This window comes from Antechinus flavipes, chromosome 5 (assembly GCF_016432865.1).
Source record: "Antechinus flavipes isolate AdamAnt ecotype Samford, QLD, Australia chromosome 5, AdamAnt_v2, whole genome shotgun sequence".
Taxonomy (NCBI): Eukaryota; Metazoa; Chordata; class Mammalia; order Dasyuromorphia; family Dasyuridae; genus Antechinus; species Antechinus flavipes.
In genome coordinates this window covers 229589417-229733595 of record NC_067402.1, presented here as the reverse complement: position 1 = coordinate 229733595, position 144179 = coordinate 229589417, and the positions used below count along the sequence as shown (strand labels likewise).

General features: G+C 37.8%; 4 protein-coding genes, 1 long non-coding RNA gene and 1 pseudogene across 7 annotated transcripts; 3 read left to right on the top strand and 3 right to left on the bottom strand.

Annotated features, from left to right (window-relative positions):
* Positions 1-44738: 44738 nt before the first annotated feature.
* On the top strand, positions 44739-45229 carry LOC127538082 (60S ribosomal protein L17-like; annotated as a pseudogene).
* An 11837-nt stretch (positions 45230-57066) lies between these two features.
* CCDC65 (coiled-coil domain containing 65) lies at positions 57067-87405 on the top strand. Its single transcript, XM_051961991.1, has 8 exons — positions 57067-57597; positions 65054-65221; positions 73083-73252; positions 81797-81935; positions 82938-83135; positions 86338-86556; positions 86738-86890; positions 86993-87405. The coding sequence occupies exons 1-8, from the start codon at positions 57472-57474 to the stop codon at positions 87290-87292; spliced, it is 1473 nt and encodes a 490-aa protein (XP_051817951.1). The 5' UTR covers positions 57067-57471; the 3' UTR covers positions 87293-87405.
* Positions 87406-87786: 381 nt separating this feature from the next.
* FKBP11 (FKBP prolyl isomerase 11) lies at positions 87787-91159 on the bottom strand. Of its 2 annotated transcripts, XM_051961992.1 has the most exons (7): positions 91064-91159; positions 90676-90906; positions 90418-90483; positions 89972-90059; positions 89505-89538; positions 89153-89223; positions 87787-88020 (listed from the first exon to the last, which is right to left on the bottom strand). In XM_051961992.1, the coding sequence occupies exons 2-7, from the start codon at positions 90808-90810 to the stop codon at positions 87803-87805; spliced, it is 612 nt and encodes a 203-aa protein (XP_051817952.1). In that variant the 5' UTR covers positions 90811-90906; positions 91064-91159; the 3' UTR covers positions 87787-87802. The 2 variants fall into 2 exon arrangements, with proteins under 2 accessions (XP_051817952.1, XP_051817953.1); XM_051961993.1 differs by lacking the exons at positions 90418-90483; positions 90676-90906; positions 91064-91159 and having other exon boundaries at positions 89505-89577; positions 89972-90065.
* A 26-nt stretch (positions 91160-91185) lies between these two features.
* LOC127538297 (uncharacterized) lies at positions 91186-91970 on the top strand. Its single transcript, XR_007947717.1, has 2 exons — positions 91186-91282; positions 91427-91970. It is a non-coding gene; the product is annotated as an uncharacterized LOC127538297 (long non-coding RNA).
* A 10673-nt stretch (positions 91971-102643) lies between these two features.
* Positions 102644-117883, bottom strand: ARF3 (ADP ribosylation factor 3). Of its 2 annotated transcripts, none has more exons than XM_051961994.1 (5): positions 117709-117883; positions 104861-105104; positions 103982-104092; positions 103621-103745; positions 102644-103034 (listed from the first exon to the last, which is right to left on the bottom strand). In XM_051961994.1, the coding sequence occupies exons 2-5, from the start codon at positions 105006-105008 to the stop codon at positions 102873-102875; spliced, it is 546 nt and encodes a 181-aa protein (XP_051817954.1). In that variant the 5' UTR covers positions 105009-105104; positions 117709-117883; the 3' UTR covers positions 102644-102872. The 2 variants fall into 2 exon arrangements, with proteins under 2 accessions (XP_051817954.1, XP_051817955.1); XM_051961995.1 differs by having other exon boundaries at positions 117834-117852.
* Positions 117884-132326: 14443 nt separating this feature from the next.
* Positions 132327-136880, bottom strand: WNT10B (Wnt family member 10B). The gene is made up of 4 exons (XM_052001157.1): positions 136783-136880; positions 136341-136603; positions 134310-134683; positions 132327-133558 (listed from the first exon to the last, which is right to left on the bottom strand). The coding sequence occupies exons 1-4, from the start codon at positions 136854-136856 to the stop codon at positions 133100-133102; spliced, it is 1170 nt and encodes a 389-aa protein (XP_051857117.1). The 5' UTR covers positions 136857-136880; the 3' UTR covers positions 132327-133099.
* Between the last annotated feature and the right edge of the window lie 7299 nt (positions 136881-144179).

The following is a 144179-nucleotide window of genomic DNA, read 5'->3' as shown; positions in this document are numbered from 1 at the left end:
ATCTGTTTATATCCTTTGACCATTTATCAATTGGAGAATGGCTTGATTTCTTATAAATTAGTTTCAATTCTCTATATATTTTGGAAATGAGGCCTTTATCAGAACTTTTGACTGAAAAAATGTTTTCCTAGTTTATTGCTTCTTTTCTAGTCTTGTCTGCATTAGTTTTGTTTGTACAAAAACTTTTCAATTTGATATAATCAAAATTTTCTATTTTGTGATCAATAATGATCTCTAGTTCTTCTTTGGTCATAAATTCCTTCCTCTTCCACATGTCTGAGAGGTAAACTATCCTATATTCTTCTAATTTAATTATAATCTCATGAACCCATTTTGACTATATCTTAGTGGGATGTTAAATATGTTAAGTGTGTTAAGTTATGTTAAATGTGGGTCAATGCCTAGTTTCTGCCATACTAATTTCCAATTTTCCCAGCAGTTTTTATCAAACAATGAATTCTTATGCCAAAATCTGGGGTATTTGGGTTTGTCAAACATTAGATTATTAAAGTTATCGACTGTTTTGTCCTTTGAACCTAACCTATTCCAGTGATCAACTAACCTATTTCTTAGCCATTACCAAATGGTTTTGCTAACCACTACTTTTATAATATAATTTTAAATTCTTGCTATAGTACTTTTTAAACCAGGGTAATGACAACTGGTCTAGAACTGTGGTAAGAGGTTGCTTCGTTTTTAAAGTCATTCTCTTCTATTCTCCTTTGTAGATGAATGAGTAAAGGAAAATAAATTATATAATTACCTCTTGTACTTACCTAATCACATTTCTTGCCTTTTGATATGCAGAGAATATCAGTCCAAACCCTCAGTCATATTGGAGCAAACCCTAACATACATACACACACACACACACACACACATATACATTATGTCATAGAAGGATAAAGACAGATCCAACCTATGTTAGGTGATGCTCAAGTCTATTGTTTGTGTAGAAGACCCCAGATATTGGGGAACTCTGAGAAAAGTATACTTGAAGCAAAGATATTTACAGCAGGATGTTTACTCAGTGTGATTGATGAGATAATGGTTCTCTAGTTCACATATACTAAGTACTTAGTGTGGTGATGCAATGGTTCTACAGTTGGCACATACTCAGTGTGCTATAGTGATGTAATTGTACTAAGGTATTTAAGGGCTGAGAGGACTTGAAATAAGCAGACTCTAATGTGCTCTACCTCAAGCTCAGACTCCAGACTCCAGACTCTATCCCTGACCATCCTTGTGGTGGGACTCTCCTGCTAAAGACCAAGGCCCATCCAGAGATCCTCCAGAAAGCTAGCCCAAATATTACATTTTGGCATCCAAACGTCAGGCCCTAGATGTGAGGCTCTGGATGAAAGGACCTACATTTAGCAGTTCGACTGACATTATCATAAACTCAGTGAAGTCCCTGTGACTTGGAAATAGAGTGAGTACAAAAATAAACAAGCAGGAAACTTTGGTAAGGCCTAAACCAGTCACTTTCATTTTTCAGCTGAAATGGGGCAAATACTAAGAAAAGAGCTTTCCCCACCCTGAGGGGAGTGTGTAGCTTGCATAGGTAGGTTAATAAAGAAGCAAGGTTTGTTGGTAGCTTGAAAGCAGATTACTGGACTCTTAAATATATTAGAGTGCATGTCTCCTTGACTCTCTAAGAAAGAAAAATTAGAGCCAAATACGTGGAAACTAGTGGGAGAGCAACTCATTGAATATTACGAAGCTAAGGGTCTGGATTCAATTTCTTAGGAAACATTCCTCATATACAACATATTACAATTGGCTTTAAAGGTGTCCACAAATTCTAAAAAAAGAAAAGAAAAATTGTAATGAGAACAGCCAGATTAGGAAGTGTGAGGAGAAAGAGCAGAAGATGAATGACTGACAAGGCAGCTGAAAGGCATGAAGAGTTGGACAAGAAAGGAATTAAGTACAATGCTGATGAGTTTAAAGAGTGTGGTACTTTTCACTTTCACAGCTCAGTTTCTTTTCTGCCTACACAGGAGCATGCGTCCTTAGGGTATTCCCTATCTCCTGACCCTCACGCCTCAATTTCACCTTTGTGGGCAGAGGGAGGAGGAGGAATGGGAGGGGCACCATTAGCACCATGAAGCAGTTTTGTCCACCCCTTATCACATGAATACAAAAGGCATTAGTTAAAGCTAAAGAGAAAGGACAGCATGCATCTGATTTGAGAATAGAAACATATCTTGTGATTGAAGAGTTTGAGTCTTCAGGTCAAGAAAGGAGAAGATAGACTCCTTTTAATCTGGAAATTATCAAAGACCTGAGAAAGGCTTGCACTCTTTATGGAGCTATATCATCTTATGTTAAGATGATATTAGAGAATTTGGCTTATGAAATTTTAACCCCTACTGATTGGGAATCTATAGCAAGGACATGTTTAGAACCTGGACAAAACTTGTGGCTTTCTGAGTATAGTGAACACTGTAGAATACAAGCCCAACAAAATAGGTGATCTGGAGTTAATATATCAATCATCTCTGATCAACTAGCAGATTTAGGTCTTTATGCAGACATTTTAGAGCAGATTAATTACCCTTTGACAGCATATGAACAAATTGCTTCTGTTGTTATCAAAGCATGGGGGATCCTCCCAGGAAGACAAGATAGAGGGGAAGCCTTCACGAAAATAGTGCAAGGTCTAAATAAACCCTTTGCTGATTTCATGGGATGTCTGCAGACAGCTGTCATATGAATTATTGGTGAAAATGCAGCAACAGAAATTATAAGACAACTTGCTAGAGAAAATGCTAATGAGGTTTGTAGAGGAATTATAGTAGGACTATGTAATGTTTTCTTCTCTAATAATATAATCATTCTTTGGAAGCAGGTTTCTTGTAGAGCTTCTGGAGGCAACCTTAGTTTCAGTTGAGTGTAATAATCACCTCAAATGAAGCCAGCTGTTAAAGTCCAGTCCTTTATTTTCTCCTTCAAAATAGCCTGGTTAGCTTTCCTTGGTTTCGAGAGCTCTTGTTGCTAGTCCTTTGCCTCTGCCAGCTTCAGTCTCCAGCTCCCTCTGAATCCAAAGCCTCCAGCCAGCGCAATGGTGGAGTATCGAATGGATCTGACTCCCCCTCCGAGAGAGTGGGCTTGTGGGAGCTGTGACTTGTGAATCTCCTCTACTGAATCCTGATTTGTGAATCTCCCAACTGTCTCTAGTTGGCTTGTGGGAAGCTCCTTATATATGACCTCTTAAAGATGTGAACTCTAAAGGTGTGAGAGGTGTGAACTCTAATGTGTGAGCTAATGTGTGAACTCTCCTAAAGGTGTGAACTCCAAAGGTGTGAACCAATTACATAAGCATTGTCTCTATCCATTCCAGTGACTTAGCACCTTGTTTCAAGTTCTGGCCCATAACAGGACTACACAAGGATGGTCCATTAGAGAAGATCATAAGATGCTGTGCCACAGTGGGCACAAATATCATTTATACCTAGGCTATGATGCAGACTTGTCAAGATCCAAACATGGGAAGACAGGGTCTCTTTAAGCAAGGGACTTCTAGAGAGACTCACCAATGCTTTCAATGTGGTAAAATAGGGCATTTGAAAGCTCAATGTTGGCATAAAGATAGAGTGAAAAATCAGAGTGGGAGAACAAGACCTAAAACCCTGCATCCAAATTGCAATAAAGGCTTCCATTGGGCATCAAAATGTAGATTGACTCAGGGAAATGGGAAGCGGGGCTTGGCTTCAGGGCCCCAGGCAAAAAATACTTGGGGAATGATGGCAGCCAATGTTACACCTGAAGAATCTTTAGAAGTTCAGTATTCAGACATGATCAATCAGCCAAAAAGCAACCTGATGGGGGAAAGGGATTACAATTGAAAAGAATAGAGTTGTATGCAGTTTGGACTACTGATATATCATCTAGAGAGGTGAAATCTGTCCCTGTCCCGCCTATAAATCCTTTGTGTCCAGGCAGAGTAGGCTTGACCATTTCACCTCCTGAGAGTGCTTACAAAGCAGTGACTATCCATATACTGATTTGGGAAACTGGGGAATGTGTAGCTAATATCCCAGTCACTAATACAGATAGACAATGTGTGACTTACCTGTGTTTCCCCGATAATAAGACCTATCCCGAAAATAAGCCCTCCCTTTACTGTGTAAGATTCCTCTAAAATAAGCCCTCCCCTGAAAATAAGCCCTATTGAGATTGCTACTGTAGTGAAGGTGATCCCCTGCGCTACACGCTACATTACGGTACCCTCTGTATGCACCGTTCCCTCCCCCCCTCCGGGTGAAATGCACACTGTGTTCCGAGCTGCATCCAATCAGAGCTGCAGCAGTGAGCGCTTCATCCTGTTCTTCCCCAGTGATTTGCTTGCTGGCGCCATTGAGAGCAATGCCGTGGAGGAGAGCTGAGGCAGGACAACATAAAAACCCGGTATGTAAGCGGAAGTGAGGGGGCATGATGAAGGATAAAAGGAGCATGATGGAGGATAAAAAAAGAACTCAGGGGGCATGATGGAGGATAAAAGAAGAACTCAGCCAGCATTCACCGCGCTAAAGAAATGAAGAACTTTCTTGCAGATGGAAGAATAGATCAAGTAATGATTCCTGCAGGAATGACTGCCTATCTCCAGACCCTTGATATTGCAATAAACAAGCCATTCAAGGACCATTTTCGCATGGAAGTCAATGACTACATTGAAAATAGAATGGAAAGAAATCAGCGTGGAAACTTTGTGAAGCCCTGTCTGCAAGAAGTCATGACTTGGGTGAAGAAGTCATGGGATAAAATTACTGACAGCTGTGTTGCCAAGGCACTATGAGCAGGTTACTTGGACAAGACATGTTCATTTAAAGAGAGCTATATTGCTGGACATAACAGATTGGGTCCACTTCTTCTGAAGGAAATAGAGGCACAAGACATCCAGGACGGAATTCAGGGTATGGACACTTATGACGATGTTGTTGAAGAAGATGACATGATCATTATTGAATAAAGGTACTTTTTTTTTTGTTCACATTTACCTGTTTATTAAAATTGCTGTCAGTGTTCATTAAAATAAGCCCTCCCCTGAAAATAAGCCCTCTGGTGTTTTTCTGTCCAAAAAAATAATAAGACAATGTCTTATTATCGGGGAAACACGGTATCACCCAGGAGAAGTAGTAACATTAGTTTTACATACTCCTAATAGGCAATTTGGTGATCCAGATTTTGACTCCAAACAACAGAATCCAGAAATATTCTGGACCTCAGCCATTGCAGCTGACCATCCTATGCTCACCATTGAAAGAGTTGGTAGACATGGGTGCAGATAGTACAGTCATTAGAGGTGCCAGTTGGCTCAGTCATTGGCCAAAGATTAAGGCAGACATCCCTATATCTGACATAGGAGGATCAATAGCAGCTGAAATTAATGCTACCCCATTGAGATGGATATTTGAAGGTGGAGTTTTTACTCCTTTTGTAGTAAATAAAATCCCCATCAATCTATGAGGAAGAGAGCTTACAATAGTTAGGATTATAATTGAGTACTTCAGCTTTTTAGGCAGGGCTGCTGTTGAAGGCCTGTCTGCATTCTTACAAGTGCTTCTTACCTGTTCCCATTTGATGGAAAACTGATACACCAGTGTGGGTAGAACATGTAAAAAAATTCAGGCCTTATTAGATATAGTATAGGAGCAGCTTGCCCAAGGACACTTACAACCTTCTCTAAGTCCCTTGGAACTCCCCTGTATTTGTTGTAAAAAAAAGAAATCTGTATCAGAAGGGAAGTAATAAACTGGGAAAACATTTTTTATGTTCTAACATAGTTACAGTCATGTAACATGATAAAGGCCTCATTTCCAAAATATGTAGAGAATTGACTCTAATTTATAAGAAATCAAGCCATTCTCCACTTGATAAATGGTCAAAGGATATGAATAGACAATTTTCAGATGAAGAAATTGAAACTATTTCTAATCATATGAAAAAGTGCTCCAAATCATTATTGATCAGAGAAATGCAAATTAAGACAACTCTAATACCACTACACATACCTCTCAGATTGGCTAAGATGACAGGAAAAGATAATGATGAATATTGGAGGGGATGTGGGAAAATTGGGACACTGTTACATTTTGGTGGAATTGTGAACAAATCCAACCATTCTGGAGAGCAATTTGGAACTATGTGAATACCATTTGATCCAGCAGCGTTACTACTGAACTTATATCCCAAAGAGATATTAAAGAAGGGAATGGGACCCGTGTGTGCAAAAAATGTTTATGGCAGCCCTCTTTGTAGTGGCTAGAAACTGAAAATTGAATGTTGCCCATCAGTTGGAGAATGGCTGAATAAACTGTGGCATATGATTTTATGGAATATTATTGTTCTGTAAGAAATGACCATCAGGATGATTTCAGAGAGGACTAGAGAGATTTACATGGACTGATAGTAAGTGAAATGAGCAGTACCAGGAGATCATTATACATTTCAACAACACTATATGATGATCAATTCTTTTTTATTTTATTTTTATTTAAAAAATTTTTTTTAATTATAGCTTTTTATTTACAAGTTATATGCATGGGTAATTTTACAGCATTGACAATTGCCAAACCTTTTGTTCCAATTTTTCTCCTCCTTTCCCCAATTCCCTACCCCACATGGCAGGTTGACCAATACATGTTAAATATGTTAAAATAGAAATTAAATACAATATAAGTATACATGTCCAAACAGTTATTTTGCTGTACAAAAAGAATCAGACTTTGAAATTTTGTATTTATTAGTCTGTGAAAGAAATCAAAAATGCAAGCAGAGAAAAATATAGGGATTGGGAATTCTATGTAATGGTTCATAATCATCTCCCAGAGTTCTTTTGTTGGGTGTAGCTGGTTCAATTCATTATTGCTCTATTGGAACTGATTTGGTTCATCTCAATGCTGGAGATGGCCATGTCCATATGATGATCAATTCTGATGCACGGGGCTCTCTTCAACAATGAGATGATCCAAATCAGTTCCAATAGAGCAGTAATGAAGAGAACCATCTACACCCAGTGAAAGAACTATGGGAAATGGACCACAACATAGCATTTCCACTCTTTTTGTTATTGTCTGCTTGAGTTCTTGTTTTCCTTCTCAGATTATTTTTATCTTCTTTCTAAATCTGATTTTTCTTGTGCAGCATGATAACTGTATAAATATGTATACATATATAATATTTAACATATACTTTAACAGATTTAACATGTATTGGACTATCTGCCATCTAGGGGAAGGAGTGGAAGGAAGGAGGGAAAAAGTTGAAACAGAAGGTTTTGCAAAGGTCAGTGTTGAAAAATTACCCATGCATATGTTTTGTAAATAAAAAGCCATAATAATAATAATAAAAAGAAATTTAAAAAAGAAATCTGGAAAATTGAGTATGTTGACTGAATTAAGAACAATAAATGAACAGATGGAAACTATGGGAACTCTTCATCCTGGACTTCCATCTCCTACTCAGTTGCCTAGAGAATGGCCTCTTTGAGTTATAGACATTAAGGATTGTTTCTATTCTATCCCTCTGGATAAGGAGGATATGAAAAGATTTGCCTTTTAGTGCCCAGGGTTAGTTTAGCTGAGCCTTACAAAAGATATAAATGGACAGTTTTGTCACAGGGAATGAAAAATAGCCCTACTATGTGTCAAATGTATGTTACTGCCATTCTTACTTCAGTAAGAAAAGCATTTCCAAAAGTTATGTTGTTACATTACATGGATGATATCTTGGAGTGATACCTGATGATGATACCTGAGGAGCAAATGTTAGAAGCATGTTTATTAAAGACCATGGAAACACTAAGGAACTACAAATTGCATATAGCTCTAGAAAAAATTGAAAGGCACACTCTTTTTCAATATTTAAGATATAAAGTATAGCCTAAGGTGCTTACAGTACAAAAGCTTTCTTTAAGAACAGAGAAGTTGAACACCTTAAATGACTTTCAAAAACTGATAGGAGCTATCCAATGGATGCATTCAACTACTTATCAATTACAACCATTATGTGACATTTTAAGGGGAAACAATGCTTTAAATTCACTATGCCAGCTTACAAAAGAAGCTCAAGAGGCTTTGAGAGAAGTTGAATTCAATGTGGTTGAAAGAGTTACTCAAAAACCCTTGGAAATATCAGTTTTTGCTATAAAAGAGGCACCTGTAGCAGTCCTTCATCAAGGAGACAGTGTGATAGAGTGAGTGAACCTGCTAGTACAACCAGAACAAAGCCTTACTCCTTACCCCGTGCTTGTGGCTAGGTTTTTATTAAAGGCCATTAAGTGAGCAGCACAATTATCTGGGATAAGACCTGACAAGATATACCCCTTTTATACCAATGCACAAATTAATGTATGCTGTGAAACCATCCCAGAGTGGCAAATTTTATTGGCCACAGCTCCAAATTTTACACATGGGTCTCCATTAAAGATAATCCAGCTATTACATAATTGACAATGAATCTTTGAAGAAAAGGTTTCTAAGTTTCTTCTTTACAGATGCATCCAAACATAACATTTGTGCTGTATACTCTCATGACTTAACTATAAAAAAAGTAGTCAGAACTCCTTTTCAGTCCACTCAGCAGAATAAATCGTAGGCAATTATGGTAGCTCTTACTTATGATGTAATTATAATATCTTATTCAGCTTATTCAATTGGTGTGGTATAAAGAATTGCCACAGCCCAAATAAAATTTGTAGCTTCTAACATATGTCAGCTCTTTAAGGAACTTCAAGAGTGAGAAAGCATCCAGGTAAGATTTATATCTTGCACATCCATTCTCATAGTGGACTTCCAGGTCCTAATTTTTTATGGAAATTCAAAGGCAGATAGCCTTCTAACCTTGTTAGCCAATATTCCTCTCTCCTATGCTCTCTCCAGGGAAGAACCCTTATGGTTTGAGACCCAATGAAATTTGGCAAATGGATGTGACCTATTATAAATCTTTTGGTTGTACTAAGCAAAATAAAGCAAAACAAAACAGAACACTGTCATGTGCCCAGCAGAACATCAGAGAGGTTTCAAAATATATAATAATAAATTACCAGTTCAAGAAAGTATATATATATATATATATATATATATATATATATATATATATATATATATATTTGTAGAAGAAAATATATTCATGAATGTCCATCTTTTCTTTATTTCCTTGTAAATTATTCTTTTGTTCTCTGATATGCATCTTTTAAATTTTATTATTTTTTCTCTTTTCATCCCTCCCCATCCCCAAGTAAGCTATAGTTAAAGATATATTTATGTATACATATGCACACACACATACACACATATACACACATGCACACACATACACAGATACACACCCCCCCTTCTCCACATACATACACACATATCTTTCCTATCCCTGCTGGCTCTTTGCTTAAATCTTACTCCTTAATTTGCCTCAGTATTACTTAACCTCCTCCCACCTGAGGATCTTTCCCTTGTCTTCTTCCCTCACCCTTTGCTTCCCTATCCACCCATTCCTCTCCGTTATTTCTTTATAGATTTTGAAGTAGATATGTAGTGTTGCTTATTTAACCCATTCACAATGTGAGTAGGTTTTCTGAAATTTGAGCCCTCCTCCCCCTTCTAATGCTTGTGTATGTATTCTTCCTCTATACCTCATTTATATAATATAATTACTATTTTTACCTTAACTCTGTCCAAATCTCTTTTGAACTATCCTATTGTTGTTGTCATTCTTAAATACGTGTATACATTTCTTATGTAAACAAAACAAAACAAAATAAAACAAACCCAAACAATTTGTCCATGTTAAGCTCCTTGAAGTTGATTTTTGATATTGGTGCTTATATATTTGATTTTCTATTAAATGGTTGATAGGAAGTCCTGAAAATCTGCAATTTTGTTCAGTGTCCATATTTTTTCTCATTCAATATTGTAGGTAATTTTGCTGGATATGATATTTTTAATCACAGGCCTAGTTCTTTTGATTGTTGGTAGATTTGATTCCAGAACTTAGTCTTTTACTGTGGCTGTTGATAAAGTCTATACAATTCTAATTGTAGCTCCAGCATATTTGAATTTTTTTCTTGTTTCTTCCAAAATTTTCTCTTTTATATGAGGGTTTTGAAATTTGGAAATAATGTTCCTATGTTTTTCACAAAGGATCTCATTGATGTGGTGATCAATGGATTTTTTCCTATTTCTACTTTCCCCTCATGTTCTCTCACTTCAGGACAATTTTCTTGGATTATGTCTTGCATTATTGTGTCAAGGTTCTTTTTTTTTTTTTGGTCACAACTTTCCGACAGTCCAATTATTCTTATATTTTCTCTTCTTGATCTGTTCTCCAGATCTGTCATTTTTCATATGTTTCACATTCTGTTCTATTTTTTTCATTCTTTAGAATATATTTTGTTATTTTTTTTTTACTGATTTCCCCTTGCTCAATTCTAATTTTCAAAGAATTATTTTTGTCTTTGACATCCTGTACCTCCTTTTGTAGTTGGTTAACTTTTTTTCATAAGCTTCTTATTTTCTTTGGATGGTTTTGTTTTGTTTTGTTTTTTGTTTTTCTTCAATGTCTCTCATTTGATTTCTAAAATTTTTTTTGAGTTCTTTTATAACTTCTCTCTGGACAGGGAGCGATTTTACATTACTCTTTGGGTAGAAGCTTTTATTACTTCAATATCCTCCTCTGAAGATGAATATCTGTCTTCCCTGTTCCCATAATAAGTTTCTATTAGACAGTTTTATTTTTAAATAAGCACCTCTAATCCTGGGGTGGAAGAAGAGTGCCTCTAGTTTCAGTTCAGCTCTCCCCTCTGACAAACGCCTCACAGAAAAAACTCCACCTGACTGCAAGTTTCCACAGCCAGCAGTGCCCCTACCTTGCTGCTTCTGCCCCCATTGATACTGGTTCTTCTCACCCAGGATTTAATCGCAAGAATACAGATGGGCCTGTCAGCCAAAATTCCCTGTGTCTTCCTGATTTAGACTCCCATGCCTCACACTATCAGGGAGAGGAAAGTTCCTGTAGTTCCTGCTGAGGCTTGCAGGCTCCCCACTTGAAGTTTCTGTGGAGTTGCACTTCACATGGATCAATGCCTGATCTCTGGCCTTTCTTCTTGGGGTAGTACCTGAAGGACCCCTCTTCTACCTGAAGTCTTCTTTATTTTTCACTAGTCTATATTTGTCCTAAGGTATAAATTTGTTCTGTTTGTGGGGGAAAGCTGGAGAGCTTGAAATTTACCATTCCACCATCTTCCCAGAATTTTCCTCTCAATGAGTATTTTGGAAAGAGCTTTTTCAGTTGAGTAATGAAATGGAAATAAGATTGTAGAGGTTTAGAGGTGAATGAGAAGAAAGGAAGTAAAAACACTTTATGTAAATAGTCACAAAAAGGAGGAGAGATCACAGCTAATGGATATGGGTCATTGATAGAAGAAGTCCCTCACTGGAAGTCCTCTACAACAATGAAATTATAGGTCTAGTCAAATAAAAACATTCTTACATGTATATGTACACATACACTTTCATCTACACGTACATATTTTATAACCTATCATGAGGTCAGGTGGTCTGTATTATAAAGCACACTAGTCAATAATACCCACAGTAGTCTCTTTGTAGTGGCCAGAAACTGGAAACTGAGTGGATGCCCATCAATTGGAGAATGGCTGAATAAATTGTGGTAGATGAATATTATGGAATATTATTGTTCGGTAAGAAATGACCAGCAGGATGATTTCAGAAAGGCCTGGAGGGACTTACATGAACTGATGCTGAGTGAAATGAGTAGGACCAGGAGATCATTATATACTTCAGCAACAATACTATATGATGATCAATTCTGATGGACGTGGCCATCTCCAGCAATGAGATAACCAAATCAATTCCGATAGATCAGTGATGAATTGAACCAGCTACACCCAGTGAAAGAACTCTGGGAGATGACTATGAACCATTACATAGAATTCTTAATCCCTATATTTTTGTCCACCTGCATTTTTTATTTCCTTTACAGGCTAATAATACACTATTTCAAAGTCTGATTCTTTTTGTACAGCAAAATAACTGTTAGGCCATGCATTTAATTTATACTTTAACATATTTAACATGTATTGGTCAATGTGCCATCTAGGAGAAGGGATGGGGGGAAGGAGGGGGAAAATTGGAACAATAGGTTTGGCAATTGTCAATGCTGTAAAATTACCCATGCATATGATTTGTAAATAAAAAGCTATAATAATAATAAAAAAAATAACACCCCCAGTAAATCCCAACTTGTTAGCTCACTGCTTGATTTTCTAATTGTAATTTTGGGTTTTAAGGCAAAGAATATGTTCCAATTATCTCTACATAAAATAATAGAAAAGTATAGTCTCTGTTATTAATTAAACAATTGGCTCTGAGCCCCTGAATTTGCCCCAAAGGAGCTCAAGTTTCTGATTTAGCAAAGAATCCACATTCAGATTACAAGAGAGATAATAACTTTTATTAAAATCATCAAAGAATACAAGGAAATGTTGACTTCAGATATAAGACGAAAAGATGGATTCAATTTTTGTTGACTTTCTCTGCCTTTAAGTCCCTCAAAAAGTTTGTCTTAGGTCCTGATAGATGCAGCCCACATGAATGGTGAAGGTCTTGCCAGATCATAAAAACAATGACTTCCTCTTTTCCCAAATACTTCATTTCATAACAGTTTTGGAGTCACTCAGATAACTATAACTATTTCACAATTTTGTTTTTCACTGTTAATTTTCCATTATTCTGCCACCCAAAGTATACTTCCTTACCCTGATTCTCTGTAAACAAATAGAACTTGGAAGGGGGGGGGAGGGTCACAGGAGGATCTAGCCAAAACTCACTCCAGCCACTTACTTTAATTTATTGAATAAATTGAAGAAACTTTTTTATCCCAATGTTCACTTACCTCTTTCTATATACCTTCCCCTATCCTGTCACATAAACTTAATTAAATATCAATATTACCAGCTTTACAATGTATTAAGAAATGTATATTAAGAATGTATGACAAACAATATAAAGTCACATTTAAATACTTCAATAAGGTATTATTGAGTAAGAAGGTTCACAGTCAGTTCTATCAACTGTAACTCCTAACATTTTTTCTCTGGAAATAAGAGTTATATTATTCAGCTCTATTGCAATGTCAGTCAAGAATTCTTTTCCACAAGATAAGCTCTAAGCTCAGTTTCTCAGGAAAGAAGTTTTTTCAGCACTTTCTCTCAAACATTTCCTTTCTAGCCATGACAGTTAACAGTTTCTTTAAAATGACAATATAACTGCTTCTCTCCTAACATTTTTCCCTTAAAGATGAAGTAATGGTATCTATAATCTCTGTAGGAGGGACTATTAGAGCATATATGTGCATATGCATATTTATGTGTAAATAGATATATTACACAATTGTCTATATATTAATTGGGGAAAAGGAAAGAGAAGCCGCATTTATGTAGCATTTGCTATATGCTCTAAGTGCTTTTTTTTTTTTTTTTTAATATTTCCTCATTTGGTACTCACAACAATCCTTTGAGGTAGGTGCTACTCTTATCCCCATTTTACTGCTGAGGAAGCTGAGGCAAATAAAGGTTAAGTGACTTGTTCAGGGACATACAGCTACTAAGTGTCTGAGACTAGATTTGAACTAAGATCTTCCTGACTCCAGGCACTGAGCTCTACACATATTAGCTGCTCAGCAAGCAATAATTCTGACATTATTTCTTTTGGGATTCAACAATGGCAATGCATGTGTGTAATGGGCTGAGGCTTGAGTTGATGCACTGAGGTCCCAAGCACATGAGGCTAAATAGTAATTGGACCATACTCTATTAATATATAAGCTTGGAGAAAGAATGGCCCCCGCCCACTCTTTGTGCAAGTCCTGATGTGTTGTATAGGAAATGACGATTTTGGTGAGTGGAGGCAGGGGAGTGGAAAAGGAAGGGGAAGGAGAGACTTTTGGGATTGCTATTGCAACGGTTTGCTCAGCTCAGATCTCTCTCTGTTAGCTGGCTTCCTGTCGCAGCTGCCCATATTGCTATAGCAATCTTTCTTGCCCATATTGCTATCGCAATCCTTATTCACCTCTTCACTTCAATAAATATTGAAGATTTTTCCCTTAACCTGAATTCCTGACTCCAGCTGATTTTAAATACGCGGTCATTACACATGTGTACTTCTACTGATACTAGGCTGACGTAATATTTCACCTTGAATAGATAAAACTGGAATGAACTGATTTCCTCACATTTAGTTAGCTCTCAGTCAGCTAAATAGTGTGTTTCATAACAGATACATATTTCACTGATCTTTTATTGCTTTTAATTTTGTGGTTTTTAAGACTAGATATTATTTCTAAGAAATACACAAAACTTGTACTGAATTTTATAATAGTTTTGGAGTCACTCAAGATAACTATAACTATTTTACAATTTTGTAAAAATTGTATAAAGATATTGCAGTAGATTTGGTATGAATATATCAACTATTTCAAGAGTGATTTTAGACCATAATGAATACAAATTAGCTACATCAGAGCTCAAAGGCAAGTGCTGTTGAAAATGAAAATGTCAACAACAAACTACTGCTTTAAAACAGCTAAATAAGTTCTTAAAAAATAAGCAAAGATATTTAGAAGCATCTGACACTTCCATGTGGTTTTCTTAAAATTGGAAGAACATTGAGAAGATAAGGCTTTGTGGTTTTGGTTTTTGTTTTTGTTTTTACTGCTAATCATTTCTAGGAAGAAAAATGCTTGTTGTGGGTAATACAATATCTGAGACAAGTGTCTTGATTGGAAAAAGAAAATTTTTCTTCTTGAAGCTCACTTTTTCATTGAATTATTGTCAAACAAAAATTATTGTTAAGGGAAGTTCAAGTGAGTCTCTATATTCTAGGCATCTTCAATTCTTATGAGACATCTACCCCAAACATTCTTTGTGAGGAGGATTTATTTCCCATGGATATATAATTGTTCTCCTCATTGAAGGAATGAAGAAATCTTATATATTGATATCGTGAGAAGCAAAATTCTTCCAGAATTATGGAAATTTCATCTCCCAGTAGAGATGGAATACTGCAATTAAACCTTGTACAATGCCACCTGTCATGAAAGGTTGAGAATTTTATCCAAGAGATAAGAGATAAATATGTTTCAGTAGCTTGGGAAATCTCTTGATTTAAGCCCCATTAAAAACAACAACACTATATAATGTAATAAAGGCTAGGATTAGGGAAATGGCCTGCTCATCAAAGGTGTGCTAAAATAGCCAATGTGATATTTGATTTAATGATGGAAAAACTAAAAGATATATTTCAGAATTTTGTGAGCTCAGTGCCAAATCATATATAAAAAATGACTGCAACTCCTAATACATTGTTGGTAGAATGTGTGAAATGATGTAAACTTTTTGGAAAGCAATGTGGAATTATGCAAAGTGTCTAAACTCTCTATATACTTTAAACCAGAGACTCCATTATTGGGCTCATACTCCAAGGAAGTCAATGATAAGAAGAAATGATAAGAACTAACATGCTCCTGACAAAAAAAAATTTTAAATTTAGTCCAGCCTGGACAGTCTTTAACCAGTGTGTGGCCAGAGCCAAACAAAGCAAACCACAGGTAGTATGAGTCAGGAATCAAATAGTAGTTTAATTTCAGAGTGAGGAAAAAAAGGTTTGTGAGCAAAGTTCTGAAAAGGAAGCTTAAGAGCTTATGGAAGAGGAAGGGTTTTTAAGCATGAAAACCATAAAAGGTGAGACTACAACACAGTCATTCTTAGGTCTTGAGTATATTTTCCACAGCTGACATTTTTGGAGCACACTATAGATATTCTTGTGTCCTATGTGAATGGTCTATAAGTTATTAGAATTTTTGAGCCTTGTAATTGTCTCAAGTCGTTTGAGTCATTTGTTGAGCTTTGTGATCATTTAGCAGGGGTAGAACCAGAATTAGCAAAGTGGAAATTGGAGTGTAGCACCTGGTTCAGTTCACTTAGCAGTTACAAGTACAGGGATTTTTAGAATATCAGGAGATTGATCACTTTCTGCAGCAGCATGTCAGCTGAAGCCCCAGTTCTTAGGCCAGGATCATCTGGGAAATAGGGAAATTTCCACAAATCTAAATAGTCACTATACTAATTACACATATTATATTATTAATATGAAAATCATAAATTCCATGGCAGCATTTGCCAGAGGGTGAGATCATACAGAGGGTGAGCGCAAAGGATTATTGTTATGTCAAGTTCAAAGCACAGACTATTTGCGGGACCTTAGCTTTGGAAAATGAGTTGTCTCCTAAAATCTTACCACTCCAAAATTATTTATAGTAGCACTTTTGTGTGTGTGTGTGTGATAGCAAACAATTGGAAACAAAGTAGGTAACCATCAATTGAGCAATGACTAAACATATTGTAATACATTAAAGTAATGGGATGTTTACTGTGCTGTAAGAAATGATGAATGCTATGAATATAGAGAACCATCTACTCTCTCATGTTGTTGTTCAGTCATGTCAAACTCTTGGCAAGGATACTGGAGGGGTTTGCATTTCCTTCCCCAGTGGATTAAGGCAAACAAAGCATAAGTGGCTTGTCAAGGATCACACACCTACTGAGTATCTAAGATCAGATTGACACTCAGGTCTTCCAGATTTCAGACCCAGTACTCTATTTATTGAGCCCCTTAGTTGTCTCATCTTAAACATCAGCATAGTGCTTGCTGTTTACTAAGTAAGCAATTAATCAGTTTAATCACGTATTTATTCATTCACTTACTCATTCATTCATTCATTCGGGATGAATCAAGAAATAACTCTGAAAAGCAGGACATTGGTGAGTGACTTCTATAGGCCACATGAACTTATAGTGTGTGTCTCTTCACATATATAATGTAACCCTATCCTTTCCACCATGGGTGTACCACAGCAAAGCCAGTCTTTAAAGTGTGAGCATTTATGCCTTGGAAATAAAGGAAACATTACAAATCGGGAACTGATTTTTTAAATCTTAAGAAAGTGGTGAAGAAAATGTTAATATTGCAACTTGAAGTTAAAAGTATGTTTCATATACATATACATATATATAATTTTACCCCCAGATAATCAGTTGTTAAATTTTAAACAGTTAAACGTACTATTGCTTCCCACTGACACTATGTGTATTTATGTGAGTATTCCTCAGGTTTATGGGGAGAAATGCCTTGTTACTATTGTTGTATCATCTCTAAATGCCTTTACTTTGTCCCAGTATTATTTTAAGTGTTAGAATCCTTACAAGCTGTTAAGTCATTAGAATTGATAGACAATAAGTATCTAATTTAGCATGATTCAGTATGATTGATCTGATCTTACAAGGAGATGTTATGGGCCAGAACTTGAAACAAGGTACTAAGTGGAACTGACAGAAACAATGCTTGTGTTCACACCTTTAGAGAGCTCATATAAGCAAGAAGCTCTTAGGGCCACAGAGCACTCTGGGACAGACACAGAGCACTCTGGGAGATACAGAAGCCCACAGTCCCACTCTCTCAGAGGAGCAGTCAACCTTTAAGTTCACACCTCCAAAGAGCATAAAAAGGAGCTGAGTTAGTGAAGTGAGTCAGTTCAGAAGAAGCCCACTCTCGGAGGTGGAACCAGATTCATTTATTTCTTCTCACACCACTGTGGTGGCTGGCCTCCTGCACTTCCCTCACTGAGACCAAGGCTGGTCTGAAAGGGTCTCCAGAAAGCTGCCCAGCCCCAGGCAAGGAGACAAGACTCGGAAGGAAAGAGATAAGAAATAAACGTTTGGATTTTATCAGCTGGCTGCATTTGGAGTGATTATTACTCTGAACTGAAACTAAGGTTGCCTCCAGAAAACCTCCCCAAGAAACCTGCTCACAGAGAACCATTATATTTTAAAGAAGAGAACACCGCATTTAAGGACTTGGACCCACAAAGTACTTTGAATCTGCATTAGTCACCTCCCTGGGGACCTAACTTTTGAACTCCAGTTGGAGGAAATATCCCAGATAGGGCACTACATATTTATGTGTGTGCTAGGTAATGCAGTAGATAGAATGCTGGATTTGGAGTAAGGGAGATCTGAGTCCAAATCTTACTTCAGTTAATTATTGGTTAATGAACAAATTATTAACTTTTCTAAGCCTCATTTTCTTGTGGAGATAATAATAGCATCTCCTTCTCAGAGATGCTATAAGAATGAAATGATTGTATATAAAGTTCTTTTCAAATATTAAAACATATCTGATAATTTAAATATATACCTATATCTATATAAAAATATATTTCAAGATGATTATTTCATTTTAGTATATCTGGACCTCTGAATAGGGGATTGGATCTTTGGGTATGTATAAATGGGAGGGGGGTTGTATTCATGTATAAAGTGAATTGTCTGAATGTGTAAATACACATGCTTGTTTTGGAGCTTTTTCAAGTCTCTTCTATCTGTATTTGTCATACTTTATCAATGTAGGAATTCTTCTGGTCATTTGTCTATTTGCTTTTAATTCTTTTTCAAAACTGTGTTTGGCTAGGAGAAAATTGGGGGAAGGAAGAAGAAGAAAAATCATTTTGTAAAGATCCTACAAAGAAGACTATAACATTCACCTTATATTTTGTCAATGTATAACCTCTTGCTCTTTCTCTATACAAAAGATGCTGGAGGATGGAGGGTGAAGTAAGGGCAATAGCTAAGATGAACTATTGTCCTTGGTCAAATTTCTCTTCCATTGACAACTTTACTAAGAAGTTCCCAGGATCCTTTGTGTTTCCCACTTACTTTTATTCATTCTAGAAGCAAACAGGGAGGAGGCAAGGATTTAGTCTTTTTTTTTTTTTTTTTTTTTTGCTGAGGCAATTGGAATTAAGTGACTACTCAAGTATTAAGTGTCTGAGATCAGATTTAAACTCAGGTCCTCCTGACTTCAGGGCTGGTGCTCTATCCACTGCACCAACTAGCTGCCTTTTTTTTTGTCCTCCAGGATTAAGTTACTTTAGGTTTTATTTGTTTTAGGCTATTTGATTTAATGATTTAAAGAATAATTATTTGGCTTTAAGTCATGGGAAGAGGCTCCCATAAATGCACTAAGGTCTGCTTTGGAAGCAACTTAATTTTAAGTTGGATGGAAGAATAGTTCTTTGTATTTTATAGACCATTTATTCTTCTATTTATTATTATTCTTGATCTGGGTATGTTTATTTTCATAAGTGGGAACCTAGACAGCTCTACCTGTGTATGCTTGCTGAATTTTAAAAAACATATCTTTTGGGGCATCGATATAGTGAAGTGGATAGAGCACTGGCCCATGAGTCAGGAAGATCTAAATTCAAACCTGGTCTCAGATACTTAACACTTCCTAGCTGTGAAACCTTGAACAAGTTATTTAATTCCAATTGCCTTGGGAAAAAACAAACAAACAAACAAACAAACATATCTTTGCTTGATATTTGTGAGGCCGCTTTCCACGGGCATGCCCAGATTGCCTAACATAGGGGGCCCTGCATCTTTTGTTTTCCTATCATGTTAGTGGAAGAAATCTCCTTTGCTGGGCTATTTAGACAGAACTGGTTGCATCTTTAAAACTGAGATAGTGATTGAAATAATCTCTCTCTTGTTAGAGACCCACAGCACAAGTATCATGAATTGAACCAGAAGCAGGCATACCTTCCCCTCTTTCCCACCATTTAGACCTATGCCAGTAGTCATTGTCTTGTTCTATTTAATTTGTCCTTCCCAGTTTCAAGAGCTAATGTGATCCCTATCACGCCCAGAGTTTTAACAATGGTGACCTTAAAGCCAGGATTGAAGGCTTATAGCCAGTTAGCCTGGCAAAAGAGCCAAGAGAGAATTCAGAGGGCCTGGGAATCACTGGAACTTGGATCCTTATGGGTTTTGGATTTAGGATTGAGTCCTATAGGAACTGACTAAACTATAAACTCTTCTCTACCCAAAGCAGCTAGCTAATGGCATAGTAAATAGAGCTTGGAGTGTATTTGTGTGACTCTGGACAAATCATTTAATCTCTGCCTCAGTTTCTTGTGGTGATCTTGTTCTTTTAAAATAAGTAGAATAGTTCTTTCTGGGTGAGAGAGCAGGTTTTTCGGGGAGGTTTTCGGGGAGGCAGCTTTAGTATCAGTTCAGATCAATAATTACCCCAAAACGCAGCCAGGTGATAAAGGTTCAGATCTTTTATTGTCTCTAATACAGCCCGGTTAGCTTAGAGGTCTATCTCTCTGCTTGGTTCCAAGAGCTCTTGCAGTTTTGTCCTTTGCTTCTGCCTCTGCTTTCTTCAGCCTTCAATCCAGCTCCAAGCTGAATCTGCCTTGCCTCCGAGAGAGGGCTTCTGGCTCTCAATCTCCCCCCAAGTGCTCTGTGTCTGCACCAGAGTGCTCCTCTCCAATCCAGCTGAACTCTCTTCCGCCACCAGCCAGCCAAGTGGAAAATATTCTGGAATAGATCTCTCTTCACTGGCCTTATATATGACTCTTCTGAGAGAATGGGATTATGGGTTTTCTCCCATAGTGCTCTCTGGCCCTAAGAGCTTTAAGGGAGGTGTAAATTCACAAAGTTACAAAGTTTACTTTGTGAAGCTGGCATACTTGTGAACTCCGATGAGTAAAGGTGTAAACACAAGCACTGTACTATTATAGTTCTACTTAGTACCTTGTTTCAGGTTCTGGCCCAAAACATCTTCTTGTAAGATCAGATCAACTCTAATTAGTTAGCAGTTTGTAAAGATTCCAACAATTTCTGAGCTGTAAAATGGGAATAATTACAGCATCTATATGAGGGATTATTATGAGGATGAAATTGATGCCCATGAATTCTGTATGATCTGAGTGAACTCTATAAAATTATGTAATGTCACAAAAACCATGTCCCCCTTTGATCTTCAAAAAACCCAGAATCCAAATGCTTTCACATCCTTTCAGAGTGAGATAAGGAAAAAGATTCAAGGGCAAATGAAACTCCTATTGATCTTTCCAGAAGTCACAGTCTCAGGAAAGACTTCATATTCAATTGAGAATTATCAAACTTTCCCTAGACTTACTCATAAAACTATTTTTTGTAGATTTTTCTCCATTGAGAAAAATAGGCACTCTAAGAGAATGTCTCTTGGTGTTTAAGGGTTAGCTGAATTCTTTCGCTTCCAAACCTGCATCTCCCAGCAGAAGGAATCACTCATTCATTCATTTCATCAAAATGACCTAATATATGTTTTGAAAAAATACTGGGGGCATCTAGGTGGCTCAGTGGATTCAACACCAGCCCTGAAGTCAGAAGGAACTGAGTTCAAATATGATCACACTTAACACTTCCTAGCTGTGTGACCCTGGGCAAGTCACTCACCTCCAATTGCCTCAGCAAATAAATAAATAAATAAAATCAAAAATTAAAAAATGTTGGGCACTAACATTTATTCTACTTAGACACTGAAGAAATAAATTCTCCATGTGGAATTAAGCCCCACACATTGAGAAAGTAAATTTTGTGATGATTATACTTTTTGAAGTAATTCTTCAAGAATATTGAAGTAATATTCTTTAGTAAAAAACCAATCTGACTATTGAGAGTGACTAAGTACATGGGGCCTCTATTATGCTTGAGGAAAATACCATAGGGCAGGTTGGAACCATAAGAAAAGAACTTAGAAGAATATTCCAACTCTGCTGTGCTAAAAGAACCAGAGGGGAAGAAATAGTATTTGAACTTCAAGCTGGGTAGGCTAGGGCATTCCCTTGTTACATATGCATTTAGCAAAAGGAATGTTTATTATTGTTGTTATTTGTCTCATTGATTCAATTACTCAAGATCTGGAACTTGCTTTTGGGCCCTTCTGCCTGTCGTGGGGATCAGGACCTGGTGAGAATGAAGATAGGCTTACTAGGAAAAAGGATGGTAATGAAGGAAGGAATGAAAGAAAGATTTTTATCTTTCTTATTCTTATTATAAGGTTGATTTCTATTATTCAGAGGAGAAGGAATTATGGCTACATGGAATGAGTTTGGGCTAGGTTCTGGGTCTGGAAAGGAGGAGGGTGTAAAAATTATCTAGGATTCACTGTTTCTTGGCCAATTACTATTGAAAACCTGGTGACTAAATTAACAAAAGCAAAACTAAATGAGACCAAATTAGTTACCCAAACAGGAGTGAAAGGATCAATAGATGAATTTTTTGACAACCCATTTGAAAGAAGGTTTAATTTACAAATATTATCTCATTGATTTCTCATAACATTCCTGAAAAGTTGCCATTATTATATCTGTTTTACAAATAAAGAAACTGGGAAAAACAGTTAAATGATTTATCCAGTATCACAGAGCTAGTAAATGTCTCATTGAGGCCACATTTGAAATAAGGTCTTCCTGTCTCTGAGCCTAGTCTTTTCTCCTCCTCCTCCTCCTCCTCCTCCTCCTCCTCCTCCTCCTCCTCCTCCTCCTCCTCCTCCTCCTCCTCCTCCTCCTCCTTCTCCTCCTCCTCCTCCTCCTCTTCTTCCTCCTCCTCCTCCTCCTCCTCTTTTTCCTCCTCCTCTTCTTCCTCCTCCTCCTCCTCCTCCTTCTCCTCTTCCTCTTTTTCCTCCTCCTCCTCCTCCTCCTCCTTCTCCTCTTCTTCCTCCTCCTCCTCCTCCTCTTCCTCTTTTTCCTCCTCCTCCTCCTCCTCCTCCTCTTCTTTCTCCTCCTCCTCCTCCTCCTCCTCCTCTTCTTTCTCCTCCTCCTCCTCCTCCTCCTTCTCCTCCTCTTCCTCCTCCCCCTCCTCCTCCTCCTCCTCGTCCTCCTCCTCCTCCTCCTCCTCCTCCTCCTCCTCCTCCTTTTCCTTCTTCTTCTTCTCTTTTTATTTTGCCAAATACAAAATAGTTTTCAATGCTCATTTTTATGAAAACTTGTGTTCTAACTTTTTTTTCCTCTCTCATCTGTCACTATCATCATTATCTATCACTGTTGAACCCTAATAGAATGTGAAGCCTCCAGGAAACTGTTTTTTTTTTTTTTATATATTGAAATTTTATTTAAATCTTTTTATTTACAAAACATATGCATGGGAAATTTTTCAACACCGACCCTTGCAAAACCTTCTGTTCTAAATTTTCCCCTCCTTTCCCCCCACCCCCTCCCCAGATGGCAGATAGTCCAATACATTAAATATGTTAAATATGTGTTAAATCCAATATATGTATGCATATTTATACAATTATCTTGCTGTACAAGATGAATCAGGTCAAGAAGGAAGGAAAAAAAACTGTGAAATAAAACAAAATACAAGCAAACAACAACAGAGAGAGTGAGAATGCTATGTTGTGGTCCACACTCAATTCCCATGGTCTTCTCTCTCTGGGTGTAGATGGCTTTCTTCATCATTGAACAAGTGAAAATGGTTTGAATCATCTCATTGTTGAAGAGAGCCACGTCCATCATTGATTATCCTATTGTCTTGTTGTTGCAGTATATACTGATGTCCTGGTTCTGCTCATTTCACTTAGCATCAGTTCATGTAAGTCTCTCCAGGCCTCTCTGAAATTATCCTGCTGGTCATTTCTTACAGAACAATAATAATTCATAACATTCACATACCATAATTTATTCAGCCATTCTCCAATTGATGGGCATCCACTCAGTTTCCAGTTTCTAGCCACTACAAAAAGGGCTGCCACAAACATTTTTGTACAGGTGGGTCCCTTTCCCTTCTTTAAGATCTCTTTGAGATATAAGCCCAGTAGTAACACTTCTGGGTCAAAGGGTATGCCCCATTTGATAACTTTTTGAGCATAATTCCAAATTGCTCTCCACAATGGTTGGATTTGTTCACAGTTCCACCAACAATGTATCAGTGTCCCAGTTTTTCCATATCCCCTATAACATTCTTCATTATTTTTTCCTGTCATCCTAGCCAATCTGAGAGGTGTTTAGTGGTATCTCAGAGTTGTCTTAATTTGCATTTCTCTGATCAATAGTGATTTGGAGTATCTTTTCATATGACTAGAAATAGTTTCAATTTCTTTATCTGAAAATTGTTTGTTCATATCCTTTGACCATTTATCAATTGAAGAATGGCTTGATTTCTTATAAATTAGAATAAATTCTTTATATATTTTAGAAATGAGGCCTTTATCAAAACCTTTGAATGTAAAAATGTTTTCCCAATTCATTGCTTTCCTTCTAATCTTGTCTGCATTGTCTGCTTTTGTTTGTACAAAAGCTTTTTAACTTGATATAATCAAAATTATCTATTTTGTGATCAGTAATGATCTCTAGTTCTTCTTTGGTCAAAAATTCCTTCCTCCTCCACAGGTCTGAGAGGTAAACTGTCCTATGTTCCTCTAATTTATTTATAATATCATTATGACTAGATCATGAACTCATTTTGACTTTCTCTTGGTATATGGTGTTAGGTATGGGTCAATGCCTAGTTTCTGCCATATTACTTTCAATTTTCCCAGCAATTTTTGTCAAATGTAAATTCTTATCCCCAAAGCTGGGGTCTTTGGGTTTGTGAAACACTAGATTGCTATAGTTATTGACTATTTTGTCCTGTAAACCTAACCTATTTCATTGATCAACTGTCTATTTCTTAGCCAGTACCTAATGGTTTTGATGACTGTTACTTTATAATATAATTTTAGATCTGATGCAGCTAGGCCACCTTCATTTGATTTTTTTCCCCATTAATTCCCTTGAAATCTTGACCTTTTGTTCTTCCAGATGAATTTTGTTATTTTTTCTAAGTCGGTAAAATAGTTTCTTGGGAATTTGATTGGTATAGCACTAAATAAATAGATTAGTTAGATAGCATTGTCATCTTTATTATATTCGTTCGACCTATCCAAGAGCACTTGATATTTTCAATAAAGTGTTTTCTATGTAAAGTATTTATGAGTTATAGAACACAAAGAGAAAAAATGAGATAATTTAGCAAATTCACTGAGTTTGGGCAGCTTTCAGATATTTCCTATAAAAAGTAACAATTTGCTAGAGTAGGATCATATCTTTTGAGCTCAGTGACCTTAGAAGCCATGGAGTCTATCCTCTTCATTTTTCATGTGAATAACCTAAGGCCCAGAGAGGTCAAATGATTTGTCCAGACTCATAACCTCACTCAGATTGGGTATTAGCTTATTATTATTGTCTTGGGGTAGCTAGGTGACACAGTAGAGTGTCTAGCCTGATGTCTAGAACTTATTTTCCTGAATTCACTTAACCCTGTTTGCCTCAGTTTCCTCATCTGTAAAATGAGCCAGAGAAGGAAATTGTCAGTATCTTTGCCAGGAAAACCCCAAAAGTGATCCCAAAAACTGAAAACTATTAAACAACAACAAATTGTTGTAATTGTTGTTATCTGGCATTTATACAGAACTTTCTTTGTTATAATAAATTTTATTACAAATGAGATCACATAGGCAGCAAGCAATCCAATATAGGTTAAGAATACAATTCTTCTAAATATATTTCCATCTTTGTCTTGCTGCACAAGAAAAATCAGATGAAAAGATGAAAGGAAAACACACAAGAAAAAAAAAAGCAAGCAAACAACAATAACAAAAATAAGGTGAAAATATTATGCTTTGATCCATATTCAGTTTCCATAGTTCTCTCTCTGGATGCAGATGGCTCTTTCCATCACAAGTCTATTGAAATTGCCTTTAATCACCTCATTATTGAAAAGAGTCAAGTCCATCACAGTTGATCATCTCATAACCTTGTGTACAATGTTCTGCTTATATCATTTAGTATCAGTTCATGTAGCATAAGTTCATGTAAGTCTTTCCAGGCTTTTCTGAAATCATCCTGCTTGTCATTTCTTACAGAACAATAAAATTCCCTTATCTTCATATACCATAACTTATTCAGTCATTCTCCAATTTCCAGTTCCTTGCCACTACAAAAAGTACTGCTATAAACATTTTTGTAATGTGAGTCCTTTTATGATCTTTTTGGGATACAGACCTACTAGAGACACTCCTGAACCAAAGGGCATGCACTGTTTGATAGCCCTCTGGGCAGCGTATCTGGATCAGTTCACAATTCCACCAACAATGCATTAGTGTCCCAGTTTTCCACACCCCCCTTCCCTATTCATCATTATCTTTTCCTGTCATTTTAGCCAATCTGTGAAGTGTGAAGTGATACCTCAGAGTTATCTTAATTTGTATTTCTCTAATCAATAGTGATTTAGAGCTTTTTTTCATATGACTATAAATGGTTTTAATTTCTTCATCTGAAAATTTTCTGCTTATATCCTTGGCCATTTATCAATTGAGGATTGGCTTATATTCTTATAAATTTGAGCTAATTCTCTATATATTTTTGAAATGAGGCCTTTATCAGAAACATTGGATGTAATTTTTTTCCCCTCAGCTTTCTGCTTCCCTTCTAATGTTGGCTGCATTAGTTTTATTCATATAAAAAGTTTTAAATTTAATGTAATCAAAATTATCCATTTTGCACTTCATAATGCTCTCCAGGTCTTCTTTAGTCATAAATTCCTTCCTTCTCCACAGATGTGAGAAGTAGACTATCCCTTATTCTTCTAATTTGTTTATAGTATCACCTTTTATGTCTAAATCAAGAACCCATTTCAACCTTATCTTCTCATTGAGCATTAGATGTTGGTCAATGAGGTGGGTGTTTTTTCCACTGTGCCATCTAGCAGCCTGTGTGAAGGGCTCTATTTCTGTTAGGTACTGGCCAATAGTGGATATCAAAATCATACCTTAATTAACCAGACTGCTCTAAGAAATTAGAGCTATTAGAAATGAAACTTAAAAGTCTGGGACTCAGAGAGAAGTTTCCCCAATGCTGGTTCCTTGGTTTCCCCAAAGATCAAGACTGAATATATCCAAACACAACTCAAGACTGATCTGGTAGAGCTGATTATGATAAATAGGAAGAGATTAGGAGTAATGTGAGAGAGAAATAATCTGCCTGGAAGCTATATATTTGTAGAAGGAGAAGGCTAGATGAAGACTTGGTGGGTTCCTTTAGGGGCAGTCAATGCTTTATTTATTTATTTATTTGTTTGTTTGTTTGTTTGTTTATTACTCAGCCAGCTGAGTTCCATAAATTGAGGGAATGGGTGCAGAATTCCCTGTTGCAAGATCATTTTTTAAGAAATGCTAATCAGTGAATGGATGATCTAAGTATCTAAATCCTCTATTCTGATGGATTCAGGTAGGAATTAGAAAGACAGTCTTCTAAAGAGGAGTCTTGGCCGCCTTCCCCCTCTTTTTCTCCTCCCTCCCCCCACCTCAGGCTCTATTACTGTCTAATATAGGCTAGGGAGGGCCCTTATTATCTGAGTTAGGGTTAAATAATGAAATAATTGTTAATCATTATAAATTTAAATAAATAAATTATATTGATCTGCTGGGCATTTTTCAATCCCCTTGTGAACAACCTGTTTCAGAGGCTTCAGAACTAAGCTTTTGGAGGGTGCTCCTTCTCTCCAAATGTAGTGTGGACTTCCTTGATGTTAAAGAATAGAAAAACTCATAAGCATGTACTGACAAAGAATGAAATAGTAACCCATTACTTTTATTATAGCCTCTATGAAAGTAGTGAAGACTTCCTAGGACACTTGTAGGATAGCTGAAAAGATTTCATTTTCAACTAAATCTGCACTGTCTAACATGTGGTGGAGTCCAGAAGTGATTATTCATGGCTCACCTTCCTATCAGTGTTCAAAACTAGTCACATAATCTCAGGTGTACATTCTTGTGCTCAGGAAAAGAAACACAAAAGCAGAAGAGGGACCCGAGATCAGATGAACATATATATTTGCTGCTATGTACCAATGTCAATGACCTTGTTCCTTCTTCCTTCTGTGTGGGACCAGTGCTAGACCCCCTTTCCCAATTAATTAATCAGAGACATCTTCAGGTACAAAGAGAAAGCATTTATTTAATCCCTGCAGGGAGAGGCCCAGACACACCTGGGAGCCATCCCAACTCCTGCGTTGTGCTCCTGGAACCCAGATAGCTTCTACCTTGTCCAGGATTTAAAGCAAAAGACTGAGCCTTTTCATTAGATAGATTAAAAGGACATAACCATCCTTGACCAATGGGTGCCAATGTTGTCTGCCTCCCACAGGTTATGTCACTTCCTGCAATTTCACTAACTTCCTGCATCCCAGGGTTCAAGGTTCATCCCTCCAGAGATCATGTGACTTCCTGAAACCCAAGGCTCAACTGTGTCTAAAGATCATGTGACGACTTAGGCCCAATTCTACAAACTTGAGAAAACTTCCGTCCCATTCACTTCCTTTCTGACTGAGACCCAAACACCAAGTTCAGTGAGAGGAAGAGAGTTGATTCTCATTTTAAACCTTGTAAGTGGATCTTAAATTTTCTCCCATCCAATACCCAATGATAAGAATCATGGGTAACAACCAAGAACTTTTGCTTCTGTGTGTGTGTTAGCAAGAGGTTCTCACCATACACACCCCATAATCTCAATCATCCAAAAACACAAGTCCTTCAATACTAAGAACACATTTTTCCCTACATGGGAATAAAAAGCATACTTCAGGAAGTCAACTAGGCAGTAAACATTTATTATGCACCTTTTAGGTGCCAGGTACTATTCAGAGGATGGGGGATACAAATTTTAAAAATACAGTTCCTGTCCTCAAGTAACTTACAAACTCATGGGGGAAGACAATACACAAATGGAACCTGAGAAGGGGCAAAAAATGGGGAAGGTACCCAGTGCCTTAATGAAGTCCAAAGATATGCAGATTGGTAAGAAATTAAGAGATAGCTGGCCTTGTGGAGGTTCTGATAGGATCTCTTCCTCCACCTTCCAATAAGAGGAGCCTCAAGGGTACAGGGTACTAAATGAGGTATGAGTATTAGAATAGTCCTGAACTGGAAGACACGAATTCAAATCATGCCACATTTATATAACTCTGGGCAAGTCAAGTTAATTTCCGTCTACTTCAATTTCTTCATTTATAAAATTAATAGTAATGGGGGTAAGAAGGTGGGGTGTGTTTGTGTGAAACTGTGTCCTCTTTAATCTGTAAAATAATCACTCTGAAATTGTGTCCTCTTTGATTCCTGGCCTCTCAGACTCCAGAGAGTCTTATAAGAAGGCATATTTTCCAAACTGGGCCTTTCTAAGGCAAATCACCCCCTCCCCACTTTGATCTTTTGGGAAGCTGGATCCCCATTCAGGAAGCCTTCGAAGTGATTTTCATTCAATTGGGAGATCTGGATCTGATACTGAGTGGCTTGAAACTCCAAGTATCTAGGCCTGGAGGCATTGGCTTTCTTTTCAACTGGAAGTTTTAGCCTCAGATTTCTATAAAGGACAATTCTAAACTCCATTTTTTTTTTTTTCTTGGCTTTAATTTTTTATTTTTATTTTTTTATTTTTGTTTTTTTCCATGCCAGGATAATTTTTTTTTTTTTACAACATTATCCTTTGCACTCGTTTCTGTTCCAATTTTTTCCCCCTCCCTCCCTCCACCCCCTCCCCTAGATGGCAAGCAGTCCTTTATATGTTGGATATGTTGCAGTATATCCTAGATACAATATAGATGCAGAACCGAACAGTTCTTAGGTTGCACAGGGAGAATTGGATTCAGAAGGTATAAATAACCCGGGAAGAAAAACAAAAATGCAGATAGTTCACATTCGTTTCCCAGTGTTCTTTCTTTGGGTGTAGCTGCTTTTGTCTGTCATTTATCAATTGAAACTCAGTGAGGTCTCTTTGTCAAAGAAATCCACTTCCATCAAAATATGTCCTCATACAATATCGTTGTCGAAGTGTATAATGATCTCCTGGTTCTGCTCATTTCACTTAGCATCAGTTCATGTAAGTCTCGCCAGTCCTCTCTGTATTCATCCTGCTGGTCATTTCTTACAGAACAATAATATTCCATAACATTCATATACCACAATTTACCCAGCCATTCTCCAATTGATGGGCATCCATTCATTTTCCAGTTTCTAGCCACTACAAACAGGGCTGCTACAAACATTTTGGCACATACAGGTCCCTTTCCCTTCTTTAGTATTTCTTTGGGATATAAGCCCAATAGAAACACTGCTGGATCAAAGGGTATGCACAATTTGATAATTTTTTGGGCATAATTCTAAACTCCATATTTTTGCAGCAGTCCAAGGTAGTATACTTTGCCTCTTGGCACAGTTGTTTACCTGGACTCCTGCCCACTGTGAAGAGACCATTTTCTCAGTGAAAACCTCTTGTCTTTTCTCTGCCAGGACCTTGTTACTGAAGAAGTCAGTCTTCCTAGCGAAGCTGACTTCTCAGTGCCAATAAAACTTCCTTTTTTTGCCACTAATATTTCGGGTTCATGAATTCTTTCATGTTGGACTTGCACCTCTGACCAAAAGCCACAATTCTCTACACTGCCACTAGAATAGCATCAATAGCATCTACCATTAAGATTTGCTATAAAAATAGATTGAGATAGTGTATGTAAGATGTTTTGCTTGCATTAAAGTGGTGTGTAGAACCTAGCTATTATTATATATAATAAACTTTCCAAATTTGAAAGAAGCCATTCAGTGTTCTCCCAAAGTCTCCTCTTCTCTAGGTTAAATAGCCTTAGTGCTTCAACTTATCCTTATGCTTTCACCCTTGAATTTCCCCTCTTTCCTGGTTGATTGTTTTTGAACAAGGCTCTTAAGATGTGAAATGTCCGCATTATATTTGGTCCGACTACTGCACAGTACTTTGGGACTATTTCTTATCTTGAATAATAGCCACAGCTACTGAAGTTGTTAAAAAGGATATTTTCCAGGATCATCAGATGGTTCAACATCAGCAACTGATAAGGTTTTATAAGTGGAAATCATCCTGAAGAAGATCTGGGATTTTCAGTGCCAAGATGACAGAGGAAAGAAAGAACTTTCCGAAGCCCTCCCAAACTTCCTTCCAAATAACTAGAAAATTTCCTAAGAATGGATCTAGGAGCAGGGGAGCAGCTTACCAGTCTGGCATAGAAGATGTGTCTCTCACTGGGGTGGGAGGGGAGTAAGGAATCAGATCAGAAACAGCTACAATCTCTTAAGGATGTCACCCAGGCCAGCAAGCCAGCCATCATGGACTTTTCCATTATGCCTAGATACTGGGTATCCTTTTCCCCCTTTGCAGCCTGCCTTTGGTGTGGTGATGTTGTATATCTCCCTTTCTGTCCATTAGATCAAAAGCTCCTTGAGGTCCCAGCACTTTAGCATTTTATTTACTGTCAGCTAGCTGTCTATTGCCTAGTAAGAGCTTAATAAATGTCTTCTTGTTCATTCATTGAACGTGGTGCTTACAGTATTCCTAGGAAATGCTTAATACTTTTTGACATATAAGGCAAAACAAAAAAAAATGTGTAAATTAATGTATTATAGAGCAACACTATAACATCAGTGCTGAGGGGAAATTAAGTAATAAGATAATATATAATATTAATACAATATTCAATATAATAATTAAGAAGAAAGATATCAAACTTAAGTCTGGAAAAACCAATAGGAGGGGAATTTTCCACAATGGGTAATATTAACATGTTGCTGGGGAGAGATAAAAAATAAAACGGCAGAGAATGAAGAGTGGGAAGAGTCCTAATGCCTGAGTTGAGTGCATTTTCTTCCTTTGTCTAAAAATACTATGAAAAGCGAAAAGACACACTCAAGAAAAGAGACAATGTGGCTATGGAAACAGCTAAGAAATATGACACCAGAATTTCAGAAACTGGGATAGCTCAAGTGTCCTGGCTTTGGAAATGAGTCCTTGGAAGTAATAGCTTCTGATAAGGACCTAGAACACTTTGTAGCAGCCTTGGGGCACGGTTGTGGAGATGGTGAGAGGAGGGAAAGGCAAAAGGAGATGGCAAAAATCCAAAACAAAGATTTGGAAGTCTGGGTGGGGAGGGGAGTGGGTAGTTTAGTCATTGAGTACATTGGTTTGGGCAGGGAGAAAGTGAGATGTCTGAAAGATTGAAATCTCTGATTTTTTCTTTCCATTCTCTCCTTTCCCCCACTCTACCAACCCCCAAATTTGCCACAAAGGAATGACTTGAATGGGATCAGAACAGATAATCTGATCCTCTGCCTCTCTATTTCTACTATACGTGACTGAATATGCTGGATATATATTTCCCTTGGCTAGATAGGAAAGAAGGCATAACAATCGCCTGCCTCCCCCAAACCCCAAACTATGTATTTCTGTGAAACCTTCACATTTGACTCCTCTAGGGAGGCAATTCTAGCCAGGTCTGGGGACTAAAAGATGAGTAAGAATGGGAAACAGGAATTGCAAATAGGAGCTTATGGTAGCAATACTCTTCCCTTTCTCCCATCTTACAGAAGTGGTGGAAGGAGGTGGTTAGAATAGCTCTGGGAAGCCTGGGCCAGGAAAAGGCCTTCTATACTTAAATATCCAGTGGTTTCCATGGCAACAGGACTTTCCAAATCTTGACCAGAGACAATGGGGAGGATAAATATCCATCCAAAAGAAGAGATGCCCCATTGGGACTCAACTCAGAAGCCCCAAAGCAATGGAAGGAGGGGGATGATGTGTGGAGGAAGAAGGAGGAATATAGGTTACTGAAAGGAGAAGGCTCAACTTTCTGCCTCTCTAGTTTTGGGCAAGAGTGGCCTTTTAAGGCCTGAGGCATTCTAGATTGGGGCAATTTTAACAGAAAACAACCAGTCACTGTTAAAAACCCTGATTTGCCCTGCCACCCACACTCCACACCCCACATCCCATCAACACATACACCTTTGTTCTCAAAAGAGAAAGCTGGGCTGGTAAGACTAGCAGACAGCTAGAGATAAAGTTCTGGGGTAGAAAAGGCCTGAGTAATGGGGACAAGGGAGGGTGAATTCCAAAAGACTGATAACAGGAGCCTATTTACATATACTGCCAATCACAGGCTGCATGATCTCTGCACTCACTCCAGTGGGCACAGAACCCCTAGGCCACAATTTTTCTGCTCACTTTCCTTTTTCTACACTTTGCCATGACTTCTTGATCACTTTCAGGAAAACAGAGACCGGGTTTCCTTTTATTTGGGGAGAACTGCCTATAAATCAGGAGCTCCCTTCCTCTTTCTCATCTGAACTCTGGAGTTCAGAAGCTCAGCACAAGATCTTAAGAATCTTGCCACTCCTTTCCAGAGAGTCACTGACCTTGGCCTAATCTTATTTTCCTGGATTTTTTCTAGACTTAACAAGAATTTGTTCCAAGGCTGGTCTTTTTAAAATTGTGAAATGCATAACAATAAGAACACAGAAAAGGGAAACCCCTCCATGAGTCCATGAGTTCTGTACTTTCTTTGAATTTACCAATTCATGATCCCTTCTCGCTAAAAAAAACAAACCAAACCAAACTCCAAAAGCCTCCCTTAGTAAACCTTCTGAATTAAATTCTAAATTTCTGTCAGTCCTATCATTCTGCATTCCCTCAACACTTAACAAACAGACCCTAATTAAAAAATAAGTTGAATTCCCCAAAGCATATTTATATATAGCAAATACCCTGAATTCCAGGGCTCTGTACTTTTAAAAGTATATCCCATGAATGCATTTACCTTAAAAAAAAAAAAAAAAATCTCTTCCAGATCATCTGCTTCCTAGAGGCAGGAGGATATATATGTACATAATCCTAGCACTTAGCTCAGAGTCTAGCACATAGTAGGTGTTTAATAAATCCTTCCTCCCCACTTTGTTATCCTGCACAGGTCACTTAACCTCTTACCATCCCAGGTTCCTCAATTGTAAAATGGAAATAATTATAACATCTATCTCCCAGGGTTATGAAGCTAAAATGAAACATTTATAAAGGACTTAAAGCATTGTGACTAATACATAATGTGAATTAAATAAGTGCTTTTTCCTTTTTTCATATAAAAAAAAGGAGAGGGGCAGCCATCTCCAAAGATAAATGTAAGAACACTGTAGATCTGAAATGATACTATAATAATATCTGGAACTTAAGGTCCAGAATGAGCCAAGGTTCAAATAAAATGCTAAGGATTACAAACAGCATCATAATAACTCATCATCTCTCTATTTAGGGAGTCAGCATGGCATAATGGATGGGCAGTTTAGTACTTAGCATTGTGCCTAGCACATAGTAGACACTATATATATGCTTATTCTTTTTCCTCTCCCTCTTAATGTTAGGATCATAGAATACTTAAGGTTGGCACATAATAGGCACATATATGTGCTTATTAAATCACAGAATATCAGAGTAGGATGGACTTTAAAGGACATATAGCCATGGATGAATTCTTCTCTACAGCATTCTTTCTCACAAGTGATCATTAGACTATTGCTTGAAAATTTCTAATCAGGGGCAGCTCATTCAACTTTGAACAGTCCTAATTGGTTTTCCAGTATCAAGTCCAAATGTGCTTTGTTGCAGCTTTCACATGTTCATTCTGATTCTGTCATTTCTGCACCTTGTTTTTCTCATCTAAAAATGGAGATAATCATATCTCCTGAATTATCTACCTTTTAGGATTGTTGTGAAAATTAAATGAAGCCTTTTTTAATTGTTGTTATTAAGTCATTTCAGTCCTTCCTGAATCTTTGTGACCCCATTTGGAATTTTCTTGGCAAAGATCCTTGGAGGGGTTTGCCATTTTATTCTCCAGGTCACTTTACAGATCAGGAAACTGAGGCAAAAAGGGTTTTAATAACTTGCCCAGGCTTACCCAAGTAGTAAATATCTGAGGCTAGAAAATTAAAAATTAAAGAAAAATTTTCTTTCTACTTTCTTCTACTTCTAACTTAATGTCTGTATATGATTCAAGGCAAGTCATTGAATTTTCTAGTGTCCTAGAAAAGTCTGTATGACCTTAAGTTATACAAAATGACCAACTGGGATTCCAGAGAACCATGTTATCCAGCTTTTGGCAGAGAGGTAATGATTGAGGCAGAATAATTGCTCTATTTTCCCTCTATGTCTTTCTCAAGCTGTTTCTGAGATTGAACAGTTTAGTTCTAATTCAGCACAAATTCAGGTCTCTGGCCACTCCCAGATGGTGTCACATCTTAGAATAACACATCTGAGCTGAGTATCACCAAGATAATCTCAGCCAGGCCCCCTAGAGCTAGAGTTGCAGTTCAAATCAAGGTTGACCCAGAAACACAGGCTTCTCTTTGAGTCGTTCAACTCCTCAGGGATGCAAATAATCTAAAAAGGTCTAGTGGGAATATGTCTGACCAATCTTCCTCCAGAACTGTTCAGGGGAGAATAATGGAACTGAAGTCAGAGGATCTCTGCTCATCTCTTAGTTCTGTTCCTTACCTCTGGGCAAATTATTTAAATTCTCTGCCCCTAGTTTTCCTCATATTTAAAATATAAATCTTGGACTACATGTCCTTCCAACTTTAAATCTTTGAGTCTTATGGTAGGCAAGTTTAGTAGTCAGTTGATGAAGTGAGGACCTATACACACACACACACACACACACACACACACATACACATACATATGTAGACACAAATATATATGTATGTATACATACACATATAGATATGTATATAGATATACACTCAATACATATACACATACACAAGCACACACATTTCATACACAATAATATATGCGTGCACATGGACACGTGGTCACGTACATAAATGCATACACACATTGACAGCACACATGCGGAATACACATATGGACACATAAATAGATATATATGCATGTATTCACAAACATGTCTGCATATACAAATGCATATATACAATATACACAGAGACACATGTGCATATATAATGTACATGGATATAGACACACATATACACACAATATAATATACAAAGAGTCACACATATATATACAGATACAATAAATACATACAGATATATGTATTGGCACACATACACATAGACACATAGACATACACAGACATATACATATGCACTCATATATAATATGTAGGGACATGTGTACATATACAATATATGGACACACAGACCTACAGACACACATACACATGCATAGACACATGTATACACATACAATATACATAAAAGTATGTGTACCTATGCACATGTACACACTGCACACGTGTACATATATAGACATACACATAAACACCTGACCTGTGTGCATGTACAAACACACATACACATATACATAGAGACACATGTACATAGATACAATACATAATACAATACATATATACACACATACAGGTATGGGCATATATACATATACCTATATACAAATATACTCCAAAACACATAGACATATATGTACATGCACATAGATATATGTATACACACATATGGATACATACATATACAGATACACACTCATATAGGCATATTTTTACAGAAATATATGTACATATACAAACATATGTATGCATACATACATATACAGGCACACACACATATGTACATATAGTTAGTGCCACTTTAGTGACTAGAAAAGACTGGTAGTATTCCTCATCACATCTTGCCTAGACTACTGCAATAGTCTTCAAATTGATTTCCCTGCCTCAACTCTTCCCGACTAATAATTCTCCACTCAGCTGTCAAAGTGATTTTCCAAAATCATAGATCTGATTATGTTACACCCTATTCCCCCCAAAAAACAAATCAACAAAAAACCCAAACCTATGGTAACATTTTATTACCTATAGGATAAAATATAAAATCCTACATTAGGTATTTAAAGACCTTCAAAATCTGGCTCTTTTCCTCTTTAGTCTCTTTATACTTTACCCTCCTCCACATATCACTGATTCAGCCAACTGGCTTTTATCTATTGTTTCTACATCTCTTGATTTTGCATTGAAATGTTTTCTTCCTCCTCAGTTCCCCAACTTATTTCTCTGGCTTTCTTCAAGATTCAAATCAAATCCTGTCTTCTGAAAGAGTCCTTTCTCTTTCCCTTATTCCTCCTCAACCTTCTTTTCTGAGATCGTCTTCCATTTACTCTGTATATATCTTGTTTATACCTAGTTATTTTCACATTCTTCACCCTCATTAGAACGTGAGTCCCTTGAGAACAGGAATGATTTTTGCCTTTCTTTGTAATCCCAGCTTCTGATGGACATTCCAAAAGTAGGAGTTAGAGGAGAGTGAGAATCATATCCCTCTCCTTCTGGAGCACTTTAGTGGTAAACTTTTTCTTATAAAATAGCCTTTTATAGGCACATTGCATTCAGTTATATTCAGTCTAATTTATATTTGCATTATTTAATAATCATATATCAAATAATTATTCAAGTACACAAAACATTATTCAATTTAATTACATTGAAGTGAAAGTTAGGAAAAAAATGTTTAAGACCCTAGCTGACTGGTTAGTCAAACATTGAATCTGGCCTGTGTGTGGGAAAAAGGTGAAGAATTTTCAAATTAAGCACATATTGATCAGGAACTGTTAGCCTTAAAGGCTTAGGAAGCATGTGATTTTAGATAAGGCCTGGAATGTAGATTCCACTGTCCAAAAGAGGATTCGTGGTGAGAAACATTGCCATTTTAGATTAGGTCTAGACTATGTTTCATTGTTCAAGGAAAGACACTGGTAGGAAAACAATACATCTACTGCATTCCACTGACCAAACAGGGGAATAGACTTATGTGACCAATCACACCATATAGAGGGTGGGATTTTTGGAGGTTCTTTGTCTGAAATGTATAAATATTGTGAACATTTTCAAGAGAGTGGCTCTCTCCTGCTGTGAATTTGACTCACAGACCAGGATGGGGCCTGCTCCTCAAGATTCTAATAAATAATTCTGCTTTCTATGAGTGATCTCTATAGTAGTCAATTTGGGTAGGTCTTTTTGTCCCAAACACCTGTAACTACACTTGTCATTTTAATGTTCTAGATGGGGGCCTTGAGTGGTACCGTTTGCAACTCATAAGTAAACCATAACCCATATCAACCCCTGCCAAAACCCAATCTCCTTGTCCTGAAATTTCCCCTTTTTTTGCAAATTGGAGGAAGGAGGAAGGATGACAATGGATTGAATGGGACAGGCTGCTTTCTGTTGTCTGGCCCACTAGTAACACTCCCCAACAACTAGGAAAACCAAGTTTTGAAAGGTTAGAAAGAAGATAGTAGGCTTGAGAATGGGTAAGAAGAAGGGGACAATCATAGCTCCAGGAGCTAGGGTAGATGACTCATCTCTGAAGGGAAGAGGAGATTGGTAATACTATTAAGAAATAGGGGAATTTGGGAAATGTCTCAGAACAAACCAGGGGTTGTCACTTCTGCATACCTAAATTGCCCCCAAAATCCTATTTCTTTTTTTTCTGAGGACCTCATATCCCTTGGCCCTTAGAATTAGAGGTTGTAGAAAAAAGCAGGGAATTCTAGAGATATTCAAACTGAAATTATGTCATATTCCTTTTGTCTCAGAAGTCTCTTTTTGTTTACTCCCTCTTCCCTACTGAGCATCACTAACCCAGCTAACGTTGGAGCTTCTGAATTCTGAGCCAATTTTTACTATCGCCTACACTTGCAATGTACTAGTCCTTTCAGCATCACCATGGAAACAGGTGCCTCTGCATCCATCCTAGACCCAAACTATAAATGCTAAAGGAGAAAATATGAATTTTTGGCTGAGGAGTGGGAGATGAAGAAAGATTGAAAGAAATCACAGAAGGAAAAGAAAATTAGTATGGGGATGAGGCTTAGTTACAAAAGTGATACTTACATCTAATATCCAGTATCCAGTGATGATGGGGAAAAGGCCAAGGGGTAGTCCAGTCTCACATTTATAATTTCCCTCTATGATGAAGTATGTGGGCAGTCCAAACTGATCAACTACGGCAGAAAGTGGTTTAGTCTATCTCCCCACAGGCTAATTCAGTCAGTCTAATTCAACTAGTTAGTTAAGGAGCATTTATTATATCAGACACTATACTAAGTGCTGGGGATACAAAGAAAAGAAAAAAATAGATACTACTCTCAAGTAACTCACAGTCTAAGTCACCATCGATAAAAATTTGCTGAGCATCTTCCTTTCAAAAACAAGAATCTAAGTACCAGGTATGAGAACACCCCTGCTTGAAGAGAATCTATATTCTAGTTGTGAAAATAGGAAACACAATGCATATAAAATAGTAATAATAAATAGTACAGGGTAAAAGAATTATCCAGAGGAAGGAGAGATACCTATAAATTGCTATAATCAGAGAATGTTATATAGTAGGCAATAGGTTAACCATGAAAAAAGGGTTAGGTCAAAGAAGCAGTGAGATAATTCCAAGGAAGGCAAATGATGAGAAAAAGTGTTTCCATGGGAATGTATATGGCAGGTTCAGAGGACCATGGAGAGATCAGTTTTCCTATAGAGAGGTAGTCTAGGACAAATCTAGAGAGTTAACTTTAGTTCAGATAGAAAGGGCTGAGAAGTTTGAACTTTATTTTGTAGTTAAAGAAGAACTACCAAAAGCTTTTGAGAAGAGGAGTTAATATGCTAAAAAATCAGGAATGTTTCATGACTGAATTTAATAGTGGCATTTTCTGATAAGGAAGCATCAGGGATATCAGATCTCAGACTATGAATGAAAAGGAAGAGAGAGGTTCTGGAGAAGTTGGATAAGAAGAATTGATGAGATTTGTTGATTTGATTTATTAACTAAAAAAGAGGGGGAGAAAGGAAAGAATAGAGAGAGATATACCATGTATGTTCTCTTAAATATGGGGAGGAAAAGGAGAAAGCAAACACAGAATCTGGAAAGAATTAGGAAGAAGGAACCTCCAAAGAAGGAGAATAAGGTACATGTAGAAAGATGTATTTAAAGGACAATATTCAAGGTCAGGCTGAAGTCGATGGACTTTATCTTAATATCACTTACACGAATCTTGTCTTGCTGGTACAAGTTTATGCACAGGAAACAACTAAGAATCAACAATCCCTTGATAAAAGGTAATAATCCACAGGGTAGGAGGCCTGGATGTATGTACACATGTACACATCATTTGCCTTCCGTGGAATTCTCTCACTGCTTCTTTGACCTAACCCTTTTTTCATGGGCAGCCCATTGCCCACTATATAACATTCTCTGATTACAATAGATATCTCTCCTTCCTCTGGATAATTCTTTTACCCTGTACAATTTATTATTACTATTTTATATGTATTGTGTTTCCTATTTTCACAACTAGATTGTTTCTTATCTCTTGGAGACAATTATTTTAATTAAGTGGCATTATTGTAGAATCCTAGTATGTTTGTCTGGCATGCTCCTAGTCCACTGTCATCACCTTCTTGCTTTTGTCAGTAAAGTACTATCCCTTTAAGGCATTTGACATTTTCATAGTGAACATTTGCCTGATAGGAGAAGAAAAAGAACTTTTATTTTTTTTAATTTAATAAAAACTGTTGAAATCCTTGTAAAATTTTTCAGATTTTAGATAGCATATGAGGAATTTGGGGCAGAAAATGAGCTGTGTCATGAATATAAAAGCTTCAATCACTTTGTGAAAGATGTGAAGTAATGCTTTTTTTTTTTTTTTTTTTTTAATGTGATGGTTTAGAGCAGTGGTTCTCAAAGTATGGTCTAGAGAATCCTGGGGATCTTTGAAACCCTTTTAGAGGGTCTACAAATTCAAAAATAGTTTTTATTTCCAATATGGTATAATGTCCATAAATATAACCCAGATAAACAAAAACGCGTTGGAGAAATCTTCAATAACTTTTAATAGGATAAAGACACTGAAAACAAAAGTTTGAGAACCACAAATTAGAGGATACAAAGAAAAACTATTAAAAACTGATAAAATGTGAGTATAAAGAAATACAGTTGTAAGTTATAAGAAGCACAGATTACTAAAATGGACTTCTTTGAAAATTACAGAGTTTGTAACTGTTTTAAACTCACAAAACATAGTTATATAACATCAAAATTAACCAAGAACCATTGATTGATTTCATAAGGAAGATTTTATAAGTAAAAAATGAGTTAACTAAGTACTAGGAGGTTCTGATTCAAAACTGTTGAAAGTGAAAAGGTAAAGAAATTTGGCTGGAGTAGAACAGGAGAATAGTTACCAATAAGTTAAAAAAAAAAAAGTCAACTCTTTTTGAGCTGTACGATTTTTGATTGACTGAATTGACTGAAGTTCTACAACATCTTTAATATTATCTAGAATCTGAGTAAGGGATTAAAACCAAAACAAACAAAACAACCAAAAAACCCACCTCTCAGAAATACCTGTTGCTCTCTACTGCCCTCTCTGGTTTGAAATGGAAAACAAAAAAATGAAAAACGGGCTTGTGGTTTGTTTTTATAAGGGCTTATTGGAAGAAATTCTTAGAATTGATTGCATAAAGCAGAACTGGCTGGATTTGTCTATATTTCCCAGAGAGACAGCCTCATGACTTTTGTGGGGTTTTCTGGCTTAGAAGAAACTGCTAACTAAATTAAGAGTATAATAACTTCCTAGTGCCTTTTTGAGGATGATTGCAAGTGAAAATTGCTTGTAAATGCTTTAATTTGAGATTAGAAAAAAAGCAGATTTTCCCAGCTGAAGAGTAGTGAAGATCAATAAGGGAGTAGTTACCAAATAAGCAAATTCTTATTCCTGAATGGATGGATAAATTTAAAGTTTGCATTCTAGAGTTGTGATTTGTCTATAACATTTGGCTTCTCCTTACTTGTGTGTTATATTTCTAGGTTTCTTTAAGTAGACACACAAATAATAAGTGCATTGGTGGGAGAAGGTATCCTAGGTATATGTATAAATTATATTACAATAAAATGTATTTATTATTCCTGTGTTAGCTTTAATATATGATGAATATGGTATTATTCTTTTCCTTTATTGCTGAGTATTTACTCAGGATATATTTATTTAATATCTACAAGTGTTGTCCTTGTGAGAGACTGGTCTGTGTAAATGAAAGTATAGACAAAAGCTAAAATGGCAAGTGAAAAAATTGTTTTTCCCTAACAATTGGGTTAGCCTTAGAACCCTGCAAGTATTAAAATGTGGTGATTTTTTAAAAAAATATAATAGTTTTCTCTGCGAGAAAAGGTTTCTCGAGGAGATTTTCTGGAGGCAGCCTTAGTATCAGTTCAGATCAATAATTACCCCAAATACAGTCAGCTGGTAAAAATACAAATGTTTATTTCTCCTTCCAAGTCTTGTCTCTTTCCTTGGGCCCGGATAGCTAGATTCTTAGAGGCTTATCTCTCTGCTTGGTTCCAAGAGCTCCCTCCGAATGTCTCCAAATCCAAAGATTTGTCCTTCAGTCCTCCAGCCAGCCAAGTGGAAAATGGAATGGATCTCTCTCTTGCCACGGGTAACCCTAGAGAACTTCCGAATTTAGTTCTCCATACCATTAATTTTTTAATCTTTGATAAAGATGCACTGGCTCCAGCAGACAGGTTTTATAACCCATCAGAAGAGCAGTGTCCAGTGCGAGCAGCTCCACTATCTTTAGATAATTGCCAGGTGATGTGGAGAGATCCAGAAAGTGGTGAATGGAAGGGACCAGATAGGCTAACTGCTTGGGGGAGAGGGTTTGCTTGCATCTCTACATGTGGAGAAGGAATCAGATGGGTGCCAACGAGCCGCACTCACCTTGTCCATCTCAGAGAGAAGAAGCAGACCCTTGAAACAAAGGAGAAGACCCAAGAAATATTGGGTGGTCCTGTTTCTGATTGTGCTCACCATTGAAAGAGCATGGCTGACAATTGAAAGAGACTGTCCAAAAAACTTTAAAATCTTCAGCTTTCAGTTCCTGAAAAACCAGCAACAATCATTGGATTTCCTGAGATGAAATAGAAAAAGAGAAAAACTTCAGAACAAAGGAGATTTAAGAAGCATCTGACACTGAAACAGCATGGCTGACAATGAGACTTAAAAGGACTTTAAAATTTTTCAGGAATCATTGGATTTCCTAACACAAGATGAGACTGTTTTAGTTCTTGAAAAACCAGCAAGAATCACTGGATTCCTTGAGATGAAAAATTATTGATGAGACTATTGCAGTACTTCAGAGCTTACAGGAATTATTGTATTCCTGGCACATGAACTAATGCACAATGAATCCTTTTGGACTATTTCTAGGACTTATGGATATGTACAAATTTTCAGGTTGATTCATGTTATTTGTTACATTACTACTATTCTGTGTTATATTGCTATGTGTTTATGTATTTTATGTAATTGCAAGAATCATTGGATTTCTTGAGATAAAAAATTGTTGATGAGACTATTGCAGTACTTAAATTTTCATGTTGATTCATGTTATTTGTTACATTCCAAAGCTTTTATTGCAGCCTTAGAAATTTGCTCATACACTGTTATAGGATAATAAATCTGTTCTGAATTCTCTCTATACTGACCTTCACCAGCTAGTTGGTCAAAAGTGATTTGTCCAATAGTTCCTGTTTACCTATTGTGTTGGGCTTGAATCCTATATAATTCATGAAACTCTGAAAGCCACAATAAATTTTGTCCCGGTTCTAGACATGTCTTAGATATGGATTTCCAGTTTGGGGTTAAGATTTCATAAGATAAATTATCTAGTAACATCTTCACATAAGATGATGTAGCCCCATAAAGAGTGGCTAGTAATAATGTAACAAATAACATGAATCAACCTGAAAATTTATACATGTCCATTCTCTCCCTGGACAGCAAGATGGAAGTAAAGCTTTTTACAAAAATAGAGCAAGGTCCCAATGGACCTTTTGCCGATTTTGTGAGACGTTTGCAAACAGCTGTAATAAGAACCATTGGAGATAATGCAGCAACAGAAATAATGACCAGACATTTGGCTAAGGAAAATGCCGATGAAGTTTACAAAAAAATCATATGGGGACTAAGACAAAAATGCTCCTTTAGAGGAGATCATAAGGCGCTGTGCCACAGTGGGCACAAATGCTTATTATACCCAAACTATGATGAATATGGGAAGACAGGGTCCCTCTTGGCAAGGGACTTCTAGAGAAATTCGTCGATGTTTTCAGTGTGGAAAAGTTGGACATCCAAGAGCCCTTGAAGATTGTCCTTTGCTTCTGCCTCTGCTTTCTTCAGCCGCCAATCCAACTCCACTCTTCATGTAATTCCGCTGAAATCTGTCCGAGAGCCTCCGTCTGTTTCTTTTATACAAGAGAGAGGAATTGTGGGATACGAGACAGAGGGGTTATGGGTTTTCTCCCATAGTGCTCTCTGGCCCTAAGAGCTTCAAGGGAGGTGTGAATTCACAAAGTTATACAGTTAACTTTGTGAACTCCAATGAGTAAAGGTGTGAACACAAGCATTGTATCAATTAGTTCTATTTAGTACCTTGTTTCAGGTTCTGGCCCAAAACATCTTGTAAGATCAGATCAATAATCTATCAACTCTAATGAGTTAGCAGTTTGTAAAGATTCCAACATTAAAGTGTAATAATATGGTAATGTCCTTCTTTGGAAACCTAGATTTGCTAGGAATAGACTGCAGTGACAACCAGTCTAGAGAGTGGACCCTATGTGAAAAGTATGACGTGCTGCAGTATGGGTAGCTACTCCCTCCTCTCTCCAAGTTTCTTGTCAATCAGTTCTGCAATCAGTCCAAGGATAGTGGCTCAAGATCTGTCTAGAATTTAGGATTGGTTTTGGTAGACATTAGGTTTTGCACTAATCTCTAAAAATAGGGAACCACCTTGGTTGAACCTTTCATGTAAGACTCAGTTCCTTCATATATAACCCAGTATCTATTTTTAAAAAATAGATGCTAAGAAATGATGAAAGGTCTTTGAATTGTCCTAGCTAATAATTTTAAATAGTCAGTGTTCTCTTGATCCAAAGAACCCCACAAAATTATGCAAGTCAAAGAGAGTAAATTTCCAACCCAAGCTATCAAAGGCATGCACATCCGAAAAGCTACCAAGTATTTGAAAGATGTTGCATTGAAGAAACAATGTATTTCCATTTGCCAATATGATAATGGAATTGGTAGATGTGCCCAGGCTAAGCAATGGGAGTTGGATGGTTCAAAAAAGAATGCTGAGTTCTTACTGCAAATGCTTAAAAATGCAGTGAGTAACATGCACTTGAAGGTTTGGATGTGGATTCTCTTTAATTGAACATATTAGCAAGACTCCCAAAATGAGACAGTGTACTTCTAGAACTCATGGTCAAGTCAACCTATACATGAGTTTTCCTTACCATATTGAGATGATGTTTACTGAAAAGAAACAAATTTTTCTAAATCAAAAAAGGAGATTGCTCAAAAGAAAAAGATAAACCAAAAGAAACTAAAGAAACAAAAGCTTATGGCATGGGAGTAAATATGACAATGCAAATAAAAGGGAAATTATTATTATTATTATTATTTGTGGAGGCAATTGGGGTTAAGTGACTTGCCCAGAGTCACACAGATAGGTTCTGTTAAGTGTTTGAGACCAGATTTGAACTCAAGTCCTTCTGACTTCAGGGTTGGTGCTCTATCCATTGTGCCACCTAGCTGCCCCTGAATTTTTTTTTTAAAAAGACATGAAAAGATGAAGGGGATGGGAAAGACCTGGCAAAGTTTGTATGAACTAATACAAAGTGAAATGAGCAGAACTGGGAGAGTAATGTACACAGTAAGAACAATATTATAAAGATAATCATCTTTAAAAGAAAGTAACTAATCTACACAGTGACCCACCATGGTTCCAAAAGACTCATGATGAAAAATGCTATCCACTTCCAGATGGAGAACTAATGGACTCAGAATACACTTTGAAGCATCCCTCCATTTTTCTTTCTTTCTTTCTTCTTCTTCTTCTTCTTCTTCTTCTTCTTCTTCTTCTTCTTCTTCTTCTTCTTCTTCTTCTTCTTCTTCTTCTTCTTCTTCTTCTTCTTCTTCTTCTTCCTCTTCTTCTTCTTCCTTCTTCTTCTTCCTCTTCTTCTTCTTCTTCTTCTTCTTCTCTTCTTCTTCTTCTTCTTCTTCTTCTTCTTCTTCTTCTTTTTCCTCCTCTTCTTCTTTCTTCTTCTTCTTCCTCCTTCTTTCTTCTTCTTCTTCTCCTTCCTTCTTCTTCTTCCTCTTCTTCTTTTCTGGAACATGACTAAAACAGAAAAGTGTTTTGCTTGACTTTGAATTTATAATGAGTCTTTTTTTTTGCCTTTTTAATAGGTGGGGAAGGGAAATAACTTGTAACTGAAAACAAAATAAAATTGAAAGTTTAGCTGCTGAAGCTGGGAGGCCCAAAGCAAATAATAGAACAGGAAATAAAAGACCACCAGTGATCTCTGTATCATCTGCTTCTCCTCTGTGGACTACCAACTCAATTATAATGTGGGACCAATGGGGAGGGAAAGGAGAGAAAGAAGATTCTGCAACAAGTTGAAGGCTCTTGAGTGCTAAAAAATATCCATGGCTATTGCTGGGATTCATTTATATATTTATAAAGCATAGCTAGTCCATACTGGGTTACATTATTTTATAGTTGAAGGTGAGATGCTATAATTAGGTTAAACCACCAGATGGTGCTCCAAGCTCTGGATTACGCTCTTGGGTGTATTTGTAAATTTGGACAAGAATGGTTACTCTGATGAAAGCAAATGTAGTAAGGAACTGAACAAATGAGTATTCCCTATTTCACTTGATTTAACAGAGTATTGACCTTTGTCAGAAAAGGACCTATTGTCCTCTAAAGGACAGTGGAAAAAGCGATGGTGCTTTGACTGATTGTTGAGAGACTTATTTTGCTAGGAAGACATACACACTTCTGATTTGAGAGTGGAAATGGGGTGTACTGGAGTCAGTTTAAACTGCTAAATTTTCAGTTTGAGCATCTATACCTTGGAAATTAGCAAATGCTACACATCAGACTTGATTTATTATTTTGTTGATTATCTAGACTTAAGAAAGTTATAGAGAAAATGTTAACATGCAGGTAAACATAAAGCTCTTGTGAGCGGCTTGTTAATCATTTACTAACTAACAGAAAGAGCAAGTTTGAGGTGGGAATCAAAAATGAAGATAAATGGTGTCAGAGGACAGAATCTTGTGATATAACCTTAGTTCAGAGAGCTCTATGAAATCTATTGAAATAACTCAGAGTTTTCTTTTGGGAACCTTTCTTTTGGGAATCTACGATAGTACTTTCCTCCCCTTAGACTTTTCGGGAGTACAGGAAAAAGAATTCTTTTCTTTTTCCCTTCCAAGTAGCAATAGTGACTTATAGCACAAACCCAAGTTCTGGGGACAGATACTTGCTCAGGTGAATCATCCCTAGTAAAAATATTTTCTGTTTTACTCTCTGAAAGAAGTCAATAACTAATATTACAGAGAAATTTGTGTTCCTAGTTTGAGAGTTTGATTAATCTTGAGTTTTATATGCTTACTGAGAGATATCCATAGATGTGTGTTTCTTTAAAAAGTACCATATTCTAGTATAAGAAAGCCATGCAAGGTGAGTCAGAGATCTAGGGTTTGTGAACAGTCTCATAAAATTGTCTTTATCTCCTAGGGGAAGTAAAATGAATTTAAATAGGCCATTGGGGATATTTTATGTTTCTATATTTTTAATGCATACTCATGAGTCTTTTGTGACTTAAAGCTGTATTTGTGAAGGATGAAATAAACAGCTGTTCTTTACTTATATTCATATTGTATTATGAAAACCTTTGAAAAAAAGAGATAATGTAGTAGGTACACATATTGAGGAGACTGTACACACAAATCCCACTTAAGCTTTGTTTTAGAGATTTCCCTGGAGGTTTAAAAAAATATAAACCTGGCAAATCTTTGGTACTAGGCTCATATCCTGGACTATATTCAGTACTCTGTGACTGCAACAGGGTCCTTTCCTTTGATGAAGTCCTTTGGATTCATAGTCTGTTGGAATCCTTACAAAGTGTTAAGTCATTAGAGTTGATAGACAATAATTATCTAATTTAGCATGATTCAGTATGATTGATCTGATCCTACGAAGAGATATTATGGGCCAGAACTTGAAACAAGGTACTAAATAGAACTGATAGAAACAATGCTTGTGTTCACACCTTTAGAGAGCTCATATAAGCAAGAAGCACTTAGGGCCAGAGAGCATTCTGGGAGGAAACCCATAATCCCACTCTCGGATCCCACAATCCCACTCTCGGAGAAGGAGCATAAATAGAGCTTCAGTGAGCCAGTCAAGTCAGGTCAGAGAGAAGCCATCTCTTTGAGGCAAGACAGATTCATTCCATCTTCCACCTTTGTGCTAGCTGGAGGCTGAAGGGAGCAGAAGCAAAGGACTAGCAGCAAGAACTCTTGGAACCAATCAGAAAGATAGACCTCTAAGAAAAACTAATCGGGCTATTTTGGAAGGAGAAAATAAACGTTTGCATTTTATCAGCTGGCTGCATTTGGAGTGATTATTACTTGAAACTGAAACTAAGGCTGCCTCCAGAAAATCTCCCCAAGAAACCTGCTCCCAGAGAGAACCATTATATTATATAAAAGAAGAGAACACCATAATAGTCCACATAAATAAAACTTGATTGGTATCTCTATGTTTCTAGTTTTTCCTTTTTAGGGCTCTTCCCTATTTTTTTTAGCTAGGTTTATAATTAATCCAATCATAATTTATAATGAACTTGGCTGGTATTTACTCTATTTCACAGAATCTTAATGTGATTTTCAAATGAAATGTGATTCCCCCACCCCAAAAGGGCTACCCATTTACAAGGAGATTAAAACACACTGACTGAAACAAAATTGAAATTAAAACGATGCTATTAAATTTTACCACATCTTGAATAAGCCACAGTAGCTTGGCTTAACCACTGGATTTTGAAACTCCCACATACTCAGTACTTTTGTGTCTAATTTTTACAATATTATTTACAATATTATGGTGAATTTGTCAAAGTAAATAAACTGAATTGTCTCATTTCGCATTATGGGGTCAATGTCTATTGGAAATATAGATCTATTAATAATTCAAGCAATTATGAGGGGCATCATTGATTGCTTTGAATTTCCCCATAGCTGCCAAGAATCTCAATTAACAAAGAAAATCTAAAGGCTTATATAACCTTTCTATGTGATTTCTAGAGAATTTAAGCTGTTATGTAAAACAATATGTTTTGTATTAAAGTTACAACTCAAGAACAGTGATTATCTAACGGAAAAGGAAAGCAAGTTAAAGATATATTTATGATATTAAATTATGACAGATTAGTAACATAACAGCCTCAAGGTCTCCAGGATGAGATAATGGTTTTGTAAATCACAGGAATACAAACAATGGAAAAATTATTTGAATTAAAGGACTTTGTATCTGTAATATCACTATAATATTCTAATGTAGTCTGTTAAATTGACACATAGGCAATCTTGATTCTTTTGCTATGAGTTAACAGACTAATTATTTCATCTATGGTATTATGGTCTAAATGCTGTAATGGGGAGACTGGCCAATGAGGGTCTACTTCTTTGAGTACACAGATTTGCCCTTCCTGCTATGTTATGCACAGGCTCAATATTCCCTTCTTAGTTCCAATGCAATATGTGGACACCTGATGAGCCCACTTCTGCTGATGAGTGACTAAAAATCTAGCCTTATGATAACAAAGAGTTTTCTGATTAACTGAGGAGCTTCAAGATGGGATGAATACTTTCTTTCTTCCTTGTGGTTTTTAAGTGAAGAATATTGCTGTGAGTCACTAGAAGGGAGAAGGGAGTGTTTTACTGTATTTCCTACCTAGGTACCATATGTCCCTAAGAACGTGGTATTTTGGTTTTTTCCCTTGGTCTCTGGTGAATGAATATTTGAGATGGGAATATTCAGGTAACAATTAACCCTGGGAGATTCACCAAAACTATTTGTAGTCCCACCAGCAATCAAAGTCTGGAATTTATTAATAGCAATAGCCAAATCCATTGAAGGGCCAGTGTAGCAACAGAGACTTGCATCCTGGAAGAAGCCATACCAGCTGAGTGCATCAACTAACATTTATATGGTATTTACTATTTGCCGGGCAATCTGAGTGTTTTATAATTATTATTCATTTGATCCTCTTAACAACTCCAGTAGTAGGTGCTATTGTTATCCCCATTTTGCAAATTAGGGACCTGAGGCAAATAGGGGCTCAGTGATTTGTTCAGGGTCACACTGCTAGTAAGTATCTGAGAGCAGACTTGAACTCTGATCATTTTGCCTCCAGGCCTGTTGCTCTATACACTGTGCCACTTAGTCGACCCAAAAGCGTGGTTGACCAAATTTAGAGGGAACATACTGGAGGGGACTCATGTGTAATAGTTTAGAAACTCCAGATCCTTAGAATCATCAGATGATAAAAATCTGTATCATTTATATCACTTCTATGGGAAAATCCCCAAAGTGCAAGCTAGGGAAGGAAGACATTCGGGGGTTTACTCTTTGCTCCTGGCCACAGTTGGTTAAATGGGTTAAAAGTGATGTCTACAGTGGAGAACATGCAATGGAACAGATCTCTGGTAATGATCATATGTCTGCACTCACTCAGGGATGCAGAGCGACTCTCAATTCTGCCTCCATCTGCTGTGTTGTCACAGACAGAGAAAGTAGCACATGTTGACTCTACTGAATGTTTTTTGTTCTGGTCTCAGAATTCTCAACATATGTAAGTAGTGTTTCAGGTTGTGGGATCCCTTGTGGATGGCAAAGAATACTTTTTTTGATACCTCTTGGAGCTAACATTTCCTTTAACAGCTTGCTAAGTATCTACCTTGGTTAAAATGGGTTTTGTGAGGAATCTGTGTATTGAAAAATACTTTTCCTGCAACACTTTGACAACAGTGAATGTTTTCTGGTTTCTAGCTAGGTATGTATATGCATACTGGTGAAATGGTCACAACTATGACTTCTTCATAAGATAGAAAGTCAGCACAGACAGAGCTTAGAGGCTTGCTAGTATCTATATTTTCCAAATATGCAACAGGAGTTGGTATTGGGTTTTTTTTTGTGTGTGTGTGTGTGGTTTTTTTTGTATGCATCTGGCACAAGTTTCACACTACTTGATGACATTTGCAGCCATTAGGAGCCAGTAAAATAAAATATTTTTCTTACCAAATATAGTGTTTTTTCTTGATATCTGTGTCCAAAGTTACTGCATAAGGTATTCATGGCTATAGGTCAGTGTGCACTGGGTAGCAAAATCTGCTTCCTAGTTCCATGAATGGGATCAGCCATAGTTTAATTCTACTTTCCACCATATATCTTCTGCCATTGCCTCAAAAAGTAAATGCTTTCTCCTGATTGAAACATGAAGTTTTTAGGATCATCTCCTTCTTTTTCAGCTTGTCTTACTTGGTCTTTCAGCAACCTTCTTTTTTCACTGCCAATCATTTATACATAACGAAGGCAAGGAAGACTGGTACAATGGAGCAAGATATTTGACAATTCTGTCCAAAATTTCTTTTAACTGGTTGTAGCTTCTTGCAATCACAGATAGTTCTTACACCTTCTTCTGATAACACTATAATTCCAGGATCATGTGGCATTCTGGTCAATCTATCTACATTCAAAGCCCATAGGGTAAGCTGAAGTCTTAATTGGCTAGTGCTACTATACTTCTCTTAACAAGTAGCATCTAAAATACATCAGTGAATCGTCAGTACATACATGGAGTTTTGTACCATAAACATAGTCTTTGAACTTCTCAGTGAAAGCCTATTTCAAAGCTAAGATTTCAAGTTTATAGACAGGACAATGAGTCTCACTATTAATCAGACTTTGCTGATTAATACGGTTTGTATCATAACTTTCTTGATATAGGACAGCTTCCAAATCTTTCAGGTTGACACCTGCATGGATAACAAAAGATTTCCTTGAGTCTTTCTAAATCAATACAGCTGTATAATATTGAAATAGCATTAGTGACTCCATTTTGCCTTTCCCCACCATTTTGTGGACTGCTAGATTGTGCAATAGATGGAGTTCTGGGCCTGAAGTCAGGAAAATTCACCTGAGTTAAAATCTGGTCTTAGACACTTACTAGCTTGTGTGACTCTATTTGCCTCAGTTTTCGCAACAATTAAATGAGCTGGAAAGGAAATGTCAAGAAAATCCCAAACAGAATCACAAAGAGACAGAAATAACTGAAATTATTGAACAATAAAAACCACTTTGTGAAATTAAATCTCAAAGTCACCTTAGTTTGAAGAAGGCCAAAGATTGCTCCCTCTCTCCAAGAGTGACCTGAAAAAGAATGTCACACAACTACCCCTTTCCTTCTCTCCTCAGCATTTTCTGATATTCTTCTAATCCTTTCCAGTCAATCCTCACCCTCATTTCAGTGTCTCTTTCTTCAATAAGATCTCTTTCTCCAACACTAAACTATGTGTCTTAGTCCTTTCATCCTGTTTTTTTAATTATAAATGCTTTTTATTTACATCTTGAAGTAATTTTATCTAACAGAAAAGGAAAGCAAGTTAAAGATATATTTATGATATTAAATTATGACAGATTAGTAACATAACAGCCTCAAGGTCTCCAGGATGAGATAATGGTTTTGTAAATCACAGGAATACAAACAATGGAAAAATTATTTGAATTAAAGGACTTTGTATCTGTAATATCACTATAATATTCTAATGTAGTCTATTAAATTGACACATAGGCAATCTTGATTCTTTTGCTATGAGTTAAGTTAACAGACTAGTTATTTCATCTATGGTATTATGGTCTAAATGCTGTAATGGGGAGACTGGCCAATGAGGGTCTACTTCTTTGAGTACACAGATTTGCCCTTCCTGCTATGTTATGCACATGCTCAATATTCCCTTCTTAGTTCCAATGCAATATGTGGACACCTGATGAGCCCACTTCTGCTGATGAGTGACTAAAAATCTAGCCTTATGATAACAAAGAGTTTTCTGATTAACTGAGGAGCTTCAAGATGTAAATAAAAATGAGTAATTTTTCAGCATTGACAATTGCCAAACCTTTTGTTCCAACTTTTCCCCTCCTCCCCACCTCTTCCCCCCGATGGCAGGTTGACTAATACATATTAAATATGTTAAAGTATAAGTTAAATACAATATATGTATACACATGTCCAAACAGTTATTTTGCTATACAAAAAGAATCGGACTTTGAAATAGTGTACAATTATCCTGTGAAGGAAATCAAAAATGCAGGTGGACAAAAATAGAGGGATTAGAAATTCTATGTAATGATTCATAGTCATCTCCCAGAGTTCTTTCATTGGGTGTAGCTGGTTCAGTTCATTACTGCTCTATTGGAACTGAGAATCAGTTCATATAAGTCTCTCCAGGGCTTTCTGAAATCATCCTGCTGATCATTTCTTACTGAACAATAATATTCCATAATATTCATATACCACAATTTATTTTCAGCCATTCTCCAATCGAAGGGCATCCACTCAGTTTCCAGTTTCTGGCCACTACAAAGAGGGCTGCCACAAACATTCTTGCACATGCAGGTCCCTTTCCCTTCTTAAAAATCTCTTTGGGATATAAGCCCCATAGTAACACTGCTGGATCAAAGGGTATGCACAGTTTGATAACTTTTTGAGCATAGTTCCAAATTGTTTTTCATTGCTCCTCCAGTTTGTAGCTACCAAGACCCCTGAACCTAGTTTGTTTCTTAACTGCTTGCTAAATAATCATTTATCTGTATGATTTATTTAATTGTAACAGGTGCATGGATGAAGAATTGATTAAGTCTTTAATGGGTTTTTTTCATATTTGTCCATCCTTCTATTTAGAACAGGCTAAATAAGTTTTAAAATAGCTTGGCTTATCTGGTTTTGAATACCTTCAATCAACTAAATACATGGTAATAATAATTGTACCTAAGTCTCAGGGTTATTTTGAATATAACATTAGATGATATTTATAAACTGATAAATATTTATAAAAGCTATATAAAATCAATTACTATTATTACTGACAATAGCAGCATCATTCTTTTTTTAAATTCAATTTTATTTTTTCAATTCCAAATTCTTTTTTTCCCACCATTCCCCTATTCACCAAGAAGAGATTTATAATATCCATTTTAAACCTGATATCATGTAAAATATATTTCCACATTAGTCATGTTGCAAAACATATTTTCCCATTAGTCATGTTCTTCCCCCAAAAAAAGGAAGAAAGAAAAATCTATCTGAGTACATCAATTCCTTATGTGGAGGTGGATATCATTTTTTTCACCATGAGTTCTTTGGAATTGCAATGGAATTGAAAAATTGAAAAAAATAAATTGATTCTATTGATATTGTTTGGTTGCTTTCATTCAATATTTCTCTATCATTTTGTATAACTGCTTTGTCTTTAAATTCAAAAGTTCATAGGTTTAGAAGTTTAATCTCCCTCTCTGAGTTAAGTTTAAAAGTTCAGTTTTCTTATGTCACTTTAATTAAAAGAAACCTGTTATCTCCATACTGTTGTACTATTAGCTATCCTCATATAATTAGAGAAAATTTATTATCTATACACCATTAGTCATTCTTGAAGGTGGACTAAATCAGTCAGAATTTGCTGGCAACGGGATGGAAGTAGAGGTTGTTGCTAGCACTGTATTTTTGAGTTTCAGCCAATCCACGCCTGTGATACTTCCAATTTTGTAATCAATTATACTGTCTTCCTCAGTTATATGTTACTTCCTGTTTTTGGATGTTCCTCCTTTTCTCTATAAAAATTATGTCAACCCCCATTCAGGATCTTAACTGAAGAAACTGAGACCCTGTTTAATGGCAAATTCATACTTTGCTAATAAATTAATTTGTTTACCTTCTATAGCAGGCCAGTTAGGTGGTGCAGTGGCTAGAACACCAGCCCTGAAGTCAGGAGGACCTGAGTTCAAATTTGACCTCAGACCCTTAACACTTTCTAGCTGTGTGACCCTGGGCAAGTTGCCTCAGGAAAAAAAAAAAAAAAAAAAAGTAGAGCATCACCTTTTTGGCTTTAGGCCAGATTGTCCCTGTCCAACAATCAATTCTTTTGGTTCTCTGAACATGTCAGCAAGTTACTGAAAAAGCACCAGAAGCATCAACTTAGGGGTTAAAAATAAATGTTAGCAAGTAGGAGAATTTGCAAATATTGAATCTATGAAAAAAATAGGAATTGACTGTTTATGTTTGTATGTGTATATTTTCAGCCCTAGTCTCTTTTAAGATCCAACCAAGTATTTCTTTTTATTTATTTATTTATTTTTAATTTATTTTTTAATAATTATAACTTTTTATTGACAGAACCCAGGCCTGGGTAATTTTTTTACAACTTTATCCCTTGCACTCACTTCTGTTCAGACTTTTCCCCTTTCTCCCTCCATCCCCTCCCCCAGATGGCAAGCAGTCCCATACATCCAACCAAGTATTTCAAACAGAGAGGATACTTTAAACTGGATATTCTATAGGTAGTTGAAACTCAAATGTCTAAATGTAAACTAATTATTCATCTCAAATCTTTCTAGTCACTCAAGTTTGCAACCTTGGGGCTAATCTGACTCCACATTCTTCCTTACTTCCATCGCATGTCTTTTCGAGAATTGCAATATAGCGTTCTTATCGGTCTCCCTGTCACAAGTTTTTCCCCCTTTAATATACTCTACACATAGCTGCCAAAGTGATTTTCTCTAAAATATAGGTCTAATCATGTGACTCCTTTTCTTAAAAACTTTAGCGTTTCCCTATTGCCTCTAGGATCAAATATAAATAACTTTAATTTTTAAAACCCTTCTCAATTTGATCCCGACAAACTTTCTTATAATTTCCCTTCTTTCACTCTATAATCCAAATTAGTCCTCTTATATCTCACAGATAATATTCCATCTCCTGAGCATACCTTCACATTGATTTAACTCCATGTCTAGAATCTATTCCTTCCTCCTCTTTGGCCCTCAGTATCCTTTATTTCCTTTAAAATTTTGCTTAAGTACCTTCTTCATCAAGGCTTTTTTGATCACCATAGTTGCCAAAGCCCTCCCACCCCAAAAATTCTTAAATAACAAGATATTATGACACCTACCAGGGTTAGAGGACAACTTTTGTAGGTCCCTCCTTAGGGACTGATACTTAACTTGTTCTTATGTTTAATCTTATTAATTTAATTATAATTTAACCTTTAATCAAGATTACAGAAATCCAAAGGTATGTATAGATATTTTCTTTTTAATTAATATTTCAACCTCTTCACTAATTAATTTGATTCCATACCTCAGTTCATTAAATATTTTTTATTAAGTACACTGGAAAACCTCCTTTCCCAGTAGTAATTATTTTTATTTTTTACATATTAAAATCCCTTAATATTTGTATATACATATTAAAATTGTTGAATATAATTAATTAACAAGTGAAATAAATAATAAATGTTTGTAATATTGTGGTCATAAGAATGAGCCTGTCTTCAGACTTTATAAGAAACAATCTTTCCAGAATATATTGTGTCTTCCAATTTCTCACAATTTTCACAGAATTCCCTTTATAATTTTTCTTCATAACATAACAGGTAAGGAAATTGTCCCTAGATAGTGTGTGTATTTTGTACTTCTCCAGCTTCAGCTCTAGACTTAGAGTCAGGAAGACTCAAGTTCAGAACTCAGCGGAGATACTAACTGCAAGACTCTGGAGTGACAGAATTAATATTTATTTAACTGCCTCAGGTTCCTCATTTGTAAAATAAGAGAGTTTGGGTCAGTTTTTTTTTTTTTTAATAAATAAATAAACCTTCCTTTCCCTAAGCTTATAAGGAGAAGCTTCTCATAACAAGATTTTGTCAAATGGCCTCAGACACTTAACGCTCCAAATTGCTTTTCTCACAACATTCCATTTGGTTTTTAAAGATATAAGAACACTATATCGTTTTCGAAAGAGCTTCTTGTAATAGTTGACACATGCAGGCTTATTCGGACAGAAGCTGTGTCCTCTCAATAAAATATAAGTCCTACGAGGATAGGAATGTCTTTGTATACTCACTGTTTAATAGCATGTCAGACACAGAAGTAAGAGCTTTATAAATGCTGGTTAAGTAGCATTGCTAAACTCTTCCTTTACCAGGGAGCTGTCCATGCAGTTCATAGATTGAAAGTAAACAATAGCATTCCATTTGAGGTCTTACTCTCTTTCTGGCAATCTGCATTCCAACCACTCGGTATTCTAAATGCTAGATTGCAGTCTACCTGGGAACCGGGCTCTGTGGGAGGGGAAAAGGGATCAGAGAGAGTGGGAAGGGAAAGGATTCCGCTAGGAGAATGGGGATCTGAAGGAAAATATTTGAAAAGAAAGGGTAGAGAGGAGAGGAGAGGCAGATAGTGAGAGACTGGAATGTATCCTCTCCCTCTCTAGAAAGGCCAATTCTCTCCCGATCCATGGATCTTGAAGCCGCCAAGTGTGCGAGCCTAACCGTTGCTAGGAGACGGAGACGCTACCTAGAATCTTAGTCTCTGTGGGTTTGGGGTGGCCAGGATCTTCGCCAAACTCCAGATCAGCTTTCTCTGCCCCCGTCCCCCACCCCATGCTGGAATTCTAGCTACTCCTATTTGGAGTGTCTCCCGTTGCACCTCATTTCTAGTTCTCTCGGGCAGCTGACGCGGTCACAAGAGCAGCCATGCCGAGAAGGGGCAGAAAGGGGCCTAAAACCGAAGAGGAGAAGTTGCTGATGCTTCAGCATAAGTTATTGGCAGAGGAGGAGCAGCTCAGGAAGAAGGAGAGGCTCTTGAATCAGTTCTTAAAGGTAAGAGGGTCTTCCTGCTAGCGGTTACGACCCTGGCCCGTCCCGGGAGCGCGGCTGCCCATCGCTGTAGCTGAGTCATTGTGTGTAATTGGTACTAATGCTGGGAGGGGCTTGACTACAAAGGAGAGAGCTCTGAATTTGGACTACTAGAAGCCAAGCTTTCCTCTGAGCTGGTCACTTTATCCTCTGGTCCTTGGTGGCTCCAGTTAGAGGGCGATGTCGAAAAGACAGCTACATTAACTCCTGGGGAGAAGGGAGGGTTAAGTATGGGAATAACTTACAATTTGTTAATGCATATCCCAACCCCCCTACCAAATGAGGAGTCTGTGTTGCTGGAAGTCCCAGAAGTTCACTTCATAAAAAGCTGAGGAATCTAAATTGTCCCTCAGTGGAGATGGACAGTTTAATCACTTTTCCAACCATGTCTGACTCTTTATCACCCCTTTTGAAGTTTTATTGGCAAAGACACTGGAGTGGTTTTCTATTTTCTTCTCCAGGTCATTTTATAGGGGAGAAAACTAAGGCAAGTTGTATTAAATGACTAGTCCAGGGTTACACTGCTAGTAAGTGCCTGAGGCTGGATTTGAAATCTGGAAGATGAGTCTTATTGATTCCAAGCCCAGGGATCTATTCTCTTCACCATCTAGCTGCCTTTAACAATATCATCCCTTAATTCTTCTAGTCTTAACCACACCATTCTAACTCCTTGCTTCTCCAAAAACAGAGGGCATCAAATCTCTAAAGAAAGCTGGAGATATATGGAGATCATATAGTTCAACATCTTTATTTCATATGTAACTCATGACCTAGCTATCCCCAGCCTCCAACCCCAGGGCACAAGAAGGGCAACCCTAAAAAATCATCATATCTTTTGGCACCTTGCTCTCACCCAAAGCTTACTCCCAGAAAATCTCCAAACATACACATTTAGATTTCCACCTATGTGAGTAACGGGTCCCTAGCTCCAAGCTCTCAACTACATGGATTGTCAGTATGAAGCAATTTTTATTTCACCTCACAAAAACATGAAGATGCAAAGAATTCCAGTAACTCATGAATAAAAAACATATCCAAGTAGTTCCTCTTGGGAGTAACTCATAATTATCATAATTATAATATTCCTGTGAGGGATGTAGAAGACCCTTACCCAAAATAACTATTCAGAGATCATTCAGTAAAAAAAAGCAGAAAAGTTGTTTATTGAAAACCTCCAGAGGATGAGTCATCCCATCACGAGATAAGAAAGAGAAAGCTCATGGTAAGAGGGCTAAAGAAGTAGTAAAGATACATAGCTTTTATACAAGAGATTACATCACAAGTAAGAGAACATTGAGGAGGGGAGGAGGACTTATCTAATTGATTGTTGCTATTTGGAGAGATTGGAATGGAAGGTTTCTGTTTCTCTGAAATCTCCCGATTTCTAGGAAACAGAAAATCAGGTCTTTAGGCTTAATCAAGCAGATAGTGGCCCAGCTAATTTATAGCTGGCCAAGGCTCAAGTAAATATGGGCCTGCACATATTATACAGGTCATAGGGGAAACACAGAAATAATGAAAATAAAATACAGAAAAAGAATTCATATTCCTGTAAATTCTTCACCTTATCTCTCTCTATTCCACACATTCCCACACAATCCTGACTAGTCCCTCAAAGATTTGTAGTGAGGGCTTGGATACCCCTGAAAAGCAAAATCACTTTGTGGATGTTGAATGAGCAATACCTTTTCTTTTGGACCTACACTGCTCAAATAATTCACTGTATAATATCAGGAATGGCAAAATGTCCTGTCTTCACTAGAAGTTAGGATTAAGAATTGTTCATGAACTCTCCTCTAATCAAATGAGATGTTTAATTTTCTCCAATCATATTTTATTATTCCAAATACATGTAAAGATAGTTTTCATCATTCATTTTTGTAAAACTTTGTGTTTTACATTTTTCTCACTCTCCCTTACCTCCCCCAACCCCAAGACAGCAAGCAAGCTACTCTTGTTAAATATGTGCAATTCTTTTAAGTATTTCTATATTTGCAATGTTGTGCAAGAAAAATCACACTAAAAGAGGAAAAAAAAAACATGAGAAAGAAAAAAAGTGAAAATACTTTGCTTTCATATTTCACATTTCATTCAGTCTCCATAGTTTTCTCTCTGAATGTGAAAGATATTTCCCATCCCAAGTCTATTGGAATTGCCTTGAATAACTGCATTATTGAGAAGAGCCAAGTCCATCACAGTTGATCATCACATAATCTGTGTACAATGTTTTCCTGGTTTTGCTCACTTCACTCAACATCAGCTTATATAAGTCTTTCCAGACCTTTCTGAAATCAGCCTGCTCATCATTTCTTATAGAACAAAAATATTCCATTACCATCATTTACCATAATTTATTCAGTCATTCCCCAACTGATGGGCATCCACTTAATTTTCAGCTCTTTGCCACAACAAAAAAGGCTGCTATAAAACACTTTTGCACATGTGGGTCTTTTTCTCTTTTTTATTATCTCTTTGGGATACAGACTCAGTAGTGAAACTGCTGGATTAAAGAATATATACAGTTTGATAGCCCTTTGGACATAGTTCCAAATTGCTCTATGGAATGGCTGGACCAGAAGGAGGATTCAGGGAAGATAGCAGTAAATTTTAAGTTCTTCAGATTTCCCCCATAAACAGAACACATTTGTGCCTTAAAGTGAACATAGACTGGTGAAACACAAAGAAGACTTGGGGCAAAACACCTAAAAAGACCTAAGGAAAGACCCCAGCCCTGGGATTAACCTTTGTGAGATGCAAACACCTCCAGGCTATCCTTGAAGAAACAGCAACTGGGGACCCTAGGCTGTCTGGGTTTGGCTGGAACTTTAGCCCCAATCACAGAAACTTTCACCTTCCAGAAAGTGTAGGGATTGGGGATCTGAGTCTGGCAAAATGGGGATTTAAATTCCAGAAGAAAGAGGGAACCTTTGCTGATTTCCTAATCAAGCCCAGCTGTGTGGCTGAGATGGAGCCCTGAGGAATCAGCATACTCAGTGAGGGCAAAAGCAGTGGGGCAGGAACTCTGCCGGCAATGGAGCTTTTAGTTTAAGATTCCAGGTCAGAGGGGAGAGCTGAAGTCAAAGCTAAAAGCACTATACCCCTACCTCACAATTTGAAGTGCTAACTCTGTATGAATTGTCAAAGAAGAACCCAATCATAGAAACTTAAGAACCCAGGTTCATCTTCAGAGGAGAATGTTGAAGTTAAAAAAAAAAAAAAAGCTGCTTCTATTTCTTGCCCAGAGAAAATTTATAGAAAAACTAAAAAAGACTTAGAAAGCAAATAGGAGAGATTGAGAGAAAAACAAGAAGGGAGCTCTGGGGGCACAGCCAAGATGCCAGAGAGAAGCCAGGAAGCTGCTGGAGTCTCTGAACAGTCTGACAGAATGAAACCACTCTTCATCTCAAGATAAATTGGAAGGACATCAAGAAAGATCATTCTCACTGGGGTGAAAGGGATGTTCAGCTTAGTTCAAACAGTATCCAAGAAAGTCAGTGAGAGGGTCTTAAATCACATCAGAGAAGCAACTGTTATCCTCACTCTTGGCTCAGTAGCACAGCAGACCAGTGAGGCAGTTTCCAATCTCAACGCAAGGTAAAGCAAGTAGGACTATTCTGGGCTGTGAGCAAGACATCAAACACATGATGGCCTGATTTCAAAGCCAAGACTCAGAGCTGTGCCAGAAGCTTGGGATAGCACCCCCCGAATCTCAGGAGCAGAGCTTGACCTTAAAAGTCACAAAATAGGAAAAAAAAAGAAAAGAAAACAAGCAAGAAACAGAAAAGAACTTTAATCTTAGAAAGTTACTATAGTGACAGGAAAGACCAAAACACCAATTCAAAAGAGGACAAAATACCCACATGGGAAATCTCAAAGGGTGATATAAATTGGTCTCAAGCTCAAAGAGGTTTCTTGGAAGTGCTCATAAAGGATTTATAAGGCAAATGAGAGAGATATAAGAAAAATTGGGAAAGAGAGGTATGTAGGAGATAGTCAAAAGCTTGGAAAAATGAGAACAAAAGTTGAAGAAAACAATTCCTTAAAAAATGCAATTGGCCAAATGCAAAAAAGATTCATTGAATAACTCGACTCCTTAAAAACCACAATTTGTCACATGCAAAAAAAATTACACTAAAGAAAACACCACCTTGAAAAATAAAATTAGTCAAATGGAAAAAGAAATATAAAAGCTAACAGAAGAAAATCATACATTAAAAACTAGGACCAAGCAAGTGGAAGCTAATGACTAATGATTATGAGATATCAAGAATAAGTCAAACAAACAAAAAAGAATGAAAAAATGGAAGAAAATATAAAATACCTCATTGGAAAAACAGCTAACCTGGGAAATAGATCCAGAAGAGACTATTTAAAAATAACTCGACTACTTAAGGACCACCAATAAACAAAGAATCTGGATAGCATTCTATCTAAAAGGATGGGGTGGTACCTCAGAATTGTCTTAATGTGCATTTCTTTAATCAATAGTGATTTAGAGCCTTTTTTAATATGACTAGACATGACTTTAATTTCTTCATTTAAAATTGTTCATATTCTTTGACTATTTATCAATTAAGAAATGACTCATACTTTTATAAATTTGAGTCCATTCTCTAGATATCTTAGAAATGAGGATTTTGTCAGAAACAAAGGCTGTAAAAAAATTTTCCCCAGCTTTCTGCTTTCCTAATAATCTTGGCTTCATTGGCTTTATTTGTACAAAACCTTTTTAAATTTAATGTAATCAAAATTATCCATTTTGCATTTCATAATATTCTTTAGTTGTTTTTTAGCCACAAATTCCTCTCTTCCCCACAGATCTGACAGGTAGACTATCCCTTGCTCTACTAATTTTCTCATATTATCATCTTTTATATCTAAATTCTGAACTCATTTTGATCCTATTTTGATTTAAGTTATTAGATTTCAGTCAGTGCCTGGTTTCTGCCATACTATTTTCCAATTTTCCCAGAAATTTTTATCAAATAAAATCAAATTTGATTTTATTTTATCAAACCAAATATCCCAGAAATTAGGGAATTTGGGTTTATCAAACACTATATTATTATAGTCATTGACTATTGTGTCTTAAAGAACCTAACCTGATCCATTGATCTAACCTGAACACTGATCCATTACTATATTTCTTAGCCAGTACCAAATAGTTTTGGTGATCATTTATAATATGATATAGTTTTAAGTCTGATATGGCTATGTTACTTTCCTTTGCATTTTTTTTCATCAATTTCCTTGATAATCTTGACATTAATTCTTCCAGTTGAATTTTTGTTATTTTTTCTAACTCTATAATTTTTTGGTACTTTGATTGGTAGGGCACCAAATAGGTAGATTAACTTAGGTGGAATTATCATTTGTATTATATTAGTTCATCCTACCCATGAGCAATTTCATATTCTTCTAATTGTTTAGATCTATTTGTGTGAAAAATGTTTTGTGATTATGTTCATATAGTACTTGGCTTTGTCTTGGGAGGTATTCTCCAAAGACAATAGTTTATATTGCCAAGAGTTATTTTAAATGGAATTTCTCCTCCTATCCCTTGTTGCTGGGCTTTGTTGATAATATATAGAAATGTCAATGATTTATGTGGGTTTATTTTATATCCTACAACTTTGCTAAAGTTGTTAATTGTTTCTAGTAATTTTTAAGTTAATTCTGTAGGATTCTCTAATTATACCATCATATATGCATATATGCAAAAAATGATAATTTTATTTCTTCATTATCTACTCCAATTCCTTCAATTTCTTTTTCTTTTTTTTTTTTTTAATACTAAAGCTAACATTTCTAGTACAATGTTGAATATAGTGGTGGTAATGGCCAACCTTGTTTCACCCCAGATCTTACTGAGAATGCTTCTAGTTCATCCCCATTACATGTCATGCTCACTGATGGTTTTAGAGAGATTCTATTTATCATTTTAAGGAGTACTCCATTTATTCTTATGTTCCCTAGTGTTATTGAGAAATGGATTTTGTATTTTGTCAAATGCTTTTTTTGCATCTATGGAGATAATCATATGATTTCTGTTAATTTTGTTATTAATAGGGTCAATTATGCTGATAGTTTTCCTGATATTGAACCAGTCCTGCATTCACAAATCCCACTTGGACACCTAGTGATAAGTTGCAGTGATCCAAATGAAATATTTGTGAAATACTTAGCACAGTACCTGACACATAGTGGGCACTTAATAAATTTTTGTTTTCTTCCTTCCTTCCTCCCTGCTTCCCTCTCTTACTTTGAAATCTTTTTTTTTTTTTCTACTCGGAATATTAAGGTTCAGGAACATTTTCTATGAACTCTGCTTTTGGGTAGTACAGGTCTGTTTTTGCCATGTACTTCTGCCATAATTTTATCACTGTCCCATCTATAACTATTTCAGTTAGAAATACTTCTCTCTTGTTGAGTCAGAAACACTTCTCTCTTGTTGAGTGGATTAGAACTGTGGATAAAGAGATACAAAAAAGATTAGTAGATCTGACCTTTCACTTCCCCCCCCCCCCCCCCGCTGAGGCAATTGGGGTTAAGTGACTTGCTCAGGGTCACACAGCTAGGAAGTGTTAAGTGTTAAGATGTCAGATCTGAACTCAGGTCCTCCTGACTTCAGGGCGAATGCTCTATCCACTGTACCACCTAGCTGCCCCTTTGACCTTTCACTTTTAATAAGCCAGCAGAGGTGGGGAGGGACAGTTCTGTGGTTAAAGTGCTTCTTCCTCAAGAGGCTAACCAGATCATGTTAGAAATACCCCTAATCACTGGAAACCAGTTAGGATACAACCAGTATTCTCTCCACAAGGCACCGCTGGACATGGTCACACCCTCCATGGAAAGATGTCCAACAGATATTCATGCCTGATAATCAAATTGATTGGGACTTCTCTCTAATCAATCCAATTTATAGTTAAATCTCATTTTTCACTTGGCTGTACTACTTTGGGAATTGTCTAAATTTTCAACCTCACCACTTTGTCAGGGTCCTTTTCCACTCCCCACCCCCTTTTCAGTTTTCTTTTGTGTTTTGCCTTTCCTTCACTAGATTATAAATTTCTAGAGGACAGGGACTTTTTTTTTATATTTGTGTCTCCAGCTTCTTAGTATGGTGCCTAGCACACAAGTAAAGGCTTAATAAATGTTAACAATTGACAATTAGATTAAGAAAAGGGAGATTTAAAGAACTGAAATATCTTGCTCAAATGCCACAGGTAGTTTAAGCTTCAGGTTTCACCTGTGTTCTCTGGTTTACTATTACCAGGCAAGTCCCATCCCATAAAAGTATTTCAGTGATGAACAAGAACTCCTGAACCCATAGCAAGTAGATATAAGCTTATTTTGTTTTGTAGTTCTCTGCCTGTGACATTCCTACATTGAATGTTCAATATTTGTTTCCTCTTCACAGGACAAGCTGGCTAAGGAGGAACGAAACAGTGCTTTGAACCTTAATAAAATCAATACACAGTGGAGAACCGTTCTGAGAGAAGTCAAGGCCAAAGAACTCCAGAAAGATATCGAGATTCTTAGTCAAACATTTGAAAGAGTGGTGGATTGCAAAGATAGTGTGATCAAAGTAAGCTCTGTTTCTGATGAAATATTTAAAATATGAATTAGGATCTCTGTTTTTTTTGTCTTTTGTTTTATTAGGGAGACTAGTTTTCTTTATTTCACTCACGCTGAAAGTATATTAGGTAATCATGGGCCTAATTCCAGTATTAACTTGGGTGAAAACTTTGAGGTGGAAGATTGGATGAGGTTGTTAAGGGCCTTAAAAGTCAAGTAGGGGATTTTATATTTGATATAAAATATATATTATGTATAAGATATGTAAAGTATAAATATAAAAATATATTTCTGAAGGTAATAGGGAACCATTGGACTTTATTGAGTAGAGGTGAAAATGGAGTCATATGGTCAGACTTATGATTCAAGAAAATCACTTTGATAGATAAATGGACCATAAATTGGATTGGGGAAAAACAATGCAGGGAGACCAACCAGAAAGGTCTTATAGTAATCCATGTCAAAAAGGTAATAAGAATCCTGTAGAGGGGTAGTAGAGAGGAGAAACTGATAATAATATAAAAGTTAGGAAGCGGTAGAGGGTTTAGAAGAAAAGACAATAAATTATATATTGGAAAGTTTACTTTACACTGATGATACTCATTGGACTCCTACTTGGATGTCCAAAAGACAATTGTTGATATGGAATTAGAACTCAGGAGAGAGGTAAGCACTAGATATAAAGATCTTGGAATATTCTTCATAAATAAAATATTTGAACCTATCAGAGCTTATGTGAAATCTTCAAGTGATCTCCAAGTATAGAGGAAAAAAGAGAAAAAGGGACTAGGACAGAACCTTAAACCCACAATTAATGGGAAAGACCTAGATGAAGAACTAGCAAAAGAGTTTAAGAAAATTATCAGATAAGTATGAGGAGAATTGGGAGAAAAGAGTGACCTGAAAACCTAGAGATAAGACAGTAGCTAGAAGGAAAGGGTGAACAGCTGTTAATTTAACAGCTTAACAGCAACAGTTAAGTTGCTGAGACATCAAGAAGAATGAATATTTATAAAAGACCATTAGTTGTGGCATTTAAGGGATCATTGGTAACTTTGGAGAGAGCAGTTTCTTTTGAATGATAAGATCAGAAGCTAGATTGCTGAAACTTTAGAAAAATAAATGAAAGGAGAGGAACTGAATGTTCCCTAGTGTATACAGCTTTCTCGAGGTGTTTGGCTGAGAAGGGATAGAACAATAACTCATGTTTGTAGTCAGCATGGAAGGAACCTGTAGAATGGGAAAGGGGGAAGACCCAAAGTAAGACACAGTAAGGAGGATTAGTGGTAGGATGGAGTGAGTGGGCCCTCTTTTTCTTCTTTTTTTTAATTAATAGCTTTTTATTTACAAGTTATATGCATGGGTAATTTTACAGCATTGACAATTGCCAAACCTTTTGTTGCAATTTTTCCCCTCCTTCCCCCCATCCCCTCCCCTAGATGGCAGGATGACCAATACATGTTAAATATGTTAAAGTATAAATTAAATACAAAATAAGTATACATGTCCAAACCGTTATTTTGCTGTACAAAAAGGATCAGACTCTGAAATAGTGTACAATTAGCCTGTGAAGGAAATAAAAAATGCAGGCAGACAAAAATATAGGGATTGGGAATTCTATGTAATGGTTTTTAGTCATCTCCCAGAGTTCTTTCCCTGTGTGTAGCTGGTTCAGTTCATTACTGATCCATTGGAACTGATTTGGTTCATCTCATTGCTGAAGAAGGCTAGGTCCATCAGAACTGATTATCATATAGTATTGTTGTTGAAGTATATAATGATCTCCTGGTTCTGCTCATTTTACTCAGCATCAGTTCATGTAAGTCTCTCCATCCTCTCTGAAATCATCCTGTTGGTCATTTCTTAGAGAACAATAATATTCCATAATATTCATATACCACAATTTATTCAGTCATTCTCCAATTGATGGGCATCAGTGGGTCCTCTTCTTATGAAATATCAGTTGAGTGAGGAGATAATACGGGAAGATAGTTGAAATAAGAGAAGAAAAAAAGAGGGAGCTTTTTTTTTTTTAACAAATGACTTTTATGGGGTTTTCTTTTTTGGTGAATTATGACTTGAAATATTTAGCCAAGAAGATGGAGGAAGGGGATGCCAGGGAAAACCTGAGGATCAGTGGAAAGGTTTGGAATAGCTATTGTGGTGAATGGGATAGCAATTAGAGAGGTATAAAAGAATTGCCTTGCAAAAAACCTTAACTAAGGTTTGGCAAATCATTATTAGGACTAGGACAAGAAAGCAAGAGATATGAGTGTGAAGAGTTGATTGAGGAGTAAAAGTTCAAAGAAAAAATGCATAGCCTTTAGCTTCTTGCCTGGCAGAAGTTAAACTAACATTTATCACAAGATAAACAACTTGGAAAGAATCATGATGACTCAAACCCCCTCAATTAAATAGACCAAGGCAACCAATTCTAATCCCTGAAAATCTTATTAAGAAACTCAACTTGATGACACCAAGTTCTGAACAATGAGAGTTTTTATAAAAGAAATAATAGGAAGAGAGGATTCCGGGAAGAGCAGATCAATACATTTTCAATTTTCCAGATTTCCCCCCCACAAATAGAACCAATTTGTGCCTCAGGTGCAACACCTCCAGAGACTATAGCATCCTTCTGACAACCTGAGAACATCTGAAGAAAGATCCCAGGACCATGCTTTAACCACTCCAGACTAGCTATGCAGAAACACCCTCTGGGAATCCTTGGGGTGAGCTGAGTTGGGTTGGTGCCTCAACAGGAACCACAGTAACTTTTATCTTTCAGACTGCATACTGAGTCAGGGGTCTGAGTCCTGGAAGACTGAGGGAAACTGGGCTGATTAGAAACACCAGGTTCAGCTGTGGTGTAAAGACCTGCTCCAGGTGAGAAGGAGCCAGCACACCTGGTGAGAGCAGAAGCACTAGACAGGGACACTGCTGGCTGGGGGCACTTGCAGAAGGGTGGAGCTCTTGATATAGGACCCAGATCAGAGGGCAGAACTAAAGTGAAGCTAGAGGCATCACCTCCCCCCCCAAAAAAAACCAGGATTAGAGCTGCTAACTCTAATACTTCTCATTAAAAAATAAAAATGAACAAAGAAGAAAGAAGCCACCCATAGAAACTTACTATGGGAACAGAAAAGACCAGGCTTCATCTTCAGCAAAGTATAGTGAAATTAAAATTTTAAAAAAAGCCTCTTCTACCCCTTTCTTCTCAGAAAGAATTTATAGATTTGAAAAAGACTTTAAAAGTCAAATGAGAAAGATTTAGGAAAAACTAAAAATAAATAAATAAATAAGAAGAACCATCCTAGAAAAACAAGATTGTAAGGAAAAAAAAAAGTTAACCAACTAGAAAAGGAGATCTAGAATCTTAAAGAAGAAAATAATTCTTTGAAAATTAGAATTGGTCAAAGGGATACCAGAAAAGATCAAGGAATAAGAAAGTAAAATATAAAGAATGAAAAATAGTACAGTTTGTGAAATATAAGAAAAACAATAGATCTGGAAAATGGATCAAGAAGAAAAAATTAAAGAAAAAATGGATCACCTAAAAGCTGTAACCAAAAAAAGAAACTTGACATAATAATGCAAGAAATAATCCAAGAAAATTGCCCTAGAGTGATAAAACATGAGGGGAAAGTAGAAATAGAAAAAAAAATCTACTAATCATGTCTCAAAGAGATCATTTGTGAAAAACACAGAGGAATATTATTGTCAAATTTTGAAACTTCCAAATCAAAGAGAAAATTTTGCAAGAAACAAATAAACAATTAATTCAAATATGTTGGAGCTATAATTAGAATTATACAGGATCTATCAGCAGCCACAATAAAAGACTACAGATCTTGAAATTATACATACTGGCAATCAAAAGAACTAGGCTTGTGATCAAAAATAGCATATCCAGCAAAATTATCCATAATACTGAACCAAAACAAAAGGATATTCAATGAACTTTTAGATTTTCAGGACTTTGTCTCAACTAAACCCGAAGTTAACAGAACATTTAACATATAAGTACCGATATCAAAGATTAATTTCAAGGAACTCAACATGGACAAATCATTTATGCTTTTTTATGGAAATGAATACCATATATTTAAAATTGACATCAGTAATTGAGTAGCTCAAAAGAAAGATTGGGTCAATGTTGAGTATGATTTGATTCTAAAAAGCAAAACTAAGTAAAGTAAAAATAGTAATTACAAATGAGGTGTAGGGGAAGAATAGGCACAGATGCATTTGAGGGGGAAAGAGGGTTCATAGATCTGAAAAGCTAGGGTTAAATAGGAAACACTATATATATATATATATATATATATATACTATGAAAGGTATAGGACCCTATATATATATATATATACTATGAAAGGTATAGGACCCTTCAAAATCTATAAAGAAATAAGGGGAGAAAGAATAGGCTAAGATGGGATATAGAAGGATATGTAAAATTATGGTAGTGGGACAAGGTGTGGAGATTAATGGGAAAGGAATAAATGGAGAGGGGAGGAAAGGCTTGGGGAAAAAGATAAGAGAGGGATCCTTGGGTGGGGGGCAGTTAAGTAATAGAAAGGCAAGTCAAAGAGCAGAATTAAAGAAGAAAAGTTAGCAGGGATGGGAAATAAGAGAATATACAAACATTACAATAAGGATCAAGAGTAGAATTTACTAGGAAAAAAAAGTAGGGCTAGTAATCACTGATCTTAGACAAAGTCAAACTTGAAGATTCAATCAAGAGAAATCTATATAATATGTCAGCCATATTAATATTGTTTTAGATGCATATTTACATATAAGTAAATATTATATATGAATATATGTGGTTATGTATGCATATAGGTATATGTATGTGTGAGTGGGTGTGAATATATATGTATACAGATAGATATGTATATATAAATATATCTCTATTTAACTGTAGCCTGCTGGGGGGAGGTGGGGAGAGGTTGAAAGGAGAAAAAAGAATTAAGTAAAAAATACACAGTGGAGCACAAAAAAATAACTTACAAAGAAACAAAGAAAAGATGGACACTGGTGAATATAATTTATTATTACATATGCTTTCTTGAAATGAAAATGTATTGTTATATATTTTGAATCCTCCCTGATGTTCTGGATGGGGGAGGGGGCACATGACAATGTTTTGTTTTATTTTCCTTTTCTGCCTTTCCTTTTCTATTCTGTTTTTTCTTAATTTGTTCAATAAAATTTGCTCAGTAAAAAGGGGGAAGAGGAAAAAAATTTTAAAAATTGATAGTTTAATCAAGTGAAATTGAAATATTAGTATATTTGTGAAAAAAAGTCTTTAGCAATGGCTTTTATAGTTAAACATTTAAAGTTAATTATGAATTATTCTTATCTATTTTAAAGCTCTTGAAAGATTATCTAACATATCAGTAGTATTAATTTATATACTTGAATTGAATAAAACTGTATGTATTTCTTTTAAAACCAAAAAAGGAAATAATAAACTACCACCTGCCTCTTCCAGGGCACCAATCTTTCTCCTTCACGCCTTTGTTGTTTTGAGCCAACTTCATGGTGATATTTCATGTCTTAGGCATATGAAGGGGTTAGTTATACTGCATGGTCTCTGGTATCCTTTCTAATTCTCAAGTTAGGAATGTATGAATGATCTTTATCTGGTGATCCTAAAGTTAAGGCAGTCTTTGTGAGTAAGATTCTCAAATGCTCAGCAAAGCTGCCAGGCATTTTTATACTCAAGGTATAGAACCCTCATTTGGAGAGAACCCCCATTCACACCAAATCTACCAGGCAAAGAGATTTCTTGTGGTCCACATCACAGTGGGTCCACATCCACATTTTCCTTGGATGCCACAAGTATGGGTAAGAAAAACTGGAAACCAATTAATCAATAAGCATTTATTAAGCACCTGCTATTTTCCAGGTAGGTTAAGTATACAAATATAAAGAATTCAATAATCCCTGCAAGCAGATGATGTATATACTTACATCTATAAGTATATACAGAGTAAATACAGAGAATAAATATGAAAAAATGGGAAGTAGTTGAATATAATGTAATTTGGGAGGAAGTACACTAGGAGCTGGGGAAATTTGAAAAAACATTATCATATAGGAAGATGATGTTTTGAAGGCTTTTTGACTTCAACTGAAATTACTCTTTCTAAATTTACCAGTAATCTCTAATTTACCAAATCAGATGTTTTTTTTTTCAGTACTAATTCTTCTTGACCTACTTAACTACACCGACATTTTTGACTACCCTCTCTTCCTGAATAATCCCTCTATTTTAGATTTTCATGACATTACTCAATTGACATCTAAATAAATTTATTCATTCTCTTCCTCAAGCTTCACTGTCATAGCATTGACTTAAAACTGCACGTTCTAGAGACATCTTGACCTCAATATGTCTGAAATTTTCTCACCAAATCCTTCTCTTTCTCCAACTTCCCTATTTCTGCACCATCCTTCTGGTCTCTAAAGTTTATAATCTTGACATGATTATAGATTCCTCCCTTACCCCATATAGATATCTGGTCAGTCGACAAATCTTGCCATTTTGACCTTTATAACATCTTTCTGACTCCTCTCCACTCACATAGCTATTTCCCTGGTTTAATCCTTTATTATCCATCCCTCTTAGATGATTGAAACAGCTGTTTATTAGTTCTTCCTGATTTGTTTCTTTGACCACCAGTCTGCCCTATACACTGCTTGCAGCTCAAGTGTTTTTCCTTAAGCACATAGCTGAACATGACTCCTTTATTAAACCAACTGCAGTGGTTTCCTATTGCCCCTAGGATAAACTATAAATTCTTCTGTTTAGTTTTGAAATCTCTTCACAATTTGCCTCCAAACTACTTTTCTAGACTCCCCTTCCACACACTGCAATCCAGCCCAACTGGCCTTTACATGTATCTCTATACTATTCACCATGCTTGGAATGCACTTGCTCCTTATCTCCACCTGTTAGTCTTTCTTTTCCTTTTAAGATGGATTTAGGTATTGTTTTCTACATGAAACCTTTCTTAATCCTCCCAATTGCTATTGCCCTTACTATACTGTATATAATAGCTAAATTCAGTGGGTACCTGTGTATATGCACATGCACAAACATACCACACACCATATGTATCTGTGTACATGTGTGCAGGCATGTGAACACACATGTATGTGTATATGCATGTATGCACATATATGTATCTATATCTATATATACTATGACAGAATAGCTTAATGGAGAGGGCACTGGACCTGTAGTCAAGAAGTTCGGTTAAAAAAAAAAATCTGATCTCAGACATTTACTAACTGTGTGACCTAGTCATTTAATCTCTCCAACTATTAATTTCCCTTTCTGTAAAATGGAAGTAATAATAGCACTTATTTCCCAGGGCTGTTGTAAGGATCAAAAGAAATAATTTTGTAAATGCTTCCAAACCTTAATAAGTACTGTAAATATTAGCAATATACAATATATATATTTGCCTTATGTGCCTTATGTCCACAATGTTTACGTATATTATGTACTAAAGTACAAATTAAATACAAGGTAATGTGTGATTTATTAATGTATTAATTTTATATTTATGATACTCATATTTTTAAATCCTCCCATTAGAAGGTGGATTTATTGTAAGGAGGCATTGTTTCAATAATTGTAATTGTAGCCTAGTATATATTATATCTAATTAGTATCTGGTAAGCACTTAATAAATGCTTATTGATTGGCAGATTTGTGTGTGTATATATAGAGATATATATGTCTCTCTTTCTGTCTTTCTTTCTCTCTCTCTTTCTTTTCCCTTTTTTTATCTCCTCCTCCTTCTACTCTCCGCCCCCACCCCCAACATATATATAATAACTGTCTATTTCTCCTCCAGTCTTTAGCTAAGGATCTGATTGAGGCTGAAGACCAGTATGCACATGCCCTACAGGGCCACTTGAACAATATGGATCAGCTCCTGGCTCTCCAGAGAAGCCGACTTGCCAACTTGGAAGACTGCTATAATGAAGAACTGGAGGCCCTCACCAAGGAATTTGAAACAGAAAAGTAGAGTCCGAGGGAGGGGGCTGGGTGGGTGGGTTGGAGGGTAAAGTTTGGGGCTGGAGGGAAGCAGGCAGAGAGAATGGATGTGAAGAAATAAAAATACTGAGGAATTGGGGCCAAGAGTGGCCTGTGATAGGTAGTAGGAGACCTGGGGAGGTCCAGCACAATTACAAGTTTCTGGGCCAGACCAATTCTGAAGCTGCTTTGAACTCAGATTTTTTGAACTCCAGGCCCAGATCTTGCTGTCCAGGGATAGAACCTAAGGAAAAAGATAACACAGTGAAGGAGATTGTAAGGAGTAATCAGAACTACTGAAAGACTAGTAGAGCACTATGGGGGGACTAGAAAGAAATCAGCACCTCTAGTTGGAAATAAGAACCTAGAGGTTAGGAGAGGGATCAGGACTAAATATGTAAATTTGAGGAATAAAATACTCCAAAAGACAGAAGACAAGGTCTTATACCCAAGGATAACTTACCCAGCCAAACTGAGTGGAATCTTAGAGGGGGGAAATTAATCTTTAATGAAGTAGAAGACTTCCAAGTATTGTATGAAATTTCTAGAACTGAATAGAAATTTTAAAATGCATACAAGTTTCTTATTTCCAACTGCCTATTGAACATCTGGAACTAGATATTCTGTAGACCAAGAGTTTTTAATTTTTTTCCATTCCTGACTCTTTTTCACTTGAGAAATTTTTGTGTGACCCTATGTATATATGTTTATAAAATAGGTATGCAAATCAAACATTTGCTGGTAAGAAATCATTTTTTAAAATTTCAATAGCATTTAATTTTTCCAATTACATGTAAAGATAGATTTCAACATTCATTTTTCTTTTTTAAAATAGTTATTTTATTTTTCCAAATACATGCAAAAATAGTTTTCAACATTCACTTCTGCAAAACCTTGTGTTCCAAATTTTTCTCTCTCTCTCCCTCCCTTCCCCCTCCCTAAGACAGCTAGCAATTCAATATATATTAAACATGTGTAATTCTTCTAAACATATTTCCTCTACATTTAATTTTGTAAGATTTTGAGTTCCATTTTTTCTCTCTCCCTGTCTTACTTCCCCCTTCCTCAATACAGCAAGCAATCTGACAGTTTAAATTTGTGCAATCCTTTTAAATACTTTTCCATATTTACCATATTGTACAAAAAAAATCAGGCCAAAAGGGAAAAATCCACAAGAAAGAAAAAAACAGACAAAAAAGATGATAATACTATGTTTCCATTTATAGTCTATAGTTCTCTTTCTGGATGCAGATAGCATTTTTCATCCCAAGTCTATTGGAATTGTCCTGAATCACCTCATTGTTGAAAAGAGCCAATTCCATCACAGTTGATCACATGATCTTGTTGTTATTGTGTACAATGTTCTCTTGGTTCTGCTCACCTCATTCAATATCAATTTATGTAAATCTTCTTTCATTGTTTCTTTCTTTTTTTGTTTTTTTTGCTGAGGCAACTGGAGTTAAGTGACTTGCCCAGGGTCACACAGCTAGGAAGTGTTAAGCGTCTGAGGTCACATTTGAACTTAGGTCCTCCTGACTTCAGGGCTGGTGCTCTATACACTACACTACCTAACTGCCCCTGCTCATAATTTCTTATGGAATAATAATATTCCGTTATATTCATATGCCATAACTTATCCAGCCATTCCCCAACTAATGGGCAGCCACTCAACTTTAAATTTCTTGCCACACAAAAAGAGCAGCTACATTTTTGTACACATGGGTCCTTTTCCTTTTTTATGATCTCTTTGGAATACAGACCCTGCTGGATCAAAAGGTATGTACAGTTTTATACCCTTCAGGCATAGTTCCAAATTGTTCTCCAGAATGATTGGAGCTGATAATAAATCACAAAGAAATTTATTTTAAAACAATTCTTTGAATGAGATTATAAATAAATTAGAAGACCTCTCAGACCTGTGGAGGATGAAGGAGTTTGTGACCAAAGAAGAACTTTAGTTTAGTTAGATCATTATTGATCACAAAATAGAAAATTTTGATTATATCAAGTTAAAAAGTTTTTGTACAAAAAAAACAAATGCAAACAAGATTAGAAGGGAAGCAATAAACTGGGAACACATTTTTATAGTCAAAGTTTCTGATAAAGGCCTCATTTCCAAAATATAGAGAGAATTTACTCTAATTTATATAAAAAAAAAATCAAGCCATTCTCCAATTGATAAATGGTCAAAGGACATGAACAGACAATTTTCAGATGAAGAAATTTTGAAACTATTTCTAGCCATATGAAAAGATGCTCCAAGCCATTATTGATCAGAGAAATGCAAATTAAGACAACTCTGAGATACCACTACACATCTTTCAGATTGACTAGGATGACAGGAAAAGATAATGATGAATGTTGGAGGGGATATGGGAAAACTGGAATACTGATACATTGTTGGTGGATGGTGAATGCATCCAACCATTCTGGAGAACAATTTGGAACTATGCTCAAAAAGTTACCAAACTGTGCATACCCTTTGATCCAGCAGTGTTACTACTGGGCTTATATCACAAAGAGATTTTAAAGAAGCAAAAGGGACCCACATGTGCAAAAATGTTTGTGGCAGCCTTTTTTATAGTGGCCAGAAATTGGAAATTGAATGGATGCCCATCAATTGGAGAATGGCTGAATAAATTGTGGTACATGAATGTTATGGAATATTATTGTTCTGTAAGAAATGACCAGCAGCATGATTTCAGAAAGGCCTGGACCGACTTACATGAATTGATACTAAGTGAAATAAGCAGGACCAGGAGGTCTTTATATACTTCAATAACAATACTATATGATGATCAATTTTGATGGACATGGCCCTCTTCAACAACGAGATGAACCAAATCAGTTCCAATTGTTCAATAATGGAGAGAACCAGCTACACCCAGCGAAAGAACTATGAGAACAGAGTGTAGACCACAACATAGCATTTCCACACCTTCTGTTATTGTCCACTTGCATTTTTGTTTTTCTTTCAGGTTATTTTTATCTTATTTCTAAATCCAATTTTTCTTGTGCAGCAAGATAACTGTATAAATATGTATACATGTATTGTATTTAACATATACTTTAACATATTTAACATGTATTGCTCTACCTGCCGTCTAGGGGAGTGGGTGGGGAGAAAGAGGGGAAAAGTTGGAACAGAAAGTTTGCAAGAGTCAGTGCTGAAAAATTACCCATGCTTATGTCTTATAAATAAAAAGCTAAAATAAAAAAAATTTAAAAACCCCAATTCTTTGGCATACGTATAATTTTACCATTTACTAAATATGAAAGCAAATTTGCACACTAATGAGATAAATGTGCTTTTTTATTTTTTTTTTATTTTTTGCTTTTTTATTTTCTTGAGGGAATATTTGATACCTTTTACCATTCCCAGATTTTTCACAACCCTTACATTCAGTTATGTGACCCCATATGAGATCATGACCCATAATTTAACAAGCTTTGCTATAGACATCTTACATGCAATATGTTCAAAATTAGTATTTTTATCATTATTCTTCCTTCCCAGCTCCTCTCCCATTCAAGCCTTCCTTTCTTCCTAATATCCCTATCAAGATTACCACTACTGTCCCAGGCCCATAGGCTCACAATATAGGTTGCCTTTCTTAACTCCTTACCCTCATTGGTCCTATAGCTGTCTTTTCCCCAAGTCCTGTCAATTTTACCTTCATAATAACTCTTGTATATAATTTTCCTTTCTGCTGCTTCTATCCTGCAGACCCTTATTACTTTACATGTAGCTTATTGCAACAATCTTTCTCTATTCCAATCATTCCTCCACTTAATTGTCAAATCAATCTTCCTAAAGTGCATGTTTAACCATGTCAGTGACCTGCTCAGTAGAAATTCCAATAGCTGCCTGTCATCTCAAGAAACAAATATAAAATCCTCTGTCCTGCATCCAAAGTCCTTACCCCTCTCCAGTCTTCTTATAGCTTACTTTGCAATCAGTTAATAGCCCCCTTGCTATTCCTCCAACAAAATACTTTGATTGCCTGATTCCAGGCATTTTGGATGGCTATTTCCCATTCTTGGAATTCTCTCCTTCTCTATCTGTACTTGTTAGTGTCCCTGTTTTCAAATCCCAGCTAAAATACTATTTTCTACAAGTCTTTTCTAGTACTCTTAAATGTTTTTGCCTTCCCTCTATTAAAATCTTCGTTTTGCCCTGCCTCTAACTGATTTATATATAGTTATTTACATGTTGCTTTCACCATTAGACTGTGATCCTTAAGAGCAGGGACTGTTTTGGGCCTTGGTATTTTCATCCCTGGCATGGACAAGGCACTTAAATGTTTATTAACTAACTACTTATTGGCTAGCTGGTAGCTGATAAATCTTGAATGATCCTGACTGTGGTTCCTCAGTACTTAAATTCTTTCTTTCTGACTCCTTACAGTATTTTTTCTTTGACCTAGAAGGTCTGAATTTTGGTTATGATATTACAGTGAATTTTCATTTTGCAATTTCTTTCAAGAGGCAATTGGCAGACTCTATTTTCTATTTTGCCTTTTGTGATTTTTTTTAAAAATTTTTTTTAAAAAAATGATATCCAGGTCTTTTTTTAGCCATAGCTTTTAGGTATTTCAAAGATTGAAAATTATCTTTCATTGATTATTTTTCCAAGTCAATTATTTTTGTAGATACTTAATTTTTTTCTTATTTATTTTCAATCTTTTAGCTTTTAAAATATTTCTTATTGTTTCATGAAATCATTTGGATCCACCCTAATATTTAGGAATTCTGTTATTTGGGTAAAGTTTTGTGCTTGTACTAACATGTTAATATTCTGAGAACTGATGAGTCTGAGTGCAGATTAAAGCATACTTTTCAAAAACATTATTTTCTATTTTCTTTTGCAACATGACTAATGTGGAAATATGTTTTGCATTATTTCACATGGTCAATATAAAACTGCTTACCTTCCAAAGAAAGGCAGGAAGGAACATGTGGAATTCAAACATTTTTTAAATGAATGCTAAAAAAATTTTTATATGTAGAATATTATGGAATATTATTGTTCTATAAGAAATGAGCAACAGGATGATTTCAGGGAGGCCTGAGAGACTAACATGAACAGATGCCTTAAGTGAAATGAGCAGAATCAGGAGATCATTGTACACAGCAACAAAATTATACAATGATCAATTCATATCATGTATTTTTACCATGTTTAACATATATTAGATTATTTGTCATTTATAAGAGGAGGTGGGTAAAGGGGGAGGAGGAATTGGACACAAGGTTTTGCAAGAGTTAATGTTGAAAAATTATCCATGCATATGTTCCCCCTCCCCACTGGAAGTTGGATGACTTTTATTGGCTTTCTTTCTTCTTTTTTTAAATTATAGCTTTTTATTGACAAAACATATGCATAGGTAATAAATGACCATTTCCTTTTCATATGAGTAGAAATAATTTCAATTTCATCATCTGAAAATTGTTTGTTCATATACTTTGACCATTTATCAATTGGAGAATGGCTTGATTTCTTATAAATTTGAGTCAATTCTCTATATATTTTGGAAATGAGGCCTTTATCAGAACCTTTAATTGTAAGGATGTTTTCCCAATTTCTTCATGCATATATTTTGAAAATAAAAAGTTTTAATTAAAAAATTTTACATGTAGAAATTTTCAAAATGTTAATATTTTAAGTCTCTCCTTCATAGCTCCCATTTCTTATCTGGATAAGAAATGTTCTCGTTTCACTTTTAATATCATTTTAAACTCTTGCATCATTTCTTCTGGGAATTCTAATTGAGCTTGTAGGCAAATTTTTTCTTTAAGATTTTTCTCCCAGGTATTTTGGGGTTATTCTCTAGTTAAAAGTATGCATCTTGGCCATCACTGGCTTCATAATATACATATTTAGTCATTCTTCAAGCAATCTGTTCTCAGCAACCCAGCATTGTTGTCCTAGTGAGTAGCTTTCTGAGTCTGAGTCTGTTATCTGCTTTACGATCTATGTTTGGAGAATGTATCTATAATCTAGATTCCTTATTCGGGTTCTGGATTCTGAATCCATAATTCTGACTCCTTCTGGAAGACCCCATGCTGCTGACCTGGGCTGGAGGCTGAATTTAAGATCAGCCTCCTGTGTTCTCATGCTGCTGGCCTAAGTCAGATATCTGGGTGCTGAGTCAGCATCGGTAATCCCCCAGGGTGACTCTGAACCGCCTGCATAAAAGATTAGATCTGGGCCTCTTCCCTTTGCTGACCTTTCCCTTTGCTAGCCTAACTCTGGGCTCTGAATACTGAGTCTGGGATTCCAGCCCATCCCTGTTCCAGTAGCTTGCCTGTAGGTCCATTTTGAGATCTTGGGCTAAAATGATAACCCATTGTAATTTCTTCATTAATTTTTCTGATATAACTATTTAATATGGTATTCTTTGATCACTGTTGGAGTAGTTGTGGGGGAAGATGAGCTACACCACTTTCTCATCCTCCCCCATCATTTTGGCTGTTCTGTGTGTGTATCTCTCTCTCTCTTTCTCTCCTTTTTTTTTTTTTTTTTTTTTTTTTTTTGCTTAATAGCATTTTATTTTTCAATTATATGTGAAGATAGTTTTCAACATTCATGTTTTTTAAGATTTTTGGTTCCAAAATTTTTTCTCCCTCTCTTCCCTTACCATTCCTCCCAACACAGCAATCAATCTGATGTAGATTATTGTAAACATTTAATAAAAATTTTAAACATATTTCCATACTAGTCATGTAAAAGAAAAATCAGATCAAAAAGGAAAACCACCAGAAAGAAAAAAAACAAACAAAAGGTGAAAATACTATGCTTCAATCCACAATCTGTATAGTTCTCTCTCTATATGCAGATGGCATTGTCTTGTATCACCACATTGCTGAAGAGAGCCAGGTCCATCACAGTTGATCATCACATAATCTTGTTACTCTATATACAATATTCTCCTGGTTTTGCTCATTTCACTCAGCATCAGTTCATGTAAATCTTTGCAGGCTTTTCTGAAAACAGCCTGTTCATCATTTCTTAAAGAACAATAATATTTTATTACATTCATATACCATAACTTATTCAATTCAGCCATTCCTCAGTTGATTTCTAATTCCTTGTCACTACAAAAAGGGCTACTACAAACATTTATACACATGTAAGTCATTTTTTCTCCTTTGTGATCTCTTTGGGATGAAGCCCCAGTAATGGTACTGTTAGATCAAAGGGTACACACAATTTTATAGCCCTTTGGGCAGAGTTCCAAATTGTTCTCTAGAATGGCTGAATCAGTTCACAACTCCACCAACAATGCATTAGTGTTCCAGTTTTCCCACATCCTCTTCAACATTTATCATTATCTTTTCCTATCTTCTTAGCCAATCTGAGAGGTATGAAGTGATACCTCAGAGTTGTTTTAATATGCATTTCTCTAACCAATGATGACTTAGGGCATTTTTTCATGTGTCATATATTTTTTGACTGGCAAAAAATGTCAATATATTGATTGATTTGATTAGACTCTTTATCCTAAATATAACCCCAAAAAAGGATTTGGAAGTAGGGTAGGGTAATATTGGAAATGGATGAGGCACAGTACATTTATGTGTCACAATTTGTTTAGCTGTCCCTCAGTCTGTAGTATTTTACTTTTATTCCCCTGATCTTTTGCTAGAACCACTTTTCATTGAGATTTTTTAAAAGGATCACAAGAGAGCTATACTCTTATAGGACTTAAAATTTAGTAATCCTTGGCTCCTTCAACAAAATCCACATTTAATAAATCACCAAGACTTATTAATTACTCCTTTGCAATGGCTTTCCATTCTGTATTTTCCTTTTCATCAACAAAATCTCAGCTTTTATTCATGCCTCATCATCCCATGCCTAGACAATTGATTGCCTGCCTCCCTCTAACCTCCATCCTGCTTATGGTCACTAGTCTAATCTTTCAAAGGCAACGTCCAGTTGGTGTTACTTCCCTCCTAAAAGACTTGAAGCTTAACTAAACACTAAACCAAGTTTTCAAGGTCATCTGCAATCTGACCTCATTTACATTTCCAACCTTATCTCCCAGCATTCCCTCACAAGAACTTTTTGTTCTAGTCCCTCTCGATTATTTAACACTTTGTTCTTGTTTCTACTTCTGCCTGAAGTGACTCTTCTCTCCCTATTTTTAGATTTAAAGCAGGCTCAGACCTCAAAGTCTAGCTAAAAGGCCAGTTCTTCCATAATCTGGGCCATGCTCCAGCCAGAAATTATTACTCCTGCCTGTGCACTTGAAGCACCCACTCATATTATTCCTGCCATTAGACAACTCTTTGAGGTCAGAGACCACCTTGGATATCTTTCTATTCTCTTGTAGCATCTAGCACAGTTATTTTCTTAGTTTGAATGAATAACCTGGTGTATGTAAGGACAGGAAAGTTGAAGAAACGATCCCTTGGAAAATTTCTCTTGACTATATTTGTGTCTAAAGTTACTCAATCTTGTCCTGAGTCTCCTTTTTGGTACTCCCTGCATCATTTGATCCTTCCTTTTCTCTGTAAATCCCACAGGAAGATGATCATAGACCTTCATGAGAAAGAGATGCGCTTCCTTCAAGATGTTTACCTGGCCATGGAGCAAAACTTCCTAGACGCTGAGTATGAAGCTAAGTTGGAGTTCCAAAGCATGTGGGATGACCTCAAAAATAAGGTAGAATAGGCAGGGGAGTGGAAAGGAATTAGGAGAGCAGCTTACCAAGACAACTTCTTTTGTCCTAGACTGTGAATAAATACTTTAAGTATCCACAGAGTGATAATCAGTTCTGCTTTTGCTCCTATATGTAATCCTGCATTGGCATTTATTATACTATATACTATGCTATAGTATATAATATACTATATATTTGTTATATTGAAGAATTAGATGAAAGGGAAGTTCAAGGTCTTTATTCTTGCAATAGAGTGACAAATAAGAGTAGTCAATCATAAATATTTGTTGAGTGTCTGCTAAGTGTTAGGCTCTGCACTTAAACATGGGGGATACAAAAAAAGACCAACTAACCCTTCCCCAACCAAAAAACAAAATAAAATAAAACACACCTCCTTTCCCCCCCAAAAATCTCTGAGTTCAGACAGTATGTTGCTAACTATGTACAAGGGAGATCAGGAAAGGCTTCTTGTAGAAGGTGGGATTTGAACTGGGACTTGAAGGAAAACGGAAATCAGGAAGAAAAAATAAGAAGGACAAAGAAAAGAGGTAAATCACATTAGCAGAATTTTAGAACTGTGAAAGGAATGGATCATTAGAAATAATTTTTTCAAGACTCTTTTTACAAATGAGGAAACTAAGGGCCCAGAAAATTAGTTTATTTATCCAATTTCACATAGCTGATGATGGCAATTGCAGCTAATGCTAATAAAGGAAACCTGAGGCAGGATGCAGAGTTTCTAGATAAAATGCTAGATTTGGAACAGGGAAGATCAAGGTTTCAATCCTTCCTATGACACACTAGCTTTGTGGCTTAAATTCCTATGCCTCTATTTTCTCATCTGCAAAAAGGGACAACTTTACAATGAGGCTGAAGTGGGGAAATACTGTATAATTCAAAATTCAAGTATTATATTGTATCTTATAAGTGTCAAGTTAATACTTGAAGAAAATGAGCATAAATAATTTGTATGATGTGCTATTTATTTCTGGGCCACTTCCTAGAACCTGGAGGAGAAGCACTTTCTACGAATGCAGTTAGAAAGTACAGTCGAAGATCTGTGGAGAAGGTTCCAGGAAGCACTCAAGAATTACACTGATGCCACAGAAGATCGGAAGCTGGCCTTTGAGTCCTTGAAGGTGAAGGATGAAAAGAGTTCCAAAGAGATAGAGATGCAGATGAAAAAACTACAGAAAATACAGGTGGGCACTGTTAGCCAGAAATTCCCCTTCTGTACATATGACACTTCTTGTTCCTATCCAAGAATTTAAAAGGTGTCAGTGTCCTTTTTTTCTTTTGATGAGGCAATTGGATTTAAGTTACTGAGGTTAGATTTTAACCTCCTGACTTTAGGGCAGGTACTCTATCTATCCATTGTGCCATCTAGTTGCCCCAAGAATGTGAAATCTGGAAGAAACCTCAGTGGCCATCCAGGCCAAGCCACACACAAAGCAGTTGCCCAGCCTTTGCTTGGAGACCTCCAAGGAGCAAACCCACCACTCTGCAAGCCACCTATTCTCCATTGGGATTAATTTGTTTGTTGTTAGGACAATTTTTCTCATGTCAATCAAACTTTGACCTTTGCCAAGTAACCTTTCCAACTTCCATCCCAAAACAAACACAGATATCATACATATCTCAAGTCCTCTTTTCTCCAGGTTGAACATACCTAATTTTTCACATAACTTAAGTCCAAGGCTCTTGCCATCCTGGTTTACCTTCATCTTGACCTCTCTCCAGTTTATAAATGTTCTTTTAAACCAAGGGGTCCAGAACTGAACCTACTACCCTAGATAAGGTCTTGACTGTGTATAGCAGGATTACCACTTCTTTTCCCAGAAGCTATGCTTCTTCTAATGCAGCCCAAGATTGCATTAGCTTTTTCCATAGCTACACTACGCTATTGACTCCTATCAAGCTTGCAGTTAAATCCTTTCTTTAGAATAATTTTTAGATCTTAGGTGTATGGGTTTTTTAATATATTTAAGTGTAAAACTTTATATTTATCTCTGTTGAACTTCAACTTAATAGATTCAGCCCAAAGTTCTTAACTTTGTATCATTTCCTTAGAATACTATTTATTTCCTTCATTTGTAAAAAAAAGAAATGTTAAATTTCAGTTAGTGGTAATAAAAAATAAGTGTCATCGTATTTCCCCATCCAGTTCCTTGAAATCTATCTCCACCTTGGGGAGTCATATATTAGTTTAAAAGCCCCTATTTGGGCCTATCAAGATTTTCTTTTTTAAATCAAATTTCTGTCATTCATTAATTGTTCCTTCTGGTATCTGAAAATTTGATGAGCATATCATACAATGCCTTTATCTAAATCATTTACAAAAATATTAAAGAGCACCAGACAAGTATACGCCACTAGACTTCCTACTATAATGATATTGAACTATTAACACTTCCCTTAGAATCCAATCATTAAGTTTTGAGTCTATGTGATTGTGTGATCTCCTAGTCACATCTCTCTATCTTCCCCCAAAAAGCAGAAAGAGACTCTTTATCAAAACTTTTATGAAATCTAGATAAACTATATTCATATCCTTCTTTCTCCATTAGTGTAGTCATGCTGTCAAAAAAAGGAAATGAGGCTAATCTGGTATAGCTTGTTCCTGATAAGGTGATGCTTGCTCTTTAAAAACAATGTTTCCCTTTTAGGATAGTCAGCAATCACTTTAAATGATCTTTTCAAGAGTTTTTTATGTCAAGTTCAATTTTTTGAGTCAAGTTCACTGGCTTACAGTTCACAGACTTGGGATGTTTGCTATTGTTTCCCATTGTCTGTGATCTTTCAAGAAAAACATCAATCAGTCTCAACTTTTGGGTCTTTTAGGATTGAGTCAGATAACTTAAAAGTCACTAAGGGCAGTAAGACTTTTCTAATTATTTTCTGATGTAACTTCCTTATCAGCTCAAGATAGTCTTTTTTGATAGAAAATTACTAGCATAAAGATCCAAACTCCTTTGCAGAGAAAACAGAAACAAAATAATAATTGAGCAGCTTTGCTTTTTCTCTTTTGTCAGTTGTCATTGTTATATCCACCCCAAGCAATAGTCCTGTCCCTTCTTCAATTTTTTTTGTTTAGTATAATTTTAAAAGGTCTTTTGTTATCCTTGGGTTCCCTCAACAACTACAGTAAATCCTGAGCTTGAGCACTTCTGACATTTTTTCAGGACCATGCCACACTCTTAACATCTCGTAATCTGGCCTTGCTTACTTTTTTTGGTCATTTCTTTTTACAATCTAAGTTGATTGGTGAATTCTCAGTGTATCTGTATTGGATTCTTCAGACAAATTCCATGTTTCCTGCCCATTAAAATTTGTATCTTCAGAATTTCATTCTTGAGCATCTCCTATTGCTCCTGACTTTAGGTTAACTTACCCTGAAACATTTTAGTTCATGCAATTCCACGTGTCTTTCCTCTGAACCCACTGAAATCTGCTTGCTCGAAATCTAGGACATGAGTCATTATTTCAGAATAGGAGAGTGTCACACTATACCCAGTTTTCCTTTCTTTTATCACAAACTCTAAAATGGAAGTCACTTCCTTTTGAGGTTCCTATCATTTCTGCCTCAGCAACTGGCTCCTCTCTGTTAGTGAAAATCAGATTCAAAAAGGTTTCCCACCTTGTGGTTCCTTCACCTTTTGAAATTATCCCTGAGGCAACTCAACTCAGAGGCTTTGAGGGAGAGAGAGCTCTAGAAGATGTCTGGGTTACCAAAATTCCCTGTCATGACAGTATCATATCCTATGCCAAGTTTGTAGTCTGTTTCCTAAACCTGCCATTAATTCTTCCTGCCCAGGTAGACTGTAGTATACTGCAATGATGAAATCACTTGTATTTTTCCCTTCTTTGGCTTTCATCCAAATACTCTGGTGTATTCCTTTGTTGTGTTTCATCACAAGATCTTCTTTAAAAAAAAAAAAATAAAGCAAAATAATGCTCTTCTACCACCTTTTAAAACTATCTTATTTAACAGAATAACTTTTTTTGAATAAGGCATCCTGTTCATAGTTATGTGACAGCTAGGGAGCTCAGTGGATAAAATGCTGGCACTGGACTCAGATTTAAATCTGGGTAAGTCACTTAAACTGTGTTTAACTTGGTCCACTGGAGAAGGAAATGGCAACATCCCCCCCCCCCCCCACTCCAATATCTTTGCCAAGAAATCCCCATGGATAGTATAATCTGTTGTTTCCGAATGACTGAATAACAACCAGTCATAGGTCTCCTCAAACTCCCATTATTGATTCTCATTTCTGTCATCAGAACTGTGACCAAGTATTCTCCAAGGCCTGGAGATTGGGATCTCTCTCCTCTAACCTGTTTTTCTTGAGGTACAAAATGAGGGATGTTCTAGCTCTTGAGATTTTGATCCTCTCTGTTAACCAGGACTCCATTGCTATCCTGAGGGGTAAAATCGCAGTGCACACCCGTGAGAATGAGGAACAAAACCATTATATCCGGGAAGACAAAGACCTAGTCCACAAGCAACTTCTAAAACTCAAACAACAAATGAATCTAGCCCGGGCAGAGGCTCGGCGAAACCTGGCCAAACTGACGTGGGAGAGTAACATTGCCCTCAAAGCCCTGAAAAAAATTGTTGATAAGGTAGGGGCAGAATGGGACTGCCTAACCAACTTCACCCACCCCCCTTTTTGTTTTTTCCCATGTAGCCTTTCTCATTCCTCTCTCTCCCAACATTCTGGTCTTTTACTCCATGTTTGTAATTGTCAGAAATATTTCTCTAGCCCCTTTTCTTAATTCCTACCTACTTCCCTCTATTTTGTAGGGAGAGCTCATCCTCAGACTTGCTGAAATATGTAGGAAATTTGAAACTGAGGAAGAGAAAGTCCTTCCCTTCTATTCCTCAATGTTGACACCTGAGGAACTACAGGAAGTGGAGGAAAATGATCGGGAGGAACCTACATTGGAACTGGCTAAGGTACTAGGAGAGGGCCAGGGGGGAAGAAGGGATGAAGAGGATTCTGGTCCATGGTCTTAGCATTCACACTGCTTTTGTCCTTCTCTGCCCCCAAACTCCCAGTTAATGAAGAACTATGCAGCCTTGGAGAATTTCTGGAAAAGGTATAATAAGGTAAAGCTGGAACAATTAAGCCTACAAAGGAAACGAGCCCAATTAATGGAAACCAATGAGAAGCTGAGGAATTTGCTCAAGCAGTATCTGGATAATATCTCAGTGAGTGATGAAGTGTTGAGCCAGCTTAATCCACTTTTTATTGTCAATCAGCGCAGCAACATCCCCCCGACCAAAAGAGACAGCTCACAAAAGCCGCCTACCTACAACATCATCGAAGCTGCCCATGTAGTATCCCACACACTGTGATATCTTCCTCAATGATGTGAGGGAACCAGCCTCTCCCTAACCTCCAAATACTTTCCTTTAGTTTATAGAACCTTGATATTAAAGGTTTCCATGAAGATCTTGGGTATGTCATAGCTTTGGGTTTCTTGTGAAGACACTAGTCTCCCTAAAATGCTTTTGGTCATACCAGGGATTATAACCCAAAGAGATTGAGTAAAACTAGGTGGCCACTAAGAAGTCCACTTCTTAATCCTTTGTAAATAGAACCTTGACTTCAGTCCCCAAACTGGCCTCCAAGCAATATAGGATGCCAGGTAACCAGGAGTTAGCTTCTACCTTTTGGATTTAGGTTTTTAATACTAAAAACCAAGATTGCATTTGTGATGGAAGATAGGGAAATATGAGTAGGTAATAGGGGAAGTTCCCACATCCCTTCTATTATACAAGGCCTAATTCTGAATAACTCTTCCCACTCTCATCCTGCTCATAAAAGCATCCCAAAAGGAACCATAAAATAAAAGGGAAAAGGTTTTATTTTTTTTTGCTTTTATTTTTCTTCTCCTCTTTGAGTTTCTTCTTAGAGATCTTGGGGCTGCTGGCTTTGCTGTACAGGTAGTAACCAATGAGACCCAGAAGGGCTGGTACCAAGCATATGCCCAGAAGAGGAAAGAGAGTTTTCACCAGCTTTTGCCAGTAGTTGGCTCGTACCAAGGCGATCAATTCCACTTCAAACTGCAGCACTGCATCCCCTGGGGAGGCAGACAGGGTTTTTAGTATCAGTCATTACTAGACATATTAGCACTGAAGCAGAACCTGAAATGAAGCTAGGGCCACTAGAGAAACCAAGCAAAGTTAGGAAAACCCTTAAAACTTGTGTTCATCATCCCTAAATCTAAAGCTGAAGGAATGACAGGCTCTAAGCAAAAACTGGTGATAATATGATAAAGGGGCCTGTTCTGATCTCTAAGGCTAGGTTAGACAAGAATTATCTCAGCATTCTCAAATCTCTTTGCAAATCTAAAAACAGAATGATGTGTTTGGATGTTTTCTATTCCTACCTCTCCAAGTATAGCCAAATGGGTGGAATCTTTGCAACAACTGAAGTTGAGAAATGATTTAAATCCCAATTACTGAGCATGCCCAATTTGAATGCCAAAATTCCTTTAGGCTTTATTAGAAATTTATATTTTGGAAGAGGAGGAAATGTCTTAAGAAGGATGAGGAGGGAAAACAAAGTAATCCAAGTGAGCAGGGAGAGGAACAAGAAAGTAGGTTTGGAAAAAGGAAGTAGGGATAAACTGGAGCAAGCTGTGAAAAAAAAAAAGAAGTTAAATCTCAGACCTATAACCTCTTTCTTTGTCCTTACTCTAGATTTGGACCCAAGACACTCAAAATATTGTAGCTAATAAAACACATTATGATCAGGAGCTGCACAAAATGATACATGCTAGACATTGGCAAATATTTGCTGAGGGTTTTTAATATGGTGGCAGTAGCTCCACAGAGTGAGGTTTATTTTTAAAACTTGCTGGTGTGTGTGTGTGTGTGTGTGTGTGTGTGTGTGTGCGCGCGTGTGTGTGTGTGTGTGTGTGTGTGTGTGTTTTAAACCTTCCTGAGGAGAGAAAAGTCACAGAAAGGAAAAGTAATATGGGGAAAGATATGGGTCATAAGAAGAAGTGGGGAAACAGTCCCTTGTGGCTTCCAAAGGCCAAGACTGGCTTCAGAAACCTGACAGGCTAACTACTTTTTGTCCTAAATAGACTAATAAGAGATGAAAACTAGAGACCCTAAGCATCCCAAAGAACCAACCAACACTTTTCAAAATGTAACTTAACTTAACATTCAGGAACTCAGAATTTGGAGGAATCTTGGTGTGTTTACCTGGGATAGATGGGGGAAATCCACGTTTTCCATAAGCCAAGTGAGGGGGAATGATTGCCCTTCGCTTCTCTCTAAGAGAGAGGACACAAATCAAAGCCAGTGGGCAGGAAGGCCTGGAGTCCTGCACCATTCCCTTGCATCCTGATAAATTATGCTCTATATCCACAGATGTACATCCAAAAAGAGCTCCATTTCTTTCACCCAACCATCAAAGAGTGAAAGTCAAGAGCCCAAGCTCTCCAAAATTTCTCTAACAAAACCACCCCCTTAATGACTGAAATGGTGTTCTGCATTTTGAGATTTCAATAACAGAACAATGTTTCCAGGACTGTCCCCACCCAACAAGACTTACCCCACACACATGTCCAGCAGGCTCTGCTCCAGGCCTTAGTAATGGCAGGAAAACAACCAGGGAAAAGACACAACTGAATGGATAGGGAAGTGGAGTCAAAGATTCTCCCACTTCCCTTAAAGCATAAAAACCTTGGTCCCCTTCCCAATCCTTTCAAGTTCTCTAATATCATAGGGATAGGAGAGAGAGGTTGGCTATAAATGAGTGAGGTGTGAATTAGAGCCCTTAGTTTTAAACCTATATTTTAGAATTATAAAGTGTTTTTGTCCTTTTCTTCCTCACAACAAATCAAGTCATCCAGCACAAGTAGGCCCAGGAGCCCGATTCCAAAAGCAATTCCTTTGAAGCAGGTAGGACCACAAGTCAGTGGTTTCACTGCCTCTGGAGGACCAATGCCAGATGCCAACTTGGAGCATCCTACCAGAAGAGATCTAGACATGATTTTGGGGCAAAAACTCTAGGGATACCTGGGATGACCTGCTTTTGACCAAGCTCTATAACCAAGGGGTCCCTGGTGAGTGAGGTGTCAACTATTCGTCCATCTTCAAGGCTGCCCTGAGGGAGAAGACATCAACAACCACCAGATTATTTTCCCCTAAGATTGCCACTCCCGTACCCCCAAGTCTTTGCTCCCCCCCCAAATCTCAGAGGATCCACACTGCCTCCTGGGCTTATTGTACTCAGGCCTAGGGGAGCCCCAACAAAGTTAGACCCCGCTCATAATAGTCCCGAGGTGTCCTGTGCAATCTGGAGGGTCCCTAGGTAGAGACAGTAAAACCACCCCCGCTACATGCTCCTGGCACAAGGGAAGGGGGCGGGGCAGCTCCACTCTCTTAGCTCCTCGCCACGTGTCCCAGTCAAAGCTGACGTGTTTCCGTGGGGCCCCAACCCCAAGCCCAGATGGGTTCTTCACCGTATAGTGAATGTGCAGAGTATCTCCGAAGGTGGCGGGCTCGCGGCAGGCCTCCGGGGGCTCTACCTACAACAGATAGCCGGAGGCAAGGCTTGGAGAAAGGGAGGAGGAGGAGAGAGGAAGGGGGAAAGGCTCGCTTCTCCTGGGGAATCCAGGGTGCCCCCACTCCCACTTAGTACAGAGTCTTTCCCACCCCAGGAGTAGGGGTCCGGAGGTACAAGGGCGGGTTTGGGGGGGGCGGGGTGCTTTCCCTCTCACCAGTGTTTCTAGTTGGAGAGTCCGGATGGAACTTTCAGTTTCAGGCCCGGGCTCCGCGAGACTGCTCGTGCCTCCCAGAAGCAGCAGCAGTAGGAGCAGTGGCGGAGACTGGAACAGGAGGAGCTTGGAGGCCATGGCAGGACGTGGGGCGTGGGCACGTGTGGGCTTTGGGTCGCGCGGCCGGGGGAAAGCAGCGAAGACGAGCGGAGAGTCTTGGGAGCCCCAACCAGGCTGGACAGGATGGGGCAGAATGAGCTCCTCCTCCGCCACCCTTCCCCGGGACCGGGCCCCGCCTCCCACGCAGTTAGGAGAAAGCTACGGGGAGGTGCTTCCCCTGCCCCGGGGTTGGGGAAGCCAACCCTAAACCCAAATCCAAAAGACTTTGCACCTGATGGAGGTGGCCTCCGGACCCACAAAGAAGCTTGATTTGCTCTCAGAGAGAGATCTCGTGAAAAGTACCGCCTTCCCTGTGCATCAGCACCACCACTCCCTTTCGGGGCCATTTCTGTTGTCTGCATTTCCTGCTCCTCAGGGAACACTTTGGGAAGTGTGGAGATCAGTTTCCATTTGGGATTGGGTTGTGTGGAAGCCTGACTCCTCCCACGAGGTGGTACCCAGCTGTTGGTGGGGGAAGGAGGGGGGCTTGAGGATATTCCAGGGCCAAAATGTTGGAGAAAATGGCCCCGGGGCAGCTCCAGGTCTTCCTCCAGAGTCCTAACATTTTTTTCCTCTTTCCTGCCAATTATTATAGAACTTCAGAACTTGAGAGTTGGAAGAGATCTTCGGCGGCTATTTGGTCCAACTCATAACCAAAAAGAATCCTCATTATAACATATCCAACAAGTGACCATCCCATTGACGAGTGAGGAGAAAAATTCCAGTGAGGAGAAATCACTGAGGCAGGCCTTCACCCCTTTTATATATGTCCCCTAAATCTGCCTCTTTGCAACATCAATTTATTGCTTCTGGAGATCAGAGATCCTAGTATTTTCATATGACAAACCTTCAAATAATTGAAGAATTATATTCTTCCTGAATCTTTTCTTCCAGACTAAACATCCTCAATTCCTTCATCTGACATTATTTCTGGTTGCCCTCCTCTGAATATAGCTCATCTTTCTTAAACTGTGATGCCTAGAACTGAACATGGTCTGATGAAGGCAGAATACTGTTACCTTCTTAATCAGATGCTTCTCAATACAGCAAAGATTATAGTAGTGTTTTTGTTTTTGGCTACCACATCACACTGTTCACTCAGATTGAGTTCAATAAACCATCTTCAAATGGCCACATAACTGCATTCTCCAGCCTAAACTTTTTTATTTGTAAATTTTTATTTTAAACTTAAATACAAAATGAGAAAAAAAATTGCCATATACACAGCAGACCATAAGAGATTAATATAAAACAATAAATTTTACATTTGAAGAAAACCTATAACACTACATATTGTTTTCAAAGCTGTCCAGCTTTTCTTTGCTTTCTTGGTTTTCTTTTGTTTTCTGCTGTACACCTTTTACTTTACTTTTTCCCTTCCCAACATAAAAAGGAGGCTACAAGTAGGGGTAGATATATATATATATAAAAACACATATATATACACACACATAGATATCTGTAAACATACACATATATACACATACACATACATGTAAGACTATCCTGTGCTTATTCCCTTTTATCATCTTTCTCTGAAGGAATTCCTTCATAAATCCAAGTTTTTCCATATTTTTCTAAATTAACAGCTCATAATTTCCTATACCACAGCAATATTCCCACCCAATCACATCCTGAAAGATAATTTATGAAAGTTTTCCCCAAAATTTTCTGCATTCCTTCCAATCTTTTCTATATGACTTTTATTTATGTAAGAAAATTTTAATTTAAAATAATCAAAATTAGCCTTTTTATACTTCAAAAATACTCTTCCCTTATGTAGTTTAAGGTCTGATGCTGCTGAATCTACTTCCATTACTTCAATTACATTGTTGATCTTTTGTTTTTCCAAATGAACTTTATTATTCCAACAGTAATTTTTTTTGAGTAATTTAATTGGGATGATATTGAATAAGCATAGTAGATAGAGCAACAGCCCTGAAGTCAGGAGGACCTGAGTTCAAATTTGACCTCAGACACTTAATACTTCCTGTGTGACCCTGGGCAAGTCACTTAATCGCAATTGCCTCAGGAAAAAAAAAGTCATTAAAAAAATTATAATGGCTTTACCTACCCATGAACAATAAATATTACTTCAATTATTTCAATCTGAATTTATTTGTATGAAAAGTGCATGATATTTATGTTCATGTAGTTCTTGTGTCTGTTTTGGTAGTTTGTAACCAGGTATTTTATGCTGTCCAGGGATTTTGAATGATCTAACACAATATCAAATATTGCAAATAGTGTAGTTTCTCTATTTTATACTTTTGATTAAATCCATTTTAACTTTGTCTGAGATCATGTTTGTTTACCTACTAAATCCTATCCCGGGCCTTTATTTTATCTTTGTGTATGTATCTCTCATTTTCATGTTTTCTGAAAGCAACATATTGTTGAATTCAGATTTTTAATCTGCAATTTTTTGCCATTTTATGGATAAATTCATCCCATTCATATTCTAAGCTGCAATTAATTGTTGTGGATTTTCCTCCTATTTTTCTTCATTATCGTTCTCTCCTTATTTATCCTGGCTCTCCTTATTCTTTTGCATTAATTCTGTTACTTTGCCCTCCTACTCTTTAACCTACCCATCGTTCTTGAGAGTCTCTCCCTTATCCTCTCCCACTAGCCTATTCCCTTGCTCTCTTATTTCTTTCTGAAATTAGGAGATTTTTATACTCTAGATACATATGCTGTTTTTCCCTCTTTAATCCATTCCCAATGAGAATAATATTTCAGTTCCATCCTGTAGTTGTGAAGTTGACTTTCTTTTAATCCAAATGTAAGACTTCATGTTTTTCCCTATGAAATTAATCTTACTTGATTCAATCCAATGTTGTCCAAAGTGGAGTGCTCCCATCCAGCCCTCTCCAACTGTGCTTCCTTCCATCCCTGGCAACATGAAAATAAAGAGCAAGAAAGAAGAAAAAAGACAGATGGGGCAAAGAGACAGACAGATAGACAAATAATAGACAAGACTAGTTAAGATAATGAAGGAGGCAAAAGCGATTAGCCCAGCAAACTCATCCTCCAACTTGGTACACAGACATTCAAATATCATGAAACAACTCTAGATGATCCCTGTTGAGGTTTCCCCTTGTTCATCATTCTCAACTTTGCTTTTTGAAAGTTATCATAATACTGGTATTTTTTTCTTTTCATTTTCTTTTGTATATTTGATTCAATTTAAACATACATTTACATGTGTATATCTATCTATCGATCTATATATTTTACCATGTCTAACATACCATGTGGGAATACAGAAGACAAACTAATAAGTGATTGGGAAGATATTAATATCTAGAAAATTCCATTCTTCAGTGCAATTAGGTATTTTGTAATAAGCAGAATGTAAATAGACTGTTATCTTCTTGAGAATAGGGTCTGTCTCACTTCTATTATTTAAAAATGGCTTGTTGAACTAAATTGAATTGAGATAGAAGGATTTTTTTCCCCCAGCTGGGATGAAAGCTTCATGAAGGAAATAGGAAATTGTAAATTTAAAACTGAAAGGGACCTAAGAAGGCATCTTAGAAAGCAATCCCTTCAATTTTACAGACACACTAAATGAGACCAAGTGCTTGAGCTAGACTTTGAAGAACAGTCATAGACAGATGTAGTAGCTTAGATATTAAAGTTAGCTATAAACTTCAACTTCCATCATTCTGGCCTGAATCAAATTCTGTCAGTCGGTTTTTCATTTAGTTTTTATTCATTGCTGGGTTCTTCTCCTTTTTCAGTGTGTTGACATAAATTGTTCAGTAAATTTTTCCAAGTTCAAGAAATTGCTTGAAAATTCTGTTTTGTGAATTTGGGGGAAGTATATATTTTGAGGCTTTATTTTTTGAGGAAAGAATTTTGAAATGAAATCTTTCAACTTTCTAAAAATGATATATTCTAGAATTGTCCCAAGGATTTAAATTAAGTCTTTCTTTTCTGAAAATCAACAAGCAACATTTTCTGTCTGCTATAAATACACGGCATCATGCTAGGTAATTGTGATAGGTAGACATGGGGATAGGAAAAGGTATACAATATGGTGACTTTTTAAATATATTGTCTCTCTGCCCCTTCCCCCTCTATTAGAAGGTGAAGTCCTTGAGAATTCTGTTTTTCTTTTTGTATCCCAAGCATTTAGCACAGTGATTGACATACTATAGATTTTATAAGTGCATATATGCATTGAATCATTCATTCATAGCACTCCAAAATCTGGCCCCAATCAATTTTCTAGTCTTACTTCCCTTTAACTTATTTTATATCACCATCAAACTGCACTACTTGCTGTCTCTTGAACTTTCATTTTGTTCTTTCCTAGTTTTACTTTTGCTCATGATGGATGTACCCCATATCAGAAAAGAGCATGTGCAGTTATTAAAATCCTTTCCATCTTTCAAAGAGAAGTTTAGGTGAGTATGACCAGTCTATGTAGGTGAAATATAGAAAGATAAATCTGAATTCCATGGAGGGATTCCTAGAGTTAAACTCCTTGAAGGTTAAAATCTTTACTTATTCCTTTTTGAGGTGGTTTAACAGTTGATTACCCTAATTCCTGTACAAGGATTTCAACATCCACCAGCAGGGGGCAGCAGGAACCCACAGATGAAACCAAAATGGATTCAACCCATATAGGAATACCAAACGATTGGCTTTAGGTTGAGTTTGAGTTATCAGCAGTAAAGTCTTCACTGCATCACTGAAAAGTTGGAAATGGATGTATTCTGGTAGGGATTCAATTCTTAAGATATTCTCCTTCCCTTCCCTCCAAATATCATCCACTCTTAGTATCCTTAGCTACAGGATTCCTTCTCCCTTTCCCATTCTATAACTTCCTGCTCTCTTTTCATGAGATTGTGTAATATTTTCTCAGCTTGGCCAAAGTAATTTTCTACAGTTTGGAAGGTACTTTGGAGATCATCTCCAAGCCCCTCATTTTACTGATGAGAAATCTTGGCCCAGAAGGGTTAATTTGTCAAAGATCACATATTTAGTTCTAGTAAGGATGGACCAGATGATCTCAGAGATCTCTTTCATCTGTAGAATTCTGGTTCTCCTAAGCCTGAGCTATTGCAGGTTGAGACAGATTCCTGTCCTATAATTATTCCTGTCCTCTCCATCAAAAACTCAGGTTTTGGGGATTGAAATTTAGGATGATAGGAGTTGGACCTCAGCGCTAAACTCAGAGTGGGTAATTATCTTATTAGACCTTGTTTCACCAAGAATCTCCTTGTCTTAAAAAGTAGTTGTCTTATTGGGGTAAATTTGGGGGGTGGGAGTGGAAACAGGTCATATTGGTCTCTCTCTACCCTTGTATATCTCAAGTCTTCCTCCATCTTTTCTCTCTCTTCTTCCACTTCAATCAACTAACCAATCAATCAACATGTATTTATTCAGTTCTTACTATGTACCAAGCATTGAGCTAGGTATTGGGAATACAAATACAAAGAATGAAACAATTCCTACTCAAAAGGAGCTTACATTCTAATGGAGGACACAAGTACATATAAAAATGAATATAAAGTTAATAAATGAAATATATACAAAGTAGGTAAATACAAGATAATTTGGAAGTGAGGGCACTAACTAAATGGGGCATCTAGAAAGTTTTTATGCAGATTAGGAACATTAAAGGAAAAAAGAGACTGTATGATTTGTGGAAAGGAGAGAGTGCATTCCAGGTATGTGGGATGGCCAGTGCACAGGAAAAGGGAAGAATCAAATGTCCTATATGAGATAAAAGAGAGAAGGCCAATTTGGCTAGATCAGATAGAGGGAGTAATATCCAAGATGGCTGGAAAAATGAGGGAGGGGATCTGTTATGTGAGCTTTACAAGCCAAACAGATTTTATATTTTATCCCAGAGGTAATAGAAAGCCAATGGAGTTGGTTGATTGGGAGAGTCATATGGTCAGATCTCTACTTAAAAGAATATGGATAGCAATATATAGGATAGACTAGAATAGGTTTGGAAAACTTGAGGTAGGGATCCCAATTAGGCTGGATCAGTCCAAGATTTTTATCTGGTTTCCTTTCTTCTAAGCACATTTGAAAGTACCCCTCTCCATCCAAATACCTCCTTCTCCTCCCTCATGCTTACACATAAACATTCTTCAAGGGTTTGTTCTAGAGTAGCATCAGAGATCTCCCAATTCCATTTCATACCTGAACCAGCCAATGGTTCAATCGTTAAATCAATTTCTACTTTTCTTATCTCAACACATTTGCCTTTTTTATTTCTCTAATCCTGGTCCTTCCCTCTCTTTCCATCTCAGAGTATCTTTCCTAGGATAAGGAAAGAACCATAGTCATTCAAAAACTTTGCAGGTTACCTCTCCAACATGATTCACTAGAGACCAGTGGAACACGTGGGTTCTATTATTCCACAGAACCTTATTCCATCCCCCTTGGTAGCAGTGTGAGAATGAACTCTGCTTCCACTTTCTCCTATCACCTTCACAAATGAGTACTTGTTATCTCTTAAATTAATAATAGCACCTACCTCCCAAAATTGTGAGGATAGGAGATATTTGAAAAGCACTTAGCACAATGCCTGACACATAGTAGGCACCATATAAGTGCTAGCTATTATGTTATTGTTGTTATTCTATGTGACACTTAGTTCATTCAAAGTTAAAAGTGAGGGGCCTGGAAAGAAACATGCTCTTAAATAATTCCTTCCTACTGGTATTCACAAACCCATTCAGGTCACTCTGAGTATATGAAAATCTAGAGAACACACAAATAATTGGTTCTCAGATCCTTCTCTGAGGTGTCTTAAATATTTGGCACAGTGCCTAGGCATAGGTTATATACTCAATTGTTCTGCCCGGTTTTTGGAGCATAACTTAGTGGTTTTGGGGAGAAAGGGAGGAGAACAACTTGGAAGTTTTCACTCATTATTCCAGCCCTGAGTTTGACATACACTTGGCATACACCTCTCTGTCCTCATTCCCCAGGAAAAAGAGATGGGGCTTCTTTTTGGGAAAGGCTCTACTGGAGGAAGGCAGGGAGCCCTAGGGTAATCCTTTACTCCTAGTTTATACCAAGGGGTCAACTTTCATTACGATCTGGACTATGACAATGATTTCCTAAAAGTTTTTTAGCCTCCAGTCTCTCCCCACTCCAATTAATCTTTCATTATCTGTCAGACTAATTTTCCTTATAGATTTGGTTATTTCTCTGCTCAGAAATCTTCAATGGTTCCCTATTGCCCATCAAGTAATGTTCAAATTTTCTTACTCAGAATTTAAAGATCACAATCTCTGCCATATCTTATATTACTCTCTAGTATGCTTTCTATACTTCAAACTAGACCATTTTCTGCCTCATTAACATAGCTCATATTTTCTCTCTTCTGGAGCTTTAAACATGTTAGCCTTTATACCTGAAACACCCTCCCATCTTTTGACTATTAACAGTATACCTATCCTTTAAAACCCAATTAAAATGCCACATCCCTCCAGGAAACCCTCCCTGATCCCTCAAATTAGTAATGACCTCCTGTAAACTTCACATAGTGTTTTGATTTGCACCTGATCCCAAGTAAGGATTATCCAGATAAACCCACTAGACTCTAGGTTCCATGAATGTGGTATCTATGATTATCTAACCTTCTATCTCTATTCAAGTGCCTAATAAGTGTTTAAATGAAAAATGAAATAACAGAGGGCTGGAGGGTTCACCTAGCTGACTGGGGAGGGGATCGCTTTGTTACCTTTCTGGTAGTTCCATCATAATCCCATTCCTACTATTTTATATGAAAAGGCAAATTAGTGCTTTATCATAAGGCATCATTTCCTCAATAGCCTTGCTCCACAATATGTATGCTATTTAGGTAAGATTACACATTAAATTATCAACACCTTTTATTACACATGATGGCATCAGCAGAGTAAAATCTTAAGAAAAAATGGAGGAAGAATATAGGTAAATTTTGTTTGTAGGGGAAAGAAGAGGAAGAGGTAGTACTCAAAATTTGGCTTGCTATCGAGTAGGGTAGGGCAGATTGGATTTTAAGACACAGAGAATTGCCCAGGGGAGGTAAGTGGGAGCCAGTTAGTTGGTTGAATAAGAGAGAAGCACTTGAAAGCCTGAATGAGAAGGGACCTTTAAGTATAAGGGATGGGAGAAGGGTGATGGAGTTGAACTGAAGAAAAATAGTCTTAATTTCACAATTGTGCTTAGAGTTAGATCAAATGCTTCTCCCAAATCCATTCATCCATTCCTTTCCCAATAGAGGAAGGTGAAACTTGACTAGGCAGGCACAGATCATTAAGACCTTAGAAGTCAAGGTTACTAAAGGACATTTGTACCAAAGGACTTTATATGAGAAAAGTTTTAATTCAGCCAGTTTTTACTCTTGTTTGCTCAGAGCTAGAGGATAGTATATGTCCCTAAGACTAGCCCTACAAGAACAAAGGGGAAGGCTCTTTCCCAGGAGCCAGAGGAGGAATTTCTGAAGAATACATACTTTTTGGTGATGAGGTAACAAGGAATTAGGTTTGGAGAAGAGGTAATCCATCATCCAGATAAAATGGATCAAAGCACATTAAGCATATCTCAAAACAATTACTTTGTACACTCAGTAACTGTACAGAGCCCAGTAAATTAGGTCTTGTCAGGCCTAGGTGGTTTGACATAAAAAGTGGATTCCCATTCCATTTAGGATAATCTGCCTGTGTGCATGTTTGCATTGGGGAGGTTAGGAGATTGTTGATCCATCAGGAAAGATCAAAATGCATTCTTCCTCCAGCAGGAGTCACTTTAAAACTGTTAAATGGATGGCAGTGAAGCTAATGGTTAAATTAAAAACAGGGCAGTATCATTGATATAGCCAATTCTGGATTGAGGGAATTCCCTCTACCAATGCAGTGGCCCCTTCTACAAAGAATATTTGAGAGTTGCCTAGAGCAATTTGAAGTGAGGTGACTTGAGGCCAGTTCTAGTAGTATACTACCTCTGAGTTAAGATAGTTAAATCCTCCCAGGAACAAAGATGCCAAAATCCATCCAAATTTTACTCCCTGACACCTTTTTATAGTTTATGGTAGAGTGAGACAGAAGCAGTTCTCTAAATCATTTCTTTATACTTTCCCCCCCTTCTTCTCCCCATCCCCAAACTCCACCCTGGTAAGGCTGCCTTCCATGACTCAGTTCATGGAAGACTAAAGAAACAGAGGTGGGTTAAGGGTTGAACCTTCCTCACTCCAAAGTCGTGTCTCATTTGCCGCTGTATGAAAGAGAGGATATCCAGTCCAAAGCTACATAAAACATGTTTAATATCCAACCAGGGTCACAGTCATTGCGTATCCCACATTTTGAGCAATAAGAGAGATTGTGAGTTTGTTAAACATGTACAATCTATATTCCAGAGGAGGAGAAAGAGAAAAACCAGTTCAGAACTGCAGTAAACACTGTAACACCACACACAGACTTGGGGGCAGGGAGAATGTTTCCAGGAAAGGGGGAGTCTGAAGCCAGAGAATACAGAAAATTAAATCCACCATGGGGGTGGGGGTAGGGAAGAAGCACTCTATCTGAATGAAATGCCCTATCTTGAAGAGAGATCCAGGATAACAGGAATGCCAAGATGAAACCCCACCCTGGGGATAGGGAAGAAGGCTCCCGGGAGGCAAAAGCAGCCAAGGCAATCAGCAGTGTCTTTTCACAGTCCTCCAAAGTAGTTGAGAGGAGAGGGTCTTCAGAACAAAAAGTGTAGGGCATGAAGTAATATCCTTGGGACTTTCTATAGGAAGGCCTCCAAAGGTTTCTTCTTCCCATCACTGCCATTATTTATAAAGAATCCCTTTCAGGTAGAGGCTTTGAGATTCAGCCAAAAAAGCTACGTTCCTATTCTCCCAGGCACATTTCTTCAAAGTAGTAAGGGGAATGGGATGAGATTCTCAATTTGGTCTATTCGGCTTGACCTAAAGCTAGGACAGCTCAAGGAGAAGATAATGGTAGGGGAAATTTTAAAAAGACAAAAGTCACCATCAAGTGCAAAGAAACCAAAGAAATAGGAAGTACAGAGAGCAAAGAGATAGGAAGGAATGAAAGGAGAAAAAAGACAGAGAAGAGACAATGACAAATAAGTAAAGCAAAAGACAGAAATCTTGATACTTTCCCAGGGACAGGGCACAATTGTTAAAACAGAAAAACCAGAAACCCCAACAAACACACAAAGGCCTAGAGAGCAGGACAACTTGCAAACACCCAACACATCCCAAATAAATTATGTCACTAAGTAGCTGGCAAAAGAGGGAGCTATCCCCAAGGAAACTCTCTTCACAGTTCAATTTGGGGAAGATGAGGGGATAGAGGGCATGCTGACTTATCTGCTGCAAGGATTAAGGTGGGAGTAGAAGGGCATTCCTGGCAGACAGATATAGGGAAGGATATCCTTTTCAGGTATGGCAAAAAAAACAACAACAAAAAAACCCCAAAAAACCCTCAAACCCACCCTACCTAGAGAGGGGCCCTATACTGGGAAAGCTATAGAAAGATTCCCACAGGGGTCCCAACTTTCTAGAGGAAGGGTGTATTGAAGGGGCTGTTTTGGAGCTCAGAGCGCAGCCAGCACACACAGGAGCTCAAAAAGCAGCCTTAGGCTTCACAGAAACCTTGGGGAGACAGGACCAGGGCCTCCTAGTTCACAATTTAGTTGTTTGATACTTCCTATAGTCTTGGAAAGGGAATGTAGCAGCAGGGTTTAAAAACACACACACACACACACACACACACACACACACACACACACACACACACATAGACACACACACCCCCCTCCAATATAATAAGGTAAGGTGGTAGGGGTAGCAGATTGACTTCCACTAGGTTCCCATTTACATTTCAATAACCTTAGTTAACAAACTACACTCCAACATCCAGATTGATGTATGCATGCAGGGTGTGGAGTTCAGGAGACATGTAACTGAAGGGATGGATAAAAGGTGGAGAGGGTTGTCTGAGTACCCAGAAATAAGAATAATATTTCCATCTTTCAACGGAATCTGGGTGGAAAAGCCATGAAGAAGAGGGAAGAGATGGAGAAGAGGATGGAGGTAGAGACAACCCATTTCCAACTCTCCACTAAGCAAATCAGCTAGACTTGGAGACACCAGCAGCAGGACTGCTGAGGATGGGGAGGATATATATTTATAAGAAGGAATTTATGTATATGCATTTTCACCTGCCAACAGTCAAAGAAGATAAAAATGTAAAGCAAGCCTTTTTCTACCTTCCTCATACTGCAACTCAGTCCTTATCCTTAATAGGAGAGACTAGAATTGAAGGGTGAGACAACCTCTCCAAGCTAACAACAGAAGAAGAAAGCCACACATTCTGGAAAACCAATGAGAAAATCACCAGACAGAAGACCAGAAGAAAGAGGTCCAGAACTGACTGATAAGAGATTTCCCTGGGGAGCCTAGCCCAATCCAAATCAAAACTTTCCCCCTTTATCCTCCCTAAGGAGGAAAGGACAGGTGAGGGGAAGGTGAGGGTGAGGACAAGTGAGGAAACTGACTGTCCCAACTCTGTCCATCTCTCTAGCCCTCTTATATATTTTTCTATACATGTACACACACACACACACACAACACACACACACACAACACACACACACCCGTGCAATTTCCATGTAGAAGCAGAAGAGGAGAGACAAAGGAGTAAGGAAGTGGCTTGTGGAGGCGGGGAAGGGACTTGGTTGCCAAGAACACAACAATCAAGAGCCAAATCAAGCAAAGGCAGAGAAGCCTCCCCCCCCATAAGAACTCTGGGGAAGTGGTGAAAATATGGGGGCCACTCCATGAAACCATAACACTCTTATTATATTTTGTTTTAGATCCAATAAACTGGAGCAAATCATCATCAGGATAGCAACTGGGAAACAAGACTGATCATGTCAGCTGTCGGGGGAGTGGGCAAGGCTCTTGCTAGACATGTGGACATGGTACTTGGGGTCCTCACCACACTTACAATGGGGTGGAGAGTGGGTGCACATTGGGAGGGAAGTGGGGAATGGGCATTGGCTGGCGCTCACTTCTTGTTCTTGAGCTGGTTGGCCAACCAGTCCAGGCCTTCATATAGCCCATCCCCACTGGTGGCACAGGTGGCCTGAATGTACCAATTGCGGTGACGAAGAGAGTGTAGGCCCAGTTTGTCTGTTATCTCAGCTGCATTCATGGCATTAGGCAGATCCTGGTGGACAGAGGAAAGTAGAAAAAAAAAAGTTCAGGAATTTTAGGGGCATTTTTTCCTTTAATATTCTGGAGATGTCCATAAACCAGAATATATCAAAAAACTGTCTTGGACAAAAACAACCTAGAGGCTTCAAGGGAACCTTGAAGTTCAAGGGAATTCAGGCTCACATCAGGCACATTATTGATACATCATTAGTAATAAGAAAAGCTACTGGTCAAAATAGGCATCCAGGCTAGGTAGTGGTATTTGGAAGATCCTACTAATCCTATAGGAATGGGTGAAGAAGGAAGAGAAGACTGAGGTAATGAGGATCTTCCTGACACTAGAAGGAGGGCATCTGCTAAAGTAAACAATGAAAAAGTTAGAAATAATTCATCTATACCATGAAAATCCCTACACACTCAGAGGCTTGATGCCTAAAAATCTATTAAACACAACATTGAGATGGGGAACAGGGAGGACAAAGAGCTTGGTTGCTGCCATCTTCCATATGTCTACAATTGGAAACATTTTAACAAGGTTGCTAAATCCCACCTATGCTTTTCCATTTTGAAGGGAGGCTAATGATAGCATATATTCCCACCTGTTTGTTTGCAAAGACAAGTAGCACAGCATCCCGGAGCTCATCTTCAGCTAGCATCCTCATCAGTTCCTCTCTTGCCTCATTCACTCTTTCTCGATCATTGCTGTCAACCACAAATATCAAACCTAGGGAGGCAGAGCATCTGCTGTATATGGAGGAAAAATGGGCATCTTTCTTTTCAATCCCATCTTCTTACTTATGAAAAATTTTACACCTTCCCCTAACTCCACCCTAGAAAGTAGCAGTAAGACATGAAGCTAGATGCTATTACTCTGAGACATCTGTCCACAGATAGGTAGTTTTTGTACTTGTATGAACCCCAAACTCATTTAGCTTTCATTCTCCATCCAGTCCCCCATACCTTGGGTATTCTGGAAGTAATGTCTCCAGAGGGGCCGAATCTTGTCCTGGCCACCCACGTCCCAAACTGTGAAGCTGATGTTCTTGTATTCAACAGTCTCCACATTGAAACCTATGGAGAACCAGGCAAGTGTGTAACTAGGAATGGCGTTTCAATGGACTCACTCTTCCCGTGTTTTGATCATGACCCCAGTGAGAACTGGTGTTTCCTAGGTTTCTAATACCCAGGGAGTCCTAGGAGAGGAGAGGGAAAAAAAAAAAAAAAAAAAAAAAGCCAAGCAAGGGTCCTGAGAGTGAGGAGATATGAGGGTAATCAGTTACTTCTACTCCTAATTATTTGAATGATGATGATTCAAGCTAACTGTTCAGCCCCTATCTCCTTAAGACCTTTATCTATTCTTATCATAAGAAAAGATAAACTAGCATCAGACTCTACAAAGTAAGGTACCTTGGCAACAAGTGAAGAGGCAAGTCTTGAATATAGAATAAAATTTAGGAATCTCAGATTCCAAAGCAGTTGTACCTCCTCTACCCCATCCAGTTTGACAAATAGTTTCCCTCCCATTGCCAGCTTTATGGCTAGGGCTGGGGCCACAGAGATTCTTCTTCTAAGCTATGCCAAGCCCCTGGCAGGAACATCAAAGTTCTTCATTTGGTTTCCAAACAAGACAGAGAGCAAACCAACCTCAATGCCTGCAGGTGGTTACCCTGTGCCAACCAGAGGAAATTTTTACATGGGGGAGTATGAAAAGTAGGTAATGTACAGAAAGGGAGCGCTAACACTTGATGGGGAAAACTCTTGCACTATTATGCTTTATAGCTCTGTTGGGCATGTGTATGGAAAAAGGGACACCCTTCCAGCCTGGTTCAGGACTCATACCTATAGTAGGAATGGTGGTAACAATCTCCCCCAACTTCAGCTTGTATAGGATGGTAGTCTTTCCAGCAGCATCCAACCCCACCATCAAGATGCGCATTTCCTTTTTCCCAATCAGGCTTTTCAGCAGGTTTCCAAAGATGTTACCCATGTTCAGAGATGTTTCTCAACAGGTGGAGGGAGCTAAGTGAAGGAAGGTAGCAACCTGGATGACTTGAGCCCTGCTGTTATGAAAGGGCCTCAATTCCTAGGCCAAAAAAAAATGCAAATCAATACTTGCCAACTTCAGATCAGTATATTATACAGAAGTACAATTCAATAACAAAATATTGTCAAAACCTGGATCTCTTACTGCTTCTAATCTTGTGGAAGCTGTTTGTGTCACTTGAAATGAGATTGTGTTCTTTTCAAAGACAGACTGCTGATCCCACTATCAGTTCATTTAAAAGTGAAAGCATTGTCTAGGAGGAATAGTCCTTAGAAACCAGAGCAGTGAAAACCACGAGGGAAAGTTACAGAAAGATTCCTTTCTCCCACTCTTTACTTTGTCATGGGGTGGCCCCAGGAGTTCCTCTTTAGCGGAATAATGAAAAAAGGGTTCAGAGTTACCTGAGCCAGCCAGTCCTCTGTGCCTAGGGGAGACATGTATCATCCAGCATCTTATTCAGCAATTAACATATGCCAGATGCTGGCATTCTTTTGGAGTCTGGGAATGAGAGACACACACCCCAAACCCAGCAGGCAAAAGAACAGGTCAAGACAAAGTGTATCCAAACACAAAAATTTGAAAAGTGGGAAGGGAAAAATCCCTTACAACTTAAACAGAGGTTTGATGAATTTGGAGATGTTTTTTCTCCTCAAAAACATCTTGTTTTATATGTGTGTGTGTGTGTGTGTGTGTGTGTGTGTGTGTGTGTGTGTATGGGTTTGTTTTTTTGTTTTTTTGTTTTTTTTTTGCTGAGGCAATTGTGGTTAAATGATTCGTCCAGGGCCACACAGCTAGGAAGTATTAAGTGTTTGAGGCCGGATTTGAACTTGGGTCCTTCTGACTTCAGGACCAGTGAGTTTTATATTTTCTTATTCTTTTCAGCTTTTATCAAAATCCCTGAGAGAGGTAAATAAGATAGATGGACAGACTTCAGCGACTTAAATTCAAATCTACCCAAAAGAACAGAAACAATGAACATTTATAGAGTGTTTCATCTTCAAAGAGATCCCCAGACATCCACTAATGAGCCAGGCCTGGTATTCTTGGCAGGTTCCTCTTCAGCCCAGCCCCTGACCCAGAGGGCCCACACCCAGATTTGGCTCCACTGTAGGACTACAGCTAACTTGTCCATGAGCCACCCAGCCCTATCCAGTCAACAGACTTGAAACCTATGGGTCCTAATCAGTGAGAATCATAAACTCAGAATATTCAAGGCCATACCTCTTCTGTTTTTAGTAGGCTATATTCTTGTGATATGTAGGAGAAGGAATAGAGAGGTCAGAGATTAGGAAAAAGGAGGGAAAATATCTTTAGATTCTCTGAAGCTTCTAAGAGTATTCCTTGCTTCTCCCAAAGATTTAACCAGTACTGGCTTACTATCAAAAATCTACCATACTCCTTCCTCTTATTTCACATCAGAGATTTCCCCAACCTATTTACTTTTTCACTTAGGTCTCAGTCGAAGAGGTGACATTTCTTCCCAAGCTCACTCACACTATATGCATGCCTAATGCCATTTCCTCTTGTCTTTTTTTTTTTTTTTAAACAAAACATACACATGGGTGTTTTTCAACATTGCTAGATCTTCATTCACATCATGCCCATTATGTTCCATCCTGGACTTCCTTAATTTTCCCTCTATACTATGTCATTTGGTGATATCAGTTCTTATGGGTTTAATTAACTCCTCTGCAAATAATTCCTAGAACTACATACTTAGTTTTAGCCTATCTCCTGAATTATAGTCAAAAATCAAAAAATGCCTCTTTAAAAATGTGAAATGGATTTATCTTCCCCCTCAAATTTTCCCATCCTTTCAATCTTCCTATTACTGAGGAAAACACCATTCTCTCAGTCATCCCAGTTCAAAACCTATAATGTCATCAAATTGAAAAGTTTTTGTACAAACAAAACAAATGCAAACAAGATTAGAAGGGAAACAATAAACTGGGAAAACATTTTTACAATCAAAGATTCTGATAAAGGCCTCATTTCCAAAATATATAGAGAATTGACTCTAATCTATAAGAAATCAAACCATTCTCCAATTGATAAATGGTCAAAGGATATGAACAGACAATTCTCAGACGAAGAAATTGAAACTATTTATAGACATATGAAAATATGCTCCAAATCATTATTAATCAGAGAAATGCAAATTAAGACAACTCTGAGATACCACTAAACACCTGTCAGATTGGCTAGAATGTCAGGGAAAGATAATGGGGAATGTTGGAGGGGATGTGGGAAAAAAGGGACACTGATACATTGTTGGTGGAATTGTGAACACATCCAGCCATTCTGGAGAGCAATTTGGAACTATGCTTAAAAAGTTATCAAACTGTGCATACCCTTTGATCCAGCAGTGTTTCTACTGGGCTTATACCCCAAAGAGATACTAAAGAAAGGAAAGGGACCTGTATGTGCCAAAATGTTTGTGGCAGCCCTGTTTGTAGTGGCTAGAAGCTGGAAAATGAAAGGATGTCCATCAATTGGAGAATGGTTGAGTAAATTGTGGTATATGAATGTTATGGAATATTATTGTTCTGTAAGGAATGACCAGCAGGAGGAATACAGAGAGGACTGGCGAGACTTACATGGACTGATGCTGAGTGAAATGAGCAGGACCAGGAGATCATTATATACCTCAACAACGATACTGTTTGAGGATGTATTCTGATGGAAGTGGACCTCTTCGATAAAGAGAGCCTTAATTGATCAAAAATGGACAGAAGCAGCTACACCCAGAGAAAGAACACTGGGAAATGAATATAAACTGCTTGCATTTTTGTTTTTCTTCCCGCGTTATTTATACCTTCTGAATTCAATTCTCCCTGTGCAACAAGAAAACTGTTTGGTTCTGCACACATATATTGTATCTAGGATATACTGCAACCCATTCAACATGTAAAGGACTCTTGCCATCTGGGGGAAGGGGTGGAGGGAGGAAGGGGAAAAATCAGAACAGAAGTGAGTGCAAGGGATAATGCTGTAAAAAATTACCCTGGCATGCGTTCTATCAATAAAAAGTTATTTAAAAATTTTAAAAAACTATATGTCATCCTCAATTCCTAATTATTATTCATTCCACATTTCACAGCTCCTGTCAAATCATGTTGCTTCTATCTTAACATCTCTTAACAACATCCCTTTCTCTCTCCTCACAGAGCCACCTTAGTTCCTGCTATCAACATTTTTCTACTGTAACAGCCTTTTAACTAGTCTCTCTACTTCATTTCTTTCCCCACTCCAATCCACCTTCCTAATAGCTGCCCCATTTATTTTTTTTAAAGCACATATCTGATGATGTTACCTACCTGGAATATGCTTCCTTTTCATTTTCCCTTTATTTTCATTGAATTTCCTCAAGATTCAATTCAATTTGCACCTTCTCCAGGCCTTTCTTGGCCTTCTAGTCACTCAACTGTCTTCCCTTCTGAGATGTTGTATGGACCTAGTTATTTTCATGTTTGCATTCTCCATTAGAATGAGCTCCTTGATGATAATCAAAGATTGTCGTTGCCTTTCTTTGTATCTCAGCACTTAGCAATGTTTGGCATACAGTAAGCAGTTAACAAATGCTTGTTTACTGACTATTCAGATTTTCAGCTTTCTGCAGCAGAAAGGACCTTGGATTTTCTGTCAAAGGCCTGGACTTGAATCCTGGTCCTACTATCTTTGTGACCTTAAATACTTAACTTAAGCATGCGGGGTCTTTGTTTCTTCATTTATAAAATAACCAGATGATCCTTTGGCAATTTTCCAGTTCTAAATACTATGATTCTGTACCCTGTGTATGATTGTGGCTCTTTTAACATCCTGCTGTCTTTCCCTCTCTCTCCAAGATGCAGATCCGGAAAAAAGTATCATTATCTTAAAATTGTCCAGAAAAGGAGACAACGAATGGAACACTAATGCATTGTTGAAGCTTTGAACTGATCTAGCCATTTGGGAGAGCAATTTGGAACCACGCCCAAAGAGCCATAAAACTTTGCATATCCTTTGATTCAGCAATACTACTACTAGATCTGTATCCCAAAGAGATCATAAAAAAGAGAAAAGGACCCACATGTTCAAAAATGTACATGTAGCTCTCTTTGTGGTGGCAAAGAAATGGAAATTGAAGCATGCCCATCAATTGGGGAATGGCTGAATAAATTATGTTATAGGCATATAATAGAATAAATGCTTTTGTTTTAAAAGAAATAATGAGCAAGAGGATTTTAGAAAAACCTGGAAAGACATGAAATGTTGAGTAAAGTAAGTAGAACCAGGAAAACATATGCACAGTAATACTAACATTGTATGAATGATTAACTTTGATCTAAGACAATTCCAGAAGATTCATGATGAAAAATGCTACCTCTATCTAGAGAATTATGGAATCTGAATGTAGATTGAAGCATACTATTTTCACTTTTGTTTTTTCTTTCTCGGTTTTCCCCTTTTGTTCTGATTCTTCTTTCACAACATGATTAATGTAAAAATGTTTAATATGATTGTACATGTATAATCTATATTAGATTGCTTGCTATCTTAGGAGGGGAGATAGGAGGGAAGAAAAAAAATATGGAACTAAAAATCTTATAAAAGTAAATGTTGAAAACTAAGAAAGTTTATAAAATGTTTAAAAAAAAAAAAAAGGACACTTTATTCATGCTGTCCTTAACTAAACAGTAAGACATTGCTATCTAAACATATATTGTATCTAGGATATACTGCAACATATCCAACATATAAAGGACTGCTTGCCATCTAGGGGAGGGGGTGGAGGGAGGGAGGGGAAAAAAATCGGAACAGAAATGAGTGTCAATATAATGTAATTATTAAATAAAAAATTAAAAAAAAAAAAAAGACATTGCTATCTAATTTCATGCCCTTTTAAATAAATTTCAAGTCTATTTTCAATTGCTGTGCTTAATGCAGACAAAGATATAGTGATATGTGCCATATCTCTTCTTCTAAACATATATCCTTTCTTTATTCTGGATAGATATTTTGCAATGACCCTTGGTCAAAATTTATAAAGATCTGTCAAGATGACAGAACCTATATTAATTTATCTTGTCATCCATGTTTTATGATGCTGGAGTTGACTAGAATTGTTATGGAGCAGCAATGACTAGAAATAATAATGTGATTAACATGCTTTCCACAACAGCACATGAAAACTTGGTTTAGGACTGTCTCCTGAAATAATTTATGATGGCCTAAAGCTTTAAAACAAAAACACTTTCTCACTGCAAAATGACAAACTGGTAAATCTGCTACTGTTATAGCTTATGCCACTTTGCATTTATTTATAAAATATACTGGGCAGTTAGGTAGTGCAGTAGATGGTGCTAGGTCTGAAATAAGGAAGACAACTCCTTAGTTCAAGTCTAGCTTCAGACACTTACTAGTTGCATGATCCTGGGCAAGTCATTCAACTTTATCTGCCTTAAGTTTCTCATCTATAAAATGAGCTGGGAGAAGGAAATGACAAACCACTCCAGCATCTCTGCTCAAAAAATCCCAAAAGGGGTCATCTTGAGTCTGAAATGACCAAACAACAAACATCCTATTTGACATCATTAATTGCATTGTTACCTGCTTCACATATTTTATCCTTTCTATACTTCATTGTAGTACGGAAATGACAATGGTTTTATCTTACTACAAAATTTATTATGGGATTTTTTTTTTAAGGTGTGGTAGCAAACCAGATCCAGTCAGACTGAAAAAGCTTTGTATATAGGCTCAGGACTATTTTGCAATATGTAGCCTAGTTAATCCAGCCAAAAAATGGCCATCAGGTTATGAATGGAAACTTTTTTGTGCCCAGAAACTAAGTAAACTACCTACTATGATGGCACTGTGATCTCCATTGCTAATCTAGTCCTATACACTGAATTGCCTGTAGTTACTCTTTTCCACATTTAAGTTGTAGAGTTGAAATGCAGTTTATATGGTGTCTAACTGAAACTGACAAATGTCTGAATAAAACAAAAAGTAAATGTAATATGTCTATTAATGAAGAGAATGTATCCAACTATTACAATTTGTTTTCAAACTCTTCTATACTAAAGGTAGAAATCATAATAGAAGAAATGTGAATATGTTACACTAGATGTAAATGTCATCTTCAATGTAGTTTAATGGTATGTAATTTATCCATTCCTCCTGAGAGGCACTTTTTTTTTGATCACTCTGGATGGTTCCCTCTCCAGTGATTATTTGACTGTGGTACAAGTGATAGTTCTGTAACCAAGTGACTGAAATAAAACCACTACTTTATTATGCTTAATGAGCACTGAAGCAATTAGAACTTCCTCTTAATTTCCAAAGAATTTGTTAATGTTGGAATCACTACATAGGCGCTTCTTTAAGCACTAAGAGATCAGTAAATTAGTAATATTCAAGATAATGTGAAGATTGCCTATATTTAGTTGCCTTGTTACTAGCTAATACGCCAGGTTTCTTCAAATGATAGGCACATCTGTTCTACAAGGCAATCCAATCCACAATCTTCAAATATCTTATTTGATATCTGTGTGTGTTTGTGAGTAAGTGTAAATCTCAGCTCCTAGATTAATGCTTCAAAAGCTTCCAAATGTTATTAGCTATAGCAGAAAGTTTCCCAGATTATCTTTTGATAGTACCTTCTAGACCGGGCCATGACTGAATGTACCCTAAGTGATTCAGAGACTCTTTGACATGATCAATTATTAGTTCCCCTTACTATTCTACTAAACTCTGGATAGTCAAAGTTAATAAAACAGCTGTTCCCTCCCTCCCTCTCTTCTACTGAAAAAATCACAATGCTGAGATCACACTTGAGAAAGCTTGATATCTTTTACCATTTTCCAATACCTAGTATGGAGTAAAAATTAATTCTGCCACATTGAGTTGTAATCTAAAATTACACTAAAATTCTAGAAGCATAAAGCTAGTAATAATTGTGATGGCTAATATGCAAACATCTGGGCTTAGACTCTTGCTATTAATGGAGTCTAAAACATTGCAAGTTTCCATAATCAGTTGTGACCTTTTTTTAAAAATTTGATTCTGATATTGGCATTTCTGAAAATCTAAGGGATTTTCTGAGCATTTCTGTATGCTGAAGTAAAGTCTCCACAGATAAACAAAATGTCTCTCAAAACTGGGTCTTTTTTGCAAACCATTTATATAATGTTGAAATTAATTGTTCTTTCAATATTTGATAGAATTTACTTTCAACTCAATTTAACTACATTTTTCTTTGATATTTGTGATTTGTTTAATTCTGTAATTTTTGTTCTGTTAATTCAGGTATTTTACATTTTTATATGCAGTAATTTAATCTGTTTTGTTGGAACATAACTAGGTAAGCTAGTTTCTAACTATTTCCTCTATTTCCTTCTCATTTATGAATTTTTATTTTTAACTTTGGGAATATTTTTCCTCTATTAAAAAAACTGAATTATTTGTTTTAAAAGCAAGCTCCTAGTTGTATCAGTTAATTCCATTATTTCTTCTTTGATTTCTTATTTTTATATTTATTCACTCTGAAAAATTATACTTAGTTTTTGGAGATAAACTATCTTTGGTTATATGCCTTTTACTTCTGCCTTTTGGCATACTGGATTCCAAGCTTTCTGTTCCTTTAAATAATTGCTTCATAATCCTGTGTAATAATGACTATAATTCTTTATTATTTAATGTTTTTCTTTTTAGCTAGTTGTACTAATTTTCTGTTGAAATATCATCCAAATGAAAGCATTGGATTTGGATGATATTTTTGTGCATATTGAATTTGGGGATTCTTTCAGTGGTGAAAAATATGTTAATTCTTTTTATTTTCATTTTGCTCTCTACTTCTAATAATTTGGGGCAAATTTTTAAAAATGAAAACTAGAGATTGCACTGATTTCAGAATGCTTATCAGCATCCAGGAGAGTGGGAAAACTCACTAGTGGACTTTTTTTTTTTTTTGGCTTTATGGAATCTTTTGTTTTATCCAGTATACTTCATCATTTCTGAGGTGTTTTTCAGGGGAGGGAGAATAGGCTTGTTTAGAGTGTTTCATATCACCACCTTTAATAGAAGTTCTTCTCTGACTCCGTAGCCATTTCTTTCCCAGGCTACATACCTAGTCTTTTATGTTTTTCCATTATTTTGAGGACTTTCTTCAAATTTCTTATAATTATCAAAAAGCCTTTAGGTATGCATTTGAAATTCATACTGTGTTGGATATCACATAAAGAGAATTACATAAAGAATAATTTATAGCCCCATATAATTTGCATCTAAAGAGGTTACCTAAATATACACATTTATAGGACAAGTGAATTTTTAAAAATGGATCTGTATTTACCAAAATCTAAAACAAAAAACAAACAAATGAAAAAAAGAATAAGGAACTAAGAGATAATAATATAGAAAGGTAAATTGATAGTGTAAGCTCAGTATTACATTAGTTCATCACAACTTTTCAGAGGTCTAACTTAGTCTAATTTATGCCTCAACAGGAATCCTCTCTGTAGTGGAAAGGTGATCTGGGGTACTAGAAAGTGCAATGGTTCTAAAATCAGAAGAACTGGTTAGAGGCCTGGAGCTACTCTTGGTATGTTCATGACAAAACATCTAATCTTTTTGCTTTTCGCTTTCCTATCTCAAAAAAATGTTAGGTTAAATGATGTTTAAGTTCTCTTTCAGTTTTAAATTCTGTGATCCAGGACCTTCACGTTGAGATATTATCTTCAAAAGCAGTCCCTTCTACTTTTAGAGAGCTCTTGTTGAAAAATTTCACATTACATGATGCTGAAATCTGCCTTTCTACAACTTCTATCCATTCACCTAGTTCTAATCTTTGGGGTCAATTTACTCTAAATTTAATCTCCCTCTTCCATATTAAAGTCCTTCAAATAACTGAAGACAGACAATATGTTCCCTAGCTAATATGCTCTCCAGACTAAAAATCCTGATTGGCTTTAACTGGCCCATAGAAGATTTCCAACTTTTTTATTATCATGGCAACCATATCCATGGTTTGAGACATAGTCTAGCTTGTCAATCTTCTTGCTCAAAGGTGGTATACAGAACTAGAGAGAAATCTATAGAGGTGTTCTGGTTAGAGTAGAAATGGGGCTGAAATCTCAATTCCAGAACATGCTTCTATCAAAAAAACTTAAGACCATTGTTTCTCTTCCTTATCGCGCTCCCACTCCAAACCTCTACCTCTTAGAATCCCTAGCTTCCTTCAAAGGACAGGTCAGATTCAATCTGACATTGGGTCTTTCTTAATTCCCAAAGTCATTAAGTGCTCTTTGCACAATGTTTATTTCTCATAGAATATAAGCTCTTCAAGGGAAAGGGTTTTCATTTCTGTTTTTGTATCTTATAGGCACAGTACCTTGCAATCAAATCTTTTTTTCTTGGCTGCCACACTATAATGCGAATCCATACTGGGCTTGAAGGCCACAAAACCTCCCATATCTTTTTAACCTACACTGTTATCTAATCACACCTCCTCCACCAGGAAGTTTACAGTTAATCTTTTTTTTTTTTTTTTTTTTTACTGAGACAATTGGGTTAAGTGACTTCCCCAGGGTCACACAGCTAGGAAGTGTTGTGTTTGAGATCACATTTGAACTCAGGTCCTCCTGACTTCAGAGCTGGTGCTCTATCCACTGTCTCATTTACAGTTAATTAAAAAAAAAAAAATCCAACATGGGACGTTACTTTTATCTCTATTACATTTCATCTATTAGATTTAGTCCACTATTCTAGCTTACTGAGATTTTTTTCAAACTGATTGTTAAATGTCCCTTTCAATTTTGTACAAACTCCAAATTTAATAAACATACCATCTATCCCCTCCATCCAATTCACTAATAAAAATACTGATCAAAAGAGGACCAAAAAAAGATTCTTGGAGCAAGTCACCATATATCTGTACCTATAATGACAAGGATCATTTTTGTATGTCTGATCTTTCAATTTGCTTTGAATCTACTTTATTATTATCTAGCCCTCTAAACTAAAACTAGCACTTTCTCTGAATGAGCCATTCCATTATTTCAGAATACTAAGTCAATTGCCATGGGTTCCACAATTTGCTCCTTCCCTTTCTAGTGCAGCTACCACATGAAAGGATAGGAACTGGATCTGTAAATTTATGGGTATAGGGAATTCCTTGGTAAGAAAAGACTAACAATATAGGTTTGCATCTTCCCTGCAATTTACAGCCTTAGTAATAAACCATTGGATCTGTCTCAGTTTCTGTAACTGTAAAATAGGGCATATAATAGCAACTACTTCTCAGGGTTGCTATGCGATCAAATGAAATTGCTAAGCCTTAACACAGTGCCTGGCACATAGCCCACTACATAAATTCAAGTTATGATCATCATTGCTCTTATCTAGAACAACTCTATCTACACCATAGAACAACATAAAAAGCTAGTGCTAAAACATTAAATTTATTAAATATAAGGCCGACAAAAACACCTTTTTTCACTTTACTCACATATATTTAGGGCTGCATATTCTTCTTTTAAACACTTTTCTTTCAAGACTACCATTTATTTTCATTTTAATAAGATTTTATATGAATAAAAACATTAGGGATGAGGAAAAATGGTGATCCCCCCAGATTAAATCATCAGATATCTTTAACCAACTTGAACTAACTAATTTTTGCCTCTCCTGTTTCTAAAAGTCATCAAGAAAAGCACCTCTATAGCTTTTTGATCTTTAGGAATTTTGCCTCTCAATTTAAATCCCTCTCCTAACTTAAATCCCTATCTTAAAACCATTTCTTCTTGTGATCCCTCCACTAAAGAAAAGAATACCTGAGGTACACACTCCATAAAAGACTTTAAAAATTTCCATTAAAAAAAAATTACACAAAAAAGCAAAGTTCAAAGATCTTGGCCTAAGGTTCTAGTACCACAGGTTGACCTAAGAATTCAGAAGAATTAGATAAATTAGACAAATAACTTCTCTTCTTTAGTTCTCTCAGGCATCAGGATATCTTTGACAAGATGCCAAAGCTGATTACTCATTTATTGTGGTCATTCATTCTTTCAATTGTTATAACCTAAATTCCTACTGTATGCAAATAAAAATGTCCGGGTCACTGTAGGATGGGGGTGAGAGAGAAAAAAGAGATAAAATCACGCTGAACTCTAAGGGCAAAGACTGATCTTATAAACTCATTGTGACAAGAGGAATACACATAAGAATAGGTAAACAATAGCAGGCAAGGAGTATGCTTCAGTGGAGGGGGGTGTAGGTGTGGGTGGAGAGAATGTGTTAAGTGATCCTTTCCAGCAGAGGCTCCGACCCAGATGTCACGGGATTCGACCTAGCACTACTAATTATTTAAATGGTCCACCTGTTTTCATTCTTAATGACCAGACTAATCCACGAAATAGATAAAAAACAAGAATGAATACAAAGCACCAATCACAAATCCCTTGTCGAGGATGAGAGGGGAGCTTTACGAGGTGGCCAGGGTCCTATCTTATTGCACTGACCTTAAGCAATCAGACCCCAGTAGCAGATTACTTCCCAATAAAAATTTCATTCCACTTAGGCCGGGGGGTGGGGGGAAGTGGGTGGAGGGGTGTCAAAGCCAACAGAAGCTGGGGACAGGTTTTTGGTTACACTTCACCTTCCCTGGAATTACTTCACGGTTTTTTTTTTTTTTCATTTAACCATATGCCACCCCTTCATCTTGAATCCTCTACCTCTACCTGAACAGTGAGGAGGGAGGCAGGCACTGAGAGCAACCTGGCCCTGGAAACTAGGGGTGTGAGGCTCATTCCCACCCCCAGCTGCTTACTTTGCTAATCAAATGGCCCATTTTAAAAGCGAACTTCCTCCCTCTCTCCCTCCCCCTCTTCAAACGGTTGGCTTATTAAGCAAAGGCACCATTTTCTGTTTCAGGAATCCTGGTCCAAGCAAAGCAAAGGAATGGGATTGGAAAATGTAAACCTGGGGCCAGCACTAAGAAGCTCCTTTCCGTTCCAGCGAAGGCCACCCCCGCGCAGCTTGGGGGAGGGAGTATCTCCCTCCCTCCAGCGAGCAGAATGAGCACCTCCTCCTTTCTTCTTCTTTGCCTCCTCCTCTTCCCCATCCTCCTCCCTCATCACACACCTCCGGCTGCCCTCTCCCCCATAAGTGCTCCCTAGGAACCCAAGAAAAACCACACACAGCCCAGAGCCCCCGCGGCTGCACCTCAGCTCTCCCCTGCCCCTGCCGAGGGAGGTAGTCACCCGAGCGAAGAGGGGAGGGCGGTGGCGCTCCCTCCGCCGCCCCTGAAGCCCCCTGACCACTACAGCTCTTTCTTTGGGGACTCCTCTCCCCGCCCCAAACCCACCAGGGGAGCGGGGGAGGGGAGGGAGCGAGCTCTGCCGGATCCCATCCCCCAGAGGAATGACAGGAGGGGAGCGAGCCTAGTCCGTCAGTCTTTCTGTCCCCACTACCAGCTCCCCGTCCTTCCAACGAGAGGGTCGGGACCTAACGCCCCCATTCCAAGCCCCCGTTCTTTTTTCTCCGGAGGTAGGCACCCGCCTCGTGTCTCTCCGGGGAGTGAGGGAGAAGCTGCCCCCCATTTTTCCTTTCCCTTCCCCCCCACAGCCGTCTCTGAGAGGAACTCTAGCCCCAGTCCTGTCACCTGCTCCGGGGGCCAGCTCCGCCGCTGCCGCCTCCACTCGGCCTTGCTCCCCCGACTGACTCCACAGAGGTTGCTTCCCCGTCCCCTCTACCCGACAGCCCGATCGCCCGCCTGCCTGCCTGCACCTCACGCCGGAAGCAGCAGCGGTGGTAGCGAGAGTTGAGCGACGGCCCCCACCTTCCTGGTACTCCCTCCCCAACCCTACGTCCCTCCGTCCTCCCCCCCCCACCCCTCAGATCCTGCGAGAACTGCGAGGCAGCGCGGAGCAGTTCTCGCGACATCCATTACCATAGCAGCAGCTGCAGCACCTAGGAGGCGAGAGCATAGGCGAGGGCGGGGGCGGAGGCGGGGGCGGAGGTTGAGAAGGAGCCGAGTGGGTAGCGTTTGAAACGGAGTTTAGAGGCTGGGAATATTCTCTCGTGTATTTTCATATCTACATCCATATGCACACATGCGTGATATGTATATATGTGTAGACACAGTCAATAGATATACATATTGTGTACGTATGCATATGGATACAAGCTCAGATCAAGTATATGGATAGCTAGATACCATATATACCATACTACTATTATTACTACAAGCTAAAAATTGATTTAGCTATTACGATGTAGCAGGCACTGTGTTAAGCTATTTACAATTATTTCATTTGATCCGAGAGACACCCCTTAGAGATCCATGGTACTATCCCCATTTTACAAATGGAGAAATTGAGGCAATTACTAGCGCAGGGTCACACTAGTAAAGTATTAGTCTTGCCCAAGGTCACACTGGCTAGTGTTTGAGTCAGGTATTCCTGGTTTCAAGCCTAGCACCTTCTCCATTGTGCCATTTAGCTATACATACATACATATGTGTTTGTATGTGTGTATATATTTAAATTTATGTATACACATGTGTATGTGTGTATACACAGGCATACATATAGCTTGAACTATTACAATAGCCTACTCATGGGTTTACCTTACAAGTTTCTCCCTTTTCTATGGATCCTCTTTTCTATTGCCAAAGTGATTTCCCCAAAGTGTAGTTCTATTTCATCGCTCCATCCCCTTAATAAACTCTGGTGGCTCCCTGGGTCAAATACAAAATCTTCTATTTGGAATTCAAAATCCTTCATGACCCATCAGTTATAACACTACATTCTCACCTTTTCCAATCTTCTTACCTCTTTCTCTTCATCATGTACTCTTGAATCTGGTGCCGCTGGCCTCTGCTGTTTCACAACTAAGATATTCCATCTCTCAGCTCTGGACATTTTCTCTGGCTATCTCCTGCTCTTGGAATATACTCCTATGTCATCTTCACCTTTTGGCTTCTCTGGCTTCCTTCAAATCCTAACTAAATTCACATCCATTATAAATCACTTAATTCTAATACCTTTCCTCTTTTATTTCCTATTTATATTGTATGTAAATTGTAAAAATTTGTTTGCTTGTTCTCTCCCCAATTTGATTGTGAGTTCTTTGAGGAGGCATTTGATAAATGTTTACTGAGGAACTGACAATAGATCCAAGGTGCTGAGCTTCTTATGTCCTCTCCCTTTGTATGAAGTATCTCCTGGTTCTCTGGAAGCACTGGGGTAACCAGATTTAGTCCAGGAAAACCTGATCACTTGTTCTCTTTGGTTCTTTACAATTCTGCTAGGGCATGGAAAAAATTACTTGAACCAGAGATTCAAGCCATGTATAGGAACTCTCCAAGAAGAGACTATTTCTCTTCTATTCTATTCTACCATTCTATTAATGGTATTCAGGGTTCAATATGAAATAAGTACAGAGTAGCTACTCAAAAGAACTTTGAAAAATCACAAAGATACAGATGAATGCAAATACTCAAAACAAGATGCAATAACTTATAACTTCTCGTGTTCTCCTGGGAGATTGAGATTTAAACATTAGAATATGAAACATTTTCTGAGACTAAAGTATTTTACATTTCATTTTTGGCTCTTTCCAGGTCTGTGTCTTTCAGCAAATCAGGCCAGGGCTTGCCCTTCTACCTTGATAGTTATTATCCTCTCCCATGCAGACACTCCCCTAATGACCAGTCAACACAACCAAGGAATCCAGGTTCTCTATTTTTTTTCAAACCTACACATTTCAAGGCTGGTCATGCTTATTTAGAAATATTAGGTTCAGACTAATTGATATTCAAGAGAAACACAACATAGAATAAGAACTTCCAGGCTCAGCTCATCTAGCCAAACCTTTTTCTTAGCTACTACATACCGATAGATAACCGCCAAGTATGAGAACTATTGGTGAGGTTTAGGTTTTTTTTTAGAGAACGAAAATGAGATTAGGGTTTCTGGTGGTCAGGGAGTTAAATGATAAGGTCTAGTGGCAGGTTTGGGGTTCAGGGAACCAAATGGAGAGGTTTGGCTCCCGTACATCCCTTTGGGATTCGGTGCAAGGGTAGGGAGTTTTAGGGAACCCCCTTCTGGCAGCGCAGAGATTCTCTGTAAAGGAATTTACAAACTGGAAAAGGCTAGACTGATAAAAAGAGATTTATTATAGGCATTGGGAAGTCAGCCTTTACTATGCAAGAATAGAATGGCTGAATTCCTCAGTGGAGGAGTTCTGGCAAAGAAGCAGAGAGAAATCCTGACAGAGAGGTATAAAGTCTCCTTAGGGAAATAGGTGAGGATAAAGAGAGATTAACACTGAAAGAGAATATTATTCCAGTGGGCAGTGGCTTCCTTGGCATAGGTTGGCATAGCATGGCATGGCATGTTTAGAACCTCAGCAAGGAAATGAGTTTAAAATTGGCTCTTTCATAATAGGAGCTTTGCCTACAAGCTAGGCATAGTCTGTGGAGGCTGAGCTAGTGGGTGGAGTTGAATTGAATAGAAGATTTTTAATTGAATAGGGTTAGAATTTTTTTAGCTCAGGACTGAACCAACCCCACCTAGATAACAGAATGAAGCTGTTTATCTTGTTTCCCTCGGATGGGGTCCCTCATTGAGGCAAAGTTGAAGGAGATTTTCTCCTTCAAGGAGTTTTAGAGTTTCGGGGTCCTTTCTTCACTATTTGCCATACATTCCAGAGATGAAAAGTAAGTGAACTGATGGTTGATCCTTTTAAAATTGATGGAGTACTCCACTAGTGCCATCAGAGGCTAAGGAATTAATAAGAGCATTTCTTAATTATTTCAAAGCCCATACTGCAGGAATGAAGAAATATGTTAATATGTCAGCTATTTCTTTAATTACTAAAATTGTAACTTATTAATTGATCAATTATCTATAAGGCTCCATACATCTATATATATATATATATACATATACATACACACATATGTATATGTAACCAATTAACTTTGTAATTGATGATAATTTAAAGAATTAAATAGTTATTTAATATATTGTAGCTGTCTGTGGAATCAGAGAGATATAAATGCAAGTGCAAGTCCTGCCTCTGATACTTTGGACATGTCACTGTTTTAGACAATTCTCTAAGACTATAATTTTAAGAAAGGTGTCTACCTGAATTGGTAAAGTATGTTTCCTAACTTGAGAATTCTTTTTTTCAATAAAATAACAATTAAATCCCTAGCCCTATCTGAAAATCTTTTTTTTTTCTATCTGAAAATTTCAATTATACCAAGAATATGTCTAAATTGTTTTTATTCTTTGATCCAGAGATTCCATGGCTTAGGCATATATTATAAGGAAGCCAATGATAGAAAGAGAATAAGCATAAAAATGCTTATAGCAACACTTATTGAAGTAGTAAAGAATTGGAAGCAAAATAGAATCCTGTAAGATGGGGTATGACTAAAGAAATTGTGGTACATAAATATATGGGACATTACTGTGCTATTAATTCAATGAAAGCAGTGGCCCCAAGGCAAGATAACTACCAGAAGACTTAAAGTTAACAGATTACAGCTGTACTCTAAGGTGAACAGTGTGTTGTTAACTTGGAGGGAAAACTGAGCCACACATGCTGTTAACATTCAATATACCAATTAAATCTTTTCTCAAGAATCCACTTCTCTTCATAGGCAGAGTCAATATGGCAGAGAGAAGACGACACTCTGTAACCTCCTCTAACCTTGTTTCAAAACAACAGCAGATTAAGCCTCTAAACTGGTTTTGAAGTCAAAGATTCAATAATATTTGGAGTACAACACATTTCTAGAGAAAAATACCTTTGAAGAACTTTAAAACAGGTCTGTTTCAATCAGGAAGGGGGGACAGTCTGCCGAACCCAGACAACAGCATAAGGAGAGGGTGCAAAAAGCTGAAATGGAGAGTCAGAGTGTTGTAGCTTCCACACACCTGGGAATCTTCTGTGAGCCTCTTAGGTCACTCAGTCCTGGTTGCAATCAGATGGTTTGGCAGATTTGCCTTTTGTAAAAGGCAAATTGTAAACCACGGAGCCCCAGAAGAACACTGGATCTATCCTTTGCATTGAACACACCTCAAGCCTTAAAAAAAAAAAAAAAAAAAAAAAAGAACTCTCCCCATAGATAGCTTTTATGGAGAAAGAGAAGAACAGACTTCAAATCCTGAGATTCCTAAAGACAAAGCAATTCCAGAAGAAGCTCCAAAGAGACATGAGCTGGTCCCCATTTCACAAGGCTTTCTTGGAAGACTGCATAAAGGATCTTGAAAGAGAGTTAGGAGAAAAATGGAGAAATGAAATGAGATCACTGCAAGAAGGAACAGAAAAAATGGAAAAAGAATGGAAAAAGAATGCAATGAACAACAACAACAAAAATTAATTGGCCAATTGAGAAAGGAGCTAAAAAAGGTAACTGAAAAAAATAATACACCAAACATTAGAATTGAACAAATGGAAGTGAATGGAAGACTCAATAAGACTTCAAGAATCAGTCAAACAAAAACAACAAAATGAAAAAAATAGAAGAAAATATAAAATATATCCTAGGAAAAATAACTGGCCTAGAAAATAGATCTAGGAGAGACAATCTAAGGATTACTGGGCTTCCTGAAAGCCATGATGAAAAAAAAAAAAAAGAACCTATACATTACCTTACATTATCATAAAAGAAAATTGCCCTGATATTTTAAAATCAGAAGATAAAATAGCCATTGAAAGAATCCACCAATCATCTCCTAAGACCCCAAAATTAAATCCTCAAGGAATATTGTGGCTAAATTTCAGAACTATTGTACCAGGGGCAGCTAGGTGGTGCAGTGGATAGAGCACCAGTCCTGAATTAAGAGAACCTGAGTTCAAATCTGATCTCAGATATAATACTTTCTAGCTGTGTGATCCTGGGCAAGTCACAATCCTAATTGCCTCCAAAAACAAACAAACAAACAAACCCCTAAAACAAAACTATTATACCAAGGAAAAGATATTACAAGCAGCCAGAAAGAAACAATTTAAATACTGAGGAGCCACAATTAGGATTACCCAGGACCTAGCAGCTTCCACCTTAAAGGATTGAAGGGCCTGGAATCTGATATTCTGAAAACAAAGGAACTGGGATTATAGCCAAGGATAAGCTATTCAGCTAAAATGAGCATTATCTTTCAGAGAAGAAAATGGACATTCAATGACATAGGTGAATTTCACTTATTTCTAATGAAAAGACCAGAACTGAACAAAAAAATTGATCTCTAAAAACAGAACACAAAAGAAGCATACAAAGTAAAATGGAAAGAACCCTTGAGAACTATATTTCTGTTATAGGTTACTTAGAGAATGCAGGTATAATTTGATTTTATTATGATAATATGAAAAAGAAACTAGAGGTGGAAAGGGGATCATACTGGAAAAAAAGGAAAAAGGAGGGAAAATAAGGAAAATTACATCCCACAAAGAAGCAAAGAAAACATATTATAATTGAGAGAAAGAAGGGAGGGGGATGAGTATGGTATGAATCTTACCCTCATCAGATTTGACTTTAAGGGAGAATATCAGACATATTTGCTATCATAAAGAAATTTGTCTCACCTTATAGGGAAGTAGGAGGGAAAGGGGGAAAAGAAAGGGAAAGATTAATAGAAGGGAAAACAGAAGAATTAGGGGAAAGGTGTAAAAAAGGGGGAGGAGCTCTAAAGGGGGAGGACTGTTTGAGGGAGATAGTCATCAAAAGCAAAATACTGGGGAGGAGGGAAGGGAGATAGGAAAGAGAAAAACATAATGTAGGATAAATAAGATGGCAGGAAATGCAGAATTAGTTATTTTAACTGTGAATGTGAATGGGATGAACTCCCCTGTAAAATGGAAGCAGATAGCAGACAGGATTAAAAATCAGAATCCTACAATATGCTGTTTACAAGAAACACATTTAAAGCATAGTGATACATACAGAGTGAAGGTAAAGGGCTGGAGAAGAATATATTATGCTTTCAAGTGAGGAAAAAAAAAAGCAGGGGTAGTAATCCTGATCTCAGATCAAGTAAAAGCAAAGATAGATCTAATTAAAAGGGATAAGGAAGGAAACTATATCTTAATAAAGGGTACAATAGATAATTGAGCACTATCAACCCAAACATGTATACACAAAGTGATATAGCATGTAAATTCCTAGAGGAGAAGTTGAGAGATGCAAGAAGAAATAGACAGCAAACTATAATAGTGGGGGATCTCAACCTTACGCTCTCAGAACTAGGTCAATCAAACCACAAAATAAACAAGAAGTTAAGGAGGTAAACAAAATGTTAGAAAAGTTAGGTATGATAGATCTTTGGAGAAAATTAAATAGAGACAGAAATGAATTTACTTTTTTCTCAGTGGTTCATGAAACTTATACAAAAATTGACTATATGTTAGGGCATAAAAACCTCAAAATCAAATGCAGAAAGGCAGAAATAGTAAATGCATTTTTTTCAGCTCATGATGCAATAAAAATCACATGCAATATAAGGTCAGGAGAAAATAGATCAAAAAAACTAAATGATCTCATCTTAAAGAATGAATGAGTGAAACATTAAATCATAGACACAATTAATAATTTCATCCAAGAGAATGACAATAATGAGACAACATACCAAAATTTGTGGGATGCAGCCAAATTGGTAATAAGGGGAAATTTTAATAGCTCTAGATGCTTACTTGCATAAAGTACCAAAAGAGAAAATCAATGAATTGGGCTTATAACTAAAAAAAACTAGAAAAAGAACACATTAAAAACCCCTAATCAAATACCAAACTTGAAATTCTAAAAATAAATGGAGAGATTAATAAAACTGAAAGTAAAAAAAAAACTGTTGAATTAATAAGTAAAACTAAAAGTTGGTGTTATGAAAAAAACCAACAAAATAGATAAACCTTTAGTTAATTTGATTAGAAAAAGGAAAGAGGAAAATCAAATTGTTAGTCTCAAAAATGAATAGGGAGAACTTTCCACCAATGAAGAGGAAATTAGAACAATAATTAGGGGTTACTTTGCCCAACTTTATGTCAATAAATTTGATAAAGTGAAATGGAGGAATACCTACAAAAATGTAGATTGCCTAGATTAACAGAAGAGGAAATATATTTAAGTAGTCCCATTTTAGAAAAAGAAATAGAATAAGCTATTAATCAACTCCCTAAGAAAAAATCCCCAGGACAAAGAACAATTAACTCCAATACTATATAAACTATTTGAAAAAATAGAGAATGAAAGACTCCTACCAAATTCCTTTTATGACACAGACATGATACTGATACCTAAACCTAAAAGGATGAAAACAGAGAAAGAAAATTATAGAACAATTTCCCTAATGAATATTGATGGAAAAATCTTAAATATTAACAAAGAGATTACAGAAATTCATCACCAGGATAATATACCATGACCAAGTAGGATTTATACCAGGAATGCAGGACTGTATCAATATTAGGAAAACTATTAGCACAATTGACTCTGTTCAACAATAATTGACATAATTGGCATAATTGGCTTTGTTCAACAATGAGATGATACAAACCAGTTCCAATTGTTCAGCGATGAAGAAAGCCATATACACCCAGAGAGAGGCTTGTGGGAACTGAGTATGAACCACAGCATAGCATTTTCATGCTTTCTGTTGATGTTTGCATTTTGTTTTCCTTCTCAGGTTTTTTTCTTTCTAGATCCGGTTTTTCTTGTGCAGCTAGATAACTGTATAAATATGTATATATATATTGGATTTAACATATATTTTAACATATTTAACATGTATTGGACTATCTGCCATCTGGGGGTGGAGTGGGAGAAAGGAGGGGAAAATTTGGAATAGAAAGTTTTGCAAGAGTCAATGTTGAAAAATTACTCATGCATATGTTTTGTCAGTTAAAAAAAAAAAAAAGAATCCACTTCTTCCTCTTTACAATATAAAGATTATAACAATTCTAACAGGAAAGAAATTCTCTTCATCCTGTATTTGCTTAGTTTACTCAAAACATCAATTAACATTCTCTCCATAATTACAGTTAAATTACCAATACCTTAACAACCTTACAAAGGAAGGTTTTTAAAAATGGCTTATGGAAAGGGATATTTATTGAAACTAATGTTACTATCTATTTTTGGTATAGCCAAACTGATCCACTTTCAAACTCTTAGATGTATCATTCACCCCACTAACTTTGCTTGTGCTGGTTCTTATTCCTGAAATGCTCTCCCTCCTCAATTTTTGGCTTGAGTTTCTATCTGTCCTTTAAAGCTCAACTAAAGTCACTTCCTTCAGAAGACACCTCTGTTCTCTTTGTTGAAAAATGTGGAGAACTCCAATGTATCCAGACCACCATAGCTCATTCAGGGATTTGTTTTGTAATTATTAATGTATTTGTGTGTATATAAATAATTATACTTACACATAAGAGTATGGATCATACAAATCAATCAGAAGTATGAACTTGGGGTGAACAAAGTCATGGCATAGTCACTGAATAGATTAATCAAAGACCTTATATTTGGTGTGAGAAGTCCTTGAAAACCAGTGGATGACAAAGTGATGCTCCACAGAAATTGTACAGATATTGGCTGAGGGGACTCTTATCATACTCCATAGATCTTCCATAAAATAATAAGCAAAATATGCACCAAATTCTAGTATCTGGCAACAATGATGAGAATAATCTGGTCAAGTCCTTAGAGGAAATTACTTGAAGTAATGGCTTGGAAGGGGGAGGGAAGGAGAAAGCCTTTGATTCCTTCCAAGCTTTTTGATCCCAGGAGGATTTTGTAAATTTTTATGGTAGTAATATTTAGAATTCTCACTGGAATCCTAGCAGTAACCCCAGAAATTTTAGCATCGTCTGCCTTAGGGGCAAAAGACAAATTAGTCATATTGAGGAATCATAGCTTCAAGATTCTACAAAGAATTGTGCAGAAAACTACACTATCCCTAAAGAGAATTTCTTGAGGGCTAATGCAAAAAGGAAAAAAAAGAAAAAAAAAAAAAAAAGCCAGGAACAGTGTTATCCCCTTTGCCACATGTGCTATGATAATGTACCTACTTTCCCCTTGGTCTCTGTGTCTATTAAAGCAATAATGTGCCAAAGACTTTTGGAGTGATGTTCACACCAATCTTAGTAAATAATCCTAACTAAAAGCTAATTAAATCTAACTTGCTAATTGATATAAACCAGCAATCAGACTTCCTTCTGACAGGAAGCATACTAGTGGGGGCTCATAAATTAGAAACAATACTCCCGGGGCAGCTAGGTGGCACCTTGGATAGAACACCAGCCCTGAAGTCAGGAGGATCTAAGTTCAAACCTGGTTTCAGATACTTAAGACTTCCTAGCTGTGTGACCCTGGGTAAGTCACTCAATCCCAATTGCCGCAGCAAAAAAAGAAAAAAAGAAATAATATTCTATTACTTTTAGAACACAGAGGAAAATATAATGCCAATGTGAGAGTTGGTAGAATGAGCCCAACGCCTATGCTTATTATATACTTGTATCTTAAATTTTACTAGATTGCAATGAACTATGTATTATCTAATAACTCAGAGCTTAACATAGTGCTCCTTTACACACTATAGAAATTTAACAAACATGCTTGCTTAATCTGTACCTTTACTATATACCCAAACCATCTAACTCTACATTCTTATCTAGGTCCTTAGAATAACTTTGACACAGCTTGGTTTTGGTTGTAGGAAGTGCTAAAGAGAGGAAGGGGTACCTTTCTAGGGGTTCTTTCTCTCTCCCTCTCTTCCCTCTTCTTTTCTCTCCCTCTCTGTTAGAACTTATAGTTTCATTGTTGGTAAAGAACTTCCACGGATGCACATCAATAACTCCTCTGTAATTTATTAGATCTTTAGAGTAACCTGAGTTACTCAGAAGTTAAGTGAAATAACAGCTAGCATGTGTTGGAGAAAGAACTTGAATCCAGGTTTTTCTGACTTCAAGGATTGCCCTCTAGCCAAACTATGCCAAACCACTTAATTATATTTTTTCCAATATGAAGGACCATTCAGCTATTATTGCCTAGACCTAAAGCCAGAGCTGCAGCAACACTGGTATCCTCTGGCCTTTTATTCTTAGGGCAGTAATTGTCTAAAGCTTTATTAAAAAAGACTTTTTCAAGGGAATACAAGATTAAGAGGTGGTCGCACTATATTGGGATTTCTTTCTATTTTCATTTCTAGATAAATCTATTATCATCTTTCCTCCTGTTCTTCAGTCCCTTTTCCCCATTCATTTCCACCATTAGAATGTGATGTCTGCTAGCAAAATGGCTGTCTGATAAGACTTTGCAAATAGTTGAGGAAGGAAGGAAAAGAAAATGGAAAGATATTAATTGAATGCAGAATTACAGAGAATAGCAAAGAGATAAGATTTTCTTAAATGGGTAATGCAATGAAATAGAAGAAAATAATATATTGGGAAAGACAAGATTTCTTCAAGAAGAATATTGAGGGAAAGGTTCATGTAAAAATGTGCAGAAGACAAAAACAGTAGGGATTTAACAGAGATTATTTAAAAACAGGCAAGAATACTACACAAAAGAACTATACAAGAAAGATCTTAACATTGATAGCTATGATGACGTGGTTACCGTTCTAAAATCAAACATCCTAAACAAAATCAAATGGGCCTTATTGCTAACAATAATGCTAAGGCAGATGTGGAATGCCCACTGAGCTATTTAAAACTCTAAAAGATGATATTAAAGTGCTGCACTTAATCTGCCAGCAAATTTGGAAAACACAACAGTGGTCACTGGAAAAGATCAATTTATGTCCCAGTATTAAAGAAGGGCAATGCAAAAGAATGTTCAAATTACTGAATAATTGTACTTATTTCATAGTTCTGAAAGTTAGGCTTCAGCAACATGTGAACCAAGAATTCACCTGAATAGTAGGTTATTTTTTGAAGAGGCAGAGAAACTAGAGACCAAAGAATGAACCAAGAATTACCTGAATAGTAGATTATTTTTTGAAGAGGCAGAGAAACTAGAGACCAAATTGCCAATATTCACTGAATTATGGAGAAACAGAAGTTAAAAAAAAAATCTATTGCTTCATTGACCAAATTTTTAACTGTGTGAATCACAAAATGTGACAAATCCCCAAAGAGATGGGAGTACTAGATCATCTTACTATTCTCCTGAGGAATCTGTATGTGGGTCAGGAAGCAATAGTTAGAAACAAACATGAAACTATCAATTGATTTCAGATTGGGAAAAGAGAACAACAAAGCTGTATATTATTATCTTATTTATTTCACTTATATGCAGAATACATCATTTGGAATGCAGGGCTGGATGATTCAAAAGCTGGAATTAAGATTCCTAGGAGAAATATCAACAATATCAGATATGTTGATGATACAACTCTGATGGCAGAAAGTGAGGAGAAATTAAGAAGCCTCTTGATAAGAGGGAAAGAAAAAAGTATAGAAGCTAGCTTGAAGTTTAACATTAAAAAAAGATCTTGACAACAAGTCCTACCACTTCCTGGCAAATAGAAAAACTGGAAGCCGCATTAGATTTTATATTTTTGTGTGCAAAGATCACTACAGATGGTGACTGCAATCATAATGTTAAAAGATGCTTCCTCTTTGAAAGGAAAGTTATGACAAATCTGAAAAACATACTAAAAAGCAGAGACATCATCTTGCCAAAAAAAGTCTCTAGAGTCAAAACTATGGTTTTTCCACTAGCAATGTATGACTGTGAGAATTAGACCATAAGGAAAGCTGAGCACTACAAAATTAATGCTTTCAAATTTTGGTGCTCGGAAACACTTTTGAGAGTCCCTTGCACAAACAAGGAGGTCAAATTAGTCAATATTTCTAGAAATTAATTCAGACTATTCACTGGAATGTCAAACACTAAATCTGAAGCTTAAATACTTTAGCCACATAATGAGAAGACAGGACTCATTGCAGAAGACCTTACTGTTGGGAAATATTAAGAGTTGTGAAAGGAAAAAGGAATGGCAGAGAATGAGATGGATAATGTTATGATAACAACAAAAATAAACGTAGATAATCTTTTACAGATAGTGGAGAAAAGAAAGACTTCCCATTCTATAATCCAAGGAGTCACTAAGAGTCAGAAAAGGCTGAATGACTGAACAATAATTATCTAAAAATCAGCTCAGAGTTCTAATTTCAACTTGCAGGAACTTCACTGTTATTTGGCATAGGGGTGCAAGAGATATTTGACTTATCCCACCAGCATTTGCCCTCAATGATAAACATTCCCCACATGTCTTTCCCGAATTCCATGAGTGTTTACTTAACACACAATTGCTTCATCTTTTTTATCCCTTTCATTGAATCTTTATAGAGATATAGCTGGTGTGGCCCCCCCATTTTCACCTCAACTCCTATTTTTATCAAGGAATTGTCCAACACTCTTCTCTAACTCTCCCACCGAATCAACTTGGCTTTTGTGGAGGTCTGGTAAGGAAGTGGAGCTCTTCACAGTAGTGGGCTGACTTTTATCCAATACTTCTACTCTAAGCCAGGGATACTTTTGAAGCAAAAATCCAGCTGCCAAGAGGAGGCTAGAGATAAGGACCCTAATGTGGTCAGGAACAGGATACTTTCCAAGGGAAGCTCTCAGCCCTTTTGTCTTTGTGCTTTTAAGGTCTTTGGCAAAAAGAAATGTCTACTCTAAGATCTGTGGGGATTCCCCACTCAGGGTAAATAGAAGTGGAGTTGAGAACATTTCTGCCGAAGGGCAGCTTCCTCTTTTTGAAGCTCCATCTGACAATCATTCAACTTACCCTTTTTCCTTCCCCATAATTCCCTCCCATTAACCAGAAGGTGGGTGTGCAGAAGGGAGGCATTACTTCAGTTCTTCCCTTCTTCCCTCCCATTCTGTGCCACTGGAGTTGAGCAAAGCCTGAAATTGCAGCACCCGCCCTGTGGGCTGCATCCTCTCAGTCACTGTCACTGACCCCAGGCCTGGGCCTGAGCCCAGTGCATGTGCCAGAGGAGCTGGGATGAGGGTGGGGAGTGTTGGCCTTGCTGACAAAATCTATTTGGAATTTCTCAAGGTTGTGGTTTGGGATTTCAGTCTGCCAGTGAGTGTGTCTGAGAAAAGCAGAGAGCTAGAAAGAAAGGGAGAGGAATCTGGGAAAGGAAGATAAGGGCCTGTGATGTGTTTCCTGTGATTGGCCATGGGATAAAATAAAGCAAGTCTACCTACTATGGATAATCCTACTGGATATCAGAAATACCCAGAGAATGAACTCCATTCAAATCCACAGATCCCTTCCTAGCACACATCTTCAACTTCGAAGTTAATGATTGAACTAAAAATGGAACGAGACCTAGAATGGATCACTACTTTGACTGTATGACCTTAAGAGAATTTCCTCTTAACTTTTGTAGGTCACACTTTCTTCTTGTAGAAAATGATGGAATTGATTTAAATGTAAGACTTTCCTCGTAACCTGACTTTTCAAATCAAATTTCACTGGAGAGTCCCAGAGAAATATTCACCTCACTATCCACTAGGAAGTCTCCTAATTTCCTAAGAACTCTCAGCACTTCAGAAGCTTTCTGAATAGTTTTTATAGCCATAGTATAGAGAAGAGATTCTACTTTCAAAATCTGAGGAAATAATTTTAAAAGTGCAGGACTTCCATCCTTATGAATATGCAATTCATTTACATATATCTGCATACTTACTCTCTTCTTCACTGACATTTGTTCTGATTATTTTCAGTGAAATTAGGACAGGGATAGAAAAAGTTTAGAATAAAAAGATTCCTCTTTCTATTCACATCTGACCAGTTTTCTTAGAGATGAATTATTTTTACCATATTGTGAAAAAAAATTGATTTATTATACTCCTCTTTTCTGTTCCCTGTTTCCTGTTCTAACTGCCTTCTTAATTTTCCAATCTAGAAAAATAGAAAAGTTTCCTATCTTTTAAGTCTAAACTAGATTGAAACTTGGTTATCAGTCTGGAGCTGATTAGAAGATCCATATCATAACCTCTGGTTATGGCCAAGGAAAAACTCCAAGACAACAGTCCAAAATATTTAGGGCTCTGTGCTTTATATAGTGTAAAACAAACCAATGGCAAAATAAGGCATGACACTCTAACCTAGCACAGCCAGCAATCTTTTCCTTTTTCTAGTTAATATAATGGGTCCCCATAAGCTAGGAATTAGGCCACTGAGATTGGAAGTTGAATCATGTTGGGAATAGGAATCCTGGATATACAAATATTTCACATCTGCAGCCACTAGCTCAGCAATTTGATTTTAATTTATTTTAGTTATAAAGAGTATCCAAGAACAAGTCTCAGCAAAATAAATTATCTGTTCCCTCCCCTTCTTCTGGGGAAGACAGAAAAGATCAGAAAGTCCTAGTCCCTAGATCTCCTAAGATCCTAAGATCCAGTAAAAAAGGAGGAAGACTTAGGAAACTAAGGGGTCGGAACAGGCACTTTCTAAGGAGTTCTAAGGAACGATTCCCAGTTATTTAGGCACTTTCCAGAAATATATCCCCTTCTACTTTGCTTTTTTCTATTACTTCATAACAGGAGACCCAACACTACTTGCTAGAATTGTGAGAAGATTAGACACATGTGGATGGTTCTTCTTAGAATAGGCATTAATGGTTCTGCCCAACTCCTGGATACATTACATTGTATATACATTGTATAATCCTCACGCATCCAAGGGTCAGGAATCATGGGTTTTTCCATAGGGAGCAAGAAGATGTACAATCAAGTAGTTGGGTGACACCACAGTGAATTTCATTCTTGCCTATCCCAGTATGTGAAAGGCATAGAATAAGGCATGAAAAGGGTAGGAGTTTCAGATCTTTTTTCCCAATCCTCTAATTATAGAGGGAAAACAAGAAAGGACATATTACTGACCCATCAAGCTTTCACTCCCTGAAACTGTTTCTGGGGAGATACTGATGAATGAACTAAGCTTCAAAGGGCTAAAGAGAGTCCTTCCCTTTTCCTAGTTTCCATAGTGTGAATTAGGGTGGGAGATGGGGATGTGTCCCTCTCACTTGCAGACATTTACCCACTCAGTGACCTGGCACTCATCACAGAGAACATAACAGCACCAATGGAAACGGCAGTGGCATCTCTCAACACGGGTCTGACGGAGAACGTTATGCCCTCTTCCACAGCACAAACTCCCACAACCATCCAGGAGGCGACTGGTCTTGTTGCAGACACGTCCCTGTGTGCCTGGTGATCCCAGGGCTGGCTCCCAATCACAAAAGTCAGGCGATTTCTCAAAGTAGACAAGCTCACCGGAGAGCCGGCGAGGGCGAAGCCGGGGCTGGAAGGCACCCGAGTTTCGGTTGTGGGCATTGATGAAGACTGCCCGGTTTAATCGTTCCCTAAGTGCTGCCCCAACCACCCGGAACTCTGGTGCTGCTCTCCAACAGGTCTTGAATTGGCAGCTGCCTGATGTGCCATGGCACTTACATTTCTGTTTCAGATTCTCAGTCACCACCTAGAGCATGGGGGTGAGAGATGGATGGTATGGGGGGACGTTTTCAGGTGCCATCAGGAAAGGGTGATGAATGAGAAGGAAAGGAGAAGTATCATGGAATTAGCAAATTGTAAGTTAATTTAAAAATATCTAGTCCAACCCCCTCATTTACAGATGGGTAAACTGAGGCAAACAAGTAAAATGACTTGATTAAAGTACATAATAACATAGTTTGTCAGATGAAGACAGGAATAGAATTTACTCTCAACATCTTTCTCTCCCTTCCCTCTTCCCCTTCCCCCCTCCCTCCCCCCCAAGGCAATAGGGGTTAAGTCTCTTGCCCAGAATCACACAGCTGAGAAGTGTCAAGTGTCTGAGACCAGATTTGAACTCTGGTCCTCCTGACTTGAGGAGCTGGTGCTCTATCCACTGCACCACTTAGCTGCCCTGTGTTAAAAGGTATTTAAAACAATACCTTTAATAGTCACTATTTAATTAAGTAGAGGAGTTCAGATAAGAGTATTGATGAAGTCTCCCCCACTCTCCCCACAGTGTAATTCATCTTCCACCCATTCCCTCAAACACCATATACTCTTTATAAAACAAACTTTTCAGATAATGAAGGCTGTTATTTCTGTGACTTTCCCATCATGGGAGTGAAATATAGGGGCAATCTTCCATGGAGGTATGACAAATAACATCCCCTCTTCTCCCTCCCCCCCGCCTCTCCCACATTAGCACAAACACACAACACTATCAAACAGACAGGTACCTGTCTCCCCACCCGGTTGTTATGGATCCTCATTCGTGCCTGGATATCTCGTGGAGCCTCTCTCAAATCCAGAAAATCCCTAGAGAATTTTTCCCCAAAGTCCAGGTCTTGGTTGCAGCCACTCCATTCCCATGTATCCTGGGGACCAGGGATGGTGCCTGAATTGGGTCCAAGGCCAACTGGGGAGTTAGGGGCACTTTTGCCACGGGAGAGTGTCTGTAGTTGTAACAGTTTGGCTCTCAGCCGGTCCTGTTCTCTATTGCCTTTCCAGCCACAACCACAACTCACCAGTTTACCAAGGCTGCAAGCCATGGCCACTGAGTGCATGACCCCAGCAGCTAGCATGGAGAAAGAGAAGGCAGTCTCTCGGAAACCTAGGAAAAAACAACAAGTGCAATACGAATGAGTATGAGTAGACAAGTAGGAAGAGTAGAAGGAATTCTAGAACTACCCACCTGCTTAAGTTAGAACCTTGCTCAGTACCCTGACAGAAGCCAAACTTTGAAGAATGGAGAGAAGACATGGAGGAGCAAATGAACTTTGAAAATGTGTGCAAGACTCAACTGACAGCATTTTGGAAAAGCACTGAGCAAAGGATGTTTAACCCTTAAATGATACCAGTATCAGCCCTCCCTCTTCCTGCCATTTACATATTACCTGGTGAACTAGAAGGATAGAAGGAGAGCCCACTGGAACTTTGTAAACCAAACCAAACCAAACCAAAACCAAACAAAAAACTCATACACCCATGTGACTATAAGTCATCAACAAGACAAAGACTGCCCTTGAATTTTTTACTTAATTATATCTGTATATGTATTTTATTTATGTAAAATGCATTTTAACTTCAATAGATAAGCACAAGTCTTGAATTCAACTCAATTGTCAAAGATCTTACAGAGAATGATCACAGAATGATCTATCCTGGACCCCATATTGCTAGAGATGGTGTTGGGATCTATATCCTCCAAAGACAGGGAATATCTGCAAGGCTGGGTTATAGCAAGAGCTATAACCTTTTGACATGTTTAGGAAAACCGACTTTCAAAACTGATTCCAAAGCTCTGGGTCTCTTTCAGTGGAGAACTATTGGTCCTATATTTAATTTAGAGGAAGGGATGCCAGTAACTCCTTACAAAATCCTAGTTCAGCATCTGACTCCACCATCATCTCTTCCCCACTGCATGGGAAGACGGGCTGCTAGTCCCAGCTCTCAAACCCCCCACCTCACAAACAGTGAAGTTGTTCACACTTGTCTTGGGAATTCCCCGCAGAAGAAGAGACAGTTGTCTATTAACACTTTCTTCCCCAAAGCATAGCCTCTATCCCCTAAATTAAGCCCGATTTTCACTCATTCAGTGATTTAAATTAGGGTCAGAGAAGATGATGCCACTTAGACCTGGACACAGCGATCTGTTCTCACCCTTCCCCTTGTTCCTCATCTGCTCAGTTAGTGTCACCTGGGGCTCTCACAGCTCCCCACGGAGAGGAGGGGGATACTCCTTGGCTTCAAAGCCATCGGGGTCTTTGTTCCAGCGACAGCTCCTGGGAACCCCAGCAATTAGGGGAGCAGATTTAACCCTTAAACGGCTGGCGGCGTCTCCCCGCCTCCACTGCGGCTGCAAAGGGCAAGGCCCAGGCTTGTCAGAGTGGGAGGTGGAGAGAGTAATGGGGGAGGTAGTGTGGGGGGTGGGGTGGGGTGGGGGCGACGTTTGAAGCTCTCAGAGCTGGGGGAATCTCCCAACTCACAGGTGCAGCCCGGGTCAGGTTGTGCAGAGCCTAGGGAAGGTGGGGTGAGGTGGAGCGGGGATCTGGAAAGCAGCTGCTTCGCCTGCAGCATAGCAGGTGGAAAGTTGGGAGCATGTCGGGAGCACAGCGAATCATGAAGCGGTGCAGGACTGGAGGCCCAGACGGGGCAAGAAGACTTGGGAGGGGAAGGAGAAGGAGAAGGGGATTCCCAGGTGAGGCCCCTCCCTTAGCTTTTAACTTTTTCTCCAGGCTTCCTCTCAGCAGAGGAGGCCCTTGACTCACCCCGCTTCAGGATGGCGCTGTGGTGTGGCAGCCGGCCGCTGGCCTCCAGGGAGGAGCAATTCCAGCGCTGATCCCGAAGCTGGTGCTGGCACTCGTGGACTGCGATGTGCAGGCCCTGTAGCGCAGATGCTGTCACATCGGGGCTGCGCAGGCACAGGCCAAACTGACGCTTACTGAGACCAGGCAGCGTTAGGCACACAGCGTTGGGAGTGAGCTGAGGCTCCCCCGGAAGTTTCAGCCCCAGGATTTCATTGCTTAATGCTCTGGGGACATACAAAAGTTTCACTGGAGACTGGAGACCAAGGTCAAGCTGGTGGTCCCACTCTCCATGATCTAGATGCCCTAGGTTTTACAAGCATCCATCCATATTCCTCCCCTTTTCTCAGCGGGGATTCAAGGTGGTGCTAGACATGTTCAAGGAAGGATTCCGTCAATGGCTTACCTACTGCAAAAGAAGAGGAATAGGAGCCCGGCGAGGCCTGAGGGCAGAGGCCATAACCGTGGCTCCTCCGTCATGTCCTAGCCAGGGCCTGGTGGCTCCAGCGGCAACTTCTTCAGAATCTGTGTGAATAAGTAGTAATACTGCATCTTAGCCAGCTACTTGACAGTCACAAGAGTCCTCAAACTACGGCCTGCGGGCCAGATGGGCAGCTGAGGACGTTTATCCCCCTCACCCAGGGCTATGAAGTTTCTTTATTTAAAGGCCCACAAAACAAAGTTTTTGTTTTTACTATAGTCTAGCCCTCCAACAGTCTGAGGGACAGTGAACTGACCCCCCATTTTAAAAGCTTGAGGATCCCTGAAGAGTGGGGAGGTCTGTTCTCTAGGTCTCCTTTTCTCTCTTTTTAATAAAGATTTTTATTTTCAAAACATAGGCATAAAATTTTCAACATTCACCCTTGCAAAACCTTGTGTTCCAATTCTTTCTTCTTCCTTTCCCCCCTCCCCTAAACAGCAAGTAATTCAAGATATATTAAACATATGCAATTCTTCTGTACATATTTCCACAATTATCCTGCTGCACAAGAAAAATCAGATCAGAAAGGGAAAAAAATGAGAAAGCAAACTGAATGAAAATATTATGTTGTGATCCACCCTCAGTTCCCACAGTCCTCTCTCTCTGGGTGCTCTCTCCAGTGGGTTTCTCCTTCTCTATAGTGACTCAAACTCTGTGCTTCTGATGAAGCCCCAGAGAGCCAAATACTTTGAAACTCAAGGTTTCCTAGAAGCCCAGAGTAGTAACAGCCTCTTTCTCAATAGGAATGGAAGAGATGCTGACCCCGATACTTCAGGAATCTACAGAAAACTCACAGAACTTCCCAGAGATATCAAATCTCAGAGAAGTATGCATGTCTGTCAAAGACATGCCCAGAGACCAAAAGGCTTGAACACACTTGAACACAAAATTAGACTATTCTCTCTCTCTCTCTCTCTCTCTCACACACACACACACACACACACCCCATACCCACAGTGACTTCTGATGGTCGCTCCCTCTTCTAGCACAGTGCGGTTCCGTGCCTCACATCTTAACGCGTCACAGAGTTCAGCGATCTCCCTTCCCCTTATTCAGGCTGTGGCAGTGGGCGGAGCCCTCAATGGGTTCCACTGGACCAAGGAGATACAGTTGTGGTCTCCACCGCCGCAGTCCTTAGGGCAACCTTAAGAACTCTATGGCTCCTACCTCTGCTTACTCTTTAGAGAGAGAAGTTTAAGGGCAAAGAGTCCAGAAGCCACTCCTCTCTGTAGATTTAGGGAATCCCCAGGCCCCACCCCTACACTCCACCCTGACCCACTAGGGAGGAATGGGGACGGGATGGAGGGAAGAGTATAGATGCTATTAATTGGAGGGGTGAGCTCTCTTCCCTGTAGAAGCTTCAATTAGAGGGAGTTTGAATTTAGCCATTCTGCCACGCTCACGCCTCCAACCCTCTAGAGGCACAATCTTCAGCCTGCATCCTAGGAATTCCAGGCTTGGACCCATTTCTCTCCTCTTGTAGAATGCCTTCCTAACCCACTAAGAAACTCAGAGGTTTCTTTCTCTCGTTGTGTCTCCAGCTCTCTTAATTTCTATCTTTCTACTTCTATCTGACTGTGTGTCTGTCCTATTTCAGTGCCGAAGAGTTCCCTGTTACCTGCAGTGGCTTGCGTTCCGAGGTCTCGACTGCTGTGATTCTGTCCCCCTCCCCGCCACTCGAGTTGTTCAAGCCGTGGGGAGGCTGGGTCAGGCTCTGCCCCCTTCGCGGTACCGCATTCTTCCAGAGCCGGCCACTCCTCTTCCTCGCTTCTCCAGAGCCGCAGCCAGGAGGGTGGGAGGGAGCCAGGGGTTCTGGCTCTGTTCTTATGGCAGTCCGAGGCTGCTTTGCCTAGGCTGAGTGAACTCCGGCTCCTCCCAGAGCCTCGAGCATCTCCACCCCTCGGTTATCCACCCCATCCCCAACCCCCACTCCACCTGACCCGGTGAGACGTTGCAGCTTCTAGGTACTTCCCTACTCAGCCCAGTTCATCTCCCAGAAATCCCCCTTCCCCACTTCATTTCCCCCCTTCCCCTAAACACAGACACATGGACGCGGGCACACACAACCACTCCTTCAAATGCCCTACTCTTGACTGAATTTGACTAGACTCAGAACTGAAAGGAGTTATGTCCCTCAACTTACTAGTTCCATACTTGACGCCTTATTGCTGGAAGGGCGATAGGGTGGCTGTTAGTAATCAGGACTTTTGCCACTTTGTTCCAGTTTCCCTCCCCTAGGAATAGGGTGAATAGGGACGCTGCTACAAGAAGCTCCTCAATGAGATGGGGTATCGAGGACCATGGCACACTATGGGATGTCTTGCGGCTTCGGGCCAGCCCATGTGAGAACAGGCATCATATAGAAGGGACAGGTTGCCTCAGAACAGGGGAGAACAGCCCCGCTGGGATTGTCCAAAACCTAGGAACCCAGCTTTCTTCATATCCAATTCCTTTCTGTTCAGTTATTTCTTCTTGTGACCCTTCATGGCCCGCTAGCCCAGGACTTCCAACCGTCTCCCCAGTCCTCTTAAACCTTCCCATCTGTGTAGACATCACCTACGATCTGGATGGTTCTGGAGGAATCTCTGAGTTTAAGATTTCATTTAGGTTGCTACCCAGACCCCAGGGGCCGGATCTAAGTTGAAGTGGCCTGGGTGGCGGAGGCGGAATCGGAGTCAAAGACGACTGCCTTGGGGCCGCCTAGTCTGAGAACCAACGTTGCAGCGAAGGGGTTAGGCTCCAGGCCTGACTCACCCTCCAAGCTTTAACCACCGCCGGCTATTTTTGCTTCAGAAGAGGGGCCCCGGCTTCCCAGCCTCCCCCGGCCCCTGCCAGACCGCAACCCAGGGCCCCAACGGGCCCCGAGCTGCAGCTTCTAGTTGACTCAGCTGCCAGGCAGCGAGGGGTGCTGGGTCTTGAGGCTGATACCCGCCACCACCATCAACCCTTCCGTGGCCACCTGCCTACTCTTTTCACTGCCGTCTACCCCTCCTCCTACCTCCCTCCCCCCCTCTCACCCCACCCCCTTTTCTCCGGAGATCTCAACTGTGGTTTGTTTTTGTTTTTGTTTTTTTCGAACTGTCCTAATATATGGAGGAATGAGGAGATGGGAAGGTACTTTTGTGAGGTCCGAAAGTAGAGATGTTAGGCGCGAGAACCTGGAACTTGCACATTTCAAAAATCTTTTTCCTCAATTCCAGGACATTGATTTCTATCCCCTAGTCCTCTCTGCCACCAAAGGGTCTTTTCCGATGCTTTTAGATAAAAAACACTTTTCCATGGCTCCCTTAGAGGGATTTGTGAGTATGTTGGGAAGGCTTTCAGACATTCCAGGTGACCAACAACTATTTTTCTCTATCTTAGGGTTTCCCTTCATCTTAGTCCTTGCTGGGACAGAGTTCTTGTCTTTAGAGGAAAACATCATATTTAAATAAGTTGAAGGTGAAAATTTTGGGGGAAATTATCAATCATCTTTGATGCTCTGGAATCATGGAAGGAAGAAAACAAGCATCTACTCTGGTGTTGTTTTAAGCACTTTACAAGTATCTCATTTGCTCCCTAGAACAATCCTCGTAGAGAGCTGCAATTATTATTTCCATTTTACAGCTGAGCTAATTGAGGCAAATAGTGGTTAAGTGACTTACTCAGTTTCACACATTTAACAAACATGTATTATGTGCCAGCCACTTTACTTAGCTCTAGTGATACCAAAAGAATAATGAAAATAGTACTTGTCTTCAAGGAGCTTACAGGCAGAAACAATAGATAAATGAGGGAAAATAAGGGGGACATGAGGGGAAGAGAAGGCACTAACTGCTGGAGGATAAGTAAAGGATTTTGGAAGATGATGATTGAGTTTAGTTTTGTAGGAATACAAGAGGTAGAGAAGAAAAGGGAGGACATTCTAGACACGAAGGCAAAGTCAGTGCAAAAGGAAAAAGGAGGGGAATGGAACATCATGTGTAATGAACAGCAAATAGCTGGATGGTAGTTTGTGGAAGGGAGTAAAACTAGAAAGGTAAGAGGTTGTGAAGAGTTTTAAAGGCCAAACAAGTGAGTGAATATTTGATCCTAGAAGTAATAAAGAACAACTAGATTTACTTTTAAATTTTATTAAAGCTTTTTATTTTCAAAACACATGCATGGATAATTTTTCAACTTGACCCTTGCAAAACCTTATGTTTCAAATTCTCCCCCTTTCCCCACCCCCTCCCCTAGATGGCAAGTAATCCAATATATGTTAAACATGTGCAATTTTTCTATACATATTTCTACAATTATGGTGCTACACAAGAAAAATCAGATCAAAAGAAAAAAATGAAAAAGAAAACAAAACGCATGGAGACAACAACAAAGAGTGAAAATGCTATGTTGGGATCCACACTCAGTCTCCACAGTACTCTGAATGTAGATGGTTCTCTTCACCCTAAAATTATTGGAATTGGCTTCCATCATCTCATTGTTGAAAAGAGCTACTGATCTTTGTATAATCTTGTTGCTGTTTTCAGTGATCTCCTGGTTCTGCTCATTTCACTTAGCATCAGTTCATGTAAGTCTCTCCAAAATGATAATGTTTTGTAGAATGTTTAAGAAGGTGTCTGAGACCAGACTTGAACTCAGGTCCTCTTGATTTCAGGGGTGGTACTCTATGCACTACATCAACTATCTACCACCTTGGTCTTTCTCCTGAGCTCCTGACATACATTACCAACTGCCTATTTTGACATTTCAAAGTGGCTGTCCGTTTTCAACTCAACACTTCCAAAGTAAAGCTCATGACTTCCTGTCAACTGGCTACTCTTCTAAACTTTCCTATTACAGTTAAAGGCAATACCAACGTCAAATCCTCCCATTCCTTTCTGTCCTCACTCTCACTCATCCCACAAATCCAATCAATTGTTAAATGTTGTCATTGTTATCTCTAATGAATCTCTTTCTCTCCATTAATATGAGAAGCTATTCTTATCACCTCTAGTCTAGTGCAATTGTTTCAAGTCTCCCCAACTCTCAAGTCCAGCTCTAAGGAGGTCACTCTTTCCCCCTTAAATATTCTAGTTGTGATTTCAGAAAGCCCATGAAAGCTGATGAGAGTGCAGAGAAAAAAAAAAAACACAAGAAACAGAACCTTGACAGTATACTCGGAGTTAGTATGACCTGGATGAACAACAGATTGAAGAATCAGAAAATAGCAGTGTTTATTTTTTATTCTCTCCTAATCATTATAAGTTTCTCAGTTTAGCTATTTTAGTGTCACTGTATCTTAAAATTAAAAATAAATTGGATAAGGACTGGTCCTTTATATTCATTAATATAGGGAACTCCCAGATGTAGAAACTTCTACCAGTGCAGATCATCACTTTTCCTGCAAGTGTGAATGAATCTTAGCATTAGTGAATTCACTAGCAAGTTAAATGTGCATCCAAGAGGCAGGCCTTGAACTCATCTCTTAGCTTCAGGTTACATTGTCTTTACAATTTTAAAAGAGTATATGCATATGCTTATATATAAGCAAATCTCTGTATTTTGGTAGTGATCTGCTTTCACTTATATTATCTTATTTGATTCTTATCATAACTCCTTGAATAAGCTGTGAGAATAGTACTCTCTCCATTTTACAAATACATAAATGCAATGATTTGTCAAAAGTCACATATCAAGTAAGTATCAGAGATAGGACTTGCCTCCCAAAATGCACCTGGGGACAAACATTGTCTTCTATCCTTCCTCCCCTCCTTGTTCTCTCTATCCCCTTATCAATTCCAGCATTTCCTGCTGCTAATGGTGTCAGAGTTCTAGTGCTTGAGACTGAACTCCAGGCAGTAGATAGTGGCACAGACTGGGTAGCCCGAGGATGATCCACACTGCCCTCACCATTACCTTTGGCCAGAGCCTGCAGGGTGGAGTTGGAGTAGGACTGAGGACCTATACCCATTTTCTAATCCCCCAAACATGTAATCCCACTCAAAGTGGGAGTGGAGGGCGGGAACCCAGGAGACCCTGACCTCAGGCTATGTAAGAGTAAAGGGCGGAGTAAAGAAGTGGCTAAAGATGTCTCCAAACCTCCCTTTCCAGGAGGTCCAAGGTGCTACCCTTCCCAGCAGAAGGAATGAAAAGATAGCAAATGCAAAGTGGGAGAGGAATAAGATTCCTGTGAGGGAGGAGCGAAAGAAAACAGAAGTGCACTAAAGGTTGGGGAAGCATGTAGCTAAAGACCAGACCGTTCCCCAGGGATGCGCCCCCCTCCCCTCCTGCTTTCCCCCAGCTTGTATTTGTCTTGGCTGGGTTCTGGATGACTCATCTGCTATTGAGTTGCTGATAGGGACAGCCAGGGCCGGGAAACCCAAATTATAGGCTATCTGTGAACTCAGCTCTCTCCTTCCTTTTGCTCTTCAACTCTCAGAGCTCTGATTCAGGCTGCCACCAGAGGGCAATAAAGAATGCATGCTGCAAAAAGCTTTGACGTTTGTCCTATCTCAAGGTCACTAGGGCAGAGACTCCATAAAGTAAATTCTTTATATCAGTGGTATCAGTGGTACCTACCTGTAGGCCTTATAGAAGAGATACAAGACATTCATGGCTGAAAAGTTAATGGAACTTCAGGCTTGAAATTCCCTAGGCACTTACTCAATTTTGCTCCCACTTCTAGAAAAATTGTATTTCTTGCTGCAGAGCCAGCATAATTATTCATTTAGCAAAAGATCTCTTGCTCAGTTCTGGGTCATAATAGTTTTATTGGCATTTCTATGAGTGCAGAATAAGGAAGTCTTTAATGTTTTTATCATATTTTAAACTAAAAGAGAGAGGTAGCTAAGAGATCAGGATTGATTTTGCCTTTACTTCCCTGATCCACTATAAGTTACCAGATCCTAAACTTCAATAGATTCCATAGACTGTCTTCTTTCTCTTAAAAGATAACTTAAATACAATTATGATCTCAATTTGAAGATTCCTTCTAGAGATATTGACTAAAATGCATCAGTGCTTGACCATCCTTATCTGATTTTTGTCCATTTCCTCCATAAGTTCATCTCTTCTTTTTCTGTTTTCAATCTATGTAAGAATGCTTAAGTTTGCTGGAGTATATGAAATTTTACATAACAAAAATTCGCAGCCTCTACTTGAAAGACTTACAGTGAAAGGAACTCACTATTTCTAAAGGTAATCTTTTGGGGATTGTTCTAAATGTTAAGAATTTTTTCTTAGACAGCAAGTCTAAATTTGTCTCATCATAGCTCTAAGGAAGTTGGTCTTTCATTGACCTAATCACAGAAAAGAGGGTGTGTGGGTCAGAAACCATTTAATAAAAAAAGACTGGAGAGATC

What these genes read in the sequence shown, in the direction of transcription:
- ARF3 (XM_051961994.1), bottom strand. Translation starts at nt 105,008, where the DNA reads ATGGGTAACATCTTTGGAAACCTGCTGAAAAGCCTGATTGGGAAAAAG. An exon ending in TACCACCATTCCTACTATAG is followed by an intron (nt 104,093 to 104,860) that starts GTATGAGTCCTG and finishes GGTTCTCCATAG; the next exon opens with GTTTCAATGTGGAGACTGTT. An exon ending in TTGTCTTTGCAAACAAACAG is followed by an intron (nt 103,035 to 103,620) that starts GTGGGAATATAT and finishes TCTGTCCACCAG; the next exon opens with GATCTGCCTAATGCCATGAA.
- CCDC65 (XM_051961991.1), top strand. Translation starts at nt 57,472, where the DNA reads ATGCCGAGAAGGGGCAGAAAGGGGCCTAAAACCGAAGAGGAGAAGTTG. An exon ending in GCAAAGATAGTGTGATCAAA is followed by an intron (nt 65,222 to 73,082) that starts GTAAGCTCTGTT and finishes TTTCTCCTCCAG; the next exon opens with TCTTTAGCTAAGGATCTGAT. An exon ending in GGGATGACCTCAAAAATAAG is followed by an intron (nt 81,936 to 82,937) that starts GTAGAATAGGCA and finishes GCCACTTCCTAG; the next exon opens with AACCTGGAGGAGAAGCACTT.
- WNT10B (XM_052001157.1), bottom strand. Translation starts at nt 136,856, where the DNA reads ATGACGGAGGAGCCACGGTTATGGCCTCTGCCCTCAGGCCTCGCCGGG. An exon ending in CAGCGCCATCCTGAAGCGGG is followed by an intron (nt 134,684 to 136,340) that starts GTGAGTCAAGGG and finishes GTTTTTTCCTAG; the next exon opens with GTTTCCGAGAGACTGCCTTC. An exon ending in ACAACCGGGTGGGGAGACAG is followed by an intron (nt 133,559 to 134,309) that starts GTACCTGTCTGT and finishes CCCATGCTCTAG; the next exon opens with GTGGTGACTGAGAATCTGAA.
- FKBP11 (XM_051961992.1), bottom strand. Translation starts at nt 90,810, where the DNA reads ATGGCCTCCAAGCTCCTCCTGTTCCAGTCTCCGCCACTGCTCCTACTG. An exon ending in CTCTCCAACTAGAAACACTG is followed by an intron (nt 90,484 to 90,675) that starts GTGAGAGGGAAA and finishes TATCTGTTGTAG; the next exon opens with GTAGAGCCCCCGGAGGCCTG. An exon ending in CTCTGCACATTCACTATACG is followed by an intron (nt 90,060 to 90,417) that starts GTGAAGAACCCA and finishes CTTCTCCCTCAG; the next exon opens with GGCAGCCTTGAAGATGGACG.